General features: G+C 34.2%; 4 protein-coding genes across 6 annotated transcripts in view; 2 read left to right on the top strand and 2 right to left on the bottom strand.

Annotated features, from left to right (window-relative positions):
- Positions 1-9,084: 9,084 nt before the first annotated feature.
- Positions 9,085-111,394, top strand: HCN1_2 (anaphase-promoting complex subunit Hcn1). Of its 3 annotated transcripts, none has more exons than XM_051217941.1 (10): positions 9,085-10,064; positions 40,748-40,911; positions 60,502-60,678; positions 77,150-77,247; positions 80,540-80,689; positions 81,473-81,691; positions 96,847-96,993; positions 98,232-98,475; positions 99,408-99,659; positions 110,562-111,394. In XM_051217941.1, exons 1-10 carry the CDS (start codon positions 9,298-9,300, stop codon positions 110,564-110,566), a joined length of 2,223 nt encoding a protein of 740 aa, XP_051064375.1. In that variant the 5' UTR covers positions 9,085-9,297; the 3' UTR covers positions 110,567-111,394. The 3 variants fall into 3 exon arrangements, with proteins under 3 accessions (XP_051064375.1, XP_012793161.3, XP_051064374.1); XM_012937707.3 differs by having other exon boundaries at positions 99,408-99,649; XM_051217940.1 differs by adding an exon at positions 105,832-105,846 and having other exon boundaries at positions 67,184-81,691.
- Positions 111,395-112,725: 1,331 nt separating this feature from the next.
- MS3_00009566 (uncharacterized protein) lies at positions 112,726-116,988 on the bottom strand. Its single transcript, XM_051217942.1, has one exon. The coding sequence runs from the start codon at positions 113,636-113,638 to the stop codon at positions 113,003-113,005; it is 636 nt and encodes a 211-aa protein (XP_051064376.1). The 5' UTR covers positions 113,639-116,988; the 3' UTR covers positions 112,726-113,002.
- A 17,080-nt stretch (positions 116,989-134,068) lies between these two features.
- ATP5J (Atp5jp) lies at positions 134,069-134,578 on the top strand. Its single transcript, XM_051217943.1, has 2 exons — positions 134,069-134,265; positions 134,308-134,578. The coding sequence occupies exons 1-2, from the start codon at positions 134,108-134,110 to the stop codon at positions 134,516-134,518; spliced, it is 369 nt and encodes a 122-aa protein (XP_051064377.1). The 5' UTR covers positions 134,069-134,107; the 3' UTR covers positions 134,519-134,578.
- A 4,112-nt stretch (positions 134,579-138,690) lies between these two features.
- MS3_00009568 (uncharacterized protein) overlaps positions 138,691-144,179 on the bottom strand; it is a 5,826-nt gene continuing 337 nt past the window's right edge. The window contains exons 1-6 of the mRNA XM_051217944.1: positions 140,133-144,179; positions 139,992-140,091; positions 139,822-139,954; positions 139,725-139,787; positions 139,287-139,689; positions 138,691-139,252 (exon numbers count right to left, since the gene is read on the bottom strand). The exon at positions 140,133-144,179 is cut by the window's right edge and continues 337 nt beyond it. Coding sequence (XP_051064378.1) covers positions 141,076-142,542 — 1,467 coding nt within the window. The 5' untranslated portion in view covers positions 142,543-144,179 and the 3' untranslated portion in view covers positions 138,691-139,252; positions 139,287-139,689; positions 139,725-139,787; ... (1 more) ...; positions 139,992-140,091; positions 140,133-141,075. The remainder of the gene's footprint in view (positions 139,253-139,286; positions 139,690-139,724; positions 139,788-139,821; positions 139,955-139,991; positions 140,092-140,132) is intronic.

Genomic DNA, 144,179 nt, shown 5'->3' on the forward strand with positions numbered 1-144,179 from the left:
TACAAAACATGAGTAAAACAGTTGGAAAGCCATTCATCCAGATGTTTTGTCAGAGTTCCATAAGCCTTTATGATTGAATACAAACGTAAGCAAAATTACTCATGATGACTTTAATCATATAAGCTATGGTTATATTCAAATCGTGATTGAGTTGAGGGTACACACTGTAAAATTCTTGCGATTTTAACCCTCCAGTCAACTTATTTACACATTTACACTATATATATATATATATATATATATATATATATATATATATATATATATATATAAATTATTTAAAATAATATTGAATGGTTAGAAACACAGAATGTTTTACACTAGGTATATACACTATGTGCAGAAAACATCCTAACCGGAACTAAATAGTTGTAGGTTAGTTTACAAAACAGATTGACGTTACTTTAACTGTAATTAAAACGCACGGGTTACTAGATATTTAATTGTTAGCATTATAATACAAATTAGCGGTCTACAAGAATTATTTCATCAATGATCAAACGTAGCATCTTCGAACCAAGAGGCATCGGCATTACATTCAAAGCAATTTTTTAATATCCAGTGATTTACTTTCCAAATGCAGTCAATTATTAAAGTAGGTAGTATGAGGATTTAAGGAGATTGTGGTATTTACATAGTTGAAATCAGGAGTCGAAACGGATTGTACTTCACCGGTTGCGGGTGTGAGAAAATTATCCACTTAAGGCAATAGATGAAGGGTTCTGCAAGATCATGGATTGAGTGAAGTAAATCATTGATGCCGTCGGATGTCGGCTGAGTGGCCGAGAGGTTAAGCGTTCCCTAAAGTTCTTGGTCCGATTTTCGTGTGCGGGATCGTGAATGCTCACTTCTGAGGATTCCCATACTAGGTCGAAACGGCCGTCCAGTGAGTTTAGGTGTTTCATCAGATTTATCGTTGATAAATAATTTGCTAATGATTCGAATAAACTACCTTATAATAAGTAAAATCTACCGTTAGTAATGATAACAATAAACATGAATTTAATTAAGATGTATGGACTACAGATTTAGCTAGAGTTTTGCAAAATTCTCACTAGGTATACTTTTTTCTAGTACAAACCTTTAGAATTCCGATTCACAACCCCATGAATATTTCACTATTCCAGAGTTTTGTGGAATGTTTAATAAAAATTTGTTATCTGCATATTGTAATCATGTTTTCTAAACTGGTTTCAACTAAATTTTCAAAATTACTGCGGTTTATTTTTCGAAACAAGTACAAAACTTTTATTGTTAGTTTCGCTTATTTGATATTCAAAAAAGAATTATGTACATTCAATCTTTACAGAGAAAAATTATATGGAAAACATCTTAAAAAACATAAAATGGAGAATAAATCCTAATGTCCTTATTTTGATGGAAGTTCGCTATTACAACAACAATTGAATAGCCAATAACATTAGGACAATGACATTTTTCAAGGTGAATAGATTTCAATAGTTTTTCCGTGACTGAAATGAAAAAGACAAAACTGAAATATTTCACTAAACTTAATAGATGTAGGAATATTTTTAACTGAAGTTGACGAATTTTAAATTTATTCAGCATTTTGTTTAATTAAGGAACACTTGAACTTCTAAATTACAAAGCATTTACAGTCCAGGTCATAGATCTACTTAACTGTATCATTAGTTTAATGAGCATGCAACACTCAATTTATCTGAATCTCTTAATTTCTCAATACTTTATAAGTGTTTCATCTTTCTAATTATTTGGATAAATGTAAAGTGAGTAATTCAATAAATAAACAAAGATTCATCTTTTTTTTCATATTTTTATACTAAGAAAATTAATCTAGAATAGATGTTTTTTTCAAGATATTCATTTACTATTTAACATAATATTTATTTTTACAATCAGTACTCAATTTAAAACTTAAACAAGAATTAAAAGCTATACTTAGTGATCATATCATCCTGTGAATGTAGAAATGGAAATCTCAACGACTTTTGAAAATATTTGGCTATTTGTAATATTCATTTAAAGTGTAAGTAACTATATTCCTTTTTTTTATGGAAAACTTTTGAGTGATATCAAAGTGATCTTGAGAGAATTCAATCAGTAACTATTGTTAAAATACGGTTATTAACTAGCATGAGGATTTGGGATTAGAAGTTCGAATTAGAAGTTACGGTTGACGATTAGAGTTACGTTTTTCATCATGAACTGATATCAGCTATAATGTTAAAATGATATTCAGCCTTATGAGTAGGTGAATTTAAGTATCTCCGTCTTAAACCTGATTGCTTAGTCTATAAATTAAAATTCCATACATTTGAATTTCCAGACTTCAGTTCCATCATGGTATAATAGTAATGTGACACACAGCAGTAACACAAGCAAGCTAGTCAATCTAGAGAATACAGTGAATTTGTGGTTAAAATACCCTATCTTTAATTGTTTCATATATTCAAACAATACTATTGTCCATCAATGATTATTATTAGCATGAAATGCCCGAGAATATAAACCTATACTTGGTAAGTGAAATCCATTAAGGAATTAATAATAACCAGGCTTCAATCTTGAGGTTGGCCTATCCAACAGTTTTAAAGAAGCTCTCAGATTGACACACAAATTTACTAATAAATAGTTTTACAAAATATTTGTTTATTTCACACTTGATGGTAAAAGAATTCATTTTGATAGAATTTTTTTATTTCTAATCACGTACAACCTGTTCAGAGAAAATAGTAGACTGAAATGTATCCAAACTGTAAGTAATCTCCCACAACTCAGATTCTAATAAATTTCACCTAACTGTACTGTAAAAGCACGTTTTTGTTTAATTAATTAATTTAAAATGGAATACTCAGTAATAAAAGGATCTTTCCTATTGATTTAATTAAGATCACATAACTCCGGCGTCATTCTTCACATGCGCTTACACTATTTTGGATGGAGAAAGTATTCAAAATCAGTTTTTAAATGTTTATCTATTGTTTTGTGTCCTCAAAATGATGAATTACTTTCAACTAAATCAAGTCACTCTGTGTTCGGTGTACTAATACGTTTGTTTGCAATTTATACGAAAACCATGGAAAACATATTATTTTAGTATAATGATGAATAGTTTACATTAGTTTCGAAAGATTTCAAGTCTTAAACGAAGTAAAAATATGTAATTTATCGAGTTAAGGAACTACGAAAAGTTTTTTTTATTAATTGAAATGCACCATATCCACCTTAACAATTAATATTAGCTAAGACAATCTTAGTCACCTAAACGATATTGGATAACTGTCATATTTTTTCAAGATTTGATCTGCCACAAATGGGGAATTTATGGTTTTGACCCAGTAGTATAAAATAAATATTTTACAACAAAATTTAAAGATGCTTGAGCAAATAAACATTGATTAAACGTCATAAACTACGTTTAGCAATTTACACAATACTATATGGCTTTCAGTGTTTCGTTAAATAATATCAGGACACATGGAAAACCGTCTTTGGATTTCATTTCAGATAAATTTACACTCATATCCTTGCATGGACACTTTATATTCCCCCATGTGCATCACACTCGTCAAGTCATGTAAAATTTATGTATAACTGACTGACGCCTGTTACTCCCAATGTAACATAGGCCACCGACTAACACTCTTCAACCGACTCCGTTCTGGGTTTTCCTTTCAAGTTCTATCAAATTGTTGTTCATTCTTCTCATGTCTTTCTCCATTTCTCGGCGTAATGTGTTATTCGGTCTCACTCTTCTCCTTTGGGCTTGAGGATTCCAAGTGAGGGCTTACCTTGTGACGCATATGTGTGCTTTCCTCAATGTGTGTCCTGTCCACTTCCAGCACTGCTTCCTGGTTTCTTCCTGTACTGGAACCTGGTTTGTTCTCCCCCCACAGTAAGTTGTTGCTGATAGTGTCTGGCCAACGGATCCGAAGTATTTTGCGTAGACAACTGCCACATTGTGATTTCGCCTGCCTTGTGTCGACCTCTTCACTTATCTTGGAAGTCTCATCAGCCCTTGTGGTCTGGTGTGTGACGAAATCTCAGCACGGATACAGAAGGCTCGACTAGCTTTTGTCAACTTGCATCATTCATGACGTAGGTGAGATATCCGTCTATCACACAAAGGACATTCCGTCCTACTTTATGGCAGTGAAACATGGCCGGTAAGAGTAGAAGATATTCGTAGGTTACTAGTATTAGATCATAGGTGTCTTCGAAACATTGCTCGCATGTCCTGGGACCATCGAGTAAGTAATGCAGTTGTTAGGAAACGGGTACTAGGTAAGGATGGCAATTCAATTGACGAAGTTTCACCACTTCATCAGTTGAGATGGCTGGGACACGTGTTAAGTATGCCCAAACACCGACTGCCACGACGTGCTGTGTTTTATGGTGTAAGAGTAGGTTGGAAGAAAGCTATGGGTGGCCAGACTAAAACGTGACACAAGTCCATGAAGTCACCGACGAGTGGACTAAGCCATGTTGGTAGGTGTATACTACCTGGTTGGGATCAGCGAGATGATAACAACAGATGGTTAGAGACCTTGAATGACGTGGCTTAAAATCGTTTTCAGTGGCACAGGTGCATTCAATCTTTGTGTTCTCACAAATTTTGATCTTCTGAATTCTTCATGTCCCTCTTTTTCTTTCCAAATTTATTTCACTGTATTATACTCCTTAAATAACATCTTCAAACCCTAATGTTTTCGATTACTGCTTATACTCTTACTACCTCTACCACTACGGAATTTGAAACGACAACCGCATCTCTGTGCTAATGTGGCATGGCAACTCGAACTGATGCACATACGTACGAAGTTCTACGTTGTTACTGACTGACTGACTGTTGTCCGGTGCTTCTTGAGTTTCAATTTCATCTTGGCGACCAGCAAGTGATGATCTGATGCTATATCAGCTCCTCTCCTTGTTCTCATATTCTCTATTGTCCTCCTGAACTTTTTGTTGATGCAGATATGGTCTACTTAGTTTTGCGTAGTGTGATTTGGTGAAGTCCTTGTGGTGTGTGTATGCGTTTGTGTGGGAATATAGTGCCGCCTATGACCGGTTTATTGAAGGCACATAGGTTTGCAAATCTCTCACTATTTTCGTTTTTTTCTCCCTCTCCGTGTCGTCCCATAATTTCTTCATATCCACTGTTGTCCATTCCAACCTTGGCATTCAGGTCTCCCATTAGAATGATCGAGTCCTTTTTTGGGGATTTCTCAGCGATTAACTGCAGCCTATCGTAGAATTGATGTTTAACGTCTTCATTGTAGTCGTTGGTAGGCGCATAGTATTGGATGACGTTCATTGAAATGCCCTATTTCTTTGTTTTGAAGGAGGCTTTGATGATCCTTGGTACATGAGATTCTCACCTGATAAGTGTTTTTTGTGCTTGTTTGGATTGCATCAGTGCAACACCTTGTGCATGTGAAGCATTTTTTTCTTCATGACCGGCAAATAACAGCAGCTCCTCTGAAGCTAGTCTTTGTTGTCTAACCTGCGCCCAATGTGTTTGACTGATTCCAAGCACCTCCAGTTTGAATCTTTTCGTTTATGCAGCAATTTAGGTAACTCTCCCAGTCTCCTACTTTGTACGAGCATTCCAGGTACCAAAACTAATGGTTGGTCTGGTTGCCAGAAGTGAAATCAACCTTGCGACTTTCGAAGGAACTCGACTTTCTAAATGAAGATCTTCTAACTCCCAGGACAGAGTTTAAATTGATTGAATTATTTTTTTCAGATTAGAGTTTTTTACCAACTTAGTTTTCTACGGGATTAGGTCACTAATCCCACGCCCAATCCTCCTGTTTTATCTGGGCTTGGGACCGGCAGTAACTCCGGAGGCGTCTAGGCAGAATTATATATATATTGTGATAAATTCTTACCATGATTTCAACAAACTTGTAAAAAAGAATCCATCAATAAAACGTTGATCAGTTATATAAGATGAAAGTAAATAGCACTTAAAATTGTTTGCTAAACAACATTATCTCTATTCACACCAGTAGATTGTAAAAAGTTTCAAATGTTTAGTTCTTAAGTCGGTGATGATCACGAGAATTTATATTATGAAGGCATCATCTACAGAATTAATTATTTGTAAACTTTCGTTTGTGAAACCATGCGGCCTGAAAAGTGTCACTAGTATTCCCGTTCAAATCAATATCGAATATACACATATAACTGGTTTTAAATAAACTAATTTATCTGGAAAATATTTAAGAATTGGAAGTAAAAATGTTTGAAATAAAGTATAAAATCTTGTTATCTGCCAAATAATTAAATCATAATAAATTTGTCTCTTTAATGTAAAGTAGTTGAATGATTATACACATCTATTATTGCATTAAATTTGATAGATCTTATTTTTTGTACTGATTTATACCCTACAATAAATCAGTTTAGGTTTAATAAAATCATGTCTGGTCAAACAATAAAAAAATCTTACTCACAATGAACTGATTAATTCATTTACAGATGAATGAAAATTGGCAATTAAATTTCATAAATTATGGTAGTATTTCTATGACAACTTTAGGTAAGAAATTAATTAATGTTAAGATGTAAAATGAGCGGAAATATTGAATAATTAAAAATGGCCAAGTTATTTTTACTTGTCAGAACCAATGTTTTCAGGAAAGTTTGTATTATAGAAAATAACGTTAACACTTTTAATTGTAGATACATCTTAGGTATCCACCTAACTGTTTCGTTTACTATTGAACTATAATCCACACTACTTGATAGACAAAATATGGTTAATAATTTTATATTTTGAAACTTGAAATGTCTTTATCCAAAAACCCAATATATAATTTGTTCGCTAGATGTCTTTGGAACAGTGTGAATAAATATCTGCTTATATTTTTGATGTGATAAGTTTTCACCTTAAAAGTCAACTACAGCGGAACGCCTATACACTTAAAAAGAAAGTAATCACAACCAATGTGACGGAAAGTTTCAAATTTATAAACAAACATTTATGTAGAATTAGTTTTTCCAGTCCACTAAAACCAGTTTGTTACATTTTTTAAATAATTAATTGTATTCCCAGTGGAATTCTAATATTTCATATAACTTTGAATAAAACAAGGAACAACTATGGTTGTAATATGAACTCATTTGTTTCATACATTCCCCTCAACGGTTTTTAAATTAGAAGCAGTAGTATTAATCATTGAAAACAAGTCATATATACTTCATATTAAAAAAGGGCTTGAATGAAATTGATTTTAACGCGTAGATATAGCGTAATAAGAGCCTGTAGTAGAAAAATTAAAAGTTGTCCAAACATTTGTTTATTTATGGGTTAAATATGTGAATAATGTAGAAGAGAAAAACTGAGGTAAACGTGGCAATTAAATTTCATCGAAATCTAAGTGTCATGTCTTAGATTGCGCCATGCTCGAAAAATATGAAATGGGCTAGTAATGCTCAGAGATAGGAAAATAGGAATTATAATTAAGGCCATAGAAAATGAATCTTACATAACATACTCATGATAAGTATGTGGTTAAGGCGAAACTAGATTGATAACTGTATCTTGCTTAATGCATGTCTTTGGCTTAAAACTTTTTATGACAAATGGTTTAGTGAAGTGTAATAAATTTAATGTTTTTGCTGATTGATTAATTTGAAGGATTTTGAAACTTCGAAACCATGCAAATGACGAGCAACTGCTCTGTTGTAAATGCGCTGTCCGTTTAGTTGCGATATTTGTGGAATGTGTTCAGAGGTACATTCTTTCTGCTTTTAAAATAGATGTAACTTGATGCGTACGCGTCAACTGGTAGATATCTTCAGAGGTGATATGAATAAATTCTTGCTATTGTAGTACTATCTTTGTTATTTCTTAATTCACATTTAGAAATATGAAAAATTGTTTGAAGTTGTATAACTGATAGAAAGTTCTATGATATTTTTCAATAGGTCGTATTGATATAAAATTCGCGCAGTGTAAAATATCAAGCCAATCGCAAAATAAATATCCTAACATTTTAATATTCTTTCCGTGTCATCTCAGGTTAGGTAAATTTTTAATTCGAGAGCTGACCAGATGCTGGCAAGAAACAACTGCATAAACTTCGACTCAGGATTTATAAACAATTTTCTGACTTTAGATTTCTTTAGATTTAAGAATATACGCCATGTATTCTGATGTATTTTGGTTAGGCCATCGTCAATTTAATATCATCTCATATAAGTAGTGAGAAATCCCTATTCAGTATATGTAGTGATCTGGAGGTCGGTTATAATCCGAATAATAAATGAACTCAATAATGATAACAACGAGACATACTTCCAACTATCATGTCTACTGTCTTTCTATTATTAATGGTTATAACTTTCAAATTATCAAGACTGAAAAAGTTCATAGTTGCTTGAGATCACAAAGTTAACGTAGTGAACGAATACGCATTTGAGAAATTTCCGAACAAATGTTTACATGAAACCAAATTTGGAAATTCAAATCAGTTCATTAACTTTTAAGATTTCGTAGACTGCTGATCATCTCAGTTCATAAGTATACCAGCTAGTTATTATTATTATAGCACAGGAAGCTGGTTGGTAAATCAAATAACTGTAGAGTGAAACGGTTCTCTGTAGTCTGTTCTTACCTGAATTCCATTCCTATCAACCGAGGTCACTGAAAAAAATGTAAAACACACTGCTGAAATATTTCATGGAAAACGTTGAGTATTATAATTTCATAAAATCTGTTGCTTTGTCTGCTTTAATTACAAATATATTTGCTAAAAATATTACTTGATATTTTCAACCATCCAGTTTTACTAAACCTATTTAAATTGTCTAACATCCGGTACTTAAAAACACGAGTCTTTTATTTTAAAACGTTATTCTCAATTAAAATTAAATCCATGTATGGTCCCTGAGATTTTCATTCATTGTATCATTTACCTGTGAATATATGAGATTGTATAAAGAATGGAAATTGTTTGTCTATCCTGACAACTACAAATACTTAAAATAACTTGATTGGTTGAAATGAATAAACATTGTCCGTACTACAATTGGTTGAATAACCGTTAAATCAGAATAACGATTATATAGCTGAATTAGAAACATAAATCAAAGATATAAAGTTGACCATTAAACAATTACTATAATAAAATTCAAACGAAAATAAGATATGCATCAAGTTATTTGCAATTTTTTGTTGAAATTTTAAAATCTTGATGTAATAAATCTAGAAAAATGAATATTTTCCGACACCTACCTTATGATTACAATATGATTATTAAATATTATGCAAAAACAATTCGATCGCTTAATCGTATCTGAAAGAAAATGAATAGAAAACTTTTAAGTTTTCAGACATCAACAATAAATGATACAAATGATATCACATTTAATAGGCCATCTGAAATTTGCGAGCTACAAAACTTGAATTCAAATGAACATATAGATGATATGAATGATATACCCACGGAACAAAAAATGGAAATGCCTGAGCAACCAGAAAATATAAAAGTATCCAGAGAAACGTCAGATAAAAAATTATCAGCCGGTAAAGACAAAAGTAATAATACGAAAAAACTCAACAATAAATTGCGATTTCGTTATTATTCAGTAGGATTGTTAAATAGTTTACATTTGCTGACTGCTAACTCAAATTGCAACATTGACACAACTAACAAAATGTACACACCAATAAAACATTTAAAACAACCGCGTACACGCAGATATACTATCAACCTTCCAGAAGAAAATGATGAATTACAATCTCTAACATTTAATGATGCAGCATCATATATGGATATTGGTGGTGACAATTCTATTTTAAATGAAATCGAAGAACCATTATCTTTGGATACTAAAACTCCATACAGTCATCAACGTCAAAGTGTTATTAATAATAATATAAACAATAAGAGTGGTTTTCGTGAAAGAGGGTGGTCTTTGTACAACTTAAAAGAACAATTTATTTCATTCTTTCAACCATCGGATAATAAATTAGCGCTTAAATTATTTGGCAACAAAGTAGCTTTAGCATGTGAAAAACGTAGGCAGCGTGAACAAGGTAAATGGATTATACATCCATGCAGTAATTTTCGGTGAGTTGTTCGAAATGTTTACTTACTTATCTTATTATCGATTACATGACCGAACTTTATAATTCAACAGCATGTATTTAATTTAAGCTGAGCTTACTAGAAAATAAAGTTGTATATTACTGGTCTTAAATCTATTCGTTTTTGTCGTTTTTAATTTTTATGTAATTTATATAAACAGTAGACGTGATAGAGATTTAATTTACATTTACAAAAAATCAGACGTAATGATAAGCCATAGAGACTACTTTATTATCGACACAATTACATACATATTTCGTAAAGAAAAACACAACATTCACTACTCACCAGTATTTAAATAACAATTGGCAAATATAACCTACAAAGGACTAACTGTAAAATTTGTAGCGCCTTTGTTTAATTAAGTTTATGTAACTTGGCTAGTTTTTCTCCAATTTATTCAATGTTATAGAGAGAATTACAATACTAGACTTTATTCATTTTGTGAAACATTTTATTTCAAAGTTTCATGAAAAGAAGTTCATTTTTTCATCGTATAACTAAGTAAATTTAATGAATCAAAATGCTAATGGTAAAGTAATGAACATTGTTTACAATCACGTTAAACATTTAAACCAATAATTAACATCAATAACTGAAATATAATTAATGAACACTCCCATTGTCGTATATATACTTTAACAATCATAAGTGAAAGAATAAATGATATAAAACATCATGGAAGAAATGGGAAAATATTTGCATCAAAAGTGTATATAGTAAATGAAAAGGATGTGAGGAAACCAAGAGGTTTTAAAGCATTTAAGTAAATTAGATTTCTCTGTGAGACTATAATTTATGGATGACTTTTGAGCGACGCTAGACTGACCTTGAGAGTGTGTGGCGCATATATATTTGGTGGCCTCTTGCACCAATATTTATTTGTCCAAATAAATAAATAAATGAGAGTGTCTACCTGATAACTAGGACTAAATGAGGGTTATAAATTAGTGTAAGGAATTCGAATTATGATTTACAGTTAATGGCTAAGGTTAGGAATTAAATTTAGGGCTATTATTACGAACTGACATCAGCTATAATTCCAAGACTCTATTTAAACGAATGGATGGGTGAATTTCGTTCCGAAATCCGAGACCTGTTATTTTATACTTGATTGGTTCGTCCATAAATTATAGTTTCTCCGATTTCTTAGTAATATACCACAATTTCGTTATCTGTCGTATCTATAATTGATTGTCTTTTATGTGATTTCTATGTTTATTAGCTTTTCACAGTTTTATAAATTTCGATTCTAATAGTCTGTTACCATTTCTCAACTCTACGTTCCTTTAGTTTTTTGTTTCCAGTTCGCTTTGTTGAAAATGACAAGAAAATTGCCATCCAATAGTGCATATATATATATATATATATATAATATCTCTTCTAAATAATTTTTACATTATCAGTTCTTATTAATTAAATTTAGCTAGTATAAATAGTTCTTTTATTTATTCGCGACATAAACATTTATACACCAGGTTATTTGGAATCATCAATTTCCATATCATTTGTTACCTGTAAAATTTATGAGAATAATGCAATGCATGGAACATTAGTTTTTCTTCAAAAACGTGTCACATTGAATACTAAAGTAACTTCAAATTCAATTTATTACTTGAGTAATCATGCTCATATCTGTAGCCGTTAATAAAACAATTGTGATTTGGTGACATTAATGTACTACTCTTCCCTATTTACGTCCTCATAAGTAAGACCATTCTAAAATATTATATATTAAACGACTTCGTACTTTTCCTGTGTTGGGGGCCATTGTGTAATTTGTGAAAGGTAACTAAGAAAATCTAAAATGGATTTTATTGTCATCCACAAATAAATACATTAGTTGTGTGATGCTTGAAAGTGGTAGTTGGTTACTTCAATTGGCGTTTTTCAGAGGCTAGAAGTCATTAATGCTCCAAAGCTGTTAGTCGTTCCCTTAATTAATTTTCTCAGTTCTAATATTTAGATAACAAACAAGTGGTGCTATATCTCTTAGCCTATTAGGCCTATTTTAAATATATCATACAATTTTGTTTATTTAGGAATATCTATTGAGTATGGTAAAATCACCAATTATTAAAACAAAAGTTAAATCTGAACAAACTTCTGAAAATTGTCGTTCGGTCCTATAATCATACACAGATAAAAGTGATGCTATGTACTACCTAATGGAAAGATAATGGAAACTATTTCATGACTAGATGTGTTCGAATTATTACTATTATTATTATTATTATTATTATTATTATTAATGGCTTAACTCAAGAAATGAAAAATTCAACGTGAATGAAAAATACTTACATTGAAACAAACTATCATAAGAATCTATTCAAAAAAGATATAAAATTAATTTTATTTAATTAAACTAAATACTTTTTTATATATTTGATTTTTAGTGTGACTGTTTGCATACTTGATAATTATGTGGACTAAAGATTGAGAAAAACTGGAATCTTAGAGAGCTAAATTTAAATCAAAGCTAGTTCTTATAATTTAATAATATCATGAAGTATCTAGGAATAAATCTGAGAATCAACATCATTACGTTACATATATGACATATGACTTACACATATGCATGTTTTAACAATTAAGTCACGCAGTTACATATTTATTAAATACTTTGGTTCTAAAACACATGAACGTTTACGAATGAAATCTTCAGGACTGTGAAAAGTACATTTATATGTTAAGAATTTGCTTTACTGACTACTTGATTGGTTATCGATTCGTGAATTTTAGTGAAAAGTTAAACTCAGTGGGATTTAGTCAAATAATAACACTGGATTTGAATAATGACAGGGAAATATCGCTGGGTGAGTACACAATCCATGGAAATAATAATACATTCAGAAAAAATAGTGTTGTCTATGGAATCCAGAGGGTTGTTAGATGTATTCTGGATAAAGTTTGTAGCGTGGATCGAATGATAGTTTCCTGCTTAAATAAATTGGTCATGAGATACCGCATTGACTAAATAGTTCACTAACTGACGCTAGTCTGTCAAGAGAACTGCCGGTAATCCGTCGAAATAGTTTAAGGTCAACATCAGATGTTGTGACTGAGAATCTAATTTATTTACGAAATATGTTATTTATATGAGCTGAGAATTTCATAACTTTAATATATGTTTTCTGTTGCTAATGAATATCTTATCATTGATATTACTAGATATCATTTCATTTCATACATTATTTCCCTTTGTTTTCAAATTAATTGTACTTCTCTGTGTAATAACTGTAATGTACCTACTTACTGCATATCTGACTGTTTAACGTAAATGAAATGAATTTATAAAAAAATGATCTTCCACTTCTAAAGTTAATTTAAAGGTTATTCTTAAATTAATTAATATATTTAACATATTTCACCTACGTCTATGTATCATTTTAGGTGTATAATGTTGTTCGGTGTTTATATTATTTCGGATTCATGTTCTTAAAAATAAAGCGTATTTTACAAATATGTAAAATAAAATGAAAAGCATGTAAGGAGGAACGCTTTCAGCTGTTAGTTTTTTGTTTGATCGTCTTATTTTAGAAATCTAATAAATAATTATTTCAATAGTTCAGATAATGAATCAATTGAAGCTATAAAATTACTATAATATCCCCAAATGCCTTTCTGATATTAAACAACATATACTCACTAGTGACTGGCTTCAAGGGGTATTTCCTGGAGTTCTAGTGAGAAGCAGTGATCAGTGGTGTTCAACCGGGTCTGTTGTGAGATAGTAACTCACTGAAGAAAATGGTGGACGTGTCGCTCAATTTAGTGAATTAATTGAAGTTAGACATCAACACTAATGGATGCCGGCCAGCTCAGTGGTCTATAGGTTAAGCGTTCGCTGCGAGTCCGATAGGTTCTGGGTTGGAATCTCGTGAGGTGGGATCATGGATGCGCATTGCCGAGGAGTCCCACAGTAGTACGAAGCGGCTGTTTATTGTTTCCAGGTTTTCCATGGTGGTCTAGCTTCAAATGACTCATGATCTCAACTACTGAAATTGGTATAATTAGTATAAAACCTTTTCTGATATCAAATAGTTTTTTATTGGTTAATGGAAATGTTTAAAAAGTGTAGTGATGTATAAGTTCATTCAAGTACATAATATCATTTATTACGTAGTATCAACCACATACTGTTACTAGATCTTACTTTGGTAACAGTTACTACCAAATGATCAACTGTTGTCAGTGACTCAGTAAATACTGTCATAATTTACTGATGGTATGAAACGAATTATAGCACATACATATATGACATATGATTGTGGATGATATGTTTTTTTAGCATCCATATATTGTTTCAAGTTAACATTCATTCCTAACTGAAAATGCAAATCTTGGTCAATGTATATAGTGGTAGTAGATCATCAATTTCGAGTAAGGTGAAGGCCTTAAATTAGTTTATTCTAAAATGGAAACAATACAATCTGTTGATGACTAGCAATAACGACGTTTCTTTTCCGCGATTAACTACTGAATTTAATGTTACGACTGACTGTAATATGCACAATCACTATATACTAATAAACATTACTGAAATACGATAAATCAATTTATATTATGAAACCATTATCTGGGAAATATTTTTTTCACAAGCTAACATATTAGGAATATAGAATTTCCATATGTAAAGCTGTTTGTCCCTTTTATAAATTTCCATAGAGCAATGAGAAGACGGAGTTGATGAATAAAGGTCAGTCAAATGAAAGTTCAAGTAAAGAAAGTGATAATTGTAAATAAAGGAGAGAGAAAGAATTGACATCGTATAGAAAGAATAGGAAATTGTCGCATTACCCTAGGCCATAAAATGACTTAAGGATTACCAGGGTAAATTCAAGGTTACGACAATTTGGTTTTGTACACATAAGAGGGTTTAAATTTACAAATAGCCAAGGCTTCAATAAACCTGAGAATCCATTCGCTACAATTTCTATACAACGTTTTCGAATCTGTATTAATGTCAATTCTGTGCCCCGTTTCAACTATGTGTTTTGCTATCGATGAACATGGTTTCTTACTTCCCAGGTTGATCAGATCATTTGACATTAACTGCCTTTGAAGCCGTTTCGGCACTTAATCCACGATGCTTGGTTGCATTGTCCGCACCAACATAAAAATTCGTAAATACAACGCGATGGGACGTTATCATTTGTGCATTGTCTAGGTCTGTTTTGAACCATGGGTTTATGTTATAATTCGTCGTTTGAATGATTATTGTCTTAGCTCTTTTAATGCTACTTTTTGTGTCTGGTTGTTGCTGATTGTTATGTCAGGAACGCTTATCACTTATACTCAGAACGACGGACCTCTGCAATTCCCGCGACGCGGAAGTACGAACACAAAGACTGGTTTAAGTGTTTATTTATTAACCCCGAAATATGCTATCGATGAACATGGTTTCTCACTTCCCAGGTTGATCGGATCATTTGACATTAACTACCTTTGAAGCCATTTCGGCACCTAACCCATGACACTTGATTGCATTGTTCGAACACTCCTCCTTATGTATGCATGCCTATACAAACGCAATTTTTTATGACGTAATCGTTGGTGCATTATCTATGTCTATTTGTTTACGTGAATCTTCATTTCATTGATCTGTATTAATTTCCATATATAATACCTTGACAAGTATATGTGTGACCAAACAACTTAGAGTCTGCTGTCTTAGCCTATCCAAACAAGTAGAAATGGTTTTACTGCTAACTAATGCTAGTTGAATCTGAGTTTTATTTGAAATACATTCATAATTTAAGAGAAGTAACGATAAAACATATTATTTCCCAAACCGTAAGTGAGAGAATAAAAATTGAGGTTTACTTCACAAAAAAACAAATCAGATACTGAGTTATGAAAAAACGCTTTGTTCTTTTAAATCTGATATATCTTACTTCCACTTAGTTCACTGGAATTCGATTCGTTTTTACGTAGAAAGTATAATTAACTTACACTGTTTGACGTGTCTTGAAGTAAAACACAATACTTTATGCGCACAACAGATTATTTGATCTGTCCATCAAAATAGGTATTATCATTGCTTAACTTAATATGCATATTTTGAGCCAGAAAATGAATTTTAAAAAAACTATAACCAGTTACTTTGAAAAATGTTTTTCACTCCAGATATGTGTAAATCATTTCGAAGCTTGTATTATTTAACATAAGACTATTTTCTATGTGGTCCTTCGAGTGATCTAGTGATATGAATAACATCGAAAGTGAATTGCTTTTTATATGGGAAAACAAAATCATAGCAAGTATCTGAAAAAAGTACTTTTTACACAACACGATAAATGTCAATCAGCATGAAGTAAATGATAAAATTTCTAATCTACAGCTAGACTATCAAGAAAGTAAATAGACATTTTACGTGATTTCATTAACGGTATAAGATATGTGAGGCAGTGAAATTTGATTATGCCATTTAGTTCCGACAGTAAACAATGTCGGTCATTTTAATAATGAATGAAAATGTTCTAAAACATCTAAAGAGAATTCCCTTAAATCATTGAAAATAAATGTTTTCATCACTTTTGTCATATATAAATATGATTAACTCATTGATTTGGTATTTGAGTATGAGCTACTATACAAGTATAAATATTAATTATACTAATAAGTTACCAATATCAAAGTAGTTTTAGTGGATTTCTTGTCTAGGACTACCTTCATTACCAAGACTTCGCTGTTTCACTGAAGTTTCAATTAATTTAAACTGAAACCTAAAGTAGGTAATCTATAAATAAAATGAACGATTTGTGAAAAGAATAGTTACATCTAATGAGAACATTTTCTTGCCACTTACGTTTATATTTCTAATTGAGTCGAAAAATTCAAAGAAATCAAGAAAATTGTATTTACTGATATGATTTTTAACAGGTTGTAAATTGTCAACTAGCCATTTAGCGATCATGTGATAAGCAGAGTTATTCATATCAAATATAGGATGGAGAACGACATTATTCTTATGAACTTTGGGGAGTCCATATGGTCTTGGTATAACGGAACCCGATAGTTTGAGATGTTCATAGAGGTCACAATTGATAATAGACTCATCTTTCATTTTCCTTAGGATTTTAATCAGCCTCTGTTCCGTTTTTTTCAGTTGTGCCTTTTTGAATGGTCTCTTTGGAGAAGTTGAGAGGATCAGATAATATCGTAGATGTTTTGGAGATATAGTCAAGGAGATCCATATGGACAATTCCTTCACGCTTGTCTGGGCGACATAACACTAAGTCCTGATTTCGCCGAAGATCAGATAATTGAGATCTATGTTCTTTTGTGAGTAATCGACTAACTGTAGTTATTTTAGTTACATATTAATTACAACAATTTACAAGAGTTGTTTTCAAATGCTCAAAATCTTTATTATATACTGGAATAAGGTCATTTGTCTGATGAATGAGGCTTTCGAACTGGATTTTAGCATTGAGTTCATTAATGTTAGTAAACGTATTACAAAATATCAATAAGTACAATTCTCTTGATTCTTATGAATTTGTTGACTCACTTAGAAATACCAAGGTAAATGAATGATTCTTTTGGTTCATGGTTAACGGCTTTATTCCTATGACAAAACTTTGTAAAATATACATCCAATTATGAGGGAATGAAATGCTTTATTCCGTAGTTATAAGGACTCGGTTACAGTGAATCGTAAAGGGACTAGTTGACTTCTAAGCAATCATCAAAACAATTTTTATGGTCCTGAGCACTAGCTGTATTCTATTAATCAAACTTCAATGCGGACACTAATTCAAGTGACTCGAGATAATGTGTACAAGCCTCTGACTGTAAGTAGTTAGACAGCTGAGAACACTGGACCTGCCTACAAGCAGAAAATCTAGGCCCAAGGTTTCATGTCAACTACTTCCAACTACTGGACGTCAGCCTTGAGCGTTTGGAAGTAGTGAGCATGCTGCAGACACGGATTCTCTATGTATTGTAACTTATCATACAACGAACAAATGTATAACTGAACCCATAATGAACATATTAATAATATCATTACACTTGAGAATTTCATTCAGTACATTTAAATTTAATCAGTTACACTATAAGCATATATTCGCTTTTCAAACAACAAACAAAAATGATTGCAGAATTCAACTTATTCATTTCATTACAATGGTCTTTTCTCAACTAAAGACAAGATAATAAACTTCGTCAATTCAAAATATCAAAAATTCAAGAAACGAACATTATTCAAGTGAAAACAAGTCTGTAATGAAATCAAAGTTAAGGTTTTAAAGTAGGTTTCAAAATAATTAGAGTAACAGATCTAAGATATCATAGATCACCAAAAAAATTGCTTAGAAATAATAAGATAATTATGTAAAAATAGTTGTTTTTAAGTAAAATTTATTGATCCATAACCTTAACGAATGAGAGCTTAGTTTATTTCATAGTTCATTTTAAATATCAGTGTGGTTGCTGTTTAACCAACAACATTTCTTATCCCTGTTGTTTAAATTTCAATAAGAGAAAAACAGAACAATTATAATTTATTCACATGCCTTGTGAATATTTGTTTCATGCTCAATCGTACGTTATCTAATTGAAAAGACTTGGGTACTAGGAAGCAAAATTTGTTGAATATCTCGAAAATCTGAAATAATTTTTTTATATTGGTTATATACCCTATATATATGTTTTACAATACTTATGAGTAGTTATCACATATAACTAAATATTAATTAAAGAGTGATATACGTATATTTTCCTCGAGCTATGGAATAATCCAGTAATACTGAGTTAATTGTTATTAATCAAATTAACATAGATACTCAACAATAATGATTCTTATCTCAGAGTACAAAAAGTTATTGAAAGAGTAAATACTGATTATTTTCATGTCTAAGATTGTTTGCCATCTTTTGTCAAAATTTATTAGGGATGTTAAAAATAAGACAAATAGAACGGCAAAAATATTGTTAAACCAACTAACAAGTAACTGTTAAGAAGTGAAACTGTATGATTCCCTAGTTGATAATTCAATTACGAATGAAATCCAACATTTTAATATTCTGAATGATGCAAAACGGTTTGCTACATGACATGACAGGTTTTCGAGTTATTCTTGTTAAAATATTTACTCTAAGGAAACAGAAAGGAGATCTTTGGTACCAAAGCTCACCTACTTCACTACTTCTTAGTTTTCAATGACCCACCACTTGATATCAGTCTGTGAAATCTAACTTTACAAATCTGGCAGCTACACATATATTTTCAGTGGCTTCACCCATTTACCACTTATGTTACAATAATTCATATATTAGAATCGATTAGCATATTGAGACTTTCCCCTCTTTCAGATCCTAATTTGTGACCTGAAAGGTATTTGAAATCTGTAAATGGATAGCTGCATAGATGGTGACTCTTTTTCTTTAAATGACTGTCTATTAATATTCTAACCATAGTTACCGATAGTCACAAACTTTATTATATGTAAGGCCAAGTAGGAATTCTTCAAAAGGTTATAAACTAACCAGTAGTAAATAATAATTATGCATATTTTACCTTGAGATACTACATGCTCCAGTACCCTTGACGGATTGGGGAATTTTAAGAACTTGTTTGAACTAAGAGCATCTATATTAATCAATTTTTCACATCATATTGGTAATAACGCATCAGTTTTTGCTCAAATAGAGATCAAATACATAGCAAATTTATGTCAAAAAGATTTTCTACACCTTCCAAGAACAGGGTTAGCATAAATGTCATGTATCAAAAATCCTACAGTATATTCAGTTTCTGATTTAAACCAATTTCGTGGTCATATGAAACGTGGATTTGAATTATGTATGTATACTGTGCCAACTTACTACACAAAAAGGTTTTCACTAATAAATGCTGGATAAACAAGGTATCTCAGTGGCAACATTTCAGTGATCAATTAGTAATAAATAATAGTGTGTTTTCGAGAAAAACATGTGCTTGGTCCTTATTCTTTTACACGTCTTCAGGAGCTTTAAGTCATTTACAGATTCATGGAAAATTACATTACTTAGATTAACTTACCATTACTTACATGATAAGCAACAGGATATTTGGACACCATGAAATTTGATAGTTGAATAAATTAATAACCAGTTATACTCAAACTTAAAACCATTTAAACACAGTGTTGTTCTAAATTATTAGGCCGGGTCATCCTGAATTTGAACGTTTTTTAAATGATCGAGAATTGTAAATTTTAGAAGTGATTTTGTCTAAATTATTATTATTATCATTATTATTATGCAGTTGATCACTGTTTACTATGAACTACGGTAATTTAACTTCAGCTTTAGTGTTTTGAATAATATGCGGCCAGAATAAACAAACTCTGAAGTTGAAGATTATTCATAAGTAACAGAGTTGACACTGAATTTCTCTCGACAAATATAGTTATTATAGAGGTTTTTTGTTTGGTTAAAATAAAATTGGTAAAATTAAAAGATTCATGTTCTGCTTTGAATGACGGAATATACAACTGGCAAAGTATATTCGGAACGTTTTTCTAACACTGGAAAATTAAATTCAAAACATATACAGAAATAAGAACTTTCGTCTAAATATGAACAAATAGTTTCACAATATTTGGGCGCTGAATTAATGTGAGTCATTATTTTTTGGCTACTGTCACTTTGGAAGAATGTGGATGCGCAGACTTGAAGCTTTATTAACAGTAACATTCATGAACAATGAGCAAACACCAAAACTTGCCATTATTTCATCCTCTTCTATGTAAGTATTACTGACAATTTTTTTTGAAATCATTAGAATTTTTCATTCCATATTTTATTACGCTTTCATGTGGTTTAAGAATTTCGTCCAGGTATCTAGAAAGATTATAGGTAGGTGAATTTATGTAATCAACCACAGATCTTCTACCAAAGTGATAGTAGCCAAAAATTTGATCATCAGAGTAAAAAAACTTGTCATTGAACCAAATGATATAAAAATGGAAATGAATTTAATTGTATCCACTCTAATGATGAATAATTACCCGAAGGATTTTAATGAAAGAACAATTAGGAATGAAGAACAAAATGATATTATTAATAAAAGAGTTAAGCAAAAAGAGTGATCCCATATCGTAAAGGTATTTCAGAAGAGATCAGAAGGATTCTAACTCTTCAAAATTTAAAAGTACTCTTTCGATTAAAACTAGTAGGAATCAAAGATCCAATACATAAGGATGAACAACAGAACTGTGTTTATAAAATTAAATGTAATGTCTGTAATGCAACGTATGTAGGTGAAACATCAAAGCAACTGAATATGAGGGTGAAGGAACACAAACTGTGCTTAGAGCACATTCCTAAATTCTCAGATGATGTAAGAAAACTTGAGAACAAATCAGTGATAGCATTACATTCGATTGAATCGGGTCATACAGTTGATTTCAATGCGCAAGAATCATTCAAAAAGGCTTTAATTCTTACAAAGAACGACTAACAGCCGAAGCCCTACATATATGGCTAATTCAAACAGTAATAATAGGAGAGATGGAATACAACTAGCTGTCCCATGGCAACTAATAATTAATATGTAAACCTGAACTCCTTATTCAATTTGATCTATCTATATCATATTAACTGATCAATAGATAATACATTCAACGGTTCAGATAAGTTATCTTATCTGAATATGTTAAACAATTGACTGGAACATTAAAATAACACAAACTTTCAATTACAAATACATTCCTCTTTGTATTCACTCTTTAATCTTTACAATTAATTGATCACTGGGTGGTGATCAATGTCATGCTTGTCTAGTTCTTATTAGGGCAGATCGAATGCTATCGATCATGTTGCAATGTGGCCAACAGTCTAGGTGACTCGACACTGCGGGCACTATCTATTGAGATTTTAGATGGTAGTTGGAGGTAGTCAACAGGAAACCCTGGACCCGGGTTTCGTGCTACTTGGCACTCGTCAGCAAGGTGTACCTGTAATCTTGAGGGAACTGGTGCTCCATGGCGGATTCGATCTCGTGTCACCCAGCTTCACAGTCAGAGACGTTACCACTGAGCTATCCGAGCCGTGACTAACCTCCTGTAGGACTGAGATGTAATCACAATTGATTGATCACTGGGTGGTGATCAATGTCCTGTTGACTACCTCCAACCACCATCTAAAATCTCAATACATAGTGCCCGCAGTGTCGAGTCACCTAGACTGTTGGCCACATTGCAACATGATCGATAGCATTCGATCTGCCCTAATAAGAACTAGACAAGCATGACATTGATCACCACCCAGTGATCAATCAATTGTGATTACATCTCAGTCCTACAGGAGGTTAGTCACGGCTCGGATAGCTCAGTGGTAACGTCTCTGATTGTGAAGCTGGGTGACACGAGATCGAATCCGCCATGGAGCACCAGTTCCCTCAAGATTACAGGTACACCTTGCTGACGAGTGCCAAGTAGCACGAAACCCGGGTCCAGGGTTTCCTGTTGACTAACTCCAACTACCATCTAAAAACTCTTTTATCTTGTTTACTTATTTATTTATCTTCATTTAATGCATGCTGTGACATTTTTGATTCATTTCATATATAAAATTATATGTTTTCTTTATACACGCAGACCGAAGACAATATATAGTTGAATGAAATTTCTTCTCACATCACTTACGTATACATACAACCTGTTATCTTAACACTTTTCGTTTCATACCACATGTCTCTTACACATTAATGTAAATACCTACTTTAAACATTGTTCACGTTGGTTGGATGACTTATGCAGTATACAGTAAACCAGAGAACCATGTGCCTATTTATATTCGATAATTTTGTTGTTTGATTATATTTTCCTTGAAAAAGCTTGAACCAGATTGCCATGCGAAACGCTGGATTTACTTCAAATTCTTTCGCTGAGATTTTACAAATACATTTTTCCGTAGTAATGACACATACAGAAATGTTATGCATTTAAAGGATTCGATGAATTCGATCTGAAATTTATTCTCAGTGCCTGCCAGCCTATTTATTTGTGAGTTTCTCGTATACTATAACATGTAATATAGAACATTTGCCCACTAATATACATCACACCAGCAATAAATAATGAAATTAATTTCACTGACTTATTCACTTGTAAAAATCTACCACTTCTATGAAATTGATCGTATTATGAAACCTATACATTTCAAAAGTTCATTCTCCAACATGATAATAACATATATTTTTTTGAAGATATTATTTACATTAAGCTGCACAATCATATTCATAGTGGTTAAATAAATTCTGAGTCTACACAAGAATAGGAAAAGATTTTGTTATAAAGTGTTCAGAGATTTCAACTATTACAATGAGATTGCATAGTAACTCAAAGGTTAAAGAATAATATGCACAGGATAGATTTCCTGGAATTCAAGTAAGATACCGTGACCATTGAAGTACAACCGTGTCTGTTGTGAAGCAGCTACTAACTGGAGACAATTGCAAACGGTCGAACAATATCGTGGTTTGGTTAAAGTTAGATATTAACATCGTTGAATGCTGACTCAGTGGTCTAGAGATTAAGCGTTCTCGAGCGAGGCCGAAGGTCCTGGGTTCGAGTCCCGTGTGACGAATCGTGGATGTGCACTTCTGAGGAGTCCAATAATAGGACGAAACGGCCGTCCAGTGCTTCCAGGTTTACAATGTTGGTCTAACATCGATCCATCCATGATATCAATCTAAACTCAATAATCCCCACGACCCATACTGATTAAGAAAATTAGTAATATTAAAATAATTCACGGGTCGGAAATTTCTTCACAGAATTCCTCTCATCCTTTGTTCACCGACACCCAGAGTCTAATAACTTGAAATTTTTAATGATCCTGCGACGGTAATGGAATTGAATGGGTTTTTACACCTCCCGATCAAGGTCGAAGCAGCGAATTTGAGAATCATGATTTAAATGGCTGTATAAATAAACGAGAATATTCGACACCATTTTGGTAATTACTTTGTTGGCACTACATCCATCCAAATTATTGTCCTTTAAAATGTCCTACACTGAATTATATTGATAAAAATTAGGTTAAGGCTACCAGAAATGGAATGGATTGTTTAATAACGAACATCTTAATTACTTACTTACACATTGTTATTCCCAAATGAGCATAGGTCACCGACTGGCATTCTTCAACCGACTCCGTTCTGGGTTTTCCTTTCAAGTTCTGTCAAATTGTTGTTCATTCTTCTCATGTCTTTCTCCATTTCTCGGCGTAATGTGTTATTCGGTCTCACTCTTCTCCTTTGGGCTTGAGGATTCCAAGTGAGGGCTTACCTTGTGACGCATATGTGTGCTTTCCTCAATGTGTGTCCTGTCCACTTCCAGCACTGCTTCCTGGTTTCTTCCTGTACTGGAACCTGGTTTGTTCTCCCCCCACAGTAAGTTGTTGCTGATAGTGTCTGGCCAACGGATCCGAAGTATTTTGTGTAGACAACTGTTAATAAACACTTGTATCTTCTGGATGATGGCTTTTGTAGTTCTTCAGGTTTCCGCCACATACAGTAGAAATGTCTTGACATTTTTATTGAAAATTCTGACCTTGGTGTCGGTTGATAGTTGTTTTGAGTTCCAGATGTTCTTCGTTTGTAGATATACTGCTCATGCTTTACTGATCCGCGCCTTCACATTCGCATCAGATCAACCATGTTGATCAATGATGCTCTCCAGATATGTGAAGGTTTTCACATCATTCAAAGCTCCTCTATCAATTATGATTTGATTGGTGCACGTTCTGTTCTATCGGAGAATCTTGCTTTTCCCTTTGTTTGCGTTGAGACCTTCTGCTGTTGAGGCTGCTGCTACACTGGTCGTCTTTTCCTGCATTTGTTGTTGTGTGTTCGATAGAAGAGCCAGATCATCTGCGAAGTCTAGATCATCCAGCTGTATTCTAACTGTCCATTGTATCCCATGCTTTCCCCCAAGGTGTTGACATCTTCATAATCCAGGAAAAAGAAACACTTAAATTACGTAAACCGGAAATGAGAGTGTGGTATGAAGAATGTACATGGATAAATTTCTAAAAAAAGCCCTCAGAAGACTTGAACGTGAAAATGGTGTTAATTCTAAAAACAACGAAGATGCCAAATACTGCCATGGAAACACTGAAAAAAGTGTCTATCTGCTATAGATTATTAGGCTATATGCACTAAAATTTGATTTCAAATTTCACGAAACTCTAACTAATGTCAGTGAAATGACATAAAGGAAACAATTATTCGAAATGCCTAAGTAAAAGCATTTCATGATCCCTAAGAAAAACGTTCTACATATTTCGACTTCGTATTTCATTTTACAACCAGCCTACTACTAGTGGATTTGTTAAAGACAAACTTCCTCTTGGGATAAATCGATGTGGATCTATAGGTTTACATAACCTCATGATCCAGTTCTCACTGACTAGACGAAGCGAACACTTTCTGAATGCATCTCAGAACGTTATCCCAAGTGGCTTCTAAAAACAGAATGCGAAATAATCACCAGCTCAGTACATGAGCATCTAATCAACTCTGATCACTTTGCCGCACTGAAATCATCCTTCAGTTTACGACTCAAGCCTAAACCCTGCTTACCAAAGTTATTTTTTGGTCTTTTGTGATTTTAGTTTAGAAAGAGTAAAATCTAATTATCCGACCATTAATTTTATAATATGTATGAAGTGCCATTATTAGTGAGACTTCAGTTTGACCTTAATCATGCTAACCAGAGGAGTCTATTCAATCGTAAATTAGTGAACTAATATTGTATAATTGGTCATTTTTAACGAGTAGGAATTTTAAACAATTGCATGAATCGATGTGTAGAGTTTGACTGGAAGACGAGTACTCATAAAAACCGATTGAGGAAGGTTACTAAATTCGGGGAGCTTAGTAGATAACGGATTCCTGTTTAAAGTGGAACATACTGTGTGTGCAAGTCAACACTCGAATCCAGATACATCCAGATGAGAAGTACCGAATTTTATTACTAGCCATACTCCAAATTACAGTTTTAAGTTCAAAATCCAGAAAAACATCAGAATGAGAAAAAACAGACTATTTGGTTATACTATAGACTTCATATCATTCACTAAATAACAGTATTTATTACAATTTACGCAGTTCCACTATAAATCGTGTATCAGTTTATTTCTTTACTTATTCACCCACACCTTATTTGATCGCATTGTAAGATTCTCGAAAATACTGATCATTTTATTAGGAATAGATATTTACATTCAATTACAATTTACTTGTTCTCTTGTTTCAATGACTAATTTCACAATTTATCATCGATTTATCTATTATTCATTTAGGTATTGGCATTTAACAATAAACTTGAAAGAAATAAAGTTTATATTTTGTAAGATATTGTGTTAACCTTTGATAATTTTCACACAAAATTGATCACAAATTATGTCAGCTTGCTCTGGATAAATTGATTTACAACTGTCAGTTTTCCTGTAACAGTTTTATTAAAATTGTTGTCTATCTTGTGATAATCAACCAGACAACAGAACAGCAACTTACTACTGAATGAATTGCATTTAAGCGCATGGTCAACACATCATCAATTTCTGTCTGTAACAGGTACCGAGTGATACATGTCTTATGTAAAGGAGTGTAAAAATTTATGAAGTTCGCTTAATAAATCGTTTAGGCTGTAGTGTTAGTCATTATTTTAAGCCTATAATATATCTCATTCTAGTTTTTGGACAAACCAGTCTATTCACTCTACTTGAGTCATATTTTGACCTTGTTAATTATTCGCTTATCAGTCTTGACTGTTTTTATATGAGCGTATATGTGTGTACACTTCATATCCCATGACTCACCACATGTCTGTAGTTTATTTTTTCTGCCTATAAATATTGCGTAACGCCTGGCTAGAAATGGAGTTGGCTTCCCAGCCATTTCCCCTGCTCGTCATTTCGCTTTGTTCTACCGCATTCACTTTAGATACAAAATATATGTATTCAAAGGCCATTCACGTTATTTGACCTATCTAAACTCCGTTATTGACTAACGTGATTTAAGTCGATAATTGTATACGAGGATAGGTGGTAACAAACATTCGTACCATCCAAAGAGAGTCAGATCCACGGGCCACTAAAAGGCATTTTAAAACGACATTTCCAAAGCAACATAATAATGTTGTTTCCTTGAAAAATGTTAGGAAGTTAATACTTTGAATGCTAGTCCAACATTCTATACTAGCTTACCATGAAACATTTCTGAGTCCACAACCAGTGAAAGTTACTGCTTAAAAAGACCCTTGATGGAGGAATAATACCAATAAATAAGTGTACATGATAATTGTAGACTAGTATACCCAATCTCAAGAAACTAATTTCAGTTATCGGCATATTTTTTTAGAATCTTTATTTGTCACCGCATATTATAATAAATAATGTGTATGAGTTTTAATATCTGAAAAACAGTGTTTTGTCTGACAACATATCTTGATTACAGTTATCTAGTTGTTAAAGTAAATAATTTTCGTGTAAATTAGTGTTAAATTAAAATTGTTTCATGTTCTCTAATGTGGACAATGCAACCAGTTTGCTAGTTTGTTTCATTGTTGAATTTATTCATTAAATATATGTGCTCACTGAAGTGTCTCAAGTATGACTTAACATTATTATATATATATTAAAGCATACCAGTTGTTTCGTAGACTGAAGTTATCCTATCCATCAGTGTTTATTAACTTCGATTGTAAAAAAAACTAGCTTTAAAATTAGTTAAGTCATGTAAATCAGAACTAATAGAACAGAATTGTAAAAATAATAATCTAGAAAACTTCATATGTCGAGAGTTTTTGACACAGTGTATCAGAAGCGACGAGTTAATAGATAATAAAAGGTGACACAAAAATTGAAATTATAGTTAAGCATTGAAAAACCGTAATTCCTCTTATACCTAATTCCATTCTTCTTCAATAGACAAGCATTCATAGTTGAAAGATTGATCTCACTGGAAAAAAATGTCTCTTACTGTTAATATAATATCCACTTTACATGAATCGAAACGTTTTAATCAGAAATCATTGATTCAAAGTTTCAGTTGCTGATTACAGAATTACAACTTTCTATATACGATGTATGTATAAAATAACTTTTCTGTCAAAATCTGAGGAAATATCGAAATAGCTAAGATTGTGAATAGATACTTTGGCTTATAATTCATTTGGCAAAATGGTTCTGAAATATAATACTAAATTAAAACAAATGGTTGCAAAACGAGTACACTCATCAAATTTCTAATCGATTAGAGTTTATTTTGAATAATTTTTAAAGAACTAAATTTTTCAAAGTTGACGTTTAAATGTAATCAATTTGTTTTTTGTTTCGTATTTGCAAATGTTGACGGTTACAGGAAACATATGAATAACAAACTATGACAGGAAAGTAAATGCAAATCGATCAAGATATACTAAGTTACCTGAACACATTTTAACAGTTACAACTCAAGAGATTTAACCGACTTAGGATAATCTGTAAACTTCTTTAGTAAAACAGTTATTTTACAAACTTCGTGATAAGAATAAGTATTACGTTTTATTGCATTTTCGATTTTGTTCGAGCCAAAAATGAAATTATTCTTGATACATTTTTTTAAAAATCCTTCTAAAAGAACTTATCTTCTCAAGTTCGTGAAAACTAATGTATTAAAATGAAAGGATAACTCAAATTCATATTGTGTGCTTAGGTGAATGATTTATGGGAATTTTTTCATTTGAATTTGCTCTCCAGTCTGAATGATGTGAACTACAGAACTGGTTCAGCAGAGGAGATCATAGAAGAAGTGTTTTGCATTAGTCTAAGACTCTTCACAGAATTATTTTATTCTTTGATCATTGGAATGATAATAATTGTCCCGAATTTACCTCTATTCCAGTTTTTGGAACCTTTTATTTATTTCATTACCTAATGTCAATTTGTGGTGCAAACTATCTTTAGAATGAGTTATTCTCTACAAAACAAACACTAGAGGACGCATAAATATTGACCAGTTGTGAAATAGATTCTTATTTATCTGATACGATATACGGCACATATGAAGCATATCAGGAGTTAGGTAGTTAGATGGACCGTCAGTTTACAAAGTGTGTCTATAAAATAAGTAGTATTGTTATTGATGAAGTAATCATCCTAAAGGTCAAGGAACTCCTCGCATCATTTTCTTAAAAGTGTTTCTCATGATCATTATTATCTGGACGTTATAATCATCAGTGGTAAAACAAGTTCTAATGATATTTGACCATGCAGACTGAACAATAACCATTTAGCAGAGAAAATGTTCTTTACGACGATTTCATTTACTTAAACTGTGCAATTTTATCAATAGTTAATTTATTTGTTAAAAACGATAACAGTAGTAAAATAGAACGGTGCTGAATAATAAAAAAATCAGAGTGCTATTATGTCAGAAATTGTTTACGAAAACAGATATTGAAACCAAGTTATGTAGAAGCCCAAATACTTATAAAATGTGTTTAGTCTAAGATGGCCTTCCACTTGATAGATATTAAGGACAGCATAATTAAAAGTTTCAATAATGGCTAATTAATAGTTTAGAAAGATAATCTGGAAGTAGAAAAAAGAAAGATTAAGACCATTGTAGAATGAAGAATTGAACAAACTGTTTTTGCAAATAAAGGTTAGATATACTTTGACGGATAGCTATACGATCTGAATTTATTTTGAACAAAATGATTGTGCTGTTGAAGAAAATCTAGTAATCGAGTACAAATGAATATAAAAATTGTGATAAAACACAAAAAATGATTAAAAAAACGGTCTACAAAATCTAGTCTAACCACAATCACTCAACTAATGTTCTTTATGTTTATTAAATTCGTTTCTATAGTCACATCTCTCTACTATAAAAAAGTGTTCTGTCGTGTGAACAAATGAACATTTATTTCTTAACATCAAATTTTCAATAAACAAAAAAATTGAACAGCTAATTAGTTATTCATTTACGAAATCCCTTGATATCATGAGTTTCGTCCACGTTTTTTCATGACACAATAGATGAAACTTCGTATTTTACGAAGGTCGTTTGAAAAGACACTTTTATAAATAAGCATTGGAATAAATTCAGTCATTTTGTGCATTAACATTTTTTAAAAAAACACTGAGTATATATATATATAATCTTTTTAGAATAGATTAAGAACCCAATTTAGTCAGTGAAATTTTGAGGCATAAATTAGACTAGTTCATGCAACGATTTCAACATAAGAAGTAGACACAAATGTTTGTGTTAGAAATGCGAACACAGAGTTTCTGTAGCAGTTTTACTGTGACTAAGTGTTAAAGTGCTTTAATAATTATCTTCATCTTATAGACACTGATAGTATCGTTATCATTGTACTTTTCAAGATATTTGTGTTACCGACAGGACATTTCTAATCAATTTTCTATGTTTTTGATTTATCTAGTAACATTGAGTTAGGAATGTAATTTTATAGTTTCTCTATATATTCCGTAATGAGATGATTGCAATAAAAGTGTGTTCGTTACTATGTTTACTATTGAAATAAAACTGAACGATAAAATATAAACAGTAAATAAAAAGGTTAGTCTTAAGTCAGTCATTTTCAATAATGTATTCTATATCTGCAATAAAACAAAGTGAGTATATCACATTAGTCAAAATATAACGTATAGTATTTTAGAGGTCATAATGAGTACTAAAACGTGTAGTGAAGTTTTGTATCATAAATCAAAGCTCAATCCTTTAACAGTATAACGTCACTTGTTTCCCTATTGGAACATTTGTAAAGATAAACATTCACATCATATAAGACATTCATCAAAATCTAATAGATATTTGTTAATGGATACATGGTTTTAATTTTCACGTAGCATAACTTTATATGAGAAGTATTATTAATCACTGAGTACTTAGATGGAATGAGTAACTTTGAAATGGGTCAATATTTCAATATATGAAGTCTTACAATAGGTTTATTTTATAAAGAATTTTTTTCAAAAGTTTAAAAATCCTCAGTGTGCTGCTTTAATAACAATAATTAATAAGTGAATTTCTCTTGAAGTACTGACACACAAATTAAGCACAGTTCATATATTGTTTTACAAGTGGACGGTATATATTTTGTGACTTTATCTATGTGAACATTTCTAACAATAGTTGGTTTACTTTCTTCCATTAAAGTTTTTTTTTTGTTACACAACAGAATGAATGAAATATTAACGACAAAAGCAGTTAGAATCACAAGTTAGATTTAATAGATATCAGAACAAGTTTTTGTATCACAATTGAACATATTTACTATTGATTACTGTTGCATATTACAGTGCATATTACAAGCATGCTTACCTGAAATAAACTACATTACGTCTTATGATACTAAAGTAAGATCAAGGAAAATAACTTCAACAATTTTACCGATTCTCTGTCAAATTTATGTTATTTTTATTTAATCCCTATTATAATTATGAAATACATTATTAGCTGATATTAGTTTAAGTGAATTCAAAAAAGTATGTTGTTGATACATCCAAAATATCAAACATATAAAAAAGAATCAAAATAAAAAAATTTCATTTTTGAGTATGTGCTATTATTAGTCCAATGTTTATTAACAATCTTTTCTTCGAAATAATTGATGTACAACTCGTAGCACTAATTTTTATATACTGAAATTAAAATCAGATGTTTTAGACAACAAAGTGGAATATATATCTTACTAAAGAAATAACTCGGTGCGTTAATCTTAATTTCTACAACATATAAACAGCTTAAACTTCCCAGTTCCAGGATCTTTTAGCATCTGGATTTACCTTACTTTACGACAACAAAAAATAACAAATTAAATTGCCTATACAAATCGAAGATTTTGCTAACGATTTAATTATCTGTGATACCATGTTTCCAAAAGAAATAACTTCAGATTCTCAGCAAAATATTATCAAAGTATTTTGTCAGAACCACAGGAATTTATGTTCAGTTTGTTTGTATTCATGAATAAAAGTTCATTTGTTTATATACTTGTCGACATAAATGAAGAATTATTGATATCTTGATTGTTGCACTAATAATAAGAAAGCAGATTGATTATATAACTTCTCTTCAAATACATCATATTTCGTGCAACAACTAAGTCTCTTAGTCTACAAGAAGATCTCACTAACTGGTTTAAATGAGACATTAATGCCACTGGATACCGGTTCAGTGGTCTGGAGCTTAGGCGCTCGCGCGCGAGACCGAAAGTCCTGGGTCCTAATTCAGCGAGCGGGATAGTGGATGTGCACTGCTGAGAACTTTTACACTAGTACGAAATGGCCGTCCAGTGTCTCCAGGTTTTCTATGGTGGTGAAGCTTCAATTAACTCATGAACTCAACTATTAAATAAAATCTCACTTGACTCTTGTGTCCTCCGACTAACCTTTTTTGTAGTGCCCAAGTACGAATATAAATTCCCTCTGATTTATGGGTAACTAAATTGTTTTTGTTATTATCTACATAAATAGAATAAAGGACCAAGATCTATTTCACAAATTAATGAAAAATGGTATATATACTTAGTAGGAAGAACACATCACTGGAGTGAGGAAGTTTCACAGCATCAATTTAAATTTTTGGAAACATGTTATTAACGCTTTATGTTATTGAGGAAGGTCATAATGGAAATTCAAAGATAGAATGATTTGCAGTAATATCATTTGCTTCCTTCTCATTAGAAGACAGCTTATTCTGAGCATGTAAAACGAATGATTTCTAAATACTTTTCAGAATAGTTTCTGGTATGATTTAAAATTAGAAATCAAAACAAATAATAGCTTAATGAGAGAATATCTTGTCAACTCTGACTACGTTGATTAACGAAAATCATGTTTCAGTATATTCAGCTCGATCAATCAAAGTCCAGAAATTAAACACTTGTGCACTGCCCTGGTGTTCACAATTCTAATTTCAGCCTGAAATTTGACTGGAAAAACTCCACGTGCAACCTCAAATCCATCAATTCTAATAAGACTTCTATTTTATCTATCCTTGTTTTTTTCTGCTCAGTATTCAGCCACTTTTACCATATTGGAATATTCTGTAATTGTTATTATCATATTCACGGTTTTCAATTCTCCTTCATATCTTTGAAATGGCCAGTATTCTCACATATTACCTATCCATAAATTATTTTAAACCTAACGTTTTCCTTTGAACTTTTATTCATTACGGAATCTCATAGCAAAATTTGAAATCTCTAAACAATTTTATTAAAAAATCTTTCTCTATTCTTCTGAATACTTATGGATTTATTTAACGTCTATAAATACGATTAACAACTTTTCTTTTTTAAATAGTATCATCCAAAAATTTCTCACCTGCGTTGTTTTTAATTCTTTCTTGAATATTGACAAATATTTTAAGAAAACTTTTGTATTTATTAATAATCTCCTCACAATAAACACTATTTTATTTGGGCTGAATAAATAGGTTTATCTATTTTTAGCTTTCTAAATAAGTAAATACAGTACGATAGTGTGTATACTTGTTTTTCAATTGATCGTTATAGGCGGAAGTTAGTGAATAGATTTATAAATGACCATCTCATCGCGAGATATTTGAAAATGTCATGATATAGAAATGATAAGAAATAAATTACTAAAGAAAACTTTTTACTTTATATACATTGTCCCATTCTAAATATAAATCACTGAAGAATAATAGCTGAATGTAAAAACGTATTTAATTGCATTTCTATCACTTACCTTAAACTTGTAATGCGTTAAATCCATGAATTATAATTAAAGTGTTGCATACTCAGAGGAAGTGAAGTTAACATACACATGTATCATTATGATATAGTCTAGATAAATAAATATTTGACTGCGAAACATCAATTTTGATTGTATTCAAATTTACGCAACTGAGATAGATTTGTTTAGTGAAAGTATGACTGAGAATAAGTGAATGACAATGAACAAAAACATGAGCTAGGCTGACAAATATTCTTTGTTATCGTATAGTAATACATTGTATACAGTTCCTTTATGGGTTAAAACCCGACTTTAAGTTATCGATTTCCAAAGTTTTGACTACACATTATCATTGTGTTGTTTTTCTATAGAAATGGTCAACTCATATATTTGCTAGCATTTTCAAAGGTTGATAGAAGTCACTACGTAGCAGGAATTGATAAGGTGGTAAGTAACAGCGACCTAAACAGCTGTATGTTCACTATTAACGATATTTGATACGGTTCATATGAGCAATAAGCTTACCATACTTTAATGAATGTTCATGAGAAATATTTACATTCATAAATGGATTTTAATCTAGAAAAAACTGTTTACAAAAGCATTATTTATAGCTGTTTAATAGGTATATATTTATAGAAAAGTAGAAAAAACATTTTATGATAAAATGTTTAAACTTCAGGTTTCATAATAACATTGCTTATTGATTGAAAGATTGAAGAGGAATTGCAAGATGATACTTGAAATCGCCGAACAACATATGATGTATTCTCTTTCCATTTATACGATTTCAAAGTTTTAGTAAATAATTTCGTTAAAATAGTAAGTCTTTGATAATAATAACATCAACTTTTTTAAGAGTAGTACAATATTTAAGTATGCGTAAATGAACAACTCATATACGTCCATCAAACATAAGTTATTGAGTTTATAAAAGTTTATTGTTTATCTATGTCAATCACTCTGTCCTTGGCCTTCCTTTCTAGTTCTATTTAGAAAAGAAGGCCTAGGACAGAGTTGGTTGAAGAATGCTGATCGGAGGCCTATGCTCGATTGTGAGTAACAGGCGTAAGTAAGTAAGTAAATGTTGGTTATATTAAAGTTATTTGAATTGTCCAACTGAAATTTTATTAAAATAGCTGTAATTTAAACAATCCCCATTTCTTTTGAAGACTATATCATAAGAAAAAAATAAACGTCAAACTTATATCGAAGAAGCATCATTAAAAATTTATTAGTTAGTCAATGAGATGTCTTTACATTTTGTATATCACAAATATTTTTAAAATGTTTCTATAAAGAAAGTTCTTCATAGGTAGAAAAAAAAGTAATTTTTTTAGAAATAAGATAACGATATGTTACTTTGATGTCATTCAATAATCAATAAACATTTTTTTACTTTAATTATTTTCTCATTTCTTTCTTATCTAAACACAAAATGCCCGAAAATAAAGAGTGGAGTTGTGCTTTTTTTGTTGTTGTTTGTTTGCAATATTCAGATTAAAGATGAAATTATTTTAAAATTATTGTTTCAGCCAGTATTTCACTTAACTAAACAACCGCCAAATGTTTTTTTTCTTACAAATTCAAAAACGAACATGTGCTAAGCCAAAAGCAAAATTCATTTGTATTGGCATCTGTTTTAAATTTCTTTTTTTCCGGATAACAAATGAAACAACTGGAATGTTGTTTTAGCTCTGTTTAGGTTTTTATTATTTTTGCTTAGTTTAAAGTTATTCATAAAACACCATAGTCAATTCATTTGATTGTAGAGTAAGCAAGGAAAAAAATCAATTTGATGAAAACGTGATAAAAGATATTAAGGTCAAAAACTACAAGATCTTCTGTTAATTTATCATAATCAAGAATAAATGTTAAGAATAATTACATTATTTGCAAATCCTTCAGAAATGAAGTTCACATATTTTATATACATAAGCCATACTCAATGTGGTAACGTTCATGCCTTACATTACCACCTCATTTTATGTTAATGTTTTAGACATTTGGAGAGAATGGTACAGTGTTATAGTCCCGGAGTGAAAATCAAATCTGGGATACAGGCACAACCACTTGACGAGTTCAAAGGAAGATGGAACATGCGTCTTTCTTTCCACTGATAACCATCAACTATCTCTGACTAATATAAAATATTACTTGTATAATGAGATAACTGAGTCGAACATTTTAACGCATTTTTTCAAAGTTGTGGTGTTTGATAAACAATTGATTATCATGAATACTTAAATCACTGACGTTTCAGATTAGCTAATGAATCTGATCTAGATTGATCACAGTAATACATTTCGAAAGATCAAAAGTGTTCTGAACAATGACGGTTATAAAATTATTCAAGGTGAAAGAAAATACAGTTTGTTCAATCTATTGAACAAACATATTGCTTGAACTGCGAATTATTTTTAAAGCTGCCTTTATTTTGAGTATTATACCTTATAAATAGTTAAATCGTGGGAAAAATTACTGCAAAAATGCTCGATTACATGACTGCCAATTTGTCAAATAAGCATGGAACTTAAAATTCTGGTCCAGAAAAGTAAATAATGAAAATGAATTCATTGCAATAAGAAAATTAAGGATTGATAACTAGCTGTTTTATCTAAATATGGAACCTCTGTTCAGTCAGTCAGTCATTATAAAGAACCACTACATCTGAATATGACTTTTCAACACCTAAACTATATCTCTAACCACTATCCATGTAAAATAATTATTGCAAGCTTATATTACTAGTCGATTGGAGTTTTAAAATCAGAATAAAACTGGATTGCGGTTTTTAGTCTAAAGAAAGTTTCCATATTTTAATTCACTGCCACATATCCATATAAAATTTTATATACGACAACCTGCTAAATAATCTACTTATGATAATTTCAATCTAACCACAACATCCAATGTTCATCAATGAACGACAATTTACAGAAATGTTAAAGCTACCAGATGAAATTTAACACATGCACTTCAAAAACTGTTATTTGAATAGTACAGTAGTCTTCCAGGAAAAATAGTGTGCGGTAAAATATAAATTGCTCAAACTTGGAGACTATCGAACTATCAAACATAATTCCTATCTACATTTTAAAACTAGTTGAACTTTAGATATCATTTATAACAAAATATTAACTAGAATAGATAGGATTTTTGGTAATTGTTAAATGTCCATAGATTGCATTATGGACTGATTTTAGGTAAAAAAATATTGAAGAACAGAAAGCAATAGACAACTGATTCCTCCAAGTATGGATCTACCAACTACTCCCCATCTACAACCCCATTACCAGGGATTGAACTCGGAACCTTTGATCACCCGCGCGAAAACGTAACTTCTGTACCATTGAGGTGAAATCTATTATTGCATACGTTTAACTTCATCCCCTATGTTGTGCAATAACCTCCCATCGCCTGTCTCATATTCGATATAGCTGAAATGCAGTCGTTACTAATAATTGTCTAGCTGAGACTGGTGTATGAAATGGACCATAAAAACCCAAAATCTCTACAAAGCTCCTATGCCAGTAATATTACAAAAATTCTAATTGCGATTTCTTGAGTTATAGTAAGTGGCTATAACTATAAAATGCTTACCTTAAGCGTTTATATTCATCACTATTCATAAAATAATAGCCATTACCAGATAGTTTTCTACACTCTGTCAATATCTTAGTATACCTTACTTATAGAATAGTTTACTTACCAAGTCCCTGGAACAACGTTGTAAAGAAAACTCAAATTACAAGCGACTTCCTAAAATAAATATGTCAAGTGAGTTTTCACAAAATTGAAATACATTTTACCAATCATGCATTGAAATTTCAATATGCAACTAACTAATCGATAATTCTTATTTCACTGTGCTCTATTTGACTATGTCGACAGAAGTGAAATTATATTTGGTCGGTAAGATCAACAACAAATGTATATCAACATTTCTTTAGGAAGTTAACAAGCAAAACTGAATATGAATATTCTCTTATTGTGAATATTGCCTTCATTAGAGGGATGAGATGAAGCAGATCTTCAATATATGAAAATTTTTTACATAAATTAAAATACGGACTTTAACAACGTATTGTTTACTAACATCTGAAATAGTGATACTTATTATAAATAAATTTAATTATTTCAGTCAAACGTATTTGAGTACGGTACGGAACTCATATCAGTAGTACACATTTTTCTTCAAAATTTAAAATGTATTATTCCCTATCAAACCTTTCAATGTGCTTATTTCTCCAACGTATTTAAACTCTGTATTTAAATCATCGACTTGATGTTATATTTCGTGAATTATTTAGAAAAATCAATACATTCACTGACTGTGTGTAGGAAAAAATGACAAAAGTGATATTTCATCTCATTCTTAACTTGCTGAACTAAACGTTTTTTAAAATCAACTCTATCATAAGTAAAAATTTATGAGCAAATGGAGTTATCACTCATGACTATTCAGCTCAAACAAATCTAAAATAGGCACTTTAATTGAATTATTGAACATTCAGAAAGGTAATCCAGATATTTGAAGAGATTTTAGTAATATCATATGCGGAATAAATATACGTTGAAAGTTTGAATAAATAATGTGTTTTATAAATGAACTAATATATTTGTAGATATCCCAGTGAGTAGAAAAAATTTAATTTCCCGACGTTTCGTGACTCAGTGCAAGCCACTTCTTCAGAGAATAAATAACCAAATCAAAATTGGTCCAAGTTGATTATTATTTTTATTTATAACAATCTACCCAATGCTCAATTTATCCGAAATTATCAAGTCAAACCTTGGTGATGATACCGAAAAAATAAATTTTATGTTTACGTAATGAATATTTAAAACTGATTAAAACAACTGACACTGTATTCGATAAGTTTTGTTGATATCAGCACAAGTACATCTATTTAATGGGATTCAAATGGTTTCAAAATTATACCTTGATTCCCACTAAAAACCATTATCTAAAATAAAACGATTGTTATACTGTTTATGCCTGTTATTTGGACTCATTTATTAAAAGTCTGGGTTTGACCTTTTAGTTCTTTCATTAATTATTAGAACACTGTAGTTTATTCTCATTCAATATCAACTTAACACCAGTATCTTTTTCAGTAAATGTAGAAATCGATGAGAATAGTTAATAACCGTCTAAAATTGGACATAGAGTAGACTAATGTATATTCATTTATGTTCCAACTGTTACTGAAAGAAACGTTTTCAAATTTTGGCATACAGAAAATCTAAATATATGTAAATAAAACTAAAAAATCTGTATAAAAACCAAGTATCAGCTATACTACCTGTTGGAGACGTTAAATCCTCAGAATGCACTTGGAAAAGGACCTAGTTTTGTAATTTTTTTGGAAAATTTGAATCTCTTTGTTTTCGCGCCAAAAGCACTCTTTTCACCTTCATGTCGTATTTCCCACTTGGGAGAATCTTAAATGCTATTGGTCCGTTGTGTATTTTAGTATGCTATTTTTTAACTCTCCACGAGGACGGTTTTGTGCTGTTTATATTTATGTTGATTATGTTATTATGGCTCATTTTCTGGCTTTTGCGGAATATACTTCTCCATATCAAGCTTGAACTTCTTCCTCTAATTAACGGGGCTATGACGCATCGAATAGCTAGCTTATCGGTCATTGGTCACCGAGTCTTTGTTCTGTTCGCAGATTAAGTGAACTCGTAATCACTTCAAACCTAGCACTACCATAATATTCTTTATTAAAATATTTAATATAAAAGTATTACCACGCCAATATCTCATCTTCAAGTGACTTATGTGGCGTTTCTTTATATTTTTCTACTCATCAAAAATGTAATGTACATTTTCCGGTGTAATAGTTGTTGAAGACAAGAGTCATTTTATTTGCATACAAATAGCCTCTTAAAATGTTATACGAATTCATTATTTTTCTAAAGAAAGTTTTCTCCACTTCATCAATATACATTTTTATTCTAACAATTTATTATTTTATGGGAACTAAATTACGATTAATGTACTTCATTTCTGTTAAAATAACGAAATACAAATATTGCAAAGTGATGAATTGTATCTGATTAAGTAAATAAACTGTCTGTAAACTGATAAGTTCATTTAAATCTAATAAGCCATAAAAATATTGACTAAAACAAGAGAAATGGATAATTTTAAACAGGAACGAATTGAGTTACTTTAATCGGAGCCTCCAGCATTTTCACTAAGTAAATACATAATCTTGAATTCAATGATTTAGATTCATTTGCTGGATTCCTCACAGATTTGATGATGTTTTGAACAAATTATAAACTACTACTATTAGAAACTAACAGGAATCGATTAATTTACAGTTAATATGACGGAATGGCTGTAGCTATGCAACTAATAGAAACTATGGATTACTTGATAGTTGTTTCTTTTTAGTATGGGATTCCTCAGTTGTATAAATCTATGACTCTACTACAGTTCTTACTCAAAACGTGAAATTTTTGCTGCATGCACTTGGTTTTAACACTATGGAGCTAGTATCAGATGAATTACGTACCAATGTTCCATCAATTTTGTTTCATTAGTTGATCATCATCTATTGCTGTCAGTGACACTTTTCAGATGACCAATACAAGTGGATTACACTAGTTAAGACTTTTTACTACATCTCATAAATTTGTCTTGACTTGGAAGAATAGATGATTTTTAATAATAGAGTTAGTAGGTTGTGGAGATTATTAAGTCTGAAGTCACAGATATTAATGTACCCAAATGAAATATTGGATATTCAGATGGAGCAACTACAATACAGCCAATTTTTAATAGTTGCATTGTGAAAGATTCACTAATGTAAACTACAAAATAAAGAAAAATTACCTCTGACAAAATATGGAAATAATTGATAAGTATTGTTATTTTCGTTTTCTTGATTATAGTCATTTTGTTTTTTCTCTCACTGCTTTCTCTAGATTTTACTGGAATGTAATTATGCTCATCCTACTTATGGCTAATCTTATAATGTTGCCGGTGATAATTTCTTTTTTTAATGATGATCTACCTGGAAATTGGCTTATTTTCAACAGTATCTCAGATACACTTTTCATATTGGATATTATTGTGAATTTTCGTACTGGTGAGTTATATATATACACATTTATTGATGTAAAGACTATGTCATCATGCTTGTAGTTAACTTTTCTAAATTGTTGCTAACACATAGAAACTGTAAATAGGAATATTGAATACAATCAGATGTCTCAGAAATCTTGCTCTATCTCATCACTTCTATCAGAAAATGTACTATGATGCACACATTGACTATTCAGCGCATATTTGATAAATTCACCATAACCGTTTAATAAAATTTGGAGTTAATAAGTGCAAGATTACCTGGGGTAGTAATTTCAGCCAAAATTCCACAGTAGTTAACATCGAAAAACTTTGAAAAAAATTCAAATAATTATTCTGATTTAGTTTTAATGAAGTGGCCAGTTTATAAGAAATATACTTGTCTAACTGGAAATGCCTCATGCATACAAACTTTACGCTTAGGAAGCTCACTGTCATTTTAAACAATAAAAACTGAGGCTCTTAAATAATTAAATGTTAATCAGTATATTGAGGAACTTTTGTGTATTCAAGTTTCAATAGATATATTTTGTTTATCGGGGAATTTCAGAAACTTGACGAGAAAAGTGACCATCTAAAGAGTATATCTTATCATTGATTACTATTCGCCTACAAATCAGTTTACATTTGTAGAAGAATACAATATCCATATATACTCTGAACGATTTGAGATATGACAAATATCTTGCCTCGAATGGAGAGGATTTTGATAAAAGTAGTATATATGTACACTAATTTGTGTTCACCGAGTTTCCTGACTTCAGTCTATCTATTTATTGAACGAAAGGGAATGTTTAATTTAGGGTGTTAGTTTTGGAATGACAAGTTACTTACTTTAGCAAAATATATCAGTTAAAAATTGATGTTCATTTTCTTGTATTAGTGATGTGAATAATTAACGTAGTAGTATCATTCCCGCTAAACAACTTAGTGTCAGTAGTTTAGTGGTAAACGTTTAAGTCTTTGAGATAAAGAGGAGTTTTATCGAGTCTCAATATAAACATCAATACTGTGATGTAGATACGTCTTGCTGACGACTCCCAAAAAGCAGGAAAAGTCAGTTCTGAGATCCACACTTGGACAAAGTTCATTTTACTAGAAATTCTAGCCAAAACTATCATAGTGGAGAACTGCTCATTACGCAGAAACCCTAGTCGATGTTCAAGTATTATTATAAGTTCAACTAAAAGACTACGTTACTCATACCAAACTATCTATGGTCATATATTTTGCTCAACCTGTGCTAAATAAAAGACAATATTTAGACAATTCTGCCTAGCAAGAAAATCTGTCATTACTTTCGTGATCGTACTGACAGAGTAAATGTTTGATACTCTAACTTGCAAAAATAAAACTGACACCCTAGTATTAGCTGTGTAAATGCACCTTCCTTTACTTTCTCCGGTGAGTCACAGGGCTAGTTTTTAAACATTATCAAACGAGTCTACAATTAACAAGTAATAAATTAATCTGTAACATTTTCCCTCATGATTGTGGCTTTTAAAAATAATTGATGCAGATCGGATAGTAATGCTATATATAATGCTGTATATAATTACATTCCGTTATATCCCACTTGTGTTCTCGTTGTGTACACTATTTCGATGATGGTTGTAGTGTTCTCCGAGTTTCAGCTGTGTACGATAGGTCCGTTTGAAGTTCGGACTAAGGATTTTGCGCTGATGTTGGCTGAAGGTTGTTTTGAGTTCCATATGTTCTTCAATTTTAGAAACACTTCTCTTGTTTGTTCATACCTTGCCTGCTTATCTGCATCAGATATTCCTAATGTATCGATGATACTGCCCAGACGCATACAACATTCCATCTCTTCCAGAGATTCTCCATCAAGTGTGAGTGGGTTGATGCTTTCTGTGTCGTATTGTGTGAATGGGATAGGACAGATAGTTCATCTGTGAGTTCCAAATCGTCTAGTTGCATCAAAGAAGTACTCCGTATTCAGTGCTTGACTTGTGGTTCGAGGTCTCCATAATCCAGTCAACCACCAGAAGAAAGCGAAAGGGAGAGAGTAACCAACCTTGTCTGACACCAACCTCATCTGGAATGCATCTGTCAGTTGTCCTCCTTGCACTACTTTGCAGTGTAGTCCGTCGTATGAATCTTGTGTGATGCCGACGATCTCCTCAGTTACAACATAGTTTCAAAGAGGGAACCATAACATACTTCCACACACACCGCGAAACACTTTCCCATAGTCAAGGAAAGTGACACATAGTAACAAATTCCATTCAATTGATTGCTCAACGATGATTCGTAGTGTGGTGATTTGGTCTGTGCACGACCGAACCTTCCGGAATTCAGACTGTTGGTCTCGACGTTGTGCGTCTGTTGAATCTTTCATCCGATTGAGTAACACTTTGTTGATAACTTTTCCTGTTACCGACAGTGGTGTGATGCGTCTGTAGTTCTCGCACATGCTCAAATATCCTTCGTTTGGTGTGATGATGAGATATCATTCTTTCCAGTATTTTGATACTCTTAAGTAAAACCTATGCCACTGCTAGATTCCACCTCAGTCGTTCAGATATTTGGTTTTTTCACGGGAGATCGAAGGTTCCGAATTCAGTCCCTTGTGATGGGGTCGTAGATGAAGATTAGTTGGGAGATCCATACTAAAAGGAGACTTTTTTCTAATGCTTTCTGTTTTTCAATATTTTTCTACCTAAAATCGGTTCGTAATATCATTACCATATATTCCTTTTTCTAATAAATAAAAATATTTTTATATTTCTCTTTTCTCCCATAAATTTTTAATTACTAGACTCACCTCAATTTAAATATTACACTTTATGGATTGAATTTATTGTGATCTGTGTATAGCACGTATTTTCTAATGTTAACTAACTTCTAGAACACTTTAATTTTTCAGTAGTCAAACAATAATCAATATTTTTTTCCGATTATTCTATGAAATAAAAAACCGACTGAAAACCTATACGCATCCTTTTGGTTATAAACTCCATATTTTAATGTTTTAGAGAAATTGGATTAATAAAATTCATTCCATAAGAAAGTCGAGTCTGTCGAAACGTTTATCAAAATGCCAGAATATCAAAACAAACAAATTTAATATGGATGGATTTCTTTTTAAATAGTCTTATTCAAGAGCATTTGACTGCTAAAACAACCAAAAGTTAAGTTAATGATAGTTTCAGAGAAAACGAATTAGATAAGTAACTACTATGCAAAAGATGTAACCTGCAAACTTACTACACTTACTGGCAGTGTATAAATGAATGGTGACCTTACTTCTGTGATCGAAGGTATCATACGTGTATGACATCGTGAAATATACAAATGTGATAACTGTTATAACAGTGCTGGAATATCGAATATCGATTTTCGTTTTTATAACTCACAGAGCGATGGTTTCAAAAGGCCGTCCACAGTTTTGAACACAAACTTTGGTTTACCGAAACCTTAGGAAATTTCAGCATAGTTTTATCTGTCAGGATGTATAATTCAAACTAAACAACATTTCATACCTACAAGTCGGTCCAGTTACTGTGGGAAACCAGTTATGCAAATATAGATCAAACAGAAATAGAACTGAGAACTATGAAGCACGATGATATATAGGGTATTCTGATGATAAACTTACTGTTTGAAATGTTTAAGATATAGTGTCCTCATATATTTAGTCTTCTCAACAAATTACATCTCGTAAATACTACAATAAAGTACGTACATGTAATCTATAGTACCTTATAGATCATAATATTTAACCCAATACGAATGGCCGAAATTCAAAGATTTGTTCATCGAAACAACACATTAAGAGAGCTTCTCATGAAATTCGACAGCTTCCTTTAAAAACGTTACCGAAGTACATTAGCTGGGAACCCATTTGGAAGTGACAGTTGGGGCAAAAGTAACTATAACAGATATTTATCTGTGTGAAAATGATTATCAATGAGAGTTCGTCTGTAGTTACGAAAATACGAGTATGAAGAAAACAAAGTACAGCATTGTCGAGAAAACATATATTTTCTTATAAATTGGCTTCAGAAGTGAGAAAGTTTAATAAATGAATTCTAGACGAGAGTTTACATTAGGAAGGACAAAGGAAGCCGTCAAATTCTGTTCTCTGTAAAAACCAAACCAGTATAGTGTTAACACTTCAAACACATGTTGATTCCATTTTTACCTTTAAATTGAAATGCGCATTGAAATAACCCTATTATTCCAAATGAATCTATTAACGGCAATTTTAATTTTATTGCGCTATCCTAAAGCCACTGTCATCAAAGGATTTAAACCTGAATTATGTACTTAAGAACACTGTTGTTATTCTCTTTCCTAGTGACCTCAACAATTTTATAACTGCCAATAGAAGTGGTAGCATAAGATTTCGAATCGGTTACATCATATTTAAACAGTGTTTGCGTTGAAATCAATCTGGCTTGTTTTAATAGAATAGATTTAATATTTCTATTAAATCCTAAAGGGAATTACTTTATTCTCGATGTCACGAACATTACTCATTTCTCATCATCAAAGTAAATGACTCGACAATCGATAAAGGCACTGTGATGTTGACACCTTTATAACTTTCATAATTTAGATATATAGTGAAATTCTGTTACTTTATTTTACTCTTAAGTGAGCTTGCAAATAAAGCTTATGTTGAACTTATATCAAACCTGTGGGTCTATAGTTTATCCTTCTAGCTTATAGCACAATGTCTGTCAAGGTAGTGAAGTAAACTACAACACATCGTTAGTCCACTAATTTAAAAAACTCTAACACTGTCAACTTTTGAGTGTATGTGAAAATAGGTTATCGATGGCACAGTTCCAATATTATTATTAATTGAACTGATTTTAGAGATTTAAAACAGAAATAATTATCTACAGAAATAGACAAATGCATTTTACCTTACATTGAATGATTTAAAATGTCAATTGCAGTTTTCTTTTTTTTGAAAATCAGTAATTCAAACAAAACTTGACGATAACAGACACCTGACAGACTATATACACGAGGAGGGTAAAGTTGATTGATTTTGAAACAATTTTTCTTTCCTTACTAAGAAAAGCTTTAGTTGACAGTCTGATTTCGGTTAAAATATAGGAAAATAAATGAACCTGAAAGTACTCACCAGTGACACGTTTGTAATTGTCATCGTTTCTAAAGTTTTTCACAGTATTATTTATTTATAAGAGATACTACACATAGTTAAATTGTAATTTACTTGAACTGTTTTAAATTAGTCTTGTTTATTAAGCTAAATTTTGAAACGATTGATTGGCTTTTTCGGAAAATAGACGCTTAAAAAGGTATTAGTTCGAAATTGACAATGAGTAAAATAAATATATACGTTAGGTTGAAATAATCTCTCTTATCAGTGGTTACATAAACTCAGACATTTCATTTGTTATCTGGACTACATTTTTAATTAAAGTTAAATAAAACTAAAAATCATATATTTTCACATACCTTTCCTAACTACAACTGCGCAATAATCAAATTGTATACTCACTTACGCCTGTTACTCCACATGGAGGAGCATAGGCCGCACACCATAATTCTCCATCCAACCCTGTCCTGGGCAAATCTTTCCAGTTGCTATTAATCCTTTACATATCGACTTTTATTTTCCGACATAATGTGTTCTTTGGCCTTCGCCTTTTCCGTTTCCCTTCATCATTCCAAGTTAGGGCTTGCCTCGTGTTGCAGTCAAACGGTATATTATCATAGAAACATATTTTCATTTATTATACTAGATCATTTGGCAATATTGTCAAGTCACTTAATTACACGATAATATGATAGTTAATGTCAAACGATTAAAATTAATTTCGACATTCATTTAGTATCTCTCTTCAAATAATGGATTTTTTTGGTCAAATCTACACATATTGTTATAGCTCTTTGCATGTTTTACGAACTAAATATGTCTGATAAACAAACGTAAGTAGCTTTACTCTATGTTAATAACGCGATAGCACCCACGTTTTGACGTGAATGTATTTTATGTGCTTGCCGAACTGCTAATTTAAATATGTCGTCTTAAAATCAATGTGTTTACGTTTTTAGTGAAATAACAAAGGTTTTGCTGCTTTATATGCAGTTAATTTCATGCAGATTTATCACTACCATACTTTTCATGCTCTCCAGCATTATTTGTTCAAAGAGGATTCTCAACAGATTTTTTTAAGCTGTATCAAACTTATGCACCATAACATAATAAAATCAAAAGCTTTCAAATAATGGTAGAAAGACAAAGCCTAGGCCTTCGATCAAATGCCCTCATATTTGATTTATTCTCTTTTGCATTATTCATTTTTTCAACCTCTGAATAATTTATGGCATATGTTTTATTGTTGGCTTCTGAAATGACTTACAAGCTATTTGACCTTACTGTATGTAAAATGAAGGATGTCACACTAAAAGACTGTTATGACCTTGATCTGTCTACTCTAGATTAAGACCTTGACGCAATAGGCTGATCGGTTTAACCTTGAGGCTAGTGCGCGTGAGTTCGAGGCGGGGTAGAGAGAAGAAAACTATTCAATCACCTGATTAGCTGACAAGCATGGTAATGAGAAAAGACAAGACAACTGGAACACCATTCGCTCTATTCCGATATACTGATTTCCTGTGGAATCTTTGAATTCAGATTAGTGCAAAAAGGTGCATGAATAAATAAGTGCATTAATTTGGGAAAATACAATTATGTCCAAAACTGGGAATTAGATTAGAAAATAAGGTGCAAAATATTGTGTAAATCACAATAGCTTCGGAACAAAAAGGGGTATGGCAATGAATGATACATCGAACGAAAGCTAATGTTCTGTAGAATAAAATGGGGACAAAAATAAATGTCAGTGTTTTATAAGCTCTGAATAAAATGAAATAACGTCCCAAAAAATAGCTTTCGTAGTTGTCAGGGCTTCTTGTTTCCCTGTTCACATCAAAGACATTCTTAATTTTTTGATACATTATAATCGAACACTTACTGTTCCTCTGTGGAATAATGAGAAAATACCTAAACCCGCAGCCATTCGTCGTAAGGTTAGTGACTTTTCGAAATATGTCACTGGTCATTCTAGGTATACTATGTGTAGAACGTTTATGAAGTTAAATTTTCAATAATCCCACATAAATTGTTGTGCATTTAGTTTTATCTGAACTATTGAAACCCCTTGCACATATCGATACTTCTCTGAAGCTTTTAAATATCATGGCAAACAGCCGTAAACTTTGATTAGGAGAATCCTAACATATAAAAGAAAAATATAGGACTTTATCAAAATCCTGGACCGTGACAAGTTAGACCACTACTGAAAACCTGGAAGCACTTGACAGTGATGATGCCATAATATAGAGCTTTTTAGTAATGCACACTCTCAACCCGCATACAGGAGTCAAACCCAGAACCTTTGGTCTTACGCTAGAGCACTGATCACAAACCAAACGGTATGAATGTCGAACCTCAATCAATCCATAAGGTTGTGAGACCATCTTCCATTAACTTCAGTAGGTTAGTACCTCGAACCTGACGCGCTTATAAGCTGCCCTAAAAGGTCTAGTCGTTATGTGTAATATTTATTATTAATTCATTCAGTAAGCCTAATGTATAGAATATGTTACTTCTAGTGTTTAAAAGAGAATCTACTGCTATCCACAAATTGCTAAAACTTTAAATTTCTCTTCTTAACCGATCCAATAAACTATAAAATCGCTTTTTAAAAATAGTCTAGTATTTCTAAAGTGATGTATTTTTCTAGAACTTTTTTACATGGCTGTAAATATTAATTAATTTTCCTATAAATCACGTTGATGTACGTATTGTACACTTTTACACACCCAACATTGTTCATAAATTTTTGTGGAGTTAAAACATCGCTTTGAAATATTGGTAACTACCAAAGCTACTCAGTAGAGTGCGCGGTGCTCCAGGCCTTAAAATGGTGTTAATTAGATTCGTGTCTCACAGTGAGTGACGGATTCTTATTCTCGACATAAAAAATCTGGGAATAAATTCTGTCTTTCAAGAAATATACATGGCCTTAAATTTTCATTCCTTTCAGTTGAACAGTTTAACTAAAATATCTAGAAAACATTCCGCAAAAGAAAACCCTTTTTTACAAATCGGCAATTGTGAGCATTAATGATTGACCTATTTCTGAAATATCTTTTAGTTACAATAATTTTATTTACCTACGTTTTTATTCCACTTCTATTTAATAGGAAACATTGATGCTCATATGCAAATCATAAACAGTTAGTATGAGACTAAGTTATTTCAACTATTTACTAGACCTAATCAGATGAATAAGATTAGTTTTAGCATCATCAAATTATTTTCCCATGTCAAATAGAATAAGATCCTTCAACAGTTGAGTGATTAAAAATAGTAAACAATCTATTTAGTAGTAGATATACTGCCGTCCGTTAGATGAACAAAAACGGAAGAAAATTAGGGAAATTAACGAATTTGATTTCATCCAGAAGATGACCTAATCGCATAATATATATTTTTTAAAATATGTGTATATGTACAGTCAAAAACACTTATGACATTAAAAAACATCAGAACAAACCTGAAATCATTTTTAGTACGAATAATGCTAATAAAATGCAATTTAACATTTATATATCCTGAAATATATTATCAAAATATATTGTTAGACAGAAATCTATTTTAATGTTTACATATTTATTTAAACTGAATTTTAATTTGCAATAATTATTTCAGTATGAGATTATCTATCTAATTTTTAATGGCTTCTCGTTGTATTCATACATCAACTGTGATTAACTATGTTTATGTGACTACTATCCATTTTGATGAATTTCGTAACTAATTATAATTGAAATTAATTCAATGAGTTTTTCATTGGGTCATGACAAATTATTATTAGCTTTATTCAATATTCTATATTTGGTAAAATATATAATTCTCAGCACAAATAATTTTGACAAGTTTCCATTTCTTATTTATTGATAGATCCTTGCGATGAATATTGAGTTACATGCTAGCAGTTAATGAATGAACATGTGAATAATGCATATTCTTTTCGATGCATATTGCCAGCAACGACGTTGTCTCTGATTGGGTTCATTTGTAACTTGTACAGCGAAATGTCGTGAACATTTCGCAAACGCACCTGATTAGGTTATGAGAACAATAGGCATAATGATGTATTAAAGCAAACAAGGAAACGGATAACTTGTTGGAATAACTAGATGGCATGAGCAAGTAGACCAGATATCCAAGCAGGCCGCCTCTCTTACAAGTCTGCACTCTATCCCGTCCGTAGTAGTTAACGTTCAACTGTTATTTATTGACTGAGCACAAATCCCGTTAAATGAATCTCCTGATAGTTCGTTATCTGAAGTTGTCATTATCAAATCCTCAATTCACAACAATGCTGGATAACATTTGCTTACGTCCATGCAGAAATACAGATTCCGATAATTTCCACATATTGCCTTATATGTCTTCGTTACATAATATAGATCGAATTAGTTAATCAAATTTCATAGAATATGCAATCAAGTTAAATAGTGGTTTTTTTAAATCTAAGTCTGATTGGCTATGAAGTGAACCTCAAAATATATCAATAATAAAACATTTTTCAAACTTCTCCGAAAATTTTAGTTATTTCTGTTACTACTAAATGAAGTTAACAAAAGTCAATCGAAGAGAGATACTGAACTTGTCATTTGGTAAAGCCCAAAAACTATCTGAAAATGCCTACTATTATAAGCCTTATTTATACTGATTAATAGTCATATAATAAATAAATTCAATAGAGCAGTACTCACCACTAACTGATTAATTACTTTCTGAATGAACAAAGTTTGTTAATATAATAAACTTACACCGTTAATACCCTCAAAAATAACATTTTACATTCTCTAAATATAACGTGGAAAAATAAAAGAACAAAAATATATTGGTGGATGTGTCGCTTAATTTCGTGGATTTGTTGAAGCTAGATATTAACACCAATGGATGCCGGCTAGCTCAGTGGTCTAGAGGTTAGGCGCTCGCGTGCGAAACCAATAGGTCCTGGGTTCGAATCTTGCGAGGTGCGATCATGGGTGCGCACTGCTGACGAGTCCCATGATAGAACGAAACGGCCGCTTATTGTTCCCAGGTTTTTCATGGTGTTCTAGCTTCAATTCACACATGATTTCAACTATTGGAATGACCATAATATCCAAAAAAACCTGATAAAAATAAATTTTTCTCAACATTTAAAACTAGAAAAACGCATTAATAACTATTATTTCTAACTTTACTTTCATTGATTTAAAATAAACTGAATAATACATTAATTTATGGATTGTTTTTTTTCCAAAATAAACTTTTTTTTGGAAAAAAAGATTCTGTATTTACCGGTAAATAATTTTGACGAGTATTTTTTGTAACTATGATTCATTTAGTTTTGAAATTGATTTACTAACTTTGTGAAAATTGATTAATTAATTATCTTCAAGGATAACAATACTAATACGCTTAATTAAGCTTACTTATCTGCAGTTAGGCTAAAATAACTAAATTTTTAGTTCCATTTTATTCAACAATATTCATATCATAATATTTAAATAATTACTATCCCCACTTTGCCCCATAAATCATGTGCTTTTTTGTTTGGAAATATTCTTTATTAGGTTTAAACTGTTCGTAAATAATTAGAAACTATGTTTATTGAAATATTTTACCGATTGATGAAGATACAATTTCAAATAATGTAAAAGAAGATATATGAGATCTAGCACAATAGAAAATTCTACAATAAGACTTCGGGGAATAAGGTAAAGGTAACTTTATGTGACATGTTATTGGATGGCAAACAAAGAAGTAATATTTACACAGAAGAACCAAAAGTTATATTTCCTAATAAAACTACACTGTCAAAAATAATTCTTATAACATTTAACTCGATGTTGTTTAGAGTTAGTCTTGTAAATATAGATTTACCATTAAAATTCCAACAATACTTTTCCTTTGATTTAATTATTGAAAGAATGAATACTCAGATCATTAACAAGAGAAATGGATAAAGAATATTAACGATTAACAGAAATAAACAGTAATAGAAATATTCAGTGACTGATCATACAGTACAATGTGTAGTGTTGCACTATTCTTTCCTCTTGCTACATACAAAAACCTAACTCTTTGAATTAAAATAAAACGTTTATAATAAGAGCATTTGTAAAATAGGAATTTTCCGTTATTTATGTATATTTAATGAAAATATACAGAATCCAAGGTTATTTATTAGAAAATCAGCCAAAAAGAGCACTTTGATGAACCGTCACTTATATTCACCATAAATGTTTAGATATTTCTTCCTGTAAGCCTTGAAACGAAACAAGATAAATGTTAAATCACAGTTTTCGACTAACATTAAGATAAATATGTTTCATTTTTTATAAATTCTATTCTCTCTAGAATTCTATTGACAACTCAAAAAGTTATTGAAATAATACTTTAGTTAAAAAAAATCATCAAATACATATGATGTATGAAAATTTTAATGCATAAAATATATACAACATAAAGCGGAAATATGAATTTTCTAAATTAGAAGGATATATAATATTCTTGAATTAAACAACCAAGCTTTTCAAATATTTCAGATACCTAATAGATAGGTAAAATTAAGTTGAAATACAAAGTAAAATTATTTATCAAATGAAATAAATGCTACCATGATCCTTTAATAGACTAAGCAGATCAAAATATTTTCCCAAAAGATTCGTGATTACGTGACAGAATATAAATTATTTCAGTCGCTATAATAATTATATATCTACCGTCAATCACCGAAATCATGATCCCTAGAAAAGCGCTCTCAAAATGTCAAATGATGCAGTATTTTGACAAACGTATGAGTTAACATTGCTCATTGGGATACTTGAAATTGAATTGTTTAGGTTTTCACACTTTTGAGGAATGTGTTGTCAAAATATTGACCTTGAAAGTAGTTTAAAATCAATTTTTTGTAGCGATTTTCTTCATTTATGAAAAAATCCAAAACTGTGGGTTTCTTCGTTAGCAAATATCTGAATAACAAAGTTTTCCGTTGATGTCATCTACTAAAAAATCAGTAATGTTAATGTGTGCCATTGCCATCTCTGTACAGTCATTTACATCATAATATTGTGCCTCGTTTACATTGCGTTAATGTTTCCACAGTCGCAACAAATGAACGTTTCCTCATCCTTCCTAAAAACGAGAGGGTTAAATGCAGGTTGTTCAAAAATAAAACCATGAAAACTTGAAACCACCGTAACAATATCTGTTACCAGTTACCAGTAGACGCTTCTCCTATTAACAAAGGAGTGCTTTTTACGTTTTATATTTAGATATACTATTGTTTATAGTGAATCTTCAAGACTTCAGAACACCTATTTTGTATTTGATCTTAAGGTACTCCACAGTAGATCACTCCAGCCTCATTCATTGTCTATTCTTAGACAGTGTTACTCGGTTAACATGACTCTATTCATTTACTCTATTCAGTTTTATTAATCCAAAGCTTTGATCATTTAGTTACTAATGTGAAGCCTCCTTATATGTCATCACCAAACTAATAAGCTGGTGAATCTATAATTTGTGTTGACGCTAAAGTCTATATAATAATAAGTCAGTATTCTTCCATATATAATAATGAGAAAACAATAAAAGTTCAAATTAAATGTAGGCACACTTCGAAAGTATTTTTAATTGGAAAACATTGAACTAAGCAGATTAGTCTCACAATCAGAATATTGAATTCTCAATAGATTTATTTGTTTTAAACCATAACTTTGAAAGTTTAAAATAAATAAGGGTGTATAATCAAAGTTGTATTGACTTAATTCCTTCAATTTGTTCACAGAAAACAATCTCCGTTAAACAGACATTGGAATAAATAGAGCAATTACAACGCTTTATTTTGAGAGCTTCCATTGAGATATGACTAATGTCCAGGTGATCTTCATTATCAATTGACATCTGTTAAAACAAAACTACAAACCAGTATAGCAGTATCATCATAAATCTGTTTAGGATCGCTGACCAGGATTCTTCAATCAACTCTGTCTCGGGCAGTCCTTTCCAGTTTTTCCAGTTGCTATTCATTATTTTAATGTCTGCTTCCAATTCCCAACGCAACGTGTTTCTTTGTCTTTCACTTTTCTTCTTCCCTTAAAGAGTCCAAGTTAGGACTTGCTTCGTGATGCAGTTTGATGATTTCCACAATGTATGTCCTATCCACTTCCAGAGTCTTATCCTAATTTCCCATTCAGCTCAAAGCTGGTTTCTTCTCTTCCAGAGTGGGCTGTTCCTGATGGTGTCCGTTCAACGGAAATTGAGTATCAGGCGTAGACAACTGTCTATAAATATTTGCACTGTTGTGGTGTGTGTTACTTTTATCTACATGAGTAGAATGTAACGACAGTCAGAACGTCGAGAAGGAAAGAACGGGAACAGAAAGCGATTGGTATGAAAATGCAGGAACAATGAAGTCTGAGACGACTGACTGATATTTGGGAAAGGAAGAGTCAAGTTTGAGATAAATGATTGATATTTTGCAAATTAAGTATTTACTGCATGATTCTCAGATTTTAGTAAGATGTGCTAAAATGTTGTGCATAATTACATTCCGTTATATCCCACTTGTGTTCTCGTTATGTACACTATTTTGATGATGGTTGTAGTGTTCTCCGAGTTTCAGCTTCGTACGGCAGATAATGATGAGTTATATGTTTTATTGATCAATGACTTTTACGAACATTGGCAAACAGTGCTAAATGACTTTTGGCCTTCTTAATCTACCAATCCTCAAATTCTCATTTAAACCATTACAACACGCACTTTGAAATAAACTCAACGATTGCAATCACAGTGTTTAAGTGAGATATTTAGCTTTTGTTCTACACTCATTTGGTAGGAAAAAGTTATGTAAAATGATTTGATAGGAGTGCAAATGTTTACATCTACAGTGAATCGGTCATACCATCAACATTTCACAACATATTAATCATGGAAACAGTAGTGTTTCTGTGTATAAATCGTATCACAAGTGAGTCAAGAAGTTTCTCCCCACAGCACCCAGCACGGCGGCTGGTGGGATTGTAACTTAGTGAATTATTTTATTCGTTACAAAACACTTCACTCATTCAGACAATAAGCTGTTTTCTTTTTTCTAAATTATTCCAAATTAGTTTTAACTAAAATTAACGAAAAGTGAACTTCTATTTTAATAAGAGTTTATGTGAAAAGATGAAGTAATCAATTATATTGTAATGATCATTCAATTGGGTATAAAACAATATTTTTGAACTATTTTTGAAACCAGATTTGTTAATAAAGGACACAGATATTGCGCTCGCATATAACTCAGTAGTCAGTAGCGCCTGTTACTCCCAATGGAGCATAGGCCGCTGACCAGCATTCTCCAACCCACTCTGTCCTGGGCCTTCTTTTCTAGTTCCATCCAATTCTTGTTCATTTTTCTCATGTCTATTTCCATTTCTCGGCGTAATGTGTTCTTTGGTCTTCCTCTCTTCCTTTGACCTTCAGGATTCCATGTGAGGGCTTGTCTTGTGACGCAGTTGGGTACTTTCCTTAATGTGTGTCCTATCCACTTCCAGCGCTTCTTCCTGATTTCATCCTCCGCTGGGATCTGGTCTGTTCTCTCCCACAGTACGTTGTTGCTAATAGTATCCGGCCAATGGATCCGAAGTACTTTGCGTAGACAATTGTTAATAAACACCTGTATTTTCTGGATGATGGCTTTTGTAGTTCTCCAGGTTTCTGCCCCATACAGTAGAACTGTCTTGACATTTGTATCGAAAATCCTGACCTTGGTGTTGGTTGACAGTTGCTTTGAGCTCCAGATGTTCCTCAGTTGTAAATATGCTGCTCTTGCTTTGCCGATCCGTGCCTTCACATCTGCATCAGATCCACCCTGTTCATCAATGATGCTGCCCAAATATGTAAAGGTTTTTACATCTTCCAAATCTTCTCCGTCAATTGTGATTGGATTAGTGCATTCTGTGTTGTATCGGAGAATCTTGCTTTTCCCTTTGTGTATATTGAGACCTACTTCTGCTGAGGATGCTGCCACACTGTTCGTATTCTCCTGCATCGGTTGTTGCGTTTGGGATAAAAGGGTCAGATCATCTGAGAAGTCTAGATCGTCTAAATGCATCCTAGATGTCCATTGTATCCCCTGTTTCCCTTCAGATGTTGAGGTCTTCATGATCCAGTCGATCACCAGGAGAAAGAGAAAGGGTGAGAGTAAGCAACCTTGCCTAACATCGGTCCTCACTTCGAACGACTTTGTCAACTGTCCTCCATGCACGATTTTGCAGTGTAATCCATCATATGAACTCTGTATGATATTGACTATTTTCTGAGGCACGCCGTAGTGTCGAAGAAGTTTCCATAGTGTCGTTCTGTCCACGCTATCAAATGCCTTCTCGTAGTCAATGAAGTTGATGTAGAGTGATGAATTCCATTCAATTGATTGTTACACAATTATCCGTAGAGTTGCGATTTGGTCTGTACACGATCTATCCTTACGTAATCCTGTCTGTTGGTCACGAAGTTGGGCGTCTATGCAGTCCTTCATTCTGTTTAACAATACCCTGTTGAAGACATTTCCCGGTATTGAGAGAAGAGTGATGCCTCTGTAGTTATCACAGTTGCTGAGATCGCCTTTCTTCGGTATTTTGATCAGAAGTCCTTCTTTTCAGCCTTTTGGTACTTGTTCCTCATCCCAAATCTTTTTGAAGGGAATATGAAGTAACCTTGCAGTTACCGCTACTTCTTCATTTAGTGCCTCTGCTGGAATGTTGTCTGGTCCTGCTGCTTTGCCACTCTTGATTTTCCTGGTGGTCATGCTTATCTCTTCAATTTTTGGTGGGCCAACATTGATTGGGAGGTCCGTGGGTGCTGCTTCGATGTTGGGTGGGTTCAGTGGAGCTGGTCGATTCAAGGGTTCTTTGAAGTGTTCTACCCACCCGTTTCGTTGCTCTTCAATGTTGGTGATTACCTTGCCTTCCTTGCTTTTCACTGGTCGTTCTGGTTTGCGGCGATTTCCAGAGAGTTTCTTTGTTATGTCATACAGTTGTCTCATGTTCCCTTCTCTTGCAGCCTTTTCCGCCGTCGTTGCTAAATCTTCCACATATTTACGTTTGTCAGTTCTAATGCTTCTTTCACTTGTTTGTTTACTTCTGCGTATTCATCTTGTGCCTTGGCTTTTTCTACTCTTGTTCGGCTGGTATTGATTGCTGCTTTCTTGTTTCTCCTTTCTTGAATCTCATCCAGTGTATCAACAGTGATCTATTCCTTTTGATGGTGCTTCTTGTGACCCAGAACCTCATGGCATGCTGAAGTGATTGCTTCTTTGATCCCCTTCCAGTTGCACTCCGTAGTAGTTCCTTCTCTGTTGAATAGATCATGAAAGGCCTAGAACTTGTTGCTAAGGTCTATCTTGGATTTGTTGAGTTTGTCAGTATCCCGAAGAAAGGCCGTATTCAACTTTTGTGACATTGTCCGCCCCGTTGTCCAGTGCTTCTTGAGTTTCAATTTCATCTTGGCGACTAGCAAGTGATGATCTGATGCTATATCAGCTCCTCTCTTGGTTCTCACGTCTTCCATCGTCCTCCTGAACGTTTTGTTGATGCGGATATGGTCGGTTTGGTTTTGTGTAGAGTGATCCGGTGAAGTCCATGTGACTTTGTGTATGCGCTTATGTGGAACTATAGTTCCGCCTATGACCAGTTTATTGAAGGCACACAGGTTTGCAAATCTCTCACCATTTACGTTCCTTTCTTCCAGTCCGTGTCGTCCCATTAAGTCTTCATATCCGGTGTTGTCCATTCCAACCTTGGCATTGAAATCTCCCATCAGAATGGTCAGGTCCTTTGTTGGGCACTTCTCGATGATTGACTGCAGCCTATCGTAGAATTGATCTTTAGCGTCTTCATCGTAGTCGTTGATAGGCGCATAGCATTGGATGACGTTCATTGTAATGCCCTCTTTCTTTGTTTTGAAGGAGGCTTTGATGATCCTCGGTCCATGAGATCCCCATCCTATAAGCGCATTTTGCGCTTGTTTGGACAGCATCAATGCAACTCCTTGTGTATATCGTGCATTTTCTTCTTCATGGCCGGAGTATAACAGGAGCTCTCCTGTAGTTAGTCGTTGTTGTCCAACTTGTGTCCAATGTGTTTCACTGATCCCAAGTACCTCTAGGTTGTATCTTTTCATTTCTACAGCAATTTGGAAGGCTCTCCCGGTGTCCCACATTGTATATAAATAAAAGGCAAAATAGCACAGGATCAAAAATTATATCTCACCAAAACAAATTTGTTATGAAAAAGAGCTAGAAAACTCTCATCAAAATTATTTATTATTTTGTTCAAGTTCGTTTTTTTATTTTGAAAAATAATAATATTTGACTCAAGTGATGAATTCGAAATACTCAATTATCATATAGTATTTTTTATTGAGATCATGAACCAATTGATTTTAGAACACTGTTGAAAGCCTGGAAGCACTGCACGGCTTTTACATCCTGTTTTGGGACTCCTCAGCTGTGTAGTACACGTACATTTATTGAAATTTCCAGTCAATAAAATTTACCACATTTTATTCCCCTCATTATCTTTAAGAGATCAAAGACAAAGAATTGAGCAGAACAACGTTAATTCTTTTAACTTCGTAAGGTTTGCATCAGCTGCTTACAACCTATAATATTAAAAAAAACTCAAAATTATTGTAAGGCTTACATAATTATGACAGTAATAATGGATATGTATCATCATGATGGAGTAATGAAATTGAAGACATATAGAGTGATGTAAATAGACATAGTATGTAGGAGATGATTCTGGATCATCGAAAATGGTCACAGAGACAAAAGTGACTATATAATGGAGTAGTTGAACATAAATTAATAGCAGTTAAAAAAAGCGTGACTTGAGATCAGTCAGATAGAAAATAAAGTTAAGAATTTGAAAGAATTGATGCAACTCATATGAGAGAAAAGTATAGCGAGAATGATGTAATAAACTTACAATAAAGTTACCATTTTAAGGAAACGTTTACGACTGTTTCCTTTTCGATAAATAATTCCAGTTTGCAGCGTTTATTGATTATGGTTTCGGCGAATTCTAGAAGAACGGAATTCGACTGTCAATTGATGATTCTAAAAGATTTCAATCTACCAATTCTATTCCTTGTGTCACAGAGATGTTTTAAGATAGCGCTGCTAAAAGCTTTAATCCACTTTGAACTGAGACGTTTTGGAATATGTTCTTGGAGCCGAACGTAGGGCCTTCGCTCTGTTCTGTCAATGCAAATGCTTTGACAACCACATATCTTCAGTCTCATTATTCCGTCATAATGATATATAACAATTTTTACTGTCATAATTATGTAAGCTTTACAATAATTTTGAGTTTATTTTAAATATTATAGGTTGTAAGCAGCTGATACAAATCTTACCAAGTAAGAATTCATGTCATTCTGCTCAATTCTTTGTTCATGTTCTCTTCGAAATAAAAATTGACTAACAAAATATATCCACCATTCTCTTTGCAGTTGTGAAAACAATTAAGGTTTACAAATGTTTTAGCATGTTGAATATTGTGTGGTGTTTGCTGCGTATGTTGGTAGATATAAGTAGTATGTAACACCAATCAAATATGGAGTGCCTGGTAGCAGAAGATTGCGAAGATCGAATTAAAGAGAACAGGAATGTAAACTGGGAGTAATCGTAATAACAAAAAGAATGAAAGGAAAAATGAATTTAGTATGAAACAGGTGATGAAAGACGTGCAACTGATGCATCTAACGTATGGATTTCATATGTTACGAAGATGTTCCTTAGTATTTTATTAAATAATAAATTGGTTGTCCCCACTTGAGTGTTCATTCCCTTCAAAAGTTTATAGTAAATAATGTATTAAATACTAAAATACATAAAATATGTGACATATACGTTAGTTAGTTTCATTTAAACACGCATTGATTTTAATGCTTTATTATTTTTGTTGATGGCTTTATTTAATAAAACGTGTTTGTAAGAAACCCATAAAATGGTAGAACATCATACTTCTGTGATTATTTAAGATTTCAGTCTTGGGGCTTTCTGAAATTAGTTGATCAATTATTTTCTGACTCTGAATATGCTGCGATAAATTTTCTTGTTCTACATATTTTGTGACTAAATAATTACGTATGTTGTTGGGTGCTTCTTTTACAAACAACAACGCATCGCAAATGTAGTTATTGGGAAAATCAAACAGGAACACTGAAGTGATAGGTGATTACTGGGGAAGTCATTGATTAAAGTTAGGTTCTTCAACAGAAGATTCTAGAGATTCAAAGCAAGTCAAAACGCTTGTGAATAAAGATGACTGACAGTTAACAAATGTCGAAGAAATTTATTTATATACATTCCACGAATTCCCATATTTTAATTTGATATATGACAGGAATGTGAACAAAGAAGATGGTATCGAATAAATTAGATGTGTTTTTTTGAATTTATTTTACTTGTTATTATTTACCACTTGTGAATTTAGTTTTCTATATTTTATTTCCATTTAGGTATTATCAGAAATGATTTTGTAGATGATATTATACTTGACCCAACAGAAATTGCTCGCGAATATTTGAAGACATGGTTTATTTTAGATATGATTAGTTCTATACCAATGGATTATGTTTTATTCGCATTCAAAGGATATGAACAAGGTGAAAGGGCTGAACATTTGGTGCAGGCAGGTAAAAGGATTTTTCTAAAATATAATTCACAAATTAGGTTAATAAAGACATGAGCTCAAAATTAACGTTTGATAAAATGTCAGACTAAAATTAGGTCGTCACAATGTATCACTAAATAATCTGATCGTGATATCTTTGGAGGAATTATAGAAATTTAACTTCTCTAAGACAGATAAGATCAGATCAGAATCTTTATGGAGTTTTGTTCTTTGAGCTGAGTGGTTTGGTCGTGGGGCTTTCATCGTCCTTCTGGACGACATCATCAGCACTTCTACCTGAATTTTGTGCTGATGATGTCGTTTAGAAGAACGATGAAAGATCCCCAAACCAAACCATCCAGCTCAGAGAACAAAACTCCATCAAAATCATCCACCTGAGCTACAAATCTCGACCAAATCAAAATCTGAAATATCAGTGGATGATAATCTAATATGGAAGTGTTTTAACTTCTATTTATCATAAAAGTTTCGATTTTAGTTTTTCCCCTCTGTTGGGACTGAACTGCTTGAAAGAAACTGGATTTATCTGCTAATGATAGCTGTAAATTTAAAGAACGTTATCTCATGTACAGTGGATATAACAATTACTCAGTTGGTTAATAACGATAAATGAATACACAAGTTTATGAGAAGAATTTAAAAATGTGTAAAATCGGGTTAGGAATAGATTATTTAACCCAAACGATTAAGTAAGAAGAAAAAGATTTGAAAGTATATCTAAACTGACACTTTCAGATGTGCTTCTGAGTTAAAAAGAGGATAACACTACAAAATAATGCAATTTATATAAAATCCACCTCGACTAGCTGGCACATAATCTTTTATAGTGTCTGCCCGTTGTTAAACAAACTTGGCGTGGTAAGGTGTTACATTAACAGTACTCAACAAATCTGAACGTTTGATACGATTAAAGCAAATAAAAAACTATCAGCTTAAATACTAATGTGAAGTGCATATTCATCGCAGTCATTTGAATATCCCACCTCTCTTCCACATGATTTCAAAGAAAAATGTTTCCATCACTTCATAACATAGAGGGGAAAAACAGTATAACTTTAAATAGCCTGAAATTACCAATCACGAAATCATATTGTACTGTTAAATTCTTTGTCATTGAGATCATCAAATCCTTTATCCCAGACTGTACTCGACGTTTCCAGTACATCTATTTGCATTCATTATTTCATATGTATAGACACACATATATAGCTATGAGTAGTTGAATAACCAAATCAACGCGAATGGAACATAAGCCAAAATGGCTTCAGGACTAGTTAACATCGAATGCCGATTCAAACTCAAGAGAGATAAATAAAGAAAACAATCCACGAGATAGACATTACAACAACTTTTAAAAATTTGCATAGAAATCCTCGATAAAACATTCTTAATCTCGTGAAAGCGTTGATCAATAGAAAATCAAATCATTGTTTGTGTGCGCATGAACAATTTTTTTACTTATTCCTGATCTAGGGTACTGTTTGTTAATCCCTTGTGTAGTGTGACAATTTCCTAATCTTTATACATGATATCTTCTCGTTATATTTCCAATAATCATTTTGTAGTCACTAATTTTTATAACTAAATACAGTGACAAGCATGCGTTCGTCTGCCGATTGTTTCTTGAAAATCCCTACTAGTTGCTACGATTATTAATCAAATAAAAAAATTATATTTAAACGCAATGAATTTCCCAAAGTACATTACATTGTAAATTTAAAATTGTTGAGAAAAAAACAATTTGTTAGTATTTGTAATTGTTGAAATGACTTGTCTTTGATATATAATTAAATCAGCTTGTAGATCAGTTAAATCTACGGTTACACAAATCAGAATAGATTTTATATAGCAGTAAGTAAAGAAACAATAGTGTAATTATTAACATCATCAAAATTTATGTAAGTTATGAAATATTATGAATTATGTAAAGGATAAACTAATGTAAACGTCAAGTAAACTGTTCACAATTTGATGAAACTTTTGTAACCATCATTTGACTTAAATGAGTGATGATATAATGATATTTATATCCTTATTTTAACTTTGCATATACTCTGTCACGGTGATAAAATGTAGAAAACAAAAGTCGAATACGAAATATATTTAAGATTCAATATTTCAAACATGCATTTGTACTCCAGATGAATGACTAGAGAGCAGCGAATATGGAAATCGAAAAGATGAGAGGCAGCAGGAGCCTACTCAAAATGTCAAATTAGTTAACACCTTAATATACAAAACTTGGGTAAATAGGAAGAAAGACATAGGCACAAAAATATTTACAAAAAGTGTTTAATGCCAGTAGTGAACAGTTGATTAGAACAAGTAACAAATGTTGGTGTAGTAGGTCACAAGCAGCAATTAGTATTCTTTTTTTTCTCATTTCTGTAGTTTGATGTGAACTGTAGGCCACTCACCAATAATAAAAAATCACCAGTTTCCAACTCAATTTGGAACATCTAAACCCCCTGTTGTATTAACTATATCTTTCACTTTTGGTGTTTTCCCTATTCCCATATCTAGGGTTCGATCAGATAATCAAAGTAAGAGGCTACAACACTCTCTTGGTAAACTCCGAAGAGTATAGATGTAGTAGATATCCTTTGTCATTCACTAAATAATCTGTTTCAATACCCCTCAGATTCTATAAATCTAGCATTTAGTAGGAAATACTAATCCATTCTCTGATGTGCTGTATCCGTTGTTTTAAAACTTCACCACAGAATCTGATATGGTCCTGTGCACTATCTTACTGGCTAGTATGATATGGATGGCGTTCACGAATCCACCTTTTATCTCAGCGTTCTCATGTGAGACTGAAGGCCCTGGGTTCGAATCCCGCGAGAAGGATCGTGGATGGGGACTGCTTAGAAGTCCCACAGTAGAACGAAACGGCCGTCCAGTGCTTCCAGGTTTCCAAAGGTAGTCTAGCATCAATCGGTTCATGATCCCAATAAAAAACATTATAGTTATTTACCTGGAACATTGATTAACTATATGAACTTACAGGGAAATATCCCTTTGCACTTATTAGCATACTTGCACCATTCATTATTCATTACTATCATTAGTAATCTCCTATATAATCCTATCGTTTTAGATTTCCCCTTGTATTTCTTTTTGTATGCTTACCTACTTATTTTTTTTAACCAATTAAATGTATTTGTGTATACGGCCTCTGCCTTCCCTCTTTCTATTGTACATCTAAAGTCTTCCATATTACAAACAACCAGTCGGTTGGGCAGTTACTTGATGGCCGCTGATTCTGGCGACTCCACTGCCAAAAAAGGCATTCATTTTTAATCACGGCACAACAACCTCCAAACAACCGTCAAATTTCTTAGGACTAGTCAAACCAAGTGGCTAAAGTACTTACACCGGACGACAAAAACGACGACAGGCTTGAAAGCGTACTCTAAGTTCAAAATTGAAGAAAAGAAATTGACTGGTTTCCACTAGCTTTTCAAAAAATTGACTGAATATTCGCTATGGAGTCGGGTTGTGGAAGTGTAGATAGGGATGCGTACATTACTAAACTTAGACCAACTGATAAATTAAATGAATAATGGCTTATTTAGTGCAAGGTTGAACAAGGTAAGACTAGAGGCAGAACTGCTAGCAGTCCGAACTAGAAGAATAAAACCTTTGCCTAGAGAAGTTAAGAAACATTTCATTAGGTGATATTCATATATCAACTCAAAACAAACAGAAATTCATGAATGTGTCCATAAACTAAGTTTTATCATCTTCAGGATGATAAAAAAAATAATCATTTTATTGTAAAATTACCCTATTGAAAGGCTTTTTTAAAACATGATTTTAACTTTATTAAGAAAATGAACATTCACTAAGATTAATGAGTTCTGTAGAAACATATTTTAATCTGTTTTCTCATTATCATTCAGTTGATTTCATTGGTTGAAGCTTATTACGAATAATAAAGGTATGTGTGACCTGTGAGATTATTGTAAGACACCAACCAATCCCTTTAGCTTTTAGTATTATGAATTTTCTAGAAAAGATCATCTATTTGTTATTATGCACTAAGCTACATGATATCAAACATTTAATAATCGTTTTCAGAACCTCCATAGTTAACCCAAGCCTTCGTAAAAATTTTACTTACTACTATGAAGAAAGGGTCCAGCCATGACTTGAAATAATATTTACTTCTATGGGCCTATTGATCATTCACATAAATTTATTTTGATACATAATCTATATCAGATTTACTAATTCTAATCGTTGTGTACATGCACCCACCAAGTGTTTTGATAATCGAACTTAATTCTACTCATAAAAGATATTGTCTTTACTAGTAATTCATTTTGGCTGTCTTCAGTCAAAACAGCATACTGACGTAGACAATTCGAACATAGAAACTTTTAGATCATTATGACTCATCTAATTAGGAACACATTTTTTGTTGCATGTAATAATCCGTCAATTTGCCGTCAATCGTGCATTGTTATAAACTGATTAGTTGAAACCTAATTAGCATACACGGATTCTCAAAATTAAACAGGTGATGTGATGTGATTTTGTAGCTCATCCTTATCTCCTACGTTTTATTAACGTATATATATATATATATATATATATATATATATATATATATATATATATATATATATATATATATATATATATATATATATATATATATATTATTTTCCTGGGAGTTTGGAACGTGAGAAAATCTTGTGTCGGATATTGAAGACATCATGAGGGTTTATCCGAGTTAGTAAATCCTTCAGGAAACAATACCATAAAATTGATTAACTTACATCCCTCATTTAGGAATGGCAGACCATGTAACTAGTGTTAGGTAAATTATTAACGTCCAGAATTTGGATAAAAGGTGAATAATATCAAAGCGATTATGACCTTTTATATTACTCTTCAAAAAAATAATACCAAGTAGTTTCGTTTTTGAAACTACTCATTTTACTGGATAAAACAGGCTGGAAAAAATTTCAAGATGAGATGAAAAATGTTTTCAATAAATAGATACAAAAATCATCGTGGTGTAAATAATATTCAACGTGAAGCATATCAAATTATCGTTTGAACAAAATTTGTAGTACACACAAATACATTTGATGGTGTATTTCATTACATTTAACTTTGAAAACAAATCCAATGTTCTAACTGACAATGTTTGAATTCGATAATCGTGTTTAAGATTGTTATGAGTTAACGTATCCCTTGTGTTCAAGAAGTCATAGGCATAATTCCACGTCAGCATATCTCATTAGCAGTGTGTGCTTTCTCTGTTTTGTATCAAGTTTCGAACTCCTTACCTAAAGAAGCTATTGTGAATCGCGAGGTGGCTACTCTAAATTCTATCGATTGACCAGGTTCAGGTATCCCAGTTCGACCCCAATACTGTTACCAGATCTCCAATATATCAGAACACGAACCGTAGATGAAAAATTGTTTATGGGGTCAGGAGCAGAATAATGATTTACAAACAAATGCATATTTCACAATTGATTGATCACTGGGTGGTGATCAATGTCATGCTTGTCTAGTCCTTATTAGTGCAGATTGAATGCTTTCGATCATGTTGCAATGTGGCCAACAGTCTAGGTGACTCGACACTGCGGGCACTATGTATTGAGATTTAGATGGTGGTTGGAGGTAGTCAACAGGAAACCCTGGACCCGGGTTTCGTGCTACTTGGCACTCGTCAGCAAGGTGTACCTGTAATCTTGAGGGAACTGATCGAATCCGCCAGGGAGCATCAGTTCCCTCAAGATTACAGGTACACCTTGCTGACGAGTGCCAAGTAGCACGAAACCCGGGTCCAGGGTTTCCTGTTGACTACCTCCAACCACCATCTAAAATGCATATTTACACAGTTAGGATTACTATAAATATTGACCAACAGAAAGATGACACGTGAAATGGGGGAAATGACACGCGAAATAAATATTGATTAGTAGGGAAACGACCAATAGGAAAATGACACCATTTAACGTTCAAGGGTAGGATTAGACTTAACCGGATAATTGTTTTTGGGATATTTTTCTGAATATCCCAACAGAAGCATGATTACAACTCACGTAAAGAGCTAAGCCCTTTTAGATCAATTTGTGAAGACCTAATCTATGTATCCAAGAGGAGTTTGTTCAGTCTCTGTGTTTACCTAAGTCCACGACTAGATCATCATATATGCAAACCCCTTACCCTCCCTCAATTCCATTTATGTTTATATCTGCCCTATCCCTCTCTTCATTTACACAGTCATCTCCAATTTATATAGACTGTTATTCATAATTAGCATGGTGAAACCTATCTTAATATGCAGTATATTCACATGACGTGACTGTAATAATTATCACTAATATTACCATTAACCCGATAAAATTCTACTACAGTGTATTTTATTCACACGATTTACATTATTTCTATTATATCGACCAAAACTTAACAACTTACAACGAATTATTCTGAACTTTTGTATACGATCTTTCTGATTCACAAATGACTCACTTTTGAAGCATTTATGTGAAGGACTCTACTCAAGGGATGGTATGTTAGCTGTGTACGGGAACGTGGTGTCAAAGTTGCAACAGTTGTGAGATGGAGTGAGAAGTTTTAGTGAATCGAAAGCACGGCGTTAGCAGAACACTTTGAGGCCAGTCGAGAACACAATTCGGATATCAGAATTCACCGGAAGATGCAAATAGACGATTGAAGGCCAAGTATGTGTATTGTGAAAATACTTCGTAACTTCTCGTAATATATATATTTATCTCCTACCTGTTGTTTTGTTTTACATTTATGCTCCAACAGATGCAAAAGTTCGTCAATTTTAACACAGCACAGTTTCGTTCAGTAACATTCTTTACACCATAACACAATAATTATGGACCTATAACTGTAGATCTTGATAACAAAGTTAACTAAACGCTGAAAATCCAATTACTGACAAAATGTAGCATTTCAGATAAAAAAAAGTGTACTTAAACCGAAAATTATAGTTTTATAGAATTTGGGGCTATGATTATCAACTTCGCTTCAATACGCAACACAACTAAAACTTTAAACCCAACAGAAAACAAAAGGTCGTAATCGTATTCCTCAAAAGAACCTTCACATAAAGTCACTTCTGACTACAATACTACTGGTTATATCTATTATGAAATGAACTTAAAATATGAGAAATAAAAAGCATGAGCTTGTTTACTTAATTAGGCCGGTTAGCTCCTTGTTTATCAAAGATGCGGCCCAGATGCATACAACATTCCATCTCTTCCAGAGATTCTCCATCAAGTGTGAGTGGGTTGATGCTTTCTGTGTCGTATTGTGTGAATGGGATAGGACAGATAGTTCATCTGTGAGTTCCAAATCGTCTAGTTGCATCAAAGAAGTACTCCGTATTCAGTGCTTGACTTGTGGTTCGAGGTCTCCATAATCCAGTCAACCACCAGAAGAAAGCGAAAGGGAGAGAGTAACCAACCTTGTCTGACACCAACCTCATCTGGAATGCATCTGTCAGTTGTCCTCCTTGCACTACTTTGCAGTGTAGTCCGTCGTATGAATCTTGTGTGATGCCGACGATCTCCTCAGTTACAACATAGTTTCAAAGAGGGAACCATAACATACTTCCACACACACCGCGAAACACTTTCCCATAGTCAAGGAAAGTGACACATAGTGACAAATTCCATTCAATTGATTGCTCAACGATGATTCGTAGTGTGGTGATTTGGTCTGTGCACGACCGAACCTTCCGGAATTCAGACTGTTGGTCTCGACGTTGTGCGTCTGTTGAATCTTTCATCCGATTGAGTAACACTTTGTTGATAACTTTTCCTGTTACCGACAGTGGTGTGATGCGTCTGTGGTTCTTGCACATGCATAAATCTCCCTCATTCGGTGTGATGATGAGCTGGTACATTGTCTGGTGCTGTCTTTGACCATTTTGCTTAAGACACACAAATTTGCAAAGCTCTCACGCTTTTGTTCCTTTCTCCAACTCCATTTCATCCTATGATATCATCATACCCAGTGTTGCCCATTCCAACTAAGGTGTTAAGGTCTCCCATCAAGATGGTTTGGTCATTTCCTGAGCACTTCTGTACGACCGATTGCAGCATATAATAAAGTTGGTATTTGTAGTCTTCATTGCTATAGTTGGTGTTTGCATAACACTGGATAAAATTCATTTTGATCCCCTCCTTGTTCGTTTTGAAGATTCTGGATCTATGAGATTCCCATCCTTCAATGCTTTCGTGCTTCTTTGGACGGCATCAGCGTATCTCCTTGAGTGTACGGAGTATTTTCTTATTCGTGTCCGGAGTGAAGCAGCATCCCTCTCGAAATCATCCTTTCCTATCCCGCTTGAGTTCAATGTGTTTCACTTATTCCGGACACCGTCAACTTGTATCTCCTCAATTCCTCACCCGTTCGACTGATCCTCCCGGCCCCTCACATTGTCTGTACATTCCATCTGGTTGAAAACGTCCATATCTTCGGCCTGTTTGTGTATCTGGATTACCTGTTCCTGCTAACTAGATATTTCAAAAACTAACCTATTCAGGTGCCTTTATGAAAAGTTTACAGCCTTTCGCTGCACAAGTTACAAAAATGCCCAGAGACATCGTGATTGCTGGCAATATGCATCGAAAAGAATGTACATCATTCTGATGTCATTTCCTGAAACGCTAACTTTCGACTGGCGACCACTCATTATTTATCGTCAGGATCGACCAATAAGTAAGAGACTTGCTGAGATACTTTGTGCTGAGAATTCTTTATTGTACCAAGAGTATAATATTGAATAAAGCTAATAATAATATATTATTTGTTTCTCTGGTTGTCAGAAGGGACATCAAACTTATGAATCTTTCATCCGGTTGAGCAACACTTTGTTGATAACTTTTCCTGTTACCGACAGTGGTGTGATGCGTCTGTAGTTCTCGCACATGCTCAAATATCCTTCGTTTGGTGTGATGATGAGATATCATTCTTTCCAGTATTTTGATACTCTTAAGTAAAACCTATGCCACTGCTAGATTCCACCTCAGTCGTTCAGATATTTGGTTTTTTCACGGGAGATCGAAGGTTCCGAATTCAGTCCCTTGTGATGGGGTCGTAGATGAAGATTAGTTGGGAGATCCATACTAAAAGGAGACTTTTTTCTAATGCTTTCTGTTTTTCAATATTTTTCTACCTAAAATCGGTTCGTAATATCATTACCATATATTCCTTTTTCTAATAAATAAAAATATTTTTATATTTCTCTTTTCTTCCGTAAACTTTTAAATGCTAAACTCACCTCAATTTAATTTCGAGTTGCCTGATTTGGTAATGGCGAAGAGACAGTGTATGATGCTATTGTTGTTTGCTAGATTCGAAGAGAGTTGTGCGCTATATGCATGCAACCTTCCCCATTATCGTTCCCATTCAAACCATATACTGAATATATATTATTGAACTTGGAACGGATTTCCAAACAATGTGGATGGCTGAAAACAAAAATCACAGCCAAAAATTCCCACTGGAACAGTTTATAACATAAGCAGAGATGGGTGGTGCCTAGCAGTGAAATCCAAAACGCCCGTTTCGTCATGTTTGGGTTTCGTCAGATGGACGTATCTGCATCCAACAATTACTGTTTACTCCGGGACTCTAACCCAGTACCGTTCGCTCTAAACGCCATCGCGTTATCCACTTAGCTACTGATTCCAGGTATTCGCTAGCCTGTGCAATGGAGTAGAACTTTAATTCTTGTGAATTAAGACAATATCGAGGGAATCGGCACAGGATGTACATATCCCAATAAGAGACTAATCAACTGCAGTCCCAAATATTCAAACAATCAGTAAAATAACAACATTAAATTAGCTCATATTTGATAACTGTAGAATAGACAGGAAAGCTATGAAGGATCTTTCTGTTATAAAACAACCGCACAAGACATACCTACAAACAAATAACAATTAAATGTGATGAATATTATAGTTTTATAACTAACTACAAAAGCATACTTACAAATAAACCCCATACACCATTAGTACCATTTGGTATAATTCTTAGTAAAATTTGCATTTGAAGTGATTAGAATAAAACTTAATTTTCAAGTCACCGATCATTTTGGTATAATTAATGAACCATACTTTCGAACTAATATCATATATTCATGTCAAATGCATAACGTCTGTTTACTTTTTATTGGAATAAAACTGACAACTGTGTGATGAAGTTGACAAAAGATATTAAATGTACCAACAATTATATATTATGTAATTTTTAACACATTTCAGTGAGCTTGTTTATCATACGAAAATTCGACGTGTAATATGTTTATTTCGCCAACGAATGTGAAAAAAACTGATTTCCAAAATGGCATAAAATACAAGGTAGATAGCTGGACATTCTTCTGAAATAAACTTTAGGGTAGGGGTTACGTAAGCAAGCAATAGAGCGCAGGTATTAAAGTACACTTGCTTATATTGTTGTTTTCTTAGAAGTAGAAGTTGAATAATCATTTAAAATGTAGCACCTGCATGAAGTTTGAATCACTACGAAACCAAGTTTTTTTAATATAGACTGAAACTATTTATAGCACTAAAGAAATATAAACCTGAATGTCGGAACTCTCAAAAGTCACTTTTAAGTAATATTTTAGACTGATTACTTACCTCTTTTTATAGTTAGCACTCATCAAATTGTTTAACTGCTTACCACTCAACGAATAGTTTGTTTCACTATAGCAGTCTCTGAATATGATACGCAATGATATGTGCTGAAATTACATGTAGAATATCGCCTCCTGCAAGAGAGAAGGTACATTTTGTTGACGAGTGCCAACTAGTACAGCATAAAGATCCAGCTGTCTCCAGATAAGTGACATCTAAAAAAACAAACTGCACCACTGACTGTACTGCTAAGTATGACATGAATCACTAATGCATGTATTATAATATTCTCTGACTGAGATCACAAACGGATTGATGTTAGACCACTATTGAAAACTTGGAAGCATTAGATGGCCGTTTTCTCCTATTGTGTGCATCCACGGTCCCGCTCGCGAGATTAGAACCCGGGGCCCTCAGTCTCGCGCGCGAATGCTTAACCTATAGACCACTGAGTCATCATGAACCGATTAATTCATGATCTCGATCAAACGAAACTTAATAATCTCCACAACCCTATACTGATACCATAGTATTGAATGAATTAGTCACTAGTTTATAGAAAATTGTATACTTCGTCAATTTTTAATCAAACGCTTCCGAACTTCCTATTCTATTAAATAATCTGATCTCGAATTTTCTACAATTCTACAATTACTAAAAGTGTAATTTAAGAGCTAGTTCCTGAAATTCATAATAAACTTTGATATATTCAATACAATTCCTTTTTTTCAATAAGTAAAATAGTACGAATTAACGACAAGTCAGTGGATCAAGATTTACATGAATTGCGTATATCGTGATAGATCACCTTAACAGATATGATTGATATGAGTGAGCGATAATTACTTAAGTTAAACTAATTTACTAATTACTTACTTACGCCTGTTACTCCCAGTGGAGCATAAACGACCGACCAACATTCTCCAACCTACTCTGTCCTGGTCCTTCCTTTCTAGTTCTATGCAATTTTTGTTCATCCTTTTCATGTCTGTCACTATTTTTAGGAGTAACGTGTTCTTTGGTCTTCCTCTCCTCTTTTGGCTTCGAGGATTCCATGTGAGGGCTTGCCTTGTGACATAGTTCGGTGCTTTCCTCAACGTGTGTCTTATCCTCTTCCAGCGCTTCTTCCTGATTTCTTCCTCCGCTGGAATCCGGTTTGTTCTCTCTCACCTATTGTGGGAGAGAAACCTCGAATTGAAAACCAAAATAAGTATCTAATGAAAGAAGTCATTCTATGTGACAAAGAACACATTTTAATGGAAAACATTTAAAGTAAAACTAAAAATAATTAAAATTCATTCAAACTTTCGACAAATGTATGGTTTGAATTTACGCAAGTCATTTATTAAATAATGAAATTGGAACATGTTTATTACGGTTCATTCTTGACATCTAAACCAGATTAAGACATTTATTTCTGCAATCTATCTGAATTAAATTGAAATTTATTTATTTCACAATTTTATTTTGAAAGATAATCAATACTCAACTAACTGGTTTGCTACTATGATCTCTCTCTCTTGCTCTCTTAATCTGATTAAAAAATATATTCCGTTTGTTCCAATACTCTGACATCTTGTTTCAATTACTTCAACGTCAGTTGAAATACAGGGAAATCATGTAATATCGGTCAAGTAGATGGGAATAAGTTCTATGCTGACTTTATTATTATTTTTTCCCCTTTTTCGCTAATCAGATATAACATTTGATTAAAATTAACGAATTCAAAAAAGAAGTTATCATACGAACACATAGTGTTCAAAATGCTAAGACGAAGAATATTCACGTTATTCATATACTCTCTATGCAAAAAAGTTGATCTTAATCTGTAACAATTTCATTTAATCAGGTTGAACTCTTGTTTTTCCCTCAAACACAAACTTAATTAAATGAAGTTTCAAAAATCGTAAGTTTTCTTCAATAATTTACGAAAAAATTTTGTTGAAGTTTGAATGAATAGTTTAACAGAAATTGGGTACTGAGTATGCGGAAGAAACAATCCGTAAAAATAATAATTAAAATTAATTAATTCCAAAAAGCTTGAACTTCAGAAAAATAATCAGAATTATAAAAAAAAAGAAATTTCGTATTCAATAACCAAATTACAGTAAAACCCTGTGTAATAATGCTTAATTATGTGTTTAAGGTCATAGGACAATTCGACACAATTGTTCACAACATGAAAATTGCATGAGTATACTATAGCTGATCTGTTTGTTATTGTTCTTAAAGAAAAACGGTGAGACTAACTGTATTTGCATATTTTAAAACTTCGTACATGTAAATGAAATAATTTAGTCGAAGTATGTGTATTATTAAATCATTCATATAATTGCGATGTTAAACTATCGGCAAGCAAATACAAACCCGAATGCGATGACGAAATACGGCCTCACTTTCGAGGGATCGTGTTTGAGATGATGAAGACAGGCTGGACGTGCAGTTCCACATACATATTTCTGAATCAACAGTTGCCACGAGACATCAATCCACTGCTAATGTTGTTGTAGTCAGGTCGTACATACAGTGCCTTTACTGTGTATCTGACTTAGTACACACAAAATCCTTTCTGATAGATCGTGCTTAGTTCAAAGTCCATTTTTCCCCTGAATCTATTGAGTATAGTGTAATTCAAGAACCATTCCCAAGATTCTTTGTCATTACGACAAGAGTATCATCCTACATAATGCACCACGTTAAATGCAGCAGCCCCTGAGATTTGTAGAGACCTGAGAGATTTGAACTTCGATTCCATTGGCTTCCATATCTATGAACTATTTTGGTAAGCCACTGCACTACATTCATGGTTGTGATGAGCGTTTCCACAAATTGAAATCTAATATCTTTGGAAGATATAAACGCTGGACAACTGCATATTGATGAAGCACTGGGCGAGACAGCTTTGTGAATTTGCTACACTTGCTTCGTTCTCTGCGGACTATCAGGATTTCTTCTGTCGGCTTTACGACCAATTCTACAGCACACGAGCTTGGAGTGCGGTTTCCGATTCCGATGGAGCTAAAAATCACAAATGGCACAATTTCACCAGCTAGAATTCTCTTACTGTATTCTTAAGTGCTTCAAGTGACAGCAACGTTATTAGAAACTTAACGCTCGAAAATAAATCTGCTGTGATTGTAATCATGTTCGAACTAGAATTTGAAGTGGTAATGGTGTGTTTAGTCGAGCTCATCGCTATCAAAGTGTTCGTCATGGTACAAATTATATGATTTTATACCAATATTAAATCAATAAGAGGTAGTAAAATACTTTTTATAGCTAATATTACTATTGTAGTTATCATTACCAAGGTCAGTGCGGTCAAGGTGAATTATGTAATACTTGAATTTGTATTTGTGTATTAATGGGTATAAAATGTAACATTTCTATTGCAAAAAGATAAGGTTAAATTTATATGCATGGTAATAGTGTGATATGTGAATGGAATCGACATGATAGCTCGGACAGAAAGTTCAAGTCGGATGGATAACAATGCTCTCTTTTCTATGAAGAGCTATTTAAAGTTCTATTGTACCATGGCGGTATGGTAAAATTACGGTACTAATCCATGGTATTTCATTTGAATCATTATCTAGCAGTTAATAGTCTCATTTTATTGCGTTTTTTTTATTGTATTCCTTAAAAAATTATTAAATTGTAAGACTTTATTTAATTGATTCAGTTGCTCTTGTTTATCCTCTAAATATGTAATAATCTTTTTTGCTCTTCTAAAGGGACTTAGGGCTAGAGAAATTTCTTAACTGAATAGATGTAATAAATTGAAATCAGTATAACGATTCTAGTGTCGGTTTTCAGTATACATTTAGAGCTCCATTTAGCTTTTTTAAACTAAGTAGTCTAAAAATGATAGCTTACTGTGTTCATTCTCATCCTCGAAAGTAAATTGAATGTGGGGTCAGAATCTATTGACCAGTTTAGAAGAAGTTCGTAGGAGATTCTATGTCATGACGACAAAAGTACCATCCAACTATGTGAGCCAAATTCGCGGTTGAATGCCATTGACGAAATTATTTGATTCTATATGTGGCATAAACGGGTTGGCAATGATCATTGACACGCATGATCTCATTTCCAACAACAACAGGTTTAAAGAGAGCAAGAGGAAAAGTGTGAAAACATTTTCCTTAGTGTGTGGTTGGGTGAGAATATAGAAGTCAAACCACAGCCGTTTTAATGTTACTCTTGTCTTTATACGCCCAAAATCCTTTCTGATAGATCGTGATTAGTTCAAAGTTCATTTTTCCCCTATTTCTATTGAGTGTAGTGCTATTCAACATCTATTCTCAAGATTCTTATGGTTAACTGACAATTTAAGAACATGCTTCAAGCATTGTTTGTGTTCTTTCAACTTCATAGTCAGACAACTGGACGTTTTCCCTCATTTACCTCATCACATTCATGACAATTAATTTCATAGACAAAGTTCTATTGTTCTGCATTCGATAACTTATTCTCAACTTTGACCAATGCCAATTTGATGGTATGAGTTGCTCAGAAATGAACCCTAATATCATACATATTTAGAATCCTTTTATTTTATCTGGTGCTTCTTCACGCTTCGGGATGACAACAACGTTTTTCTCCGTTTCAGTGTAAGCCGTTTAAGTTTGTTTTTCTTTCATTTTGGAGTTTTCTTATACTCCACGGCTAAGATCATTTCAAATATCATTTTTATACATTACGTTTTCTTCAAAATGGTTCCTAAACAGTTTTACGCACCGATTTAAGAATGTTCAATATTCGAATCCGTTTTTCTAAATTTTTTTGAAAGTATGAAGACGTTTGAACTTATGAACAAATGGAAACGTAAGTTCTTGTGATGGATTGATCCGAAATCACAAATTTTTGTTTGTCAAATGAATTTCACTATAAATATCAGTTACGCAGCAAATGAATAATTCCATAGGCCTGTTTCGCTTTCCGACAAATTAAAATAAATCAACACGAAAGAGATTATTTTGAATCAATAAACCATTTAGTGTATTTTGGTGGTTTCTTTAAATATGGATACAACATAATATATTTACCCGAATTCATAAATAATTAAATACCGAAACTATCACAGGGTTTGAATTGATGGATAGAATAATTTATAAATGAATGTTATTCCAATATAATTAAAGTTTTTAATTATTAAATAAAAGGGATCGCATAATTAGCTCTTACAATTTGTAAAATTCAAAGGGCTGTTAAGACCATGAGAGAATAAAGGTTTGAACATGATTCTTCTGTAGATAGAGATCGGGTTTGAAATGATGAATTATTATAGCCTCAGTTGTGCACGAATCGCTTATCCAAACTTTTTTTCAGCCAGTCACAGATTAAGAACATAATTCCCCGCCAATAAATTTCCAATTACATCTTTATAGACATGTAAAGCAGTTTGAATTAGAACGTTTAAGCTGAGTTTTCAGCTGGAATACTAAAGCAATATATATTAGCACTTAATATAACGTGATGCATTGGAAGATATTAGATCAAATACAGTTGGACTGAACTTACTTAGTTCTGATAACAGTCAAAACATAAAGAATTTAATGACATCTCTACTACCAAAGCATTTAAACGTGAATGATTGACTTTTCGAATAAAAAGTTTACATTTCGGCCTCCTTGTTTTGACGGTTTTCATGGTTTTCATAATATTATTTACCGACTCTGCCAAAATTTTTTAGAGTAACATACTCTAAAACTTTAGATCAAGATGGGAATTAAGCAAAACGGAACATAAAAATTTAGCAACTTAAGTATTTTCTATTGTAAATGATTCTCAATTAGTTTTACTTTTCTTTATTGACAGGTCGTGCGCTACGAATACTGCGATTAGCAAAACTCCTGAGTTTATTAAGGCTTCTACGTCTTTCGCGTCTAGTTCGTTATATAACACAGTGGGAGGAAGTAAGTGTCGCCAGCCAAGTCTCTTCAGTTTCATTACTGAACAGAATTCTGTAGATAATCGACCCCTTCTAAAACTTCCAAAACCTTTTTATTTTTCAACAAACAATCTTACATCTAGTGCATTTTTTTATAAAACCGTTTAGTTAAACACATCATTTTCAAGATAAGTTTATTCAAATTTTGATCAAGTTGATCAAGCCTCAAAAACCGATGTGTACTACACAGATTTTATATCGTACTTTGATACCATTTAGAAGTTAACACACAAGACTTCATTGTGGATCAAACATATAATTACAAAGTTTAAAAGAAACCTTGATATCCATGGATGGCTGAATGTCAAACCAACAGTCTTCATTTCTTAGTTACATTATGATATGTATGTGACTATCATTCAATTGTTGATATCTGTTTCACGTTATAGATATAAGCAACTAGTTACTGCTTTTCATCAGAACTTCAGGAATTTTTTTCGAAACTTGCCACCGATATATCCATGATAATTAGTAAGAAAGAGATTTTTTGGATACAACACAAAATCCTCTAGCTGGTTCCCGATTATAAAATACTAATTTCATATTTCCCATTGTATTAATAATGTCCTTTCTATAGTACTTTAATACTCATTGATCAAATATGCATCCATTTACTCGGGCATTGTACATAGTCAATCTATGAAAGCACTCAGAATTTTATTTAACTAGCATAGTAAGAGTTATTCTATTTTATAGAAGCAATCAAACTCATGTTTTAAATAGTTCAGAATATTTACGTACTTAATTGTAAGTTACTAAGTTGATAAGAAAAATCGATTTCAGTTATTAAGCGATTATTTGAAGTCTAAACTACGTTTTATTTATACATCAAAGTGTTTTGTATTACATGATTGATAACGACACAAACACTTCAATGGTAACTTCTTTCATTAGAAAGTTTCAGTGAATTTAGATAATATAGATATATTGTCGAAATTATAAGTAAATTGTATTGACTAATACCCAAATTAGAATTGAATCCTTCACTGGTGATACTACCATAACATGTATTCTTTAGCATGAAATGCCATAGTTTTCTCACTAGATATATCTCACTAATATTTATGGTAGCGTCAATTTATGCAGTTTTCTAAATAAAAGTCTGGAAAATTAGAAAGTCTTCAATATAGACGGAACTTGAAGACGACAACCCCTAAAATACTCTCACTGTTCATTAATACTTCTACAATTATCTTTTACACTTCTGTGTAATAATTTTTAGATCTCTGAATAATCTCCAATCTGAATTTTAACTGATAAAAATGGAATATGCTTATTATAGGTATAAAAATTTAGCATCCTGAAGAGAACGAAATGCCTAATGGAAGCTCAAGGATAAGTAAACTGTGATCAGCTTAAAAAGAGTTCATCAAAGCAAAGTAACTTTGTCTCTGTGAAAGTAAATAAAAAGCTCACTCATACGTGAATTATGTTCTAAAATGCTTGTTCAGAATGATAATAAAAGCTTTAAAATTAAAGCATCCAGTTCAAATGATGCGACACCACTAAAACTATCCACCTAAGCTAAACACCTTATCCAACACTTCCAAACAAATTACCTAATATATAACTACTTTAGAATATCGCAATACACTGGTTTGTAATATTTTAAAGCATTTAACATTTTTTATGATCAATGGGTTCGAATAAATGCACTGTGATTCAGTAGCCCATAAAATGTTAACTTGTGTGAGGTCATTTACATTTTGATTGGTGCAAATAGTTTATACGGGGTAACTAATCTAAAACAGTATATATTGTATCGAAGAAAAGTGGGATATCATTCAAATCTGAAACCTTAGTATATTTTATTTATAAAACCGTATAATTTGGTATGTGTAAGTTTGTACAGAAAATCTTCTGAACTACTAATAGCCTCTTCACCAATTTTTTACAAAACAATAGTTTTATAGTTGAAACATTCGAATCATTTGAACCTTCATTTAAACCTACTAAATTAAGTGCTGATAATATGCATGAATAATATCTGTCCGTTGAAATCAGAATGCTCATTCCTCCTTATCCCGAACATGTCAGTTGGGTGTACTTGCATTCCAGAGTTGATGTTTACACTGAGACCCAAACACAATACCGAATGCTTGCAGAATCCAACGTTATATATCTATCAAACCATTGAGTCCAGCTAACAATTAGCTTGTTCAGCAGGTACAAAGGTATTACTAAAAGTTTATAATTTCCTGTTGTTAACATTTGAAGCTGCGATTAGTCATTCAATGAGGGCATGAACAGAGGATTATGGTGTATGGTAGTGACGAGTTTTAAATGGGGTTAAAAGAACGAATCAGAATCTCGCTTCTAACTACATACAAAATGCACTAAAACTTGTGGCATAACTCTAAGTAAGCTACTCAAGATTCATATATGGTAACTGAGACTGATCAATTACAGTTTTTAATATCAACTACAGGAAATCGTGAATCTGTACTAATAAATACTAATATATTTCAATAATTTAGAACTTAGTATTTTCGATAAACAGCTTTCGAAAATAAAATATCAACTTTCATCATTTTCGAATGTAGTTTACTCGTAATTTCATAAAATACATTACTCCATGCTTAATAAATAACTGAATCTACTTACTGAGATAGTTAAATATATTGTAAATATATTTTTTACTCACTTTGTTGTGCTAATAACCATAACCGTAAATATATTATACAAACTAAACTACTCAGCTATTCAACTAACTCCTAATGAAATATAATTTTAGTAAATTAAGTAATTTCACACAACTGTAATGCTGAAATTATAATAATCTATTTATAATTTACATAATGATGATCAGTCTGCTTGGTTCGTTACCGTATTGTATATTCGTCTAGCTACTTACAACGATATCACTTGATTTTGGATAATTCTTTGCTCAAGTAACTATTTATTTCACCACAACAATTATTCTGTACACAAAAGTTGTCGTTTTAATTTATCTCAAACACCTATACCAAGTGACATAATAATTAAACATGATCATGAATACAATGCTTAGTTCACACATCTTTGTTAATGATGAAAGAATGATCAGAGAAATCCTCAACGGACTTTGAATTAGGGAATAATGAAATAATTCGAATTGTATTTCTCAGGTTTCGTTTTCAGTCCTAATAAATTAATCAAACAACTTCTGTAAATCCCCACTATGTTTACACAAAATTATGAGTTTTCCATAAAGCATCATGTATATTAATTTCTTACGTGAAAAATATCATTTTCATATATTTTCTCATTTATTTGAGTTTATCAATATTGCAAGCAAATTTATGGGAATATGTAATTTAGTACTAATTATGCTAATATTGGGCCATTGGAATGCATGCTTACAATTTCTTGTACCAATGTTGATGGATTTTCCAATAGACAGTTGGGTCAGTAAAGCACGATTACAAGTAAGTGATAAAATAAAATCTTGTTGATTTGTTAACGGCAAGTATGAGTCGTACAGTTTATAATCAACTTACTTAAAACAGGTTGTATTCAAAAATAAAGTGGTAAATAGTCCCCATGATAAAGTACTTTTATATTATCATATTTATGGTTAAAATCTAGGATGTAGACTTCAGTAATTCGATCATATCATTAGAGTGGAGATTTTAGTAAGGTAGAACTTCGAGAACGTATGAATCATAATTTCACCAGAAAGCTATCTATGGTTTTGTGAAGTTAATGTATTTGCTTTTCTTAATATGAAGTATATGCTTTAATGAATCGTTGACCAACTTACAACATTCACCTTACTTCTTCCTATCTTATGAAATATTATAATTACCACGAAGTATTTTCTAAATCAATAACCACCGTAAAGTTTGAAGGGCAGTTACCTTATGAACATTAGATAAAATGTAAGATACATAACAAATTATTGTCTCCAAGATTTGTAACCGTTGAAAATATGAATGATATGGATAATCACTGTGTAATTATGTTTATAAGGACCCTTCAAATAAGTGATGTAAGCAACACAGATAGACATAAACTGGTCTACTAGTAGTCAGAATAACACAAGATGGCATGAAAAGTATAGTCATTAAAAAGAATGAACTTGAATTTGAAAAAAACTAAAAGTCAGGAAATAAGACTAGATGGCAATTATCGAGCTTACTTATTCTCAAAGTACAACTTGGGTACCTATGACCACTAATCGTTAACCTTTAATTTTTTTTAATTTTTAGAATGCTCATTGGTTTGAACAATATACATGGGCTTTGTTTAAAGCACTATCACATATGCTGTCGATTGGTTATGGACGTTATCCTCCAAGTACATTGCCAGAAGCATGGATTACTATTATAAGTATGATGACAGGTGCTACATGTTACGCTCTATTTGTTGGTCATGCAGCAGCACTGATACAATCATTTGATGCATCTAAACGTAAATATCGAGAGATGGTAGGTTTCACAAAAATTGATAAATTTTATCGTTGATATAGGTATAAAATACTATGTAAACTGTTTAACAATCCCCATCATATTAAAATGCAACTATATGGATGAAGAATACACTTTCATTCTCAACAATTGTATATCCGAATTATTAATCCAAAATGTGGCCAGGTTCAGGGAAAATCACATCATTTAAAATTATAGCATGTGAATTCAGGATTGTTCGTAAAATAACTTAAAATTGGTAATGTGTAGATGACTAATATACTGTGTTGACTTGAATAAGCGTATATGTTAAGTGAAATTATGATAGTAATAATCAGAATAAATATTGGCCAAATAGGTTTACAGCAAACGCACTGTATATGTGGGATGCTCAGAATAGCCTAAAGAGAAAAAGTGAAATAAAATTAACCACCACTTGGTAAGTGATAATAAATAATCTAATTCTGTGTCTATTTACATTGTTTGTGTTACTCGTAGCATCTTACCATCGAAAATTCTTTTGTAATATTCAGCATTTCGATCTACTCAAGAAACACTTCGACGATCTAAAAAGTTTTAATTTGTACAATTAGTTTTCAATAAACCAAGCGAATAATACATCCTTGATGGTAGAAAAAGACATCATTTATTCGTTAAGTTTTAATTAATTAATAATGCTAATATATATGCACACACATACACCCATTCTTTTTCCTGTCAAGAAATTATATTTATCATAAGTATTTAATTAAATCACTAGAATATGTTGTTTTTAGTTTTATAAGTCTTCTTCACCATCTCAAGCTAAATATTTTCCTACTTATGATACACCTAAACAAAAAACTGTAAAACAAACATTCTGATTTTACTGGTTACATAATTCTCTCTCTATCTCAGTAGTTCAGACTATCTATAAAACTTGTTAAAATATTTTATATTGAACAAATATTATATTTATCAAAACGTCCACTAGTATTTCCTTGATAAATTCTTATCGTGAAACCATAAAATTGGCGGAATTCATTTTCCTGAAGCATGCCATTTACTTTAGACAGCCTGAGCTTAACGCTATTGTTTTCAGTTCAACTTAGTTAAATTGTAAATCAAGTAAAATATTTCTGTTATCAAAACAATTTATTGTGATGCCTTTTTTAATATTCACTCTATTAGAAAAGGTTTAGTTTGGATTTGTAGTAAAGTATATTTTTTCTAATTTTTAAGAAAATATATGAAAGTTTTTGAGCGACGGAGTAAACTGAAATACTTAGTAATCTAATTTTATAACCAGATTGATGAATACTTGTTTAGAACTTACTCAGTGCTGAAGATCAGAAGATACAAAATTGATGGTAATTCGGTGATCGGTTTCCGTAGTTAATCCAGTCTTACAAAGACTTGATAGAGGCTAAAATAACTTGAAAATGGTGAACATTAGTGCACTATTGTGTATTAGTAATCTGAATTTATTAGGCTACAATTTTTTGTCGTTATTTCTTAGGAGAATTAGGAAGTCAAGATATTGAGAACTTTGGCTCATTATATCAGTTTGTGATATTTTAACTGATAAAGACATTCAAAAAAATTCTAAACTGAAGTATATTTGAATGTGATAGACTTATTTAAAGGATTCTAGTTTGAAGATAAAAATATCGTCAGATTTCGAAATGTAACACTTAATACTGTATTAAGCTACATTTACCACTCTAACCACTAGTGCTATGACAATTGGTTACTAGAAAATAAGAAGAAAATATCATCTAGAATAGTAAGCTCTTCTAATTCATCATTAGAACGTAACACTAATCAATTTTTTGGATAAAGTAATCGTTATTTTATTTTCAGTCAAAATAGCAAAATGGTAAATCGTTCCGTAGAAAAAAAGTAAACTAATATAAAGGAGAATTTCGTGACTAGAATCATTTATTTTAAAAAGTAAATTGTTGCATTTGTAAGAACAAAGGTTCTACTTTTCATAATTCATTGAAGGTTAAATCTTGGTATTTCTAAATTATTCATTTATGTAAAATCAGTAATAGGAGTAGGATGTAGGGAGATTACCTGAATTTACCCTTCCGTGTTATTCTGCTTTTACTTTGACGGTAAGTTTATATGAACTAACTTTGTATCTAAAGCAGCAAATGCTGTATTTTTTAGGCGAAACTCAGACCCTGTAAAATTTCAAATGAAAAAACAACTCGAAATTTGATATACGTTTGTGCAATTTCATTCTCACTATTCATTCATTACTAATTTATTTTATACGACATATATATATATATACAAGATATTTATATATCAAGACGAAATCATGATTACATAAAAGTATATAAATAAGTGTAACTGATGAAACGAAAAGAAATAAGGGGAAGTACGAAACTTAAGTGAGTATATAATTTGGTGATATATGAACGAAAAATGTTCCTTCCAGGAACTTCTTTTTAAGTTGTACAATTATGTATTCAAATTAATAATTCCAAAACTCGCCAGGCTTAAGACCCCCAAACGGCATAAGCAGTAACCCCTCGCTTACCTTGGCTAACTTCAAGGCCAACAAATCAGTAGTAATATTAACCATACACTGGCCTGATTTGGCTAATGCATATGCAACCTATCTTATTCAAATATTATTGTCTTTATATTTTTATTCACATATCACTGTATTATTATTGGTTCAACATCACTTTTACTTTCCCGAGCACATGATTAATTCACTTAGCCCTCACTCTACTTTATTATTTCTTATTGGATATATGTATGTCTATACATAATTCAGCATTCCACTAAACATATGATCGAATGTGAAATGACATTATTGCTGAAGAGTCCCACACTGACACGAAACGCCCGTCCAGTGTTTCCAGGTTCTGATTGGTGGTCTACCCTTAATCGGCTCATGTTTTTAATGAAATTCAACACCGTCCACATCCTCATACTGAAAACTGAATTATTATTTCTCTCGCCCGGTCTTACTGATTGACACTGAACCGATTATAGTATTCACTTGGTACACCTAAAAATAAATTTTGAGGGTATGGCGATAAATATTATAGAAATTGATTGGTTAAACTATCATTGAAGTGTGTTCAATCTGCCCGTGGCTAAATGTTTTATTCACTAAAATAATTATTTAATTGGTTGAAAATAATTTCTGTATAAGAACTGATTAGTTTAATTTTATGAGAAGCATTTGTTTTTTATTGAATGTGAAATTTTTATGAAATTTATAATTTGAAAATTATTTATACAAAACTTTTCTGAAAATCATTTCACTGATGTTGATCAATAAATTTTCTTAAGCTACTTCACATCGATACATAATGAATTGAGGTCACAGTGTTAATGTGATAACTATCTACAAACCAAATATTGTTGTTATACTATACATTATATGAAAACTATAGTAAAATGATAGATATCGATCAGTAAATTATTAATGTAGTTAAAGAAAATCATGGAGAGTATAACATATGAAATGATTTAGATAACAAATCTAATAGAACTAGTGTAATTTGTCGTTAACTGTGTTCCTGTAATGATCAGTCCATCGAATCGTTAAACAGATCATTTATGAATTGTATTTATAGAACAAAATGCGAACCAATATTTCTTCCGTACGAGAAACGGTTAAAACTCAGAACTCAGTACTTTATTAAATGATATGAAATTAGTGAATCATGTCAAGTGATAAACGTTCATTGTGGCACATCATAATTTAGTGAGCACAATGCAGCCACCCAGAAACCATTACGTCATGTGGATAATGATAACCACCGAAAAGCTTAGGTTCATGAACAAAGTCCAAAAACCTAGATAATTTATATTATTAAAATAAACCATAAGACTAAATTTCTATATAGTTGAGCAGTACCCATCACAATGTTAACATTTTTAATGTCATTTGAAAATGGCTGACCAAACAGTTCATGATAATAATTTTGTCACCTTGTCAAAATAATCTAGTACGTCACAGAAATTAAAGTAACTAACTAAAAATTTCAAATAAGTAAAGAAACTAGATAAAAATTTATCTAAAATAATGCTTTTGGTTGACAAATCTGGTTTAGGAAATATCCACAGAACGCTTAACCTTTTTCGTAATCTAAAAATATTGTAGCTAATATTGTAAAGCTTATGGATATCTAGTGAATGAACTTTGTAAATTTTCCTTGCTTTACCACATTTATTCAACGAGAATGAAACACCGGCTGACTACACGCTTAATTTTCATTAATCAATTATTTCTTCAAACGGCTACGTTTAACAACGAACATTCGTTAGGACTTGAAACCTAAAAAGGTAATGTTAGTAGAGTTGTAAAGTTATTCTAGGTGTACTTATAGGTCGTTATCCTCTTTCTTAGTAAGGTTGAAACCAGTAAGTTCATAGTTAACTTTATTTACTCTAATGCTGAATAAAGTATGTTATTGCCAACAGTGAACAAAAATATTTATGGGCAGGTACAGTGTTGTCGTATTAAAATAAATGGGAAGTTTTATGAGAATGTTCACAACTAGGATCGTTATCTTTATTTTCAAAAATAATCTGAGAGCAAAACTTTCTTTCGAAACTTTATATGCTATGTCGTATTAAATCTTTAAAACATTTTGACCGAAATCAGTTTTGAATACCCACTAACCTAAATGAAAAATGATGGTGACTTCAAAGCTCTGTTAATTCTCTATATTTTGTCATGGTATATGTTCTTTATCAGCAGCGAAACTAAATTATATGTTATTATGATGACATAAAAAAACATGCATTAAATTTCGTATAGAAACCTAGAATTTGTAAATCAGTGTAACATAGTATTATATTTTTTGCAACAACAATAATAACCATCAGTTAAATAGTACGCAAAATAATTTCATATAAATTTATTACCGAATAAATACTAAGTGAACAAATTAAATTCTCGAATATATGTTTACACATATATTTGAAACTCCAAATGAGCAGTTAATTTAACATCAGCCAGTGACCTGGATTTTTAAGCACTAACATGGATTAAAAGGAATGTAAACATTTCACTGAAGATTATCTTTTCCAGTGGACATCTGTTAAAATGTAGAATAAGCACCTCACTTCTTTATTCACAATATCCTTTCTTCTGCATTACAGCAAGTCAGAATCACAGTGTAGTTTTTAAACATTTTATTCTTTACTACTACATAATTAATGAACAACTGTCTTAAGCGGTTAAATTCATCACACATTTTTTTAAAAGGAGGGGAATATTTGTAGCTATCGTTTTTTAGTTTTGTAATGGTAACACTTGGTCAGTGTAAAATTACATATAGCTTAATCTAAAATGCTTTTGTTTATTAATAAGTGTGATAATAACTTGAAGAATGTTTGTTTTTTCCTATAAATTAAAGAACCTAACATAGATTAATATTAAATATGACAAATTGTCTAGACAGGTTGTAAACCACACCTTAAGAAAACATTACGATACACATTTATGAACCGTTAAATATATAAACCCTTCAGTCCCCCTTATTATTACTTGGCGATTTATTAAACAGGTTCACTAAATCATCTGCAATCTGACTTTTTCTAACTACACCTAGCTGTACTCCATCTTCACACTGCTTGCAGACAGAACACAGTAAATTTAATAGGAAAGTGGATTAATAAATTTTCACGACAGAAACATCTTTACTGATGCGATTGAAAAAGAAGTCTGATAATCAGTTATTGATCAGAATGGGTTTTTTGTGGAGATTGTGGTAATTTAAAATTTGAATTCATGAGTCGATTTAAGCTAGACCACAATTGAAAACCTGGTTTCAAGATGATTTCCTGGAGTTCTAGTAAGAAGCCGTGACCAGTGGAGTTCAATCAGGGTCATTATTCATAAATCGATTGAAGTTAGATATTAACGCCGTGGGATGCCGGCTCAGTGGTCTAGAGGTTAAACGTTCGAGCGTGAAACCAAAGGTCCTAGGTTCAGGTCCCAAATACGGGGTTGTAGATGCTCATTGCTGAGGGTTCCCATACTAGGACGAATCGGTCGTTCAGTGCTTCTATATTTTCAATGTTGGTCCAGCTTAAATCAACTCAAGAATTCTATTATTAAATCAGATAATGAACGGCCAGCATCATCTCTAGGAAATATTCGGCATACTGACTTCATAAAAACTACATTGGTACTGATATAGAAATTTGCCATTTTCGATGCATAGCGTGTTCCGTTACTGTATTGTTAACACATGTCGTATAGTCCATAAGCTTGAGCTTCTTCGTTTAAGTTGTTGACAATGTTTCTTAGTTCTTCCAAATTTATCAAAATATTATATTCTTGTCACAATCTCTCTTACCTGTTGCTCGTTTGAAGAAACGCAGGAACTGACTAATCATTGTGGACGTTTCTCGACTAAGAAAGGCATAATAAAGGGGTATTGCCATAAAATTCATATCGAGTAAAAGGATTTGATGAAGAATTATTAGTTGTTTGTTTTACAGGTTCTACCCAGACCAAAAATATCAAGATAATGATTTATCAACTTCCTTAAATTTAACGTTATGAATAAATAATACTGCACCTCATTACCTTTATTCGGTCTGTACACACGGCATTCTCCAAGAGAATTTATATGACTTTCGGGCTTCTAATAACTTTCTCCATTTACATAAAGACAATACTTATCTGGGAGATTTGACTAAAAAATGCATCATGTCTAAAATTGTACGCATCCTGTGGATACAAGCACTTCTAAAATGAGAAGCCTATATAATGCACCACGTTACATGCAGCAGCCCCTGAGATTTGTAGAGACCTGAGAGATTTGAACTTCGATTCCATTGGCTTCCATATCTATGAACTATTTTGGTAAGCCACTGCACTACATTCATGGTTGTGATGAGCGTTTCCACAAATTGAAATCTAATATCTTTGGAAGATATAAACGCTGGACAACTGCATATTGATGAAGCACTGGGCGAGACAGCTTTGTGAATTTGCTACACTTGCTTCGTTCTCTGCGGACTATCAGGATTTCTTCTGTCGGCTTTACGACCAATTCTACAGCACACGAGCTTGGAGTGCGGTTTCCGATTCCGATGGAGCTAAAAATCACAAATGGCACAATTTCACCAGCTAGAATTCTCTTACTGTATTCTTAAGTGCTTCAAGTGACAGCAACGTTATTAGAAACTTAACGCTCGAAAATAAATCTGCTGTGATTGTAATCATGTTCGAACTAGAATTTGAAGTGGTAATGGTGTGTTTAGTCGAGCTCATCGCTATCAAAGTGTTCGTCATGGTACAAATTATATGATTTTATACCAATATTAAATCAATAAGAGGTAGTAAAATACTTTTTATAGCTAATATTACTATTGTAGTTATCATTACCAAGGTCAGTGCGGTCAAGGTGAATTATGTAATACTTGAATTTGTATTTGTGTATTAATGGGTATAAAATGTAACATTTCTATTGCAAAAAGATAAGGTTAAATTTATATGCATGGTAATAGTGTGATATGTGAATGGAATCGACATGATAGCTCGGACAGAAAGTTCAAGTCGGATGGATAACAATGCTCTCTTTTCTATGAAGAGCTATTTAAAGTTCTATTGTACCATGGCGGTATGGTAAAATTACGGTACTAATCCATGGTATTTCATTTGAATCATTATCTAGCAGTTAATAGTCTCATTTTATTGCGTTTTTTTTATTGTATTCCTTAAAAATTATTAAATTGTAAGACTTTATTTAATTGATTCAGTTGCTCTTGTTTATCCTCTAAATATGTAATAATCTTTTTTGCTCTTCTAAAGGGACTTAGGGCTAGAGAAATTTCTTAACTGAATAGATGTAATAAATTGAAATCAGTATAACGATTCTAGTGTCGGTTTTCAGTATACATTTAGAGCTCCATTTAGCTTTTTTAAACTAAGTAGTCTAAAAATGATAGCTTACTGTGTTCATTCTCATCCTCGAAAGTAAATTGAATGTGGGGTCAGAATCTATTGACCAGTTTAGAAGAAGTTCGTAGGAGATTCTATGTCATGACGACAAAAGTACCATCCAACTATGTGAGCCAAATTCGCGGTTGAATGCCATTGACGAAATTATTTGATTCTATATGTGGCATAAACGGGTTGGCAATGATCATTGACACGCATGATCTCATTTCCAACAACAACAGGTTTAAAGAGAGCAAGAGGAAAAGTGTGAAAACATTTTCCTTAGTGTGTGGTTGGGTGAGAATATAGAAGTCAAACCACAGCCGTTTTAATGTTACTCTTGTCTTTATACGCCCAAAATCCTTTCTGATAGATCGTGATTAGTTCAAAGTTCATTTTTCCCCTATTTCTATTGAGTGTAGTGCTATTCAACATCTATTCTCAAGATTCTTATGGTTAACTGACAATTTAAGAACATGCTTCCAAGTGTTCAAGTGTCCACAAACCAAATTGATTTCAATCCATTGGTAATTTTTCTCTGTTATGAGATTACAACTCCTGTTAATCAGACTTTACACATTTGTATATTTGTGGGGCCCTTTGATTTGTACTCATTTAGATCGTACGATGTTTGTTGACGTGCTCTCCACTTTAGTGGCCCGAGATCTGACTCCAATTCGATCGTATGAATGATCATTGTCGAAAGTATTCGAAACACTCCAATTACATTTTGAATGTAACATTGTTACAGATAAGTGCCACATTAATTGATATAGACATTTTATAAAACGTATAAATGTATCACTATCACGTGAAAGGTAATCACATTTTTTTATTTGAATAGTTGAGATCATGAGTGGATTGAAGCTAGAGTACCATGATTCAAAACTTGTTATTCAACAATATAGAATATTATATGGGGATTTTTAAACTGCAAATATGCTGTTGACATTACGTGAAAAATTTGTTAAGCCCAGTTGACGAGCATAATAACTCATTCACATGACTACTTACATAGACAAGTACTTTTTGTCATAATTTTAAACTGCTCAACTACATAGAATGTACAGTTAAAAACAAGTAACGCTTTTTAATGGATTAGCAAAATAACACAATTGACAATCTTGCATTTATTTTTGACACCATTATTCAGGTAAAACTAAACAATTCTTTTCTACTAAGAATTACTGTTTGGAAAAGAACCCAATCATAAATACTATTTGCTATTTTCTGAGTAAAATGAAGTTGGTATCTTTTCTTTTTAAAGTCTACATTTTGATCAAAACTGGGATGGAACAGTCAGACAGAATTATTTTTTTCATTGGAATAGTTGAGATCATGAGTGAATTGAAGCTAGAGCACCATGAAAAACCTGTTAATGTCTAACTTAAACTAACCCACGAAATTTCTATAAATCCCAATTGATTATATTGCTTAATCACTAAGGCTTAATTAGAATTCATCGATATTGGTTCAGTTGACCTTTCCTATAGAAATGATGTCATTGTACTAGTAAACTGGTAGTACTACATTCGCCTATAGTAACTAACTGTATTACAAAACACTGAAACATTCTGAATAAGTTTTGCATGTACCATTGTTAGACAGATTAGTGTTCATTAGATGACATTCCCTATACGAAATCGTTTACTTAAACCGTATATTTGATAAAGCTTACAAAGCGTTTACGAATATGTAGGTCTCAATATACACAAAGGGAAAAGCAGGATTCTCCGATACAACACAGAATGCACTAATCCAATCACAATTGACGGAGAAGATTTGGAAGATGTAAAAACCTTTACATATTTGGGCAGCATCATTGATGAACAGGGTGGATCTGATGCAGATGTGAAGGCGCGGATCGGCAAAGCAAGAGCAGCATATTTACAACTGAGGAACATCTGGAGCTCAAAGCAACTGTCAACCAACACCAAGGTCAGGATTTTCGATACAAATGTCAAGACAGTTCTACTGTATGGGGCAGAAACCTGGAGAACTACAAAAGCCATCATCCAGAAAATACAGGTGTTTATTAACAATTGTCTACGCAAAATACTTCGGATCCATTGGCCGGATACTATTAGCAACAACGTACTGTGGGAGAGAACAGACCAGATCCCAGCGGAGGATGAAATCAGGAAGAAGCGCTGGAAGTGGACAGGACACACATTGAGGAAAGTACCCAACTGCGTCACAAGACAAGCCCTCACATGGAATCCTGAAGGTCAAAGGAAGAGAGGAAGACCAAAGAACACATTACGCCGAGAAATGGAAATAGACATGAGAAAAATGAACAAGAATTGGATGGAACTAGAAAAGAAGGCCCAGGACAGAGTGGGTTGGAGAATGCTGGTCAGCGGCCTATGCTCCATTGGGAGTAACAGGCGTAAGTAAGTAAGTAAGTAAGTAATCACATAATGACTATTAATCTTAAATGAATTTTGATGGTTTGACCACTTGACCTTCGCTATGGAAATAAGGAATCGAAACAAAAGAATTTAAATCAAATTGTGGGTGGCCCTGAAAAGGGCCTTTACTCGTTCTCTTAACAGTTCCGAGTTTCATGAACCAAAGACTTGCTATGACTCCGTTATAGTGCCGTAAATGGGACAATGGATTCCATGGACGTGTGTTGATGGGTCGTAGGCACAAAATAAATGAAACATTGCATCACATCGACAAAAAATCCAGGTACTTCCATCAGCAGTTTCATGTGGCGGTTGCACAAGATTGCAAATATCACAAAGTCTGTTGTCATGCGCGTTTTCGTCATTGTCGTCATCTAGTTCAGTAAACTCCTCTGAGTTAATCGAAACAATTTCTTCCTCGTCATTGCTTACCGGTGCATCCATATTGACGTTATTTTGATAGTCGGTTACTTACAAAATATGAAGGAAGGACATTGAGTGTTCACGGTAGTCCTTTATGAAAAATTACAATAACACTAATCAAATTACCTCGTTCGTCTACTCGGCTGTGAGGAACCGCTAGATGTTCTACGGCCATTTCTCCAACATACGAATTTAATATAGGACTTCCGATCTCTATGTAAATGAGAATCTCTCACCACATAATGACTGTACGTGGCTCTTTCATACGTTCTAATGGCGCTCTTCAACTCTTTAAGAGATTGGAACGCTACGAGATACAATGTGCTCAAGAACGAACAGGTTATAGGTTTCTGTGACAACGTGAGGAACGACAGAGCTCATACTTTGCATGTTACTACCGTCCATAATTGTAAGAAAATGTGCTCTGTCGTCAAGTCCTCATATTTTATATCGATTTTAAGAAATAAACGACCAATTATAACGAACTCAAAACTAGTTATTTGATTGGACGAAACAGAATGAAAATTATTGGAAGATGGCGATGAAAAATTTTTTCAAAAGGGATGAAGAAAAATTTCACTCAAAAAAATACAAAATTGGCCGTGCAGTAAATGTTTACCGGGCTGTCCGAAAGCTAGAATAAGGTATATGGGCTTAACATAATGACCGACACTATTCAAATAATTCTTCTAAACCAACTCACTTGATAGTGTTCTCTATATTACCTTAACCAAACTCTGGGTTGAATTACTCATTCCATGATCTTACTAGTTTCTAATGTATGTATGAATAAATTTTCTACGATCGGTGTAACTGGTAAAATCGTTGCAATACCTTTTCGTCGATAAAGATCTCTTGGGTATCTGAATTACGTGGAACGTAAACACAAACCCAAACACTTAATAACCTTTAAAGGACCTAAAAAGCATCGTAAAGTTGTATTATAATCTAGGCAACTATGAATAATATCCAATGGTTTATCGATAGCTACAGTGATAAATAAAAACATGGAAACGTACCACCATTTTATTATCTTCCATATGAATAGGACTGATATTTTGCTTGTATTGATTAAAGTTTTTGATTTTATGATAAATCGACTTGCAACGTGTTTTGGGTATCTTAGCTTGGTAAGTTAGGATGCGATTGGATCCATAATGCTGGTCTTATTTTTATCATTAGTCAGACTTAGCTTTTTACAGCTTTGAGCTTATTAAGTAAAGCTCGTAGTTACTTTTATTTAATAAACTCATAAAGACCATTTTGTATATGTCTTACAACGTTTTTTCAAAGTCTGGTTAGTTTAAAACGAAGATTATGTTCCCATTATCTGCTCTCGAAATGGCTATTGTCTTCTCATTTCTTAGCTGTTTTAACGGAGATAATTCATGTTTATTGGAATTAAAAATGTGTGAATTGGTAACGAACAGATTTGTTTAATGATTAAACACTAGTGATTTTAAGGGGTAACGGACGTTTTTCTAACTTGAATAAATTGTAAACTGATTCCTTCATTGATGTAGTTTTTGTATCGGCTCTCAATCGTGACAAAACCTGAAAAAATTTGTCAGTAATTCAGTGAAATCCCTCCCAAAAAACAACAATTATTTTATATTTTTGACAATTAGATTTACAGCTATAGTATAAACCTTTTGCAGTTTTCTGAGCTCGCTGGTCTATTTGCGAAGTTTTCGTTGTTGTTCCGAATGAAATCGTCACTGCCTACTTTATGTAGAAGTCCATTTTTGAGCAAACGGAATTACGGAAAGATTGATTACAATCTCATCAGTGAATATTTGGGTTAATTACAAGGATTATTACTTTTCCTTAACCAAGTATTTCCGCTCAATATCATAGAGTCATGAAATCATTTCAAAGACTCCATTCTGGACTACACATTAGCACAGCCGGATAAGTATCTTAATAAGTAGATGAGTGTGATCCTTTCAGAAACATAGGACACTGGAATATTATACATTCCTCGCTGATAAGAATTAAAAATATTCTATTCTTTAATCCTAAATAACTATACTAAGATGAGATACATAACCTAATGACTAGATTTCATACACATTCGATAAAATTTTTGACCCTAGATTAGACCGATTACCCTGCATTAGTTGATTAAAGTATTCATTTTTACGTTTTGAATTCGTGTATGATTACTTTAAAGTCAAACATTTAAGAAACTACTGAAAGGAAATGGAAGCTATTAATTTAAACTTCAGAACATAATAATGGCATTATTAGTAAACAATTATTTACTCATAACAAGTTGACTAATATTTTATTTTTCTTCATATGTATAAATAACAACACAAGGAAATACTGGCGATTTAAATAATGATTGGTTTTGACAACAACTATCGATTATTTAATTTACAATGCTTCTATTAAATACTTACAAATAAATACATAAATAGACAGATTATTCGCATTTAGAACTTATCTTTCTTGATGAGCTCCCGAAGATTTGCATATTTTGGGTTTAATCCTCTATGGAAGAGTACATTGCTCAAGTAGTAACTCCAATGCTTTCCGGTTTTTTAATATATGTTATCTGAAGATCAATACTATCGTCAAATCAACCCCTATTTTCGCTTAGTTTGAAAACATTCACCCGTATTTTAATTGTTATATATTCTGCATACGGAAACTTACTTTCATAAATTTGTTTATCTACTATTTCTTAGGAATTCAATAAACTGTTCAAAGATTTTGTGTTTATGAAGCAATAAAAAAAGCTACTTTTAATAAAATCAAGTTTTACAGTGAAGGTTTTGAAGACTGAAAAAATGACGAAACACCTGAATGGATATCTACCTCGTTTGTTAACGACAATATCAAATATGTGTTGTAGTTCGCGTATTATGTTCACTAATTAGTTGTCTAGGCAGTGGCTGATGAAACTAACTTAAGAAAATCAATTTACACGACTTCATAAAGTTATTTAGGGTTAAATGATGAGTCAGCCGAACAACCTCACTCACAAAGACTTTCACTACTGTTTTGAACAAGATAAATGATATGACGAATACAGCATCACAAATTAAGAGAATTTCAAGTGGAGTATGAATAATCCACCTTAGATATTGTAAAATAAAATACTTTTCGATCCTAGTCTGTGTTCATTGAATAGACTACCGATGATTTTCATTTATCAATGAAAAGCAAACAAAATATTTAACTTTGTTGTATATACTATCTAGATACTGGCCATACTTACAGACACGCTTCATTGGCCAGAGTAAAGCTTCGGATAATTATCTAACTATTTGTGTTCGTAGAAGCAAGGCTAAATAATAATAATTTTTTAGCTGTCAGGAAATTAACTCAAAATATATGGAGAACAGAATTTTAGCAAATGATCTTCAATAGCCATGAAATCTAAATACAATAATAATTATTATGCTAGAAATAGAAAACTTTGAAGAGAAATATGTATCACGGAATAAAGTGAACGATCAAATGAGTTTGGACCTTAATTCAACCTATTCCCTGGGGTCAATCAACATAAAAGCTAGAAATATAATTACCTTTTATTTCCCTTCAATTTTTCTATAATTTCATTGATTCACAATTTTGTTTTGTAATGGTAAAAGATTTACTTTATTAATGTACTTTCTAAATAAAAAATCATTTACTAAATAGATTACATTAATTCTTTTATTCATTTAATTAAAGTTGAATTTTCATTCTTATTTGAACTAAATAAACAACTAATTTCTCTATAGCTACAAGACGAACTTATTTATATCAGTAAGATTAAATTCCCACTTAGTGTAAGTGACAATTTGTTAGCACGAATTTCGACAGTCATATTCTTCAGGTTAAATAAATACATTACAATATACATCAAATAAAATTGTCTATCACTGCTAGATATAATCTCATCCTTTTACAGATGTAAAATATGTCAAGTCAGAAATCCTGTACATTTTAATTTTGAGGCAAAAGATGTTTCCTATGCCTTGACCCTTAATATACAATAAAATGATATTGATTAGTGACGTGAAATACAAGTGAAATTAAAATTCAAGTTTTTAAACCAAACTCTACATACAAATTGAATTAAAGTAGCAACACACATTTCACGACACGACAACAGAGGAGGGGGGTTAATCAATATGAGAAAGGGAGTAAATTTGACAATATTAACAATACCACAGAACTTGTAGTAAACAAGGAGGAAAACAAAGGTAAAAATAAAACTCATCAAGGACTAATAAAAAAGAACTGCGTTATGTTTAAATTTGAGTCACATCGATTTTCATGTCAGATGAATCCGAATAAAAACACCGATAGTATTTCAGTCCATCATAGTGTTTAGGATTCAATTTTTCGTCAAAATTTACTTAACTAACTTTTCAGTTATTTTTATTCATTTCTATTTGTTTCACTGTTTTCTGTATCACTCTTGATGAGTTCAGTTAAAACAAGTTGAAGAATATATGGCTTATAAAAAATATCCTCGAGCGTTAAGAAGACGTATTGCTGGTTATTATGAACATAGATATAAAGGTAAAATGTTCAATGAAAAAGAAATTTTAGGTGAATTATCAGAGTGCCTAAGAGAAGTAAGTACTTATAATTTGTAGTGTGGAGTTTCGTATATTTCCTTTGTTTAATAGTATTTAGTTTCAATAAAAATTCTTCAAATCTAATGAATAAATTTGTAATAAGCACTAGTTTGGTATCTTTTGATATCCTTCATGTAGTTTAAGATAAAGCTAAGATTCAATTGTAAATAATATAGCGAATATGTCAGATTTTTCTTGATAAACTGTCTACCCGAATACATGAAATGAAGTTCAGAAAATATTTTCTATAAATCTATCGCCCATAAACAGAACTTGTGATTGGTTAAATAACAGTAGACAACAGTAACTGCTTAAGTGGCCGTTGTATTTTTTGCGGTTAAATCAGCTTTCAAAAATTGTTATCGCCCATTAAATAACATAGATATTCAGATTAATTACACACAATGTAGAGATAAATTTTTTAATCATAAATTTTTTGTACGTCAGATTTAATTCTAACACTTTTAGAATATAATGACAGCTTTTTCTTCACTAGACGGTTACGGATTTCTCTAGTACATTAGTTACACTTAAAATATTTCATCAGTATCTCATGAGCCATAAGCCAGTGGACGTGGTGAAGTATATATTTATCTTCAATAATTCCATGAGATTGCTAGCCAACTTCATAAAGATGGAACATATTGTTCGGTGGGAAAAAATACAGAGTAAACACTGTTCATGGGAGCACTTAAATAGGAAATAAAACGTTAGTTTCTAACAAAATATCTGTTATTATATTTGCTATCTGCAGAACAGCCACTTCAAGAATTGTGCCAGACTACGTGAGTTTGTACATTAGGAGTATGCTGGTAAAAATCTAATAATTTGTAACACAATACTGTGATAAGAGTAAACTATGAATAAACCCCGAAATCAAATACCTCAACTAAATATTCTAAAGTAGAATTGTCGTCATTAGAAAAAAATATCCATCTTTATAAAATTAACAGTTTGATAGCATTACGTATTGGCTTCAACCGATATGACATATTGATGTTAATTTAGCTTTACTTATAGAATTTGGATGGGAACTTGTGTCTCGGGACATGAAGAAGCTAACCCTTGTGTCTTATATATTAATTTAAGATAAGCCGTTTCTTTAATTGCTAATAGTTTAACCAATATTATTACTTTTTCAGCTGACCTTTTTTCATTTTTTTAATTTCTATTGTTCAAATCATATATATACATAGTGTTTTCTCGTGTTCACATACAATTTAATATTTATTTAGCAAATTATAAATTACAACTGTCGTGCCTTAGTAGCATCTGTTCCAATATTTGCTAATGCCGACCAAAATTTCGTGTCAGAGGTTATTGTTAAGTTAAAACAGGAAGTATTTCAACCCGGTGATTTAATTATTAAAGAAGGAACGTACGGCACAAAAATGTATTTCATACAAGAAGGTGTTGTTAATATCATTACTAAAGATGGTATACTAGCTACAAGGTTGTCGGATGGGTGTTATTTCGGAGGTAAACAATATTTCTTGTATGGTTTTTATTTGTTTATATTCATTGGAGAATTTATGAATGAAGGTCTTTTAGGTGATATCAGGCATTTGAATTCAGAAAGCTCGTTTTATTCTTAAATTTGTCAGCTGGAATGAGTGGTAATACTACCTCTGAAGCTTGATCGCAGTATCAGTTTCTTCGAATATCATAATGTTACTGACTCATAATACAGAATTTGCAGTTATCTATTTTTGATGTGCATAAGGAGTCTTTAAATTAAGAGGTAGCTAACAAAATTTAGGAAGATTTATTGAACGGATATTCCACCTTCTACGTTTAAAGTGAAGAAAATTTAGATTAAGAGTAGTAGTAGAATCTGGGAAACTCACTTTGTCCTTTTTGGGATTCGGCAGACGGATAAACCCACATCTCGGTATCGATGTTAACACTAGGACTCAAACGCAGTAACTTCAAATTCCAATGCATCAGCCAATAATCTGCTGAGTTTAGGTAGCCGCTAACTTATTCCGTGGCTACGAATCTATATGTCAGTATTCCGAGCGCTGGACAAAAGTGTATTTATCGCGTATTTTACGTAAATAAAGAAAAAATCTACTCACTTTTCATCTCCGAGCAACGCTCACAGCTAGTTATCTAGATTCCGATTTGCTCATTCCAAAACTATATAGTTATCAAATAAAGTTCCGCGGGATTGTAATTATACGTTATGCTCACAAAGACAATAATGGAAAACGTGAAGTCACTGAAGGGTTGACTCACTCTGGTGGGCGACTGCCCAGTAGTGTGCACCTACAACCCCACTATTGATACTAACAAAGAATTTTGGGCTTTGTATTCATGGTTTTATTTTGAAACCACTGGTCTATATTTTATTTATTAATCGTTCAGAAACCCACCATCCCTATGTTTTGCACATTTTATTTTAAATGTAGAAATATGCTTATTAACAAATGCACGACGTGTAGCTAGTGTTGAGGCTGAGACTTATTGTACACTTTACTCACTGGACCAAAAAAACTTCTACGATGTTTTAGAAAATTATCCGGAAATGAGAGTAACATTGGAAAAGGTAGCTGCAGAACGCCTACAATCTCTTGGTCGTAGAGCATCAATTATACAGGCCTCAAACAATAAAAGTGATTGGTCAGATTATGCTCTAAAAATGGCTGACGAGGTAAAATTACGTACGTTAGTACTCATTCTGTTAAAATGTAATTATTAGTATATTAAATATTCCCGTTAAGACATTAAAAACACAAACTGAACGGAAAGATGTTTCTTTTCAATTAGAAAAAATTAAGGACAATTCAGAGAAGAAACTTTTTTGTTGAACAATATTATTTACTCAGGCTGTACAATCGCATTTAAAGTCAAATAACAAATAAAATGGTCTATTAAAGAGTGGAAGGGAGATTATGTCCATTAGTGATCGAGAATTTGAAGAAAGATGTCTGAAAGATAACCAGTATGAGAAGGATGAAGAATAAATAAAAAAATACTTGGTGATAATAACAAATAATCATAATTACAGGGATTAAAATTTATGTAAGGCCACTCTGACAATCAAATTACGGTTGACGAAAATTACGTGTGAAGGCCATGGAAGAATGATGGCTTGCACTTCTTTCTTGCGCACAGAGTTCAGTTTTGAAAAGATGGATTGCTAGTCCCTCTGAGGTCCATAAGTTATTGATTTTTACTCCTCTCGAACCAAATCGTACACTTATATATATAGGTTATACAATTAAGAATAAAATCGGTGGTTGATCAGTTTAACAAGGTATCTCAGAATTTACCCAAAAAGCGTATGACATCGACACTTGGGGATGCAACTCAAATCTAAATGTTGTATTATCAGTTAATTAAGTCGATATTAAATTGACCAATGGAATATAATGTTTAGTGTTATTTGCACAATTAATTATAATGTTTGTAACTTAAAGTAACATCGAGGCAATTCTCACAGGATTAACATGTGCCAATAAGAGACTGATCGATCGAAGTTCTAAACTTCAATAGAGAGATTCAGACAATCAATACAAAGATGAATTATAGATTGGGTTTATTGATTAAATACCTACTGCTTCTACTGTCAGTACAAAGCGGACTTTCGAAATAGGGAATTCTAGTAATAACCTTAAAAGTTCAGTTTATATCGTGGAGGCTTATATTCATTAAATGTGACAAAACAGAGCTCCTTATTCTTCTTGTTCTTTGGTCAATCGAGGATGGTGCTACTTAGAAATACGATGTTGTAGCTGCTTGGTTGTGGATACAATATAAACAACTCCACATGAGCAGTTGAACTGGTGAATAGAGACGGTGGACCTAGGCAAGATATCTTTATTCCGTGAACTCACTATTGATTGACTGAGGAGAAAAGACCGCAATCTAGTTGCGGTTAGTGTTCATTCTATAGTTTTTCTTATAAGTCGTATCACTATGCCTCCATGATCTATTGAGTAAAAACGGATAACAATCAAAGTTTGTAAAGAAAAACATCATTATGGTATGATTTAAAGCAAAAACGCCGACAGTACCAAAGAAATATTTACTCCTAAAACTACGGTTCGGAGGTATTGGGAAAATCATTTAATTCAGCTGGACGATATTAACTTGATCAATCACCATTTTTTGGTGTTGGTTTAGTTCTTAATTGTATCATCCAAATATTGGTGTAGAGTCTTGTAAGGAATTAGTTGAAAAGAGATATTAGTTTGCCCATCTTGGTTTTAATGTAGTTATTAGCCACTTCACAACTGATGGGATCAAATAAGAATTTTTTTTAAATCTCTTTACTTTTATCTGGTATATTCTTAAAGCAATAATCATTAGAGCAAAAATCTATAATAAAGTTGAGTTAAAAGTGATGGGTTGTTGATTTCAGTCACTGTGAGATCAAATCCACATTCCCTTTGATTTATAAATCTTATTCTGAATTCCACTGTCATTCTGCTACAAAAAACATCATCAAAGGTAAGATTTTTATCTTGAATACGGAGAAAAAGATGAACAATAAAATTTACTTAAGAAATTTGAGCATAGAACACTAGTGATTAATTACAACTGTTTAAGACCTAATAAATTGTACTATGATATCTAAACTACACTTAATTGCTTAGTAATTTAAACCCCTATTAATAATCACCAATCGGGATATAGAAATTAATATTGTTTCGTAAACTTGGCTATGGATTTCAGGTTATAATGAAATACATATAACAATTTTTTATTTTGACCTTAGATAATCTGCAAATTAAACTAATATATTAAATACCTCAACTCAGATACCTAAAGTTAAAACCACTTTGTAAGCTCTTCCATTCTCAGAAAGGTATCAGTACTTACGTAGTACATGGAGTTTAACTTATTACGTGGTTTACACAAATCTCAACAAGACAAATAAAAGAATACAAATGGCTATATGTCAAATAAAGATGGAAAAACAAAATTTCCATAATAAGCTGAATGCATCATTTTAGGTAGTGCCTTGACTTTGTTTATCAGTCATCCTGATAACCGTTATTAAGTAAATTCCAACGTTGTATGGATTCAGAAGGCTACAAGAAGCAGCGACCACAGTTGGATTGCACAGATAACCAAGTTACAAGCACACTTAGCGAATCGGAGCAGTGAGGATAATGTGTGAGCAAACGAATACAGAAGCAAATTTATAGTCAAATCGAACCAAGGTTCATCTAGGCAAGGCAAAGGCCGATATTAGAATTCGAATACATATATACATGGGAAAGAGAATGAATCATCGAGCGATATTTAGGCAACTAACATTTAAGCTAGAGACATGTGTGTAGGCTGTCACATGTAATTAAGCGTACACGTTTATACAGACAAGATATTGATTATGATAATACAAAGAAATAGACGAATTGTTACTATCCGAATAACATTGTCTGTTAAATAAGTTAATAGAGGCGTTTGACAAAAATCAATCGTAATCGAAATTAACCAGTGTTGCTATACTTATTTCAGGGCTGCAAACAGCTTAAAGCTAAGAAAGGTAGTACAATTAAAAATAAAAGTTTGGTACACTTTATTTAGTGAAGTCAGTGTAAATTCTTGAAACACGAAGGAATATCACAGGAGAAAGAAAGCTAGTTAAGAATGATGCATGTTTACATACTGAAAATTCGTCCACATAAAGTGGCGTTGACAAAAATGAGCAATTACATAATCATAACCAAAACAAAACTAGGTAGATGTACACAAAAAGATGGTGTAATAGGTTAAATTAACTTATTACTATTAATATTGGTAACGAAATGAGAGATTAACCACATGGTTCTTCTTTTTCACACAACAGTCAGGTTGTAAGCTGTTAATGTCTATGGTTCTACAAAGTAGTGCTATTAATCTATAAGTGATTATTTTCGAGATAATTCATAAAGCTTCGTATGTCAATCATCCTCATGACTGTTATTAAATAAATCCCAACGGTGAATAAATTTCAAAGAACAGTACGAAGCACCAACTGCAGTTTATTGCTATACAGTACATATTACTAAGCTAACAAGCACATAAAGGGAATTCGAGCGAAAATGAGCAAACCAGCAAGAGAACACGGGGACGAATTAACAGTCAAATAAAGAGTTGAGTGAATTAATAAGATTCAAGCACATACATATAGGAAAACGAATGATTCATCGAGCGATTTAGGCAACTAATACTTAACGTAGTAAGAGGGAAGTGTGTAGGCTGTAATACATGATCAAGCATACAGACATGACGATAATAATAATACAAAGATTTACAAATGGCTACTGTTTAGATGACTATCTGGTAAATAAATTAATTGAAGTGTATGACAAAAACGTAAACAGACTTAAGTGTAGATCAGGCGCCGTGGGTCTGAATACTTATTACAAAACAAAATAATTTATATAACCAATTAGAAAAACAACTTAGTGTGAAAGTAACTTTAAAAACGGATTACTTGACTGAAATAGTGTGTAACTGATACATGTTAGCGACAAAGAATATGAATACCTTCAATCTCCTTACAAATGTAAATCAGTCTGATTGTAGTCATAGCAACCAAAACACAAAACAAGCTCACTTTCCTGTTTATTTTCCACTAATATGTTTAATATTTATTTGGTTAGTTATCATGCTGGTCTAATATGTGACAAAACAATTAAAAACAGAAAAAGACTTGATCTTCGCGCAACCGTAAAAGGATGATAACTAGTCCTTTGATATGAATAATGCTATTTGGCATACAAATGCCGTCCGAAATTATTTACTTGATGATTACCAAGTAGAACATTATTCGTAAAATATAGCTTGATTCGAAGGGAGGTTCATGTTTACATGTGATATAAAGCAAGTCACTTATTAATTTTTTTTCTGTCTAACAGCATTATTACTATGAAAGTACAAAACATAAAGGTGCAACAGTATAGGAGACTTATGGAGATCGTTCATTTAGTAGTTAACCCCATCGATTGATTTTAGCTAGAAAACTACTAAAAACCAGGGTAAACTGAAAAGCTGTTTTGTTTTAGTATGGAACCTTTTTTTACAAACTTACTGGATTTAAGTGTGAACATTCTCACTGTGGTGCCTTAAGGTATCAGCTTTGCCTTCTGGAGAAGTCGTGTATGTGTACTGCTGAATAGTCACATACTAAGACGGAAAATCTGCACAGTCCTTTCGGGTTTTCGATGACTTTCTAGATAAAGATTTAATATATGAAGTAACCTCAATGGATACTAAATTTTTTGATAAAAATTTTAAATACAAAATAACTAAGGGGAAAGGAATTGATCTGTAACTAACATATAAAAAGTAATAGGTAAAATATAAGATTACATAGCTACATTCTATTTGCGTGAATTAATAATAGCAAATAATAGCAAAACTCACTTAAGTACTTGTAATATCAGTCAGACGTCTCAATTTTTCTTATTACTCAATTTAGGTACACCGGAATGACATATACTAGACACGTTTGCTACAGTAATAATAATACACCTATGTATATCAGTTTTCATCAACCATAAAATTTATTTTGTAGTAAGACTATCACCGTATCTGAATGATCAAGTGTTAAAATCACTTTACATAAATGAAAACAACATGATGTTTTACTACTTAATACACTATCGGTTGCTGAAATTATAATAATAGCTTTTCCCATTAAAACAAAGTAATTTTGTTTCTCTGTCTAATTAAAAGTTACTAGAAATGTGCCAATTATTAGATCACGAGAATCGACCGAAAATAAAACTAGAAAGGAGTGTTTATAAATTTTATGAGTTATATTTATAAATTTTCAAAAATATTAGAATTTTGAAGGTCAAATTCACAAAAGTTGAATTAAGAATGGATCTAGATCCCAACAGATTCTAGATGCTACTGGAGCGTTTAAATCAATCATTATTCATCCCCAGAACAAAATATGGAGAACCTGAACAAAGTTTATTTTTTTAAAAGAGCATCAAGAATTTCGCATTTTTATAAAAGATTATCAGCCATAACTAAATAGCTTTTAGAAACTGAAATTCGCCTCGCCGAATACTTTGATCATTTTAGTGAATCAATTGCAGATACCACAGAAAACCATCTAATATATTATTTTTTGATGGCTCGATTTTCTGTCATGCTATCCATGTGGTATCATCCAGTAAATTGTCTTTTAACTTATCAAGCACAGTGCTCGAGAAAAATTTGTTTAGCCTTCATTTTTCTCTCTCTTGAAAACTCTCTTGAAATGACTGAATTTCCAGAGAGTGGTAGAAAAATTCAGGGTACTTCTTTTGCCTTAACTGGTACTTGTCAGATGGAGGTACATGTATTTCGGCATTGATAGTCACACTGAAACTCGAACCCGGTAACTACCACTGGTAGTATGAATCCAAAAGAAAGTTCATACGACAAATAGGACTTTTATATATTGAAGCTTTTTACTTGGGTGATTTTCCATCATTTTACTTTCTAAGTCAGATTTCTTTTGTCCAAATAAAAATAAGCCATCTGATTTCCATGTCTGTTAATACGTTAACAATAATTCACTAGATATCAAGACGTATTACTTAATGCATGTAACAGAACTCGAACACTAGGTCTACTAATAATAAAACAGAACTTGTCAAGCGATAATTAATAACGGTCGAGAATTTCTCTTATACTTTTTTCATTATCCCAAGTTATGAACGAATGTGATTTTTTTGAAAGATTGACTTCAGATAAACAGTAACAAAGAATAAGACTTTTGATGAAACGAAAAATTCCATTGCGTAAAGGTTGAAATCATTCTTTAATTTGCTATATAAGATCAAAATTCAACTTAAATAAATCAGTTTATCCACTCCTTTTTTAATGGCATTTTGCTTGCAGGTTATAAAACACCAAGTGAGTTTGCACATTTTTTTACCAGTGAATGCTTTTTAATCAGGATAATGAAGAAGAGACATAAGAGAACGTTTTACTGCTGTTAATGAATTGTTCTGTTTACCTCGATGTTGTGATAACATCTCAACTATACTGACGTTATCAAGTTAGAAATTAGAACTAAAATGTATAGGTTCAAGTTGTCACAATTGGCATCGAAAGGGCATGGGAACAAGTGAAAATAAGAACACTAACGGTAATAGAAACAAACTAAAAGTATGGGGAGAAAAGGCCACAAGAAATAAAACACGGGATTACATCGCGTTCAGGAATAGAATGAGAACTATAAATGTCTTGACATTTGTATCGAAAATCCTGACCTTGGTGTTGGTTGACAGTTGCTTTGAGCTCCAGATGTTCCTCAGTTGTAAATATGCTGCTCTTGCTTTGCCGATCCGCGCCTTCACATCTGCATCAGATCCACCCTGTTCATCAATGATGCTGCCCAAATATGTAAAGGCTTTTACATCTTCCAAATCTTCTCCGTCAATTGTGATTGGATTAGTGCATTCTGTGTTGTATCGGAGAATCTTGCTTTTCCCTTTGCGGTTTGGTTTGCGGAGATTTCCAGAGAGTTTCTTTGTTATGTCATACAGTTGTCTCATGTTCCCTTCTCTTGCAGCCTTTTCCGCCGTCGTTGCTAAATCTTCCACATATTTACGTTTGTCAGTTCTAATGCTTCTTTCACTTGTTTGTTTACTTCTGCGTATTCATCTTGTGCCTTGGCTTTTTCTACTCTTGTTCGGCTGGTATTGATTGCTGCTTTCTTGTTTCTCCTTTCTTGAATCTCATCCAGTGTATCAACAGTGATCTATTCCTTTTGATGGTGCTTCTTGTGACCCAGAACCTCATGGCATGCTGAAGTGATTGCTTCTTTGATCCCCTTCCAGTTGCACTCCGTAGTAGTTCCTTCTCTGTTGAATAGATCATGAAAGGCCTAGAACTTGTTGCTAAGGTCTATCTTGGATTTGTTGAGTTTGTCAGTATCCCGAAGAAAGGCCGTATTCAACTTTTGTGACATTGTCCGCCCCGTTGTCCAGTGCTTCTTGAGTTTCAATTTCATCTTGGCGACTAGCAAGTGATGATCTGATGCTATATCAACTCCTCTCTTGGTTCTCACGTCTTCCATCGTCCTCCTGAACGTTTTGTTGATGCGGATATGGTCGGTTTGGTTTTGTGTAGAGTGATCCGGTGAAGTCCATGTGACTTTGTGTATGCGCTTATGTGGAACTATAGTTCCGCCTATGACCAGTTTATTGAAGGCACACAGGTTTGCAAATCTCTCACCATTTACGTTCCTTTCTTCCAGTCCGTGTCGTCCCATTAAGTCTTCATATCCGGTGTTGTCCATTCCAACCTTGGCATTGAAATCTCCCATCAGAATGGTCAGGTCCTTTGTTGGGCACTTCTCGATGATTGACTGCAGCCTATCGTAGAATTGATCTTTAGCGTCTTCATCGTAGTCGTTGGTAGGCGCATAGCTTTGGATGACGTTCATTGTAATGCCCTCTTTCTTTGTTTCGAAGGAGGCTTTGATGATCCTCGGTCCGTGAGATTCCCACCCTATAAGTGCATTTTGTACTTGTTTGGACAGCATCAATGCAACTCCTTGGGCATATGGGGCCGGAGTATAGCAGAAGCTCCCTGGAAGCTGGTCGTTGTTGTCCAACTTTCGTCCGATGTTTTTCACTGATCCCAAGCACCTCTAGGTTGTAACTCCTTATTTCTGCAGCAATTTGGAAGACTCTCCCGGTCTCCCACATTGTACGAGCATACCATGTTCCTAAATAAATGGTTGCTCTGGTTGTCAGAAGGGGCATCGGCCTCGTGACTTCCGAAGGAACTCGGCTTTCCTCATGAGACATCATAGTTCTTCTAAATGAAGACCTTCTGACTGCCAGGGCAGAGTTTAAAAGATTTGAATATTTTTTTCTGGTTAGCGTTTTTTAGCGAATTTGTTTTCTACGGGATGGGGTCGCTAAAAGACTACACATATCATCTGAAAGGAGATATATTAAATATTTAACAATTCATACGTTAGATTGATAAGTTTACTGTTGACAGATACAGATTTTCAACTATAAATGTAATTAGTATACCTGACAACTAAAGAATTTTAAAATGCACAAGGTGAGAACTATTCTTCACTCAATAATTCTAGTGAATTTTTATGATATATCATTTAATTAATGAAATCAGCCTGGTAAAAATTGTAATAGGTTGTAAGAATATGATTAAATAGCCATGATAACTAATTTAAATGATATATTTAATTGATGCTAGACGTTTAATGAGTTTACTACACTGAGAAACAAATAAATTACACTTCCTTAAATGAATAAGAATTGTAGGAAAGTCAACCAGTAAAATTTACTTAAACGTTGCTTTTGCGAATAATTAGAGAAATTTGTATCATCTAAGAAAGTTATCAACAAAAATTCAAGTATTGAAATTCATATTATAACAGTCTGTAACTAAATAAAGAGATTTTGCATAATTTTACAGTCAACAAAATTAAAATAGTATCCAAAGGTAAATTATCCATAAAAAACAATATATCGAAGGGAGTTTGCATGTAATGAATCGGATGTGAACTAAAAGTAGTTAGGAGTGTTCTACTAATAGTTAGTTCATAATTGAGAATAAAAATTTGAACGCGTAAGTAATAATTGGGTTTTTGAGAGAGAGAAATCCAAATTATTTGCTCTTAACTATGATATAATTATAATTATAAAAGGTTATTTGCATAAAGAATTAATATGTCAGTCAGTTGCTGTGTCTGGCAACACTAAAAATACAAGCTGTAAAATGTCTTCATATTCTTATATTTGTATTTGACTGGAAGAACGCCAAGTGTACTCAAATATTTCACCAAGTATTGCCAATAGTACAAGACCTTCCAACAGATTGAATCTAAGTCTAAATACTAAATACAGCTGTGGCAGGAATTCCGTAAATATGCCTGCACATATAAATCTGAAGATTGATAAATATTTGATCGAGACACTCACACCCATGTTTAGAACCCGTCTGGTTTCCTTTGATTTCCTGATTTTTAGGTGGAATTCAGTTACAGATGATCGCGAAAACCAATATTTAAAAGACCATATGACCCAAACCAACTTTTCTGCGGTTATCATAATGAAGCTTATGTCCTTCCTCACTAACTAGAATAGTCAGAGATCACTCAAACAAAATATCAGTACCTCAGTCAATTGAACTGGTGATCTCGGAAACCTAAAATCAAATTTGCTGTTTCCATGTAAACTGACTTGATTCAAATGCTTTCTAACATTACTAGAAGTTGAAGACTTACTTCCTATCTCTTCCGTGCAGACTTTTGAAGAATGGTGAACGACATAAGTATTTCTGGAGGAGGATTGAACTTCTCCTTAAAGTAGGAAAAAAGCAAATCAGAGAAAATTTCCTCTTTGCTTTTATTGTTTTAGCAAACATAGTTAACTATAAATACGATTGTACAATATGTGTATAAAAAATATATTTGGACCAACAAGAACAGCTTGCTATCCATCAGCTCAAGCTTAACCTTTGCGTACAAAAACAGTATGTTACGTCTGTCATTCTTCCATGGTCTTAACCTTCCTTGCTACCTTCCGTAACCTACCACTTCTTTAGGCTATTATTTCTACTCCTTTTTCATTATTTCCACAACCATTAATTAGCAACTTTTAACTACTCTGTTCATAATAATTATCAAGCGAAAAATTATATCCAACTTACCACTTCACTAGCGGATTATCGCATGACTTCCTTTCAATATCTGATTTTCGTAGATAGTTCATGTCAGGATACCAATTCAAGCTTTTTTAATATTCGATTTTAGTAAATGGTGCTACTTTAGCATGTAAAACTGACTTGAATAGTTCAAGTAAGTGAAATCGTCGAAAAAACTTCCTTCACTGAATTGCTTTCTTTCTTCTTCACTGACACAATAGGTTTTTTTCGTTGTTTGCTTCTGAAAGTGTTTCATTTACTATTCAAGTCACCGAATCGGAAAGTGAACTACTGTTCCGTCCTTATTAGTTTTGACTTCACCGGCGGCTAAATTTTTAACCTCAATTTCAAATATTTATCTACTATAAACTACTATCATCACTGCCTTTCCCATTTCATCTTATTACCGTTACTTCTAAGTGCTCATTGATCTAAAATCATCTGATGTGTGGATATTTAGCCATTTCAAACAACGTGCTTACCAATCATCTAATTTTAAAGTTTGTTCTACTCAAGGAATACGTCAAAAATAGATACCTCAAGAAAGGTCAAATAGAGAACTGACAGTGGTTCGTTAGTCAGACGTTAGTAACGTAAGAGCTCGTAACTAGAATGAAACTCATGTCTAAGGCATTGGAAATTTAAACATGAAAAATATATTTCGAGAGGAACAAATGTAATTGGAGGACGGAAAATTAACAATGAAACCGAAATCAATAAAATGACCGAATACGACTGCTTCACTGTGAGCGACTTTGATCAATGCTACCAAATGCCTCCAGTGTAACTGTAAGCCATTTTATGTTTATTTATCCACTCAATCTAATTAAAATTGTGTAGTATACACAGTTATAATTCAGACAAAATCAATAAGTTTGTTCTGTTTAATCAAGATATTTAAATCTAATAATACTTTAATATTAATTTTAATTAATGTTTAGCATAATGCAAATTATTCCACAAAGGATACCTGCTGTGGAAAAGCCCAGATTAATAATGAATCAAATAAATCCATTATTCAAAAAAATAGATCTTTAGCATCCATGGATTTCAGCAATGCTTTTTTGGAAACTGGTCTGAAAACAAAAGTGTCAAATCCTGTTATTGTTCAGTCAACTGAATTGCTAAATATCCAAAATGATCATTTTGATAAAGAAATCAGATTGAAAATGCAACAACCTATTATTACTACAACACAAATACATTTGTCAAATGAATTTGAGAGCTCAATAACAAATGGATAGTTATATATACACATATATACATACATTTATTCATATTACTTATAAGTTAAAAGAAACAACCGATTTCACCATTATTCACCATTGCTATCATAAAACTACTCCATCAGTATTCCTTCAATTTTCATTTTGTAATTATTCCCGAACTGCTTTTTTCATAAACGGATATATGAGCACTTAAAAATATGACTGATGAAACCCTGTTTAAAGACTATGATAAACTGTGTAACCTTATTTCATTATTTTTGACTGTTTACAAACAAGTATAACTATTGTAGTAGAACCTACTTGGGGTGCATATCAACTTTGTAGATGATTATTCCAAAAATAGTTGCCGAAAGATTATTATTATTATTATTATTATTATTATTAGAATTGACAAAATCAATCAGGTTTTATGCCTTAATAGCTTGTGTATCATTAGATTGAATAATTTTTTGAAAATTACCATAACTTATAATGACTTCGCTCACTTTTTTTTCACAAGAAATCTTATTGTCCTTATTTATCGGATGAAATAAAGAACGTAGACCTCGAAATGTATAAATAAGATCAACCTATTAGCAAACAATACACTATCTGTTATTGATGGTTTATCTAGAGACAGATCTAAGATCCTTATGAGAACCTACTGACTGTAAGATAAATCGAGAAAGGGATAAAGATGTACTCTTTTTTACAATAATAAATTATGATCATGTTTTAGTGAAACTAAAGGCACTTGAAAACCCTCAAACGTTCATTTTCACCTCATCAGTGTAACAGCGACCTGCTTCCCACTAAAGCTGATAACTTTGTTTTAAATTTAACAGGCGATGTACACTACTTGATAATTCTTAGTTAGGATGAATCACAGATTCACTACTCAATAATTTCTGATGATTCTTAAAATATATTGGATTTGATAAAATCCCACGATATCGATTTTCAAGCATTTAGTAATTTCTCTCGAAGAAAAACATGGAAGACAGTATCCTTTAGGCGGAAAAGTACATGTGACTGTCGACAGAGGTAGACGCACATAAAACATCGAAATCTGTCATCTAAATAAAAACGTTTCACGTCGAGGAGTACGTTTTTCGTGCCTCAAGGTAACCCTCGTGCTATTGATAGAAGAAACCTATGCTGTTACACGTTGATAAAAACCTGACTCTTGATCGATAGTGTTTTCTTCAGTTCGTAATGCCCATTTAAACTAACGAGGTTCATATTAATGTCGAATGTTTACGAACTACTTATTTTGGGGAGTTATTTGCCACCAACACTGTCTAAACATTGAAGTTAATTCATGGTATAAACTATCTCCAACCAAGTTGATTACCTACTTACAGTTCGAACAGAATAAGAATCAAAGTAAAAATCCAGTCATTCAGTTAGAGTCTGTTTAAATCTGTTATTTTAGATATGCTACAACAGTAAAGTGACTAAATTTTAAACTCGTTAATACGGATTTATGAATCTGATCATCTTTTGACAACTCAGAAGTATTGTTTTCCATCTATAGCTACTTGAGAAATGAGTATACATAAATCATTCAACATAAACGATTGATTTTTCAATAACTCCATTCTACAAGGTCAAAATACACTGCATCGGATTAAGGACTTATAAACTTTTTACCGTACATTCAATCTTTGATTCGGATAGCTAGCGAGTAGTTGGTTTCTTGAATTTTCGTTTTCATTGTCTGTTTAGCCAAATGTGACATTGTCTGTTTCATTAGTTTGTAGCGTGGCGTCGAGTTGAGATTAACTATGAACACCGCTACCAAGAAACACGTGCCAAATAGATCAGAAGGCGTAAGAAGCTCGTTCCAAATGACTCCATAAAATCCCCGAGAAGCCAAATATCAGAAGGCAATTAATGGACCAAGTCGATGTTTATTTGCTGGCGATCTCGTGGCATCGAAAGGATACCGAGATCGTGTCAGGATACAATCTTGGTTACAGAAGGTAACCGAATTCGCGCGAAGTTACAATCAAAGTGTAAGTATAAGAATGGAAGCACAAAATAGCTGTCATTAGCACAGTCAAACAAAAGCACATTAAAACAAGCACTGGTACAGTTGGTTATAATAATAATTGTTTTTATTAAACCAGTCGTGTTCTCGTGATAAATGTGAGTCACTACAGGAGCCCCCGCTAGAAAGGGTTTACACTTTCGATAAATAGCGGTTTAAATCGTGGGACTGATCGGCTGACGAGCGATTGTAGGACGGAAGAATTGGCGAACAGGAAAGCGATCGTTGATCGTCGAGTTGCCAACGAAGGTCGTTTTCGGAGAACGGTACCAGGAGCGATGTGCTGTATTTGTTGCTTGAGTTGGCATGCTACACCAGAGTGGTTTGTATCCAGAATCTGAAGAGGGCGTTCGTAGGGGTCCGGACCAGAAACGCTGCAGACGTAGGACGAAACCACGTTGAGCCAAAAGACCAGAAGAGACCGTAACGACCATGTTCGAGACCAAGCGTATGCCAAGCATTCGAAACCAAAATATCGACTGAGTGAGTTGACAAGAGCATGGGTGGCCAGTCCAGCTTTCGCCAAAGTTGACTGAAGTCGACGGAACCAAACGGAGGTGGTCGGAGGCGTGGGCTCAGGAAACAAAAAGAAAAGCAAAAAAGAGAAGAGTGTAGCGTGCGTGTAGTATAGGAATAACACTACATCGTATCGGTTGTTGACTGTGCGACTAGTCGCGGAAGCGTACGGGCAACCGTACTCGGCGACCGGAACGTGAGACGGCAGTCTCGTTCGTATCGCGTGAGCCTGCAATCTCATCCGAGGTCAGAGGCGGCGTGGTCTGCCGATCTGGACGTGAGACCAAAGTCTCGTCCGTAGACGGTGCAGATGACGCGTGCTGTTGACTGGGACGTGAGAATGAGGTCTCAGGTGTATCTAGCGTGGGACCTGAAGGAGATTTGAGGATCCCGCTAGGTTTAGTAGGTCTAGCATTGAATCTCGGGTTACCAGATAGGGCACTGTCATCGACGTGTGCTGATTTGAGACGATCAACGCTGACGATCTCGACGCGTCCATATCGATCAACCTTGAAGGTCTTTTCGTGACGAGCGATCACGTGAAAAGGGCCTTCGTAAGGTTGTTGCTAAGGTTTGCGTACCGAATCTACTCGTATGAAAACATGTGAACAGGTAGATAACTCTCGAGGGAGAGCGACCTGTCGATGTTGTATTCGAGTTGACACCGGAGACAGCGTTCACATAAATGCAGACAGTCGACGGACGTTGTCTGATTTACCGAAATTAGGTCTGCTCCGTGGTGTGAATTCTCCGGGCAGACGCAATGTCGTGCCGTATACCAGTTCAGCGGCGGAACATTGTATATCTGCCTTCAAGCTCGTTCGAATACCTAAGGGGACGAGCGATAAGGTTTCGTACCAGTTGTCGTTCTCGTGTGCTCGTAGAGCACTTTTAAGTTGGCAATGAAACCGTTCAACTTAACCATTTGATGCTGGGAGGTAGACGTTAATGAGTATGCGAATGCATTCCGTACCAAACAGCCGGGTCAGCGAGGAGAATAGTTAATAGGGGAAAATTTCTCGAATAAAGCGTGGAACTCATCGTCACGCGAATAAAAAGTAACAAGGATTCGGTACACATACATGTGAGTCTATTATATTAATACTATTCTTATCGTTATCCGTCATGTCGAGTATATTATATATTAAATATGAAAATATACGACAGACGTGGATAGATAAATCATAGACTCACCGAATTGGCTTCTTCGGAAGATTTGACCAGAAGCAGAGGCGTGTTCCAAAATACGGGTCACCAATTGTAGCGTGGCGTCGAGTTGAGATTAACTATGAACACCGCTACCAAGAAACACGTGCCAAATAGATCAGAAGGCGTAAGAAGCTCGTTCCAAATGACTCCATAAAATCCCCGAGAAGCCAAATATCAGAAGGCAATTAATGGACCAAGTCGATGTTTATTTGCTGGCGATCTCGTGGCATCGAAAGGATACCGAGATCGTGTCAGGATACAATCTTGGTTACAGAAGGTAACCGAATTCGCGCGAAGTTACAATCAAAGTGTAAGTATAAGAATGGAAGCACAAAATAGCTGTCATTAGCACAGTCAAACAAAAGCACATTAAAACAAGCACTGGTACAGTTGGTTATAATAATAATTGTTTTTATTAAACCAGTCGTGTTCTCGTGATAAATGTGAGTCACTACAGGAGCCCCCGCTAGAAAGGGTTTACACTTTCGATAAATAGCGGTTTAAATCGTGGGACTGATCGGCTGACGAGCGATTGTAGGACGGAAGAATTGGCGAACAGGAAAGCGATCGTTGATCGTCGAGTTGCCAACGAAGGTCGTTTTCAGAGAACGGTACCAGGAGCGATGTGCTGTATTTGTTGCTTGAGTTGGCATGCTACACCAGAGTGGTTTGTATCCAGAATCTGAAGAGGGCGTTCGTAGGGGTCCGGACCAGAAACGCTGCAGACGTAGGACGAAACCACGTTGAGCCAAAAGACCAGAAGAGACCGTAACGACCATGTTCGAGACCAAGCGTATGCCAAGCATTCGAAACCAAAATATCGACTGAGTGAGTTGACAAGAGCATGGGTGGCCAGTCCAGCTTTCGCCAAAGTTGACTGAAGTCGACGGAACCAAACGGAGGTGGTCGGAGGCGTGGGCTCAGGAAACAAAAAGAAAAGCAAAAAAGAGAAGAGTGTAGCGTGCGTGTAGTATAGGAATAACACTACATCGTATCGGTTGTTGACTGTGCGACTAGTCGCGGAAGCGTACGGGCAACCGTACTCGGCGACCGGAACGTGAGACGGCAGTCTCGTTCGTATCGCGTGAGCCTGCAATCTCATCCGAGGTCAGGGGCGGCGTGGTCTGCCGATCTGGACGTGAGACCAAAGTCTCGTCCGTAGACGGTGCAGATGACGCGTGCTGTTGACTGGGACGTGAGAATGAGGTCTCAGGTGTATCTAGCGTGGGACCTGAAGGAGATTTGAGGATCCCGCTAGGTTTAGTAGGTCTAGCATTGAATCTCGGGTTACCAGATAGGGCACTGTCATCGACGTGTGCTGATTTGAGACGATCAACGCTGACGATCTCGACGCGTCCATATCGATCAACCTTGAAGGTCTTTTCGTGACGAGCGATCACGTGAAAAGGGCCTTCGTAAGGTTGTTGCTAAGGTTTGCGTACCGAATCTACTCGTATGAAAACATGTGAACAGGTAGATAACTCTCGAGGGAGAGCGACCTGTCGATGTTGTATTCGAGTTGACACCGGAGACAGCGTTCACATAAATGCAGACAGTCGACGGACGTTGTCTGATTTACCGAAATTAGGTCTGCTCCGTGGTGTGAATTCTCCGGGCAGACGCAATGTCGTGCCGTATACCAGTTCAGCGGCGGAACATTGTATATCTGCCTTCAAGCTCGTTCGAATACCTAAGGGGACGAGCGATAAGGTTTCGTACCAGTTGTCGTTCTCGTGTGCTCGTAGAGCACTTTTAAGTTGGCAATGAAACCGTTCAACTTAACCATTTGATGCTGGGAGGTAGACGTTAATGAGTATGCGAATGCATTCCGTACCAAACAGCCGGGTCAGCGAGGAGAATAGTTAATAGGGGAAAATTTCTCGAATAAAGCGTGGAACTCATCGTCACGCGAATAAAAAGTAACAAGGATTCGGTACACATACATGTGAGTCTATTATATTAATACTATTCTTATCGTTATCCGTCATGTCGAGTATATTATATATTAAATATGAAAATATACGACAGACGTGGATAGATAAATCATAGACTCACCGAATTGGCTTCTTCGGAAGATTTGACCAGAAGCAGAGGCGTGTTCCAAAATACGGGTCACCAATTGTAGCGTGGCGTCGAGTTGAGATTAACTATGAACACCGCTACCAAGAAACACGTGCCAAATAGATCAGAAGGCGTAAGAAGCTCGTTCCAAATGACTCCATAAAATCCCCGAGAAGCCAAATATCAGAAGGCAATTAATGGACCAAGTCGATGTTTATTTGCTGGCGATCTCGTGGCATCGAAAGGATACCGAGATCGTGTCAGGATACAATCTTGGTTACAGAAGGTAACCGAATTCGCGCGAAGTTACAATCAAAGTGTAAGTATAAGAATGGAAGCACAAAATAGCTGTCATTAGCACAGTCAAACAAAAGCACATTAAAACAAGCACTGGTACAGTTGGTTATAATAATAATTGTTTTTATTAAACCAGTCGTGTTCTCGTGATAAATGTGAGTCACTACAAGTTAATACTGTCCGACAAGAAGTGAATTAGTAAGGGCTTGTTCAAAACGCAAATTCATCTCATGATTCATATCCGTAACTGACACCTCAAACAATGAATGGTAAATCATAATTCGTAATCATCTTGTTATCCATTATTTGGATTTTGAATACCAAAAAGGTAGTGTTTTTAATAGATAACCAGGAGTTTCGCGTATATCTCCAACAACTTTTAATCAAGAGTGTTGCATCCTAGCTGTCTTTTTTATGATTTAAAAAACATTTATTATATACAAAGATTGCATCGAAAATATTTATGATATCCTGAAGGAGTCAAGTTGTTAACTGATATAGGTAAACGAATCCACTGCATATATTCTTTCAACAAATGAATTGTGATTCACGGGGCTCCATGCTATTTTGCTTTTCGTCCAACAAAGTTCCAGAAGTTATTTGGTAGGTGACAAATTCGGGTTGCTGTAACGTACTTTACGAGAAACAATGGTACTTCTAAGATTTTTGATTAAACCTAAGAATAATTTGTATTCATGGGTATGTGTATGTAAAGAAACGTATGTAGTGTTATAGAATCTAAACTAGTCAGGTGAGACGAAATATACTGTTAGGTCTCAACAAACAATTTCCGTAAATCATCAAGACAGGTTCATTCTATGAGATTATTGCCCAACATTTCTCTCAGGTATATCAACTGTGGCTTAGGAAGTTTAAAAACACACACAGTCAGCAAAGTTGCAGTAGTAAATAGACCCCTAATATAATTAGCTCTGTAATTCAGCAACATTGATGCTGTTACAAGTAACAGATATTCTGTTAACTCCGAAAACTGTAGGTTACTGGCCATTTCCTGTCACACTTTCGGCCGTCTCAGCCTGTTTCAACTGTAACGCTGGAGGCAACCTTGTGGAGATAGGTCTGACAAGCTTATTTTGTAAATAGTTTTTAATATTATTTGTATTTGTCAATTTCTCACCGCATGTACATTTATCATTAAATGATTGTACCTGTTGTTTTAGTAAACGACCTTGAACACTTTCCGTTGTGATACTACATAGCGTGACATATCGTTGCTGGTTAACAAATACACTGCTTCTCACACATCCCTCGTTTTATTTTCATTCGAGATTGAGTTAACTGAGACCTAAAACAAATATTATTTACATTCATAGACCGTGAGAGCCAATACACCATACCTTACTTTGGATTACACCACTGGGGATTTCATCGATACGTTTGGAATTACCAAGCATCTATAATTGTGGATTTATTGTACCAGATTAAAACTGAACATGCATCATTTTGGGTGAACTTAAGTAAAGTCCCATTTTTATTGTATTTGTAACATTTAACTTGTATATATTAATATTACTATTGATTTTTATTAACTTTGTTGATACGTTTTGCGTTTATATATCGTCTGGTCCACCACAACCTCTTTACTGTGCTTTCTAGATTTCCTAGAGTGTTGAGATCCACCGAGTAATCCATTTTTCCCAAGGCTATAGAACAATTCCCCACCTTGTTGCTAGCCTGGACAGAGTTTCTGCACCGTTGCATTCTATACCAGAACCTTAAATCCTCTAACAAAGCTCAGCTAACTTCGTGTGTCCTTTCAAACAACCGTTCTCGTGCGCTCTTTGATATTCAAACGGAAAGTGAAGCATGATGCATTTCGTTATAGCCTCACGAAATTTCCCTTCACAATAATATGTCAAAACAGATGCCTCCGACCGTCATCTATCTTGAATACCACATACAATTCGATTTACCTGATAAACTCTAGTACTCCGTTGGTTGGCCAATGAAACTACTTGGTCCTACCTAGATCAAGACGCAAACTAAGCAGTGACAAGATCACCAACTTCCTCCTTTTTTCTGAGTGGTCTAACGCTTGATTCTTCTGGTGACAACCTTTCTCTAACGACATAGTGAGAATGTTTATCGAAATAGCAAATATACTCTTGTAGTTTTTCACAATTTCAAGAAGATAATTCACCATTTGTGTAGTCTTTCAACCTCAAGGACCAGAACTCTCTTTGTGAGCAATGATGTTGTTTCCTCTATTATTCGACTTTCTAAATTCTAATCCTTGTCTTTTCCTCAACTATCTTTCTTTCAACTCTGCTAAGGTGATCCAAGAACTAATTTTACCACGTCAGCTAATTAAACTTACATTACATGGAAATACATCATGCGATTTGTCGTACATCTGTATTTCTTTATGGTCCAACACTGAGCTTAAGATGTTTTTATTGAGGCGCTTAACCAAGTATTCCAATGTTTGTCAGCAGACCACTGCCAGAGAAGTGCTACTCACTGCCCTATAGCGGCGGGGAGAGGACGAAAAAAGAATATCCGTCGCTTTAACTGAGTTGGTGGATATAAAGGATCCACCAAGGAGAGTTGGAAAACCCTGATTCCAAACCAGTGGTGCACATGGGCTCCAGGATCCTAAGGAAAGAAATGACGTATGAACCAATTTTTGGCCACCGGCTACTGTGTGACTGCATCACCCTACATTGCTCCACTGCTATACGGCCAAAGGTTCCTCTAGATGGGATCAGACACCTATTTCCAAGGATCCCAATAACACTCCCAAGCGGACCAAAGTCTGGCCTTGAGTCCAGTCAAACACACCCTTATCGGCAATGGTCCGGCAACATGCTAAGACGAAATTACTTGATAAAAAGTAAGTATTTAATCATAAACACATAGCCCAGACAAGGAAGACTGGAGAACACAAACAGTGGTTAAAACAGACCTAGATGAAGTTCAATATACAAGACAGAAAAAAATGAATAAAAAATTACTAAATAAAATGCTTAGGAGGGATTTTCAACGTGTTTTTTTCTTTACAGCTATATACTCATATTTTTCGCACGGTTCACTTGCCTTCTTAAGCATTTCTGCGTTCGACGTCCTCCTACACTTTCTCTTCCTTTTTATAATATGACTGGAAAAGATATAGTATCATAGATAAATTCACATGACTAGATAATTTCTTGTCGCATAGTTTGTACCTCCCCTTCCCGACTACTAATAGTCAGGAGTAACATCCAGACGCTTTTGGACGTAAATAGCCATCAGAAGTGCTTGCTAAGGCCAAGCCTAACGGGTTTAAACCTCTGGCTGTTAACGTCTCAGGATCTCAAGTACTCCACTGAGGAGCAGAGTGGGCTCAAAAGGTAAGTAAATCACTTAAGCGAACAATTTCGTAGGTCCCTGACATTGATATTGACCTCATTAGTTCCAATGAACATTAGCTGAAGGTTCTCGGTTAGGTATCTGCATCAGACTACGCTTGGGTAAGCCGTGCTGTGCATCACTTACGACGACTAGTCGGTTTATATATAGTACACTTCGAAGCACAGATCATTATTTGCGTGCCCATACACTTTTTCATACTGGGCTTTGACTGGTTTTTGTATCTTTGACTAAGAAGAGGATTTACATAGTAGTATTGTCAAATACTGTGTACCTGTGACATTTTATTGTCCATACTCAGTTTAACTTCCCATTTTAAAAAGCCACTGCGCTACGGAGGTTCGGTTTTGTCTCAGCTAAGTGCAAATTATTCACCGATGTACATCTTAAGATACTCGACTTTGAGCTATACTTTACATGAAGGCTACTGATATTACTGGCTAACTAAATTGAAGTAAGTGGAGGGCTGCTTGGACAGTTATCTATCGATCGAAAGTTAATTACTTTGATATCTCAGTCACTATCAGACTGCACTGAATAACATAACTAATATCCAAAATATAAAAATTAAACTACTAAGGAGATTGAAATATTAACCACTTGTTAAGAAAACACGTGAGTCAGAATAGGACAAAAACCGATAACTCAAGAAAGCACATAAATAAGCAGTCAGTGGAGGATCGCATAAGAGATTTCATGTCCAGAGTAAATATCCAGCAACCATTAAATATCGTATGAATTCCAAACACTTCATTTGAAACCTGCTTATAATAATACGCTAAAAATAATAAAGTTATTTATCCAGTATCCTTGTCACGAGCTTCTAAGTACCAATTGATTTCGTCGCGTTTGCTTATTGTTGCTCTGATGCACCTACAGGTACTTGTTAATGCACAACAGATGACCGCCTAGCCACTCAACTGTTCTACTTCTAGTCAGTGTCGTAGTCATTTATGAGTCTTGTAGTTTGAGCTAGTGCGTTTGTAGTGTTGGAGTGAGACAAGAACCGTCTGAACCTGTTAGAGAAACTTAGACGAGGAGAACTGTCTAAAGGGTCTCTCGTCAAAGATCCATCGACCAATGACCTCTCTCACACAGAGCGAAATTTCTGTCGCTAAGCTGTGTTGAAACTCGACGTTGTGTAAGAGCTAGTCTAACCACTGAAAGTCAGTTCGGTCTCCACGTTTAGAAGTAGCTTCCTTTAAAGTTTTGTGACGTTCCAAAACATCACTAGTAAAAATACTAGGTATGACACACATGGTAGAATCGTGCAACAGTGCCTTCACTACTACGTGTAATTGTGCACGTGAACCTGTCACGCCGTGCTTGTGGAATTCAGCTTCTGCTGTAAAGAGCCAGGTTTCCTTATTATCTAGCAAGAATGGCATGGATTGAAAGGTGTGAAATCATAGGTTTTGAAACCTAAAAAGCTTGAGCTTCTGTTCTGTTGTGATGAAGTCAAAATATATAAATAGGAAAGGAAATAAACAACCAAAAATGTGGAAACAATATCACCATATGTCAAAATTGGAATAAAATTTTATATATAATGTTACGAAAAGGAGCAGACCAACGGTTTATTATTTGGTGCACCAGAACACGTCTGATTAACCAATTTTACTCACGATAACTTTTTGATCGAGAGATTCCAACCTAATCAAATTAGAAATCAGAAATGAAGGGGATGGAAGATATAGTTTAGGAAAACTATCGATGGGTCGAGAAGCGTCAGATCTAGGTTGGCTAATATCTTCAGGTGATGAGTAGCACGGTGTGCTTTTTCGTGCTCTACAGTGGTGGCGTGATTGAGCGCCTTCGGATAGGATGTGTTCAGTAAAATTAGTGAAGTCAAGCTCAACGTCAATGACCTACAAAACTATTTACATTTTACATTGCTAGACACTAAACTTCTGCCTGGTAACAAGATAGCTGGTGGTGTCCAGAAACCTTACTACCCTGGTACACACGACTAGAAGTATGGTCAAGTTCTATATTAGAATCTTCTTCTCTAAAATAATAATAGACCTATTACAAAAATTTTGGGTCTCTCTTGATATGACTCACTAATCTATGAGGTCTTAAGTGGAAGTCACATCATTGTCTACGCTGAAACACAGTATCGAGCACATTTGCCATAACGGTCAGCAATGTGATACTTAACACTTCTGAAGAACACATTTGATCTGGGGAGAGAATAGTATATCTATATGAAAGAGAATAGACTACACGATGACCGGACCCGCATGTCAGATCTCCGCCTAAACGATCAAAAGACACAGGTTCACAATTTTTACTTCCCATAAGTGTTACGTGTTGAATGTACATATTTCATCAATTATATTTTCATCTTCAAAAACCGTATGGTCAGAAACCAATATCATTACAAAGTCATATGTAAAGATGAAACATACGAACACGAGCAATAGAAACTCGCGTTCATTATGATTTCCAATTCCTACATCTGGAAGGCTAGATGTGATGGAGGCTGCATTAGCATATGAAAAGGTCCATGATTACTCAGTAGTTAGCAGTTGTTGTCTTTTTACATTTAAGGTTGGCGAATTAAAACGGATACATGAGGCAGATCCTCTTATGACCACTAGATCAATGTTGAAATACGTTCTGGTACTGCAACTGGCCATTCAATTTACGTCGCGTGGTAAGGAAAGCAAAATCAGTATTATTGTTCACCGACTTTGCCGAACCACGTTCAATATTTCATAAATACAGCAAACATTATAGATCACATGAATAAAGTTCACAGACTAAAGATCATCCATTCTGTGAAAATGCCAAAATGGGAAGCTGGCTCTGCGTGCCAGGCCCAATTGCATGGTGCAAGGCATAAAGTATATGACAAACAAGAGAAAACGTAGGCATGAACCATCAGTGTATTTCAGATAATACAAAGCATAAATGACTTTGTTTTTGCTTTTTGTCTGATCTCTCAAGTACCTAATAACAATACAGTATGTTATTCATCTCAACTTGATACAGATAAGCTAGTATAGTTTATGTTACACTGAATTTCTAAAGTGACACAATTTTAGGGACCGAAATCACCCCATTCACTCATAGTATATACTTGATTTCATGTATTACTAATAAATATGCAAACTATTGATGCTATCGATTCATGTTTTCATTTTTCGTCTTCGTTTCATTGTACCACAGACAAACTGAACCGAATTATTAATTGTCCAGTGTTCTTTAAGGACTGATATCTGAAAATATGCAAAATAGTTTCTTTATTGTACAAATACTTTATTAATTCGCTGCCAGCGCGCTTTATCGGCAGTCGTTGACGGCAGACATTTCTGTCTGTCTCACATCAATGATGTGACGACGAAATTTCTCTATATTTTCATCACTAGCGCAAAAGTAAGCGTTTTTTCTCGCAAATGCTAACGACTGTTTGCGACATTCAGTCTTCAGTTTACAGCCGGCAAGGGAAAAATTAATCACCACTTACGGTAAAATGTATGTTGGTCTAAAAGTGAGTTTGTGCAAACACATTTACTAGATTTATGTTAATGCGGACGTTTCTATGCCAATCATTGTTATAGACCGCCTATCGAACAGACATGAGCATCTCCGTTGGACATGGTCTCTAAACAAGACCAACGAATGGCGTCCAGCTGCCGACTAAATACGAAAACCACTCCCGATCATTACCCCTTACCACATATCCACAACCTGACAGCCACCAAAAGAGGTGGATGATTGAAGCGTATAACTGAATTACCATCGCTGCAAAAGATACCCCTAAACAGCTTTCATCACTCTCTTGGGAATCTTTGATTTTTCGCGCATGCCTCTCGGTTTACGAAATGCTACACAAATTTTTCAGAAATTCATCAATGATGTATTTCGGAGTCACGTCTTCCTGCACCCGTACGCTGGTGACTGTCTAATAGCAAGAAGGATCCCATCTCTAGAATCCGGAACTTGTTTTCAGACGGCTCCAAAAACATGGCACTACTGTAAACATTCAGGAGTATGCCAGATAGGAACCGCCCCCCTGAACCTTGTCAGATACACTATTGACTCTCAATGTATTGATCTTAGTGAGCTAAGTGACCGCTATGCTGGATTACCCGGAACCAAGTGCAGTCAAGAAACTACGTGTGGTCAACGCCCTAATAAGTTTTTGTAGACGATTTAAACCGAGATGCACGTCTCTCACGCGACCCTTAACAGACCAACTTCGTGGAAATGCAAAACTTATCGATTTGGACGACAGCGCGGAAAAAACATCATCTATAGTTAAAAAAATTACTGCAGAAGCAACCATTTTTGCACACCAGGACATCAAAGTACCCGTTAGTATCTCAATAGGTGCATTCGGCTAAGCAATCGAAGGGGCCTTACAACAGCAGATAAGTAATGCCTGAAAACCGTTGGCGTTTTCTTCAAGACGGTTGTAAGACACTGGATTAAAGCATGGCACATTCGCAAAGGAAATCCTGAACCACGTGTTGTACTGTACGTCACGTTCATCATTCCGAAGGAAGGACGATGATTTACTCCCCTCGACAGTTTCGACAACTAAACTACATCACTCAGTTTACCTCAGATGCACAACAAATTCCCGGGGCAAACAGTGTAGTAGCAGACGCCTTGGCTCGTATAACTGCCTTGAAAATGTTCTACGATATGAACCTTTCTAAATTCATCCAGATTCGAAAAGGAGATGCTGATCTTCAACATGATTCATCTTTCGCCGCTCTGAAATTACGTGTCAAGCAGATGGGAAGAGCTAAGAAAAATTTACTGTGTGACACATCTGCAGGTTGAGATCGGGCCGAAACATTATCGAAGCAACGTCTTCAATACTCTGCACAAATGTTTTTATCCAGGTAATCCAGCAACCATGAAGCTTATAGCAGAACGATTTCGTTGCGATGTTATGAATAAAGACGAGGGGATTCAGAACGCTGTTCTGTAGAATGTCAGAAATCTTAGGTGGTTAGACATGATAAATGTCTTTTATGCTCTTTTGCAGCTTTTGACGTTCATTTTGATCATGTTCATCTTTACTTCATGGCATCCTTACCAGAATCATATGGATACTCCAAAAGTGTGCGGACCGTTGCACACGATGGCCAGAAGCAGCACATGTCAAGCATATTACCGCCTAAACACAAGAACATGGCTCAACCAAACGATCCACTTTAAGAAAACTAACGTGCACAGGTCAATATCTTAGTTATGATAATTATAGCTTTGTGCAATACAAACGGGTTTGATAAGGTTCATATTTAACAGGCTTGATCGTATTTGCACAAACGACGCTGATGTTAGGTTGTTGAACAAGACAACGATAGGAAACGGCCATCCCCTAAATTCATAAATAGATGGAACGTTCATAGTACAGTGAGAACTACTGTAGCCTAGGCAGAAAAAGGCGTCTTTACATCATTTAGAGATGACTCAAATAGTCTTCTATTGAAACAAGAACTTAAACTATTCAGTAACAAAACGTATTGCGCAGCAAAGGCCATTATCAAAGAAAGAACAAGATTCATGTTTCATCCAAAATCTAAAAGACATGAAAGAGACTGCGTCACGTCCCACTGTGTTTGTCAATTTAAATATGTGTATGGTCACACATGCAAAGGGAGGAGTAACCGTGATCTCGAAATTAGGGTGTGTGAACATGTACTTAGATGGTTGCAGAAAGAAATTAAACAAATAACCAAATAAGAGTAGAGAACAAACATATATCATTCTCTAATGCCAAACACATGATCGAAACGAGCGATAGGAATGATCTTAATTCGGCCTTTGACGTTATTGTTTACCGCGTAGTGGCTATTTTAAATTCTACCGACTGGCCAACTCCAGATATCCCAGTACGACCCCAATACTGTTCCCCAATCTCCAATATATCGGAACACGGACCGTTAAATGAAATGTTTTTATGGGGTCAGCAGAAGAAGAATAATCATACTTTACAGACAAATTCATATTTATACAGTTAAGACTACCGTGAATATTGACCAGTAAGGAAACGAAACGTGAAATAAACATTGACCATAAGGGAAATGACACCATTTCACGTTTAAGGGTAGCATTAGGCTTAGCAGAATAATTTTTGGGATATTTCTATGAATATCCCAAAAGTGATGTTTCACAAAATTGTAAAAGTTTGTATACTAATTTTTATTGAAACATTCGCCATGCAAAAATTTAAACCCCCTTCGTTCATTCAAAATATTTGTCCTCATCCTAAACCTACCTTGGTATTATTGGCTTATTTTACAGAATGATAAGGTTTCAAATTGTTTCCACATTATTTCGTTATTATCCTTGTCTCATCTCACCCTTCATTTTTAGTGCAGTTGACTTTTTATTTTTATATATGAATGTTCTTTACGAGCATATGTGTGATCGGATTTTTTAAAATGTATTTCACTAATATATCGCATAGTTCTGATAATCTTCGGCTTCTTATTACACAATTAGAATAATGTTTACCAACCGTGAGGTCGCTGTGATTAAACTCCTGGCCAGTCACGTCTTCGAGTCACCGCTAACCACTAAGAGGGAGTGAGCTGATGTGATAGGCAAATCCTCAAAATAAACGATTCTGTAAGACTTTGACTCTGATGCTGACCTCATTAGTTTTACTGAACACACCCTATTCGAAGGCGCTCAATCACGCCACCACTGTAGAGCACGAATAAGCACACCGTGCTACTCATCACCTGAAGATATTAGCCAGCCAAGATCTGAAGCTTCTCGATACATCGATGGATTTCCAAAAATATATCTTCCAAACCCTTCATGTCTGAATCATGTTATTGTATAGTAATTCTGGACGCCATAAATTCAAAAGTATGGAGTGATTATCAAACCAACGAAATGCATATCTTATGTTGGAAACCTTGAGCTTCGGCTCTGCAGTATGAGAACACACGATTTAGAAACCCTCGAGGCTAAAATTGAGGCTATTCAAATATTTCCTGAACCTGATTCAGCAAGCAGGCTTAGTCATCTTCAAGGAATTAATCATTATTATCGACGCTACGTCTCTCATTCGCTGGTTCTATAGCTTTCAAATGACGCAATAAAAAAGAATTATCAGACATTTACGACGCTGTTGCTGAGACAAAGGATGCCTAGTTGTCAGTCAAATCATTTGTGGCTTAAACAACAAAACTGACGCACTTGAGTCCATTTTCTGGAGCAGCACAAGTCTTGTGCACCAACTCATCATTAGTGGCAACAGTCGTGATATTACAACAACATGTGAGTAATGAAATAGATCTGTTGATCTCTTTCTCAAAGAAACTAGAAGCCGTTCAGAGGCGACAATGCAATGAAATGTTTGCATCACTGACTCCATGAAAGAGACTTATTAATTGTAATATATCACAAACTTTTGACTATCACTTTTTTGCTGGCAGTGATAGTTGCTCTCTCAAAGAAACTTGCATGTAAGACTAAGCCTCAAAGTTTCAAAAAAATGTTGAATATTTCAAAGGGAAAGTAGATCGTGTCGCTAATATTGTCTCATGGCTAGATGTAGATGCTTTGATTCCAGTAAAAGGAAATGTCGCGACTGAAAAAACCGATGTTGATCATGCAATATTTCGAGTTAAATACACGCCACAGTATTGAGCTCTTTTGTCTAGGTTGCGACATTTCTCCCGAAAATCGACGTAAAATTACTTCGGTCCCAAAGGGCGTACTGGATCATAGTCAAGTTGTCTTATGGTGCAATTTATATATTTCCCCCAATTGACAGTTTTTGTCAGGTGTCAAGTTCTATGTCATACAATCTACATTTCAGCCGTCAATATTGCTCCCATATTTCCGGATAAATGGGTTTTTGATGGAGTTTTGTTCTCTGAGCTGGATGGTTTGGTCGTGGAGCTTTCATCGTTCTTCTGAACGACATCATCAGCACAAACTTCAGATAGAAGTGAAGTGATAAATGGGTCTCTAACTTTGATGTATTAATCACGATTACTTTTGACGGAGATCTGAAGTCTTAATCTAGCCTATTCAGCGACTTTATTGACGTAGGGCTAGTCACTGCGTCTAAGCCAAATCATCAATTATTCAGGTCACTGGAGATCGAAGAGTTTATCGATCCTCATTCAGGTCAAGGGCTACAGTTTATGCGTTCTTGGAGTCCAACGTGACCCTGTTGACCCCTCACTATCAACCGGAAATGTTCACTTTCCCACCGCCAAAATGTTATATTTAAACGCTTTCAACCATATGAACTGCATCTTTGATTTGCTGGCAGACAGCCACAACAGCAAATCTGACAAGTATAGCCATACAAATATTGAAACTCTGCGGTAGGCCTGTCTCTATCGACTGGTCTCTCTCTGGCAAACATAGATTTTGCGGACTGGTTAATGGATCCACTCGAAGTCGCTTTCCAGGACAGTCAAAGGTAGCGTTGTAGTTTCATGTGCCTTTCAGGTTATTTTCTCGTGGAGATTATATTTACTCATCTTTGTTATATTCCTCTCTCGCAACTTTCCTCTTGCAAGATTCCTCCTCAGATTATCAGATTATACTTTATGGTTTATCGAGTAGAGTGCACATAAATAGAAATGTCACCAGCACTCACACCGCAACTTCAAATACGACTGGCAGAGGTAAGAGTTTAAATCCAAAGGTTACTAGTAAGTGGAAAAATCCCCGGTTCTAGCAACAGGACTATAAAAAATCTTAAAAAGGCACCAAGTACGGAGTCTCAGAGTAACATGTACAACATAGATTGCTCAACTGAAACGCCACAACTGCACTTTCAGTTAAGTAATCAGCATCACACCCCTGCCTGACATCCTACTAATAATAAGACTAGTAGGTAAAAATTTCATAGGAGAAAGAGGTGTCCCAAACTGCCCGTGTTACGAATTAATACTAGGATGAAGCCGCACAAAAACGAATGATCGTCGCTCGTTAAAACCAGAGACTCAGAATTTGAATGTGATTTGTTTAGTAGCTGGGTTCATTGTCGCCGTGATACTGCAGTACCCAGGCAGTATCACGGTTTTATATTAAGCCACACCTCTTCATGGTTCTGGTACATTCGCTCATAGTTTAGAGAAAGTTCACCAACGGAATCAACAAAAGAGAAAATTGGTCTGTGGTGCCAGCTGAATTACAAGGATAAAGAACAGTGAAATATGAAGATATTCCAACAAGCCTCAGTTCAGTCAACAGGGTCGACCGGCGATGAATGTATTCGAATTAACTTATGTAGAATTATGGTCTAGTTCGTTATTAGTTCTGCATTGATAATAGAACTGATCCCTAAATTCTTTGTGGTGGTTTTTGTTGAGGCCCAGAACCTGCTGACACGTTGATGCTAGTGCTTCTTTGATACTTTTTCAGTTGTCCTCCATGGTAGTTTCTTCTTTCAGTAGACCCTATAAGGCTTTGAACCTGTTGTTGAGAGTTATCTTGAAGCCGTTGAGCCTGTCAGTATCTCAAAGAAGGGTTTCATTAAACTTTTGTAGTGCTGTTACTCCAGGCTTCTTCGGCTTTAGTTCTGTAGAATAATGGTCTACCTCGTTATTGGCACTGCTCTAAGAATAGACCTAATCCTAAAATTGTAGATTTGTCATGACGTAACTCCCTAATCTATAAGATCTTACGTGGAAGTCGCATCATTGTCTACACTGGCTCATCGTATCGTACGATCACCAATACATGATGGAGAACACAGTTAGGCTGAAGATAAAACAATAGATTTAATATGAATAAAAAAGATAAGACAACACACAAGAATGACCACGCCTGCAAGGCTAAGCCATACCATCCGATAAACTAAGTTTCGAATTCATTCTTCCTGCCTTCTCCATCGTTGGGTTTTCCTCCGTGTTAAAAATTGAATGTCTAGTTTCCCAGTTGTCTCGTGTTCAGCTTTGAGGATCGTGGTTACGATCCAATGCCACTACACTTCTTTTCCACCGGAATCAACGTGACGTTAACTCGATACTAACTTGAGTGGGACTGTCACGCACCGGTGGTTTCCAAGAATCTTCTGGAAGATAAATTAGAAAGAAAGCGGTAGCAATTGTTTGAGTAATACACGTATTAATCTCAAAATGTTTGGTTTTATCTTTAATATGCGAAAAATATAAACCTATGTGAAGATTATATAGGTAGGCTAACTGAGAGAACATAAGTATAACTGTGAAAAAGAAGAATTCCAACTAGCGTTTACAGGCATGATCTACAAATTACAACATTTATTGTTCCACAGTATGCATGTTAAATAAATATAATCTATAAAAGTGAATATCAGTCCATTCCTACATATATAGTTATTAAGCAAAGCAACTTTTTGAGTTTATAGTTGTTATAATAAAGACTTGTAAAGCGCTTGGTGTGAACTATGACACGTACGTCTTGTTTGTTCCAGATGTCAGAAGTTCCATAGCTGTGCACTCAGAGCGAGATTTTGAAAAAAAGGAAATCGAGGAGCAGCATGGCACTTGGATATGGACCATGAACAATACTTAACATTTTATGGTGGAACAGACAGACGTATGACAAATTATTAGATTAAATTCGTACTAGCTCGTGTAGACAAAGTGAAATGTGATGAGAAGCCCAGATGAGAGAATGCAGCAACAAAGAACAATGAGTTGTGATATTTGCTAAGATGGAGTAAGTTCAAATGAAAGAAGGCAAGTCAGTGTTGGAATAAGGAAGGCTGTTTATTAGAACGTAAAGTGCATATAGAGAGTAAATTGTTAAGAAAACAAGTAACTATGTCTTCTGTTGTCCGATTTCTTTTCATCCGATGGCTGCCAGACAGTCTTAATGTAAAAGTCCGAGTCAGCATGCTAACGGTTGTCTTAGTAGTATAGCTAATCCAGCACAAAATTGGAAACATGAGTCTGAATGGCGATCGTGGGAAAACAACCTCAATATCGCAGATTGATTGACTCGTTCTCATACATAACGAGTCTGATACAGACAAAATGTTCTGCCCACAAACATAGGTGGGTTGTAGTCATCGCCCTCACCATCATTGTTTGCTGGTCAGTAACTCCACCTTCCCTCCTTTTGTGATGTTGAGCTCAGTTGAGCTTATTTTTGGATATATATTACACCTCACGCAATGCTCTTTGTTTCACATCCTAATAGAAAACACTATTTCTATAAGTACCGTTTTACAAGCTTATCAAGCAGTTACAAATTATGGATTGTAGGTAAGGCTTCGATGCAATGCTTTGATTAGCTATAGTATGAAATGTAGGTTGCAAATCATAGACATTAAGAAGGGTATAATGCAGGATAGTCGTTTACTAATGTAGGCGGAAAAGTATAGAAATATATGAATTATAGATAGAGTGACGATTGGTGAAATAATATTAATAGCAAGTCAATATAATGTACTGGAAGGTAAAATGCTGATCAATGAGAAGAGTTGACATGAAGAGAAATTAGTGACAAGATAATAAAATTTGAGCATGCCCATGTGTTGCTGAACAAGTTTATCTGAGTGTGTTGGATTAGAGGTTGAGCTGGCTTTGCTGAGTTTGTTCGTCGAAAGTATGGAGTACAGAAGTTTCTCCGACGACGTTGTTTGCTGCATTAGGTTTGTTGTCAGCAAGCTAACCAATTCAGTGGGAACCTAAATTTTGATACCAACTAGATCAGACGATGTTGCCGATGGGTTCAAAAATTTTGTAGCCCCGTATCTGACTACAATTAGATCATATCGTCTAAAACTGCATTGTTTATAGATATCTGTCAAAATATACATCCTGGCTAACCTCGTACACGATTAACGACTCATTCCACGTTACTGAATGACTGAATTAAGTCAAATACGAGAATAGATTTTCAACGTGTATATTTCATGCACTCATTGATTTGAAAATGCAATCAGGGAGACGAAACAAAGAAGAAAGATCGAAGCAGATTGAAGAAGCAAGGGAAAGAGAGCGAAGCAATGTGACGGACAGTGCATATGGAGTGTGAGCCAACTCCCTTTAATCAAGAGTGATTCGATATTTATAGTCACACAAAATAAGCTTCAGATATGTGTGAGTAGGATAAGATGTACACACATACGCCTATTTAAAAAAAGTCAGGGTTGATAAGTGAATAAGTAACAAAAGCAAAATGTAACTCAAAAAGAATGAATAAGTTGACCTGCTCAAAAGATAGAATAAGTTATGCGGCTTAGCATAGTAACCAACATTACAGCAGAGTACCTGAGCAAGTATGTAGCAGTTGGGATGAAGCTCACGAACATGATATACAGCAGTGGCATTGGCTTCCGCGCAGCATAGGCCTTCAACTAGATTGCTTACCGACAAATGATCAGTTTCCCATTGGGAATGTTCATGTTCATGCACCAATGAGAAGTAGTGACCGTGGTACATCCATGTTTGACGTGGTCACAAATCGGATACTTCAGAAGCACGAAAACGCATACTACCTCAGCTGTATTAAGGTAGACTACATGACCACGAGAATGGACCTTTAATACGCGCCAGGGTCACGAGGAAAGGGGAAGCAAACAGTGGATGACCACGGAGAGGTAGTAAAATATATCATTTTAAATGCGATCTAACACGATGTACCTCAAAGTAAGCACACACTATGAAAGCAAACGTCCTGGGTTAAGCGAGGCACAGGACGCTTACTACAGGCCAAACGGTGAGACTGTCTCAGGTCGAAAGTCTGCTTGCTCAGAAGCCATCAGCACACTTGTGTATGGCCTGCTCAGACACTCATTTGATTCACACCAGCTCTCAAGGGAATAGGATCAGGCCACACTCTGATCTTCAAAGCAGGTGACAGAAAAATTCAGTCTATAAAAAATTAGTCACATTGCTCTCAATACTCCAGAAGGCAATGAAGGAACCGGTCTGTGAACAAATTAGGGAAAAAAATAAGTAAAATTATCATCCATGAAGCTCAAAACGGGTTCATGAGAGGCAGGTTGTGTGCTTTAATTATCCTCATTCAATAAGAAAGGTGGACGACTTAGTGGGACTGTAAGATACCGATTCATGCAAAATTCATTGGTTTCGCAAAGGCCTTTGATACACTACCTCACGTACTTCTCAAAGCGAAGACGGCAAAAATGTGTTTCATCGGTCCACTTTTATCTTGACTGAAAAATTATCTCGAAAACAGGATGTTTCGTACCGAGGCAAATAGAGTGCATGGGAGTTTGGAGGTCTCAACATCAGAAGTTTAAAGAGGGACGGTCTTTGGAAGTCTTTTTTTTGGTCTTTATTAACTACCCTCTGGAAAAAATGAGCACGGCGACATAAATCTATGCAGATGACTCAAAGATATAGAGATCCATAACAATGCTAAGAGAATTCAGCTGAGCCTCAGAAAAATCTAACAACAATAAGGGAAGGGGCAGTAGTCAAGAGTTTAGAACTTGACTTGTTGAAATGTCATGTCATGAACACTGACTCATTTGACAAAAAACACTTATAACTTCTACGGAAATCCGTTACCGACTGTCTCCACTCACAAATGACTGGAGTTGATGCAAATGAGTGCCTAGACTACCATCCATTAGACACAACTAAGTACCAGTAACTTTACCATAACAATGGGATGCGAGCACAATGAAATCAATTGACAAAGATACTGGATCTTCAAAAATTACGCAGATCATCTAGCCGCCCGTCTTTCTCAAAAGTGAAATTGAAACGACTTTTTTTGTAACTAAGACCCATATTCCAAGGAATGTAGGGTTCGTAACTTTTGTCCAATGTAGTTTGAAAAAGGTTTTGGAGGTTGTGTTGAAAAGTGAGCTATGTTAGCCACCAAGTCCGTTAGAACTTTACTGCACAGAGTGTGCCGGGTCGCTGTAAACCAACGATGTCTATCCAGCATATCAGGAAGTTTGCAAGTGGGTGATCCTATCCAACAGTCATTTGTTGCCAGACTACGGGAGTATCGTCAGAAGAGCGAGTAGAGTTCCTTTTTCTAATGAATCTCATGTTCCAATTTCAGGAAATCTGAGTTCGGATTAACAGATGCTTCATCTAAAGAAATAAAAGAGCTTAGTGAAATGCTGGCTAAGGTCGATAGAATATACGAAGCGGAAGGAGAGGATATGACTCAGTTTCCTATGTTCAAATTCGAAGAACCCAAGGTTGTTATACCGGCATCTTCTCTACATGTTGAGTATCCTAAAGAACCGGAGAATAATGTTGAAGTTTAAAACACTTTGTAGTGCTCTACTAATTACTATCGCTACATCTAGTTGATTATCTGCACGAAACTACTTAAGTTTTTGTTAGTTACTGTTTAAATACTGGTACATTTGTAAAGAGGTCAGATGTCTTTATATACGTTCTGTTGAAGCTGAAGATTCCGCAGATATGTTCTGGTTATTACAAGGTCTCAATTGGTGTGCAGCACTAGGCAAAATAACTGAAGGTCTTATTAAACCGCAAGCTAGTTAACACTACCACTAGCTCTTACTAAGTCAATGTAACTCTGTTTTAATGCCGAAACACACGTCTTTGTTCTTAAATAAGCCTTACTCGCTACCACATGAGTGAGACGACTTGTAGTACTTCGTAAATATACGGTTTAGTTAACTTAGCCACACGAAACGTCCGTATGGCAATCCTTTGTTTAGAAAAGAGAAAAGTATTAAAACCCTTCTGTCATAAAGGTAGTACAATCGTGTTCGGACTAGTAGTGAAACTCCGTGGTTGATCAATACTTCATAAGTAAAATTCCACCGGAACTTCTGAAGAGATAGGACATTTCTCGCAACAAATGGTCTCAGTCAAATACACGGGACATAGTACGTTGAGTTTATGACTTGTCAGCAATCGTATTAGCGCTGTCATAAATACCTTGAAAACTTAACAACTGTTGTGTGTATCTTCTAACTTGGGTTGTATCTTTACAGATGGCTATCCACTAAATTTGGATCCAGGTTCCAGTAATTAAACAGGTACGAGGTTGCGCTATACTCATGGTTCTATTGGGCTGCAAATTGTTTGTTTAAGATAGACAATAAAGATTGGACTGTGTCTCGATGTTGTCTTTCTATAGAGCTATATCGCATAGTTTTACAACCAGATGTTCCCTGATAACGGTTGTGGTCCGCAACCACCTGTCTTGTCTTTCTCAAGTGAGGTTTTTAATTCCAGGATTTGAGGTCATCTGTTGTCAGTCACTGTCAGATCTTGTGTAAGTCTCTACCGGCTTTAGTCCTCACAATCCACATAACAGCAACTAAGAAAATGTACAAGTTGAAGCAAAGAGAATGTATGGTATGACCGGGCAAAGGTTGTATAGTAGTCAGAATCAAATTTCACTAGGTGATACATAGATCGACATCAGATATGATTTCGGCCTCCTGAACCTAGTATATCACCAGACCACAAAGTGTCGGAATCCGAAGCCTGGTCTGTAACTACAAAAAACATCGTAAGGGGAGATGCCATTTTACAGCAATTGCCAAGGTCCAGATGATTGTGATTTTTTAGGGAGCAAGGAAAATAGTTTTGGCAGAACCATACAAATTTTTTCCGTTTTGGTTCGTTCCCATCCGCTGCATACCACCCATAATATTCTGAAGCTATAATTATCATGAGTCTGACATACTACTGACCGTGGATTTCGCCAGGTGTGGATACTTGTCATTATGGTGGGTTGGGGACCCGAATACTTACGATTTTGGAATGTGAAAAGCTCTCTGAATGAATACAATGTGCGAGAGATTCAGGGTCATCGATTTAAGTGACAAACGGTCATGTATCTTGTAATTTAAATGATTATGTTATGAAGTGGCTAAACATAAGCTGTTAGTGTAAAAATGTCACGAACATTCAGGCCTTAGCAGCTCCGTTGTGCGTAATCTTTGTAATCGAGCCACACCAAAGTCAGGGATGTAGTAGTTCGAAGGCATATTTGGCAGACAATCAGTGTTTGTATGACTTAAACTGGTTTATTTGCCACCACCAGCAAGCGATGACAAATTAAGGTCAATCAGTCGAAGTTATGGGGAAAGTTGTGTGTGTGGCGTCACCATGGCGGGCGAATACTTACCACATATGAAACCAGTTGAGACATTAGTAACTCACAAAATTGGGCGGAGTGTGACCTGTCTGTTTGTTAGTCTTGACAGGTCTCAGTTTACGTCAACACACAAACTAGTGATAGTGAGTAAAGTAACTGTACGTGTAGATAATGGCAGTCCTATCTCGTAGCTGTGAAGCATAACTTCTAAAATATAGAGTTCGTGAAATACTCGTGTATTCTAGGATCACTGCATACGGTCCCGAGATTGTACCCGAAGTAAGGATAGGAAGACAGTTGTGTCCCCGTCGATCGTGCTGGTTTAAGTCTGCCACGTATGCCCAACCATCGCCTATTAAGACGAGAAATACTTATACTTGTGTAGTAGTAGGTTGGAAGAAAGCCAGATTGAAACGAAGTTCGAGTCAATGAGGCCATTGCATGTCCGTAGGCTGGGGCTATCTGGTTGGGGTCTAGATGGTTATTATGATCAGGGGTTAGAGATTTCGCGTGACATAATCCAGGGTTGGTCGCAATAGCGCAAGTGCATTCACACTGTCCTGCATTAGATCCCGGGTACCGAGATGTCATAGTGCTCCTTTGTTTCTTGTTCTGTACCCAGTCTTCTCTACTACTATGACATTAGTCTTCCCAGTTTCATCTCGCTGTGCTAATAATATGTGAAAATCCATCGCTTCGTTTGGATTACATAGTCCTGATAGACTGAAATCAGTTAAGACATCTGATTTGGGAAATAAGTTTATTGATAACCAGGCCGGTGTTGTATTTCTGCTTATTTCTCAATGTACAGAGAATTTACTAGGTTGTTGTGTATGAGTGCCGAAGAAGCACTCCTATGGTTTCTAGACAGTAAATTCCAAGTGTTGTCAACCTTTATACCATCTAGTTAAAGGGCTGAGATCCTTCCGCTTTATTTCAGCAGATATGTGTCATGTAGATCAACAGTTTAAAAACATACAGTGTAGTCCATTCACTTGATTAGCCGTAATATGGACGTTAGGACTGCACAAGTACATGTTTGGTGTAACGTTCCGTATTGCAACTGATCACGAGGTGTTAACATTTACTTGCTATCCAATTGAATCATTTCATCGGTTTCTGCTGCCCTGATCTAGAAATGAGATTATGATTTCTCCATTGAGTACTGCGTAGCCTAAAAGCACACCATATGCGTATTTTCTATCACGTTAGCCATATTTTGAGGGACCATCTAACGAGTGATCATACGTTGGTTCAATCACAGCCTGTTGATATATCAGAACTTGTGAGTTACTTGTAAAGTTTTGGAAGTTCGGTGAACAGAGGTTGAGATATTGTATACAAGCGTATGTTCCTTGTGTTCTACAAACGCAGATATATTACTACATCGTAAAGGCATTTTGCGCTTTACCTATAGAATAATCATCCCGCTGCAGTATTAGATGACCCCCACTACGGAGCAGAGAAAATTAAATCACTTGCTCGTCAGACCTGTAGGTGGTCTGCGATTGATGCTTGTATATGTCGAAAAACTCCTGCCAGTCCATATAAGCCATTGTATGATAAACGTACATGGAGTCGTGGGTCTCTAGATTATGAATCGTGGCGATGTGGATTAATGTGGCCTACTTTCAAACTCATGTAATGCTTTGTGTATTATTGATTTGTATTCAAAATGTCTAGAGGTGGTACTTACAAACAATCCTAGCGGATACCGAAGAAATAACTACCGACCATCTACGGGGATTATAATTGAGAGCAGGTGGTCGAATCGTAATAATTCTGTAATTAAATGACCATTCAGTTCATAGGCCAAGTGAAGCAGGTGATTACGACTGTCATTCTAACCATCCTCTAACCCGAATTCTGTAGGTAATTATGAACTTCAAATAGTTCCAATCTTAACTCAATTGATTCTACGTAGGAGTCTACGCGACTAATGTCCATATTTTTGAGAAAATGACGCAGAACTTCCACAGGACCTAAGATACCCAGAATTATATATTCAGTTACAAAATACCTAGACATTTTAGTATTTTGGGTTTTCATCAAAATTTTCGACAACTTTGGAGAAACCCACCTACGTTCCGTGATTAAACCCCAATACTTTTTCGCATTTAGAGGACACTATCCACGAATTCCAGTTTTCCACAATAATTTGTTCTGAAAGAGCCAAAGACTAGCAATTGTACAGAAAATCCTACCGACTTAATAACAGGTAACCACATTTCACTACATGTCCGTCCAATTCCCTTCGGGAAATTAACGCAGCTCCAATGTCATTAAACCACAGATGGTAACAAGTACCGGTCTGTCGCGATAGATAAGCGTTGCCGTAGTTAGAAGAGTGATGCGTTATAAATGATCTTGTTTATTGAATTTTGAAAAAAGTACAAATGAATTGTCTGTCCTCAAGTGTCTTCGACCTCTTAATAGTTGATACTGCGTCTCCGTTTGGTACATCAGGTTGGTGCTGAACTGTGTTGTACAAAAAAGTTCTCTTCTGCATTACAAACGGAGTATCAAAACAGCCAAATAGTTAATAGTAGACAAACGAATACCCTATGTCATAGTGACCATCTAAATTATGAATTCATAATGCCATGTGGAGCGCTGATTACGTTTGCTGAATTAAAAATGTACACTGAGGTCCCTTGGTACTTGCAGAGCCAGTTGAAAATGAGTTAGACAGGAAATAATTATTTCAGTATGTTCAGCAGAAACTAATATAAAATCAGAAACAGAGACTTGACTACAAATCGAAAGTGCATTTTGCCCATCCTTTCTTTGGATCGTCATCTACGTTTGTTAACCTTACCTCTTGCGCCATGTACGAAGGCCTGGCTCACAGCATCCATGGCTTGTGTTATTTTTTCCTCTCAACAGGTTGCACTTTGGAACCGTGAACACAGAACATCTATAAACATATTGAAACTGTGATGCGGACTTACTTTGAATCGTCCTGTGAAACGTGATTACTGATACCTATTTTTCTTTTAGTCCCACGTAAGCATAAGTAATTGCCAGTTCAGGAGTCAACATGTAAGCTAGATACGCTTTGGTTGACTTCCAAAGATCATTGTCTACGATCTTGGACAATGTGGTCAGCTGAAATTTTATAAATAGCTTTCACAAGCTGGTCAAGGGACTTGTGGTCCTCTAAAGCAGCTTCGAGAGTACGCAATTCCTCAGGTGTTTTCAATGGTAATGCGGAACTTTAATTGTCTATGCTGTCGCTGTTCCTGTCCTTTACACCCATGGATTAGCTTTCTGATGTAAGCAGTCAGTTTGTCTACCTTACCAGACAGATCACTGATTGCTTTCAGAATCATTTTGGTGTCATAAATGTGCAACCTTTTGCTATCATATTTACAATTACTCAACCTTACGGTTTATTAACTGCCGTTGAAGTAGATCGGAGTGGTGGTGAGAACACTTCTATTTTCGATGAACTGCTTTATTAACATGTATTCAATAGGTACTTACTTAGCTATAGGTGAAAAGTTCTCAGTCAAATTGTTGACAACTAGAAAGTCGACTTGGACGCATAGTTTCCATTTCAGCAACCTATATGTCTTCAGAGGTGCACCAGTAGTTCCACATTGGGCGTTTGACAACCCTGACAGTGAATGAGTCACGTATGTTCACCAATTAACCTCTTAGGCTTCTCTGTTCCACACGGCAGCGTATCATCCTCATGTGTAATTGTTCTTTTATAACCGAGCACTTCGGTGAGTGGTACTTTCAGTCCGTTGGCTGTATGGTAGTCATCTGACTTCAAAGTGATTACAACTTACCACAATGATGCAGTACTGTGCGTTTTCTCAAAGAAAAGCGACTATTGTAACCGATACTATCAAGAATATCGGTTACAATCACATCATCACGATAAGTCCGTTGTTCAGCAGCCATTTGCTAGAGATAACTCCATGTCATGAACCAACATGTACTGTCCTGATTGATTCTAAAAATCAATGCCATAGCGTTAGAAATTATACATTTATGAACATTCGTAATAACTTCCTGGTGAACGAGGCCAAAGCACTAACCAACAGGCATACTTACTACACAAATTATTATATTTACGACAGGCCTTGATAACAAATATATTTATAAAGATAGTGAAGATGGCACAGGTATTCAGTGTTTGACAACGCTTTTACCAGCAACACCTAATATAATTCGTACCCACCAAGAGATATCAAAAGACAGAATCAGTCTTCAGTAATAAGGATAGGAGGTCTATCGACCTATATTAATCCTTGCAGTTTGTAATACTGTGGAGGTCCAACTTCGTTTTGAATATATTAACGGACGGTGCTGATATAACGTGTTCCGGTAGAGAATTCCAGTAATTCACTACTCGGTGCGAGGAACGGAACTCCAGACGTAAACGGTTTGATCTCGGTTTTTGAACTTTCTTTGAATGTCCTCTCAAATGATCGGTTCTAGACGGAAGCAAAAGATAAGACATGTTAATACCAAGGTCATCGTTCAGTATACGATAGGCCAATATTAGATCACCCCGTATTCTACGGTAAGATAACGGAAATAAGTTAAGGTGTCTCAGTCTGTCTTCATAAGATAGGCCAGATAGACCTTGTACCATCTTAGAAGCTCGTCGTTGGACTCTTTCTAGCATATCTGCTTCATACTTGAAACAAGGACACGCTGCTTGAATCCCGTATTCTAAATGTGGTCGCACATAAATCGGGTATAGTAATCTAAACATTTCATCATCTAAATACTGGAAAGACCTACGAATGACCATAATACCCTATAGCCTTTTGCAGCAGCAGCCTTACAGTGACTATTCGTTTTGAGATCATTGCTTAATATGACTACTAAATCTTTATAGTTTCTTGCTTTGGGTAGCACAAATCCACGTAGTGTATAGTCATACGATTCATCAGAGTTATTTAACTGCATCACTACACTCTTATTAGGATTTACTTCTAGTGACCACCTGTCTAACCATGCCACCAATGAGCTAAGATTGTCCTGTAATACTATTCTATCCGACATACTATGTATGGGTCTCCAAATCTTTATGTCATCAGTGAAGAGTAGAACGGATGATTTTGCTACAGTTGGCAATTCATTTACATAAAGTAAAAAGAGAAGAGGACCTAGGATTGTACCTTGGGGAACCCCACTTTTTACAGGTACCCACGAGAGAGCCCCATTAACCCTTACCTTTTGTCTCCTGTCATGGAGAAAGTTACTTATCCAATCTAAGACTGTATAATGGATTCCAAATCGTTTCAGTTTGGATTTAAGACCAGAATGGGAAACCTTATCAAAGGCTTTACTTAGATCTATGAAAATCACATCTACAGGAGCATTCCGATCCTTTGCAGCAGCCCAATCTTCTCGTGCAATGACAAGATTTGTCAAGCAAGATAGGCCTTTCCGAAAACCATGTTGTGCCCTGGAGAAAAGATTTTGCCCGTCAACATAGTTTATAACAGCTATCCGAATGATTTTTTCCATCAGTTTCACAACTGCACTAGTTAAGCTAACGGGTCTATAGTTACTAACTAAATCCCTACTCCCAGCCTTATACACCGGACTTATTATAGCATCTTTCCAGTCTCTAGGATGTCTGGACTGTCTCAGAGACATGTCGAATAGTATGGCTAATGGTTCAGCAATTTCATCTGATATGGCTTTTATAATCCTAGGATGAATATCATCAGGACCACTGGACTTATCAGGTTTGAGATGCTGAAGTAGCCTTAAAACAGTATCTTTCTCAATGACTACAGGATCCATCAGCGAGCCGTCACGGTCACGATGAATCATTGGTCGTTCCTCATTACCGATAGAAAACACTTTACTAAAATATTCCGATAAAGCTTCAGCTCTTTCGGCATCATCCTCTGCTAAGATTAACGGATTATCTCGTATCAAAAGTGATGGAATTCCATCGCTTTTCTTAGTTCGCCTTTTTATATACGAGAATAACCGTTTCGGACTATATCTAGAATCCCTAACCAAAACAGCGTGATCGCTGTTCACTAACGGTGGGAGAATATTAAAGTCGACAATATCCTCAGTCTCATGAGTGATTACCAAATCCAGCAGAGAAGAACCCTGGTTAACACCAAAACGTGTGGGTTGGGATACATGCTGCACTAGTGCATGCTCCATTATTGTTCTCAGGAACCTACTATTAAAGGAGTTTATAGATCCTTCTGTGGTCATATCAGTCCAACTAATATCAGGTGCGTTAGTCTCCTATTATCAAGCATCTGGTATTTTCACTTCAAAGATGAATGTACTCTAAAATAAAGTCATCAGCTAAGCAGATTGGGCTGCGATAGATGACACCTAGCATAAATGTACTACATCCTATAGCCAACTTACAGCTAATGACTTCACAAGTACCGCTATCATGGGATTTGCTAGTAGAGAAGCGGATATTTATGCTATTAGCTACATATAACAGGACGCCGCCTCCTTTTCTACATCTATGTCTATCACTACTGATGTAATGGTATCCGGATAATTCTGGAGTAATGTCTAAGCCATGGACTAATCAAGTTCCTGTCACTGCTACTATAAGTGGCTTTAACCTGTCCACTAGTGCTTCTAGTTCATAGAACTTATTTCGTAGACTACGAGCGTTGGCATATAAAACTCCTAAGTAGAACAGCCTATCCACACAGGCCTTGGTAGCATTCGCTTCCAAGACCCGACAATCCGAAAACCCACTAGCCGGAGATTTTCCTCGCCGTTTTGCCGACGGGTTTCAAGTTCAGCTAGTGCTTTCTTCTTTTTTATTCTATCTTCGAGAGACATGTCAGGTCTAACTCGGATGTCAGAATTGTCGTGAAAAGGAGCGCTACTTAACAAGAGATCCCGTTGATTCTTCGATCCTAGGATTACCTTAAGGAGTCTGCATGGACGGGGTTCAACGTTGTTCTCGGTCCTCTTGCCTATTCTGACCAATTTTTCGACCTGAACTCCTTTGGAGTTATCTGGTAAAATACTACGAATGTGTTCTCCTAGGTCTTCTAAGTTATGCGCGTATCAAATTCTCGGACAAGGGTCGTTGGAGAAGCTTATCCAGCGCCTGGGGTAGTTTTCGTCTCATCTCTCCCAAATTTACTATAGCGGCTTCCCCAAAATGGACCAAATTTTCCCCAAAGTTGGCAGCTTGGGGTCCCGCAATTTGCTCACAATAATATTCGATGTTATTAAATTTTTCTTCTCAGTCACGCCAGAATGGGTTTCACTCTTACTATCAGATCTTGGTAGTGCAATTTGTAGCTCACAATTTGAGTCTACCAGTGAGTTACTAACTACCAGTGTACTGTTTACAGCTTTTTTCGTTTCGTTTCGTTCCCTACGTACCGTAGTCCACTTCTCATCCCTCATAACACTGGGACTATTTGGAACGGTGACTGTTTTATCCTGATCTTCGGTTCCCACTAAAGGTGCATTATTAACAATGTCAGTACCAGGTGGTACTACTCCCCCTGTTAATGTCAACGGAGATTTCACTTTTACGTCGGTCAGAGTCGGTTGTTTGAGGCGTCGCGTAACAGCGAGTACTACACTGACACATTCGTCACTGTCAGTGCCCGTGTTGTCAGCACATATGCCATCGTTCTTCTTACAGGCCAAAGCCAATAGGCTCATAGTCTCCTGTATTAGTAATACCTTGTTGGCACAGCAAAACATGCAAAGCCAATGTGAGTTAGGCTTCGAACATCTTTTGTATGCGGTGGGACTTAAGAGGGTGCACAATTTGTGGAACCACTTATTGTATTGGCCACACTGCATTCCCTCCTCCACAGGGAACAAACAGTTTGGTTGTCCACATTTGTGAGTACTAC

This window comes from Schistosoma haematobium, chromosome 7 (assembly GCF_000699445.3).
Source record: "Schistosoma haematobium chromosome 7, whole genome shotgun sequence".
NCBI classification, from domain to species: Eukaryota; Metazoa; Platyhelminthes; class Trematoda; order Strigeidida; family Schistosomatidae; genus Schistosoma; species Schistosoma haematobium.

What these genes read in the sequence shown, in the direction of transcription:
- HCN1_2 (XM_012937707.3), top strand. Translation starts at nt 9,298, where the DNA reads ATGAATAGAAAACTTTTAAGTTTTCAGACATCAACAATAAATGATACA. An exon ending in GGATGGGTGTTATTTCGGAG is followed by an intron (nt 98,476 to 99,407) that starts GTAAACAATATT and finishes TTTTAAATGTAG; the next exon opens with AAATATGCTTATTAACAAAT. An exon ending in CTCTAAAAATGGCTGACGAG is followed by an intron (nt 99,650 to 110,561) that starts GTAAAATTACGT and finishes ATTAATGTTTAG; the next exon opens with CATAATGCAAATTATTCCAC.
- MS3_00009566 (XM_051217942.1), bottom strand. Translation starts at nt 113,638, where the DNA reads ATGAGATTGCAGGCTCACGCGATACGAACGAGACTGCCGTCTCACGTT.
- ATP5J (XM_051217943.1), top strand. Translation starts at nt 134,108, where the DNA reads ATGTTAGCCACCAAGTCCGTTAGAACTTTACTGCACAGAGTGTGCCGG. An exon ending in GAGTATCGTCAGAAGAGCGA is followed by an intron (nt 134,266 to 134,307) that starts GTAGAGTTCCTT and finishes TTCCAATTTCAG; the next exon opens with GAAATCTGAGTTCGGATTAA.